General features: G+C 39.0%; 6 protein-coding genes across 9 annotated transcripts in view; 2 read left to right on the top strand and 4 right to left on the bottom strand.

The window, feature by feature from the left end:
- Positions 1-12,750: 12,750 nt before the first annotated feature.
- On the bottom strand, positions 12,751-51,571 carry gmnc (geminin coiled-coil domain containing). Its single transcript, XM_062062128.1, has 7 exons — positions 51,484-51,571; positions 51,264-51,374; positions 29,771-29,808; positions 18,324-18,418; positions 18,169-18,251; positions 15,977-16,093; positions 12,751-13,815 (listed from the first exon to the last, which is right to left on the bottom strand). Exons 4-7 carry the CDS (start codon positions 18,391-18,393, stop codon positions 13,189-13,191), a joined length of 897 nt encoding a protein of 298 aa, XP_061918112.1. The 5' UTR covers positions 18,394-18,418; positions 29,771-29,808; positions 51,264-51,374; positions 51,484-51,571; the 3' UTR covers positions 12,751-13,188.
- Positions 48,598-51,638, top strand: ostn (osteocrin). The gene is made up of 4 exons (XM_062062130.1): positions 48,598-48,670; positions 50,951-51,037; positions 51,275-51,426; positions 51,507-51,638. The coding sequence occupies exons 1-4, from the start codon at positions 48,629-48,631 to the stop codon at positions 51,598-51,600; spliced, it is 375 nt and encodes a 124-aa protein (XP_061918114.1). The 5' UTR covers positions 48,598-48,628; the 3' UTR covers positions 51,601-51,638.
- Positions 51,639-52,964: 1,326 nt separating this feature from the next.
- LOC133658552 (protein IWS1 homolog) lies at positions 52,965-82,205 on the bottom strand. Its single transcript, XM_062060716.1, has 15 exons — positions 81,976-82,205; positions 77,784-77,866; positions 69,313-71,341; positions 69,027-69,086; positions 68,749-68,956; positions 64,853-64,910; positions 64,653-64,768; positions 64,425-64,575; positions 64,264-64,346; positions 64,049-64,178; positions 61,483-61,600; positions 61,294-61,405; positions 57,841-57,897; positions 57,612-57,723; positions 52,965-53,546 (listed from the first exon to the last, which is right to left on the bottom strand). The coding sequence occupies exons 1-15, from the start codon at positions 82,016-82,018 to the stop codon at positions 53,418-53,420; spliced, it is 3,489 nt and encodes a 1,162-aa protein (XP_061916700.1). The 5' UTR covers positions 82,019-82,205; the 3' UTR covers positions 52,965-53,417.
- Positions 82,206-82,223: 18 nt separating this feature from the next.
- Positions 82,224-85,944, top strand: wdr74 (WD repeat domain 74). Of its 2 annotated transcripts, none has more exons than XM_062060712.1 (3): positions 82,224-82,357; positions 84,522-85,147; positions 85,224-85,944. In XM_062060712.1, exons 2-3 carry the CDS (start codon positions 84,542-84,544, stop codon positions 85,734-85,736), a joined length of 1,119 nt encoding a protein of 372 aa, XP_061916696.1. In that variant the 5' UTR covers positions 82,224-82,357; positions 84,522-84,541; the 3' UTR covers positions 85,737-85,944. The 2 variants fall into 2 exon arrangements, with proteins under 2 accessions (XP_061916696.1, XP_061916697.1); XM_062060713.1 differs by having other exon boundaries at positions 82,227-82,357; positions 84,525-85,147.
- Positions 85,490-109,127, bottom strand: zgc:162872 (BAR_ACAPs and ArfGap_ACAP domain-containing protein). Of its 2 annotated transcripts, XM_062060711.1 has the most exons (22): positions 108,769-109,127; positions 108,632-108,689; positions 106,515-106,634; positions 106,392-106,445; positions 104,142-104,200; positions 103,715-103,898; positions 103,593-103,637; positions 101,419-101,514; positions 101,238-101,312; positions 101,027-101,130; positions 97,693-97,744; positions 96,732-96,832; positions 96,559-96,670; positions 96,305-96,489; positions 93,884-93,953; positions 93,724-93,818; positions 93,580-93,659; positions 93,354-93,508; positions 93,150-93,259; positions 92,945-93,055; positions 92,780-92,841; positions 85,490-92,714 (listed from the first exon to the last, which is right to left on the bottom strand). In XM_062060711.1, the coding sequence occupies exons 1-22, from the start codon at positions 108,822-108,824 to the stop codon at positions 92,599-92,601; spliced, it is 2,100 nt and encodes a 699-aa protein (XP_061916695.1). In that variant the 5' UTR covers positions 108,825-109,127; the 3' UTR covers positions 85,490-92,598. The 2 variants fall into 2 exon arrangements, with proteins under 2 accessions (XP_061916695.1, XP_061916694.1); XM_062060710.1 differs by having other exon boundaries at positions 96,305-96,670.
- Positions 109,128-109,742: 615 nt separating this feature from the next.
- ilkap (integrin-linked kinase-associated serine/threonine phosphatase) overlaps positions 109,743-116,125 on the bottom strand; it is a 9,597-nt gene continuing 3,214 nt past the window's right edge. Inside the window, exons 3-9 of one of the 2 annotated variants that reach the window (XM_062060715.1) lie at positions 116,045-116,125; positions 115,883-115,976; positions 113,501-113,588; positions 113,294-113,430; positions 113,094-113,213; positions 112,941-113,022; positions 109,743-112,869 (exon numbers count right to left, since the gene is read on the bottom strand). The exon at positions 116,045-116,125 is cut by the window's right edge and continues 26 nt beyond it. In XM_062060715.1, coding sequence (XP_061916699.1) covers positions 112,735-112,869; positions 112,941-113,022; positions 113,094-113,213; positions 113,294-113,430; positions 113,501-113,588; positions 115,883-115,976; positions 116,045-116,125 — 737 coding nt within the window. In that variant the 3' untranslated portion in view covers positions 109,743-112,734. The remainder of the gene's footprint in view (positions 112,870-112,940; positions 113,023-113,093; positions 113,214-113,293; positions 113,431-113,500; positions 113,589-115,882; positions 115,977-116,044) is intronic. The other variant, XM_062060714.1, reaches the window with a different exon arrangement.

Here is a 116,125-nt window from a genome sequence, read left to right as displayed (position 1 = left end):
GCTATTTGATCCTCTCAACTGAAAACGCACTTTGTCGGAATTTCCCCTCGCAGATTAATATAGTATTTGTGATTCTTTCCTCCATTTTAATTCTCTGCTCTATCTTATACGGCTTAGAATTACAAACTCCATTAAATATCACGCAGATCTGTTAGCGTTAGCTTTATGTCCAGCTGTAAGACACAGGAAGTAAACAAACTCAACAGGACAGGGTAAAAGGTTGAATAAGCTCAGCTTCGACCATACTTGCCAACCTTGAGACCTCCAATATCGGGAGGGGGGGGTGCGTGTTTGGGGCGGGGGGCGTGGTTGGGGCGTGCCCAAGGGCGTGGTTAAGAGGAGAGTATATTTACAGCTAGAATTCACCAAATCAAGTATTTCACATATATATATATAATATATATATATATGTATGAAATACTTGACTTTCAGTGAATTCTAGCTATATATATATTTTATTTAATTTTTTTATTTTATTATACATATAAATAAAAGACATACTTGAATTTCAGTGTTCTGCAGGCTATCCGGTAGGTGGCAGTATTGTCCTGTTTCAGAGTGTCACAACATTGCTGTTTACGGCAGACAAACTGCTTTACGGTAGACTAAACGTGACTGCTGTTGTTGTGTGTTGTTACCGCGCTGGGAGGACGTTAATGAAACTGCCTAACAATAAACCCACATAAGAAACCAAGAACTCTCTCTGCTTGTTGTGCACTCTACTCTCTAAAAGCCGTAGATGTTATGACGTCATTGGGCAGGCAAGCTGCTGGGAAAGCGGACGTGTGAACGGCTGTCCCCACTCAGGTCCGCATTGAGCTGGAGGGGGCGTGGCCTCCAGCTCCGGCTGAATACCGGGAGTTTGTCGGGAGAAGGGAGGTTGTCGGGAGAGGCGCTGAATACCGGGATTCTCCCGCTAAAAACGGGAGGGTTGGCAAGTATTGCTTCGACCTACTCCTTTTCAGACAAACAGAACGACCATTCCACTGAATCAGTGTTATTAGCGTCCCCCCAATTACTTTTTTTAAATACATTTCCAAATTTAAAAAAATATTACCTAAGTTGGGGGTCAGCATCCCTCGGCTCTCGAGCCGCATGTGGCTCTTTAGTGCCGCCCTAGTGGCTCCCTGGAGCATTTTTAAAAAAGGATTGAAAATGGAAAAAGATCGGGGGAAATAATTGTTTTGTTTTAGTATGTTTTTTGTTTGAGAACAAACATGACACAAACTTTCCCAATTATTAGAAAGCCCACTGTTTAATATGTTTGTGTGTATGCTTCACCGATGACAGTATTTGGTGAACATTGTTTTGTCCTACTAATTTTGGCGGTTCCTGAACTCACCATAGTGTGGATTGTGACGCAACAGTTTGTTTACAGGTAAAATCTTCCACTCCTTCTTTGTCTCATTTTGTCCACCAAAAGTTTTATGCTGTGTGTGAATGTACAAAGTTGCACTTTGTTGATGTTATTGACTTGTTGGAGTGATCATCAGGCATATTTGGTCAGTGCATGACTGCAAGCTAATCGATGCTAACATGCTATTTAGGCTAGCTGTGTGTACATATTGCATCATTATGCCTCATTTGTAGGTATATTTGAGCTAATTTAATATCCTTTACTTTTATCCTCTTTGTATATAATTTAGTTTTGCATGTCTCATGACACATTATCTGTATGTAATATTGGCTGCATTTCAGATAGTTGTTTGTGTGCCATGTTGTTCCAGACCACAGAAAACATTACCTAGCTTGCCAAAGATTGTAATAAATTCATTAGAAGACGACAGCCTAGCGCTTCCTTTAACTTGGACACACACATCTATACTTTTGGCCATTAAAAGCCAGTCATTTCCAGGAGTTATCTCAACTTCTGAGTAGCCTCTGATTTACTAATGGTTTATAATGTTGTAAAAATGTGTAGAATAAATATTAAATTTAAACATTTCTGTCACTGAAGATTTGCGTCAGCCTGCGACCTAAAGTAATTTTGATAGTAGGCTAATATAGCTAATATAGACACTTACGTCATGTGTTACCTTCATTATAAGACTTATATACAGCTTTTAATTTTTTGTGTCTCCAGACAGATTAGTTTTTTGTATTTTTGGTCCAATATGGCTCTTTCAACGTTTTGGGTTGCCGACCCCTGACCTAAGTGATGAATGAAATGTAAAATATCAATTAACTATTTTCAACACTGGAAAACAACCATGTGTTGCCTATTCCTGCTTCCTAAAATGAGACTTTACTATGAAATATAATGAACTAAATCATTCAGAATTAATTTTTTTTGTTTACATATTGGTGTTACTCCTCATGCCATGTATACTTAACCTTTATTTTCCTTAAAAAATATTAATTTAAGTCACTTTAATCATGTATCTGGGTTTTCACCTTAACGTTACCCCTCTGAAAAATGTTGATATTGGAAAATGAGTCCACTCATTTATTTTTCTGTATCCATAATATACTATGACTTGGAGAAGGAGCTGGGGGGTTAAAATAAATTTTTAAAATGTTTTTAAATATATGTATATATATATATATATATATATATATATATATATATATATATATATATATATATATATATATATATATATATATATATATATATATATATATATATAATTATTTTTTTAAATATATATATATACATATATATACACATTATATATATACTGTATATATACACATACATATACATACATATATATATACATATATACACATATATATATACATATATACACACATATACCGTACATACATATATACATACATACATATACACATATACATACATACATATACATATATATACACATATACATACATATATATATATATATATATACATATATATACACATATATACACATATACATACATATATATATATACACATATACATACATATATATATATACATATACATACACATTAACATACATATATATATATATACATATACATACACATATACATACATATATATATACATATATATACACATATACATACATACATATATATATACTTTATATAATTATTATTTTTTTAATATATATATATATATATATATGTATATATACACATTATATATATACTGTATATTAACACATACATATACATATATATATATACATATATATATACACATATACATACATACGTATACATATGTACACATATACATACATATATATACACATATACATACATACATACATACATATACATACATACATATACATATATATACACATATACATACATATATATATATATGTATGTATATGTGTATATATAATATATATACATATATACACATATACATACATATATCATATATATATATATATATATATATACATACATATATATATAATATATATATATACATACATGTATATATATATACATTTATTTATTTATTTGGTTAAATCACTGGAATGTGCTCAGTGTCAACATACTATTGGCATAAATGCTAACTGGCTATATTTCCTTTTTTTGCTTATTTTAAGTTAAAACTCACTCCTGAATTTTTTTTTACACTGATTTTTTATATACAGAATTTTTTTTTCACTGATTTTTTTAAGCACTGAATTTTTTTACATTGATTTTTTTATACACTGAATTTTTTTACACTATATATATACTGAATTTTTATACACTGAATTTTTTACACTGATTTTTTATACACTGAATTTTTTTACACTGATTTTTTTACACTATTTTTATACACTGAATTTTTTTACACTGTATTTTTATACACTTAATTTTTTTCCACTGTATTTTTATACACTGAATTTTTTTTACACTGATTTTTTTATACACTGAATTTTTTTTACACTGCATTTTTATACACTGTATTTCTATACACTGACATTTTTTTTTTACACTGAATTTTTTTACATTTACACTGAATTTTTTTACACTGATTTTTTATACACTGAATTTTTTTTATACTATTTTTATACACTAAATTAAATGTCGATTTATGAAAGTAAGGCCTACATTTTCTAATTGGCTAAATGGGTTACAATTATCAATCAAATCCTGGAGAATGATTAAGAGTACAAAAGCCCTTAAATTGATATCCTTGTTAAAAACATTTAAAGCAGGCCTGGGCAATTATTTTGACTCGGGGGCCACATTTAGAGAAAAAAATGTGTCTGGGGGCCCGGTATATCTATTTTTAGGAACACTAATACAAAACCTCACAATAATGTTTGATTGAATGCTAAAAACGTTATGACAGACGGCCTTAAAAAACATAATGGAATTTTACATTTTTCTATGAAGGATAAAACATTGAATATTGACAAAATATGAATGTCACATCCCCTTTCGATCGACATTTTACAATCTCAAGTGAAACGCAACAAAAATGCAACAAACAGTGAAATATGAACGCGAAGGGTACAAAATAAACCCACCTACAATCTGATACATCTGATATTTGCTGAATTTCCCCCAGGGATCAATAAATTGCTTTCTATTCTCTATATATTAGTGATGGGTCCGGCAACACCGATGCATCGGCGCATGCGTCGAGCTCATAGAGCAAAACCCTGTGTCGGTGCGCGTACCGCTTTAAGAAAGTCACGTGACCGATCATGAGCTGTTTCGGTCACGTGACCGATACGCGAACTGTGTCGCACTGACGCCTCCTCTGTGCCCTGTGAGCGGGTCTTTTCTACAGCCGGAGAAATAATAACTAAGAAGAGAAATAGTCTATAATTTAATACGTTGGAAAAACAGTTTTTTTTAAATAAAGATGTGTAAAAAAAAATAATTTTTAATTCCCAGTCGACAAGCATTCTCATTCACAACACATTCTCTTAGATTTCCATGTTATGATACATGTTCACATTATTTATTGACTGTATCTAAAAAAGATAAAAATATATATTTTTATTTAAATGAAGATATGAAATAATCCTAAATGAAATACAATGACTTGGTTTATATTATTGTATATACTAGGTCATAAAATCAGTGTCAGTTGAGTCGGTCCATAGGTTGCCTGTAGGGATTTTTAATGTCCAGCAGATGTCAGTATTTAGTGACACAGTATCAATACAGTTTTGCAATGTGTCGAAATGCTTCATGACGCCTCATCAACCCATCACTACTATATATCACTAAGCTTTAGAACTTTGTTGTGAAAATCTCCTTCCGCGTCTGTGGAAACGCTTCCCGCCCACACTGCTTGGTGCCTCGTCTGAGCTGCTGTGACGTAGATTACCATACTAACTAATTAGATGACCATAGTAACTAATTAGATTACCATAGTAACTGGTATTTCATCCATAAACGCAGATTCCAACCATTGAAATACTTCGTATAGTTGAAGACTTCCGGTCATTAGAAAACATCACTACATTTCCATCTTAAAGATCTAAAAAAAATGATTTGGGAATGTCCGGCGGGCCAGATTGAAAAGCTCAACGGGCCACATGTGGCCCCGGGCCTTAATTTGCCCAGGTCTGATTTAAAGTGATATAGGTAGCCCTTTTTTTCATTTTTTTTTTCATGTTTTTTAGTAATATTACTATATCTGTATTTGCTTTAGTTTTCTTTACTTGATGTTGAAAGTGCCTTGACTTTTGTGTGAACTATAAATGTATGTTTGTTGTTCAATATAAAAAATAAAAAAAAATTTAATTATAAAAGTTTCGACTTCAGTTCACTTAAAGTGGAGAAAATTATTGTAAATGTTGTGTTTACAATTATTAACATTGTATCAAACAAAACATTGTATATGATATTCCTCTGCCATGTGACTAGCATATGTGCTAGCAAGCTAGCTTAGCTGAGATATTTCCTCTCAGTTGTTGAATATTCACTTCTAGTACAACATCGCCAACATGGCTAAGTCATAATTACTACTATCTGGCGACATGACTCATTAAACATGTTTATTTATTACTACTCACGTCAGCCATGATGTGTTAGCCGGCTGATGGCTTCTGGCAGACAGCGGGTTGCCATCATGTGGGCGGGGCTGAGCGATGATTGGGGGGTTCATGTGCGGATCATGTGACCTGCCTCCACTTGACTGACAGCTGATGACCCCGCCCACTTGTCCTCCGACATGTTGCAAAGTTTGACACATTTCAACATAGACATCTTATAAGGGTGCGCCGCATCGAGCGCTACTGCGTACTGGCGCTGACGAGACGCGGGGCCGCCATCTTGGAGTGGTGATCCGCTCCACTCAGTGCAATTCATTTGGCAGGAGCAATGAACTGTCAGCGCATTTAATTAATTTTACCTCACTGAATACCACTGATTTTCACGCGCTTTTTGTCATACGTGTAGCTATGATAAAGGGCACATGTTTGATTATTCATAGTTTGTTTAACAGTAATAGAATATTCTTATATGCTATAAGTGACCAGACGTCCGAGATCAAAACTGGGAATATAATCCCAGAGAAGGGGAAAAAACGGTCAGCAATTTTTAAATTGAATAAACAATATGATTAGGTTATATATACATGCGTATATCTTACATAAACAATGTATGAATACATTAGATTAGGGATGTCCGACAATGGCTTTTTTGCCGATATCCGATATCTGATATTCCGATATTGTTCAACTCTTAATTACCGATACTGATATCAACCGATACCGATATATACAGTCGTGGAATTAACACATTATTATGCCTAATTTGGACAACCAGGTATGGTGAAGATAAGGTCCTTTTTTTAAAAAAAAATAAGATAAATAAATTAAAACATTTTCTTGAATACAAAAGAAAGTAAAACAATATAAAAACAGTTACATAGAAACTAGTAATTAATGAAAATGAGTAAAATAACTGTTAAAGGTTAGTACTATTAGTGGACCAGCAGCACGCACAATCATGTGTGCTTACGGACTGTATCCCTTGCAGACTGTATTGATATATATTGATATATAATGTAGGAACCAGAATATTAATAACAGAAAGAAACAACCCTTTTGTGTGAATGAGTGTAAATGGGGGAGGGAGGTTTTTTGGGTTGGTGTACTAATTGTAAGTGTATCTTGTGTTTTTTATGTTGATTTAATTAAAAAATTAAAAAATGTAAAAAAATAAACCGATATCGATAATAAAAAAAACAGTACCGATAATTTTCGATATTACTATTTAAAGCATTTATCGGCCGATAATATCGGCAGGCCTATATTATCGGACATCTCTACATTATCGGACTGTATCTCTGTTGCTGCAGCATCACAGAGTTTATTTTGTCTTGACACTTTGTATTGATATTTTCTATTACATTCTTCCCTTAAATGATCATGTTTACAGTGATTGTTTTATATGTATTTTTGATGTATGTCGCTTTGGATGAAAGCGTCTGCCAAATACTTCAACATAAACATATATAAACACCTGAAAGTCTTTATATCAGCTAAAACCACCAATTTTTTCACTGGATTCAGAATAAAACCAAATTCTGTCTTACCCATGTTAGTATTTGAATATTGTTACTTGAAGACTTATTCCTGGTTACAATTATACTGTTAAGAAAGTATTGTCTTATACTTTGCCTAAAATGAGAATGCATCGGCTGGTGAATTTTGTTTTAGGCGGGGCTGAAAGTTTGTAAACCAAACCCCTTTAGAAGATTTCTTTGTGATTTTCACATACAAATGAAGCATTCTGGTGCATTCTGACAAAATAATGAAGACAAAATAGAACATTTCATAGGTTTGCAGAGAACTATATACAATATATACACTGCAAAAACTGAAATCTAAGTAAGATTAAATATCTCAAATAAGGGTGATATTTGCTTATTTTCTGTCTCATAAGATAATTCTTCTCACTAAGCAGATTTTATGTTAGAGTGTTTGACTTGTTTTAAGGGTTCTGGTCCTAAATGATCTCAGTAAGATATTACAGCTTGTTGCTGAGATTTTTTGACCTATATTGAGTAAAACATGCTTGAAATTAGAATATCAAGTGTTGCAAAGCTGTGTCATCAACACTCACAAGTATAAAACTACTTTTTTAAAGTAATAATTTCTTACTTCAAGCATGAAAAAAAAAATCATGATGCCGAGCGCATATCATTATGTCAAGATAATGGCACTAGCATTTACCTAATTTAAGAATATTTTTTAACATATTGTGCAAAAAGGTCTTTTTTTTCTACCAAGAAAAGTGCAGTTGTTATTAGTGAGAATATACTTATTTTAAGGTATTTTTGGGTTCATTGAGGTTAGCTAATTTTACTTGTTTTGGAAAGTCTTGACAAGCCGAATTTTCTTGTTCTATTGGCAGATAATTTTGCTTAGTTCAGATAAAATACCCCTCATTTTTGTTTTGTTTTTTCTTCTTTTAGAACACTGACTTTTTGCAGTGTATACACTACAAAAACTGAAATCTAAGTAAGATGAAATATCTCAAATAAGGGTGATATTTGCTTATTTTCTGTCTGATAAGATAATTCTTTTCACTAAGCAGATTTTATGTTAGAGTGTTTTACTTGTTTTAAGGATTTTGGTCCTAAATGATCTCAGTAAGATATTACAGCTTGTTGCTGAGATTTGATGACCTATATTGAATAAAACATGCTTGAAACTAGAATATCAACTGTTGCAAAGCTGTGTCATCAACACTCACAAGTATAAAACTGCTTTTTTAAAGTAATCATTTCTTATTTCAAGCATGAAAAAAAAATCATGACTTTGACACAATTGTGTCTCATAATTAAAACAGATGACAGCCAAATGGAATGCTGTTTTATTTTCAATGAAACAATAGAAAATACGTACTCATATAGTAGTACACTTCTTATTAGTGAGAATATACTTATTTTAAGGTATTTCTGGGTTCATTGAGGTAAGCTAATTTGACTTGTTTTGGAAAGTCTTGACAAGCCAAATTTTCTTGTTCTATTGGCAGATAATTTTGCTTGGTTCAAATAAAATACCCCTAATTTTTGTAATTTTTTTCCGTGTTTTTGAACACTGACTTTTTGCAGTGTATATATTGTATATATATATATATATATTGAATATATACTTCTCAACTCTGTGGTAATATTCTTCTCACAAAATACAACCAATAGTACGTTAATGTTAAATCTTACTTGTGAAAAGTAATCCTCCGATTCCTATTTTCAACAGTCCGCTCATTTGAGCAGGAAAACGCTGAACACCAGCTTTGTTTTCTACCTGTCAACTGTCAGTTTAGGCTGCTCATCACCACTTCAAGATGGCGGCCGAATTTCTCGCGTCACAGCAGCCAATGCTGCGTCTACTTATAAGATGTCTATGCATTTCAAGTTCAAATGTTGTCGTTTCCTACAGGAAGTCCAGGAAGGTCACTTCCTGTCCCCTGGCGCTGTTTTGTAATGTTTCTGTACTTGTTTTGATTATTATTATTATTTTTTGGTTTTTTGTAAATGTTGCATATTATAAATAAAGGTTTATTAAATAAAGATTTAAAAAATAGTTAAAATAAATAAATAAAAGTTTACTTCCTGTTTTCAGCGTTTGAGAGATAGGTGGTCAGAAAAGCCACGTGTGAGGTGATGTCAGAGGGTCCACTCCAGAACCAGAACCAAGGTCACAGGGTGAGGAAGAATCAGCTGTGAGAAGTGTGGACTCATTAGAGGCCCACGTCTTTGAGGGAGGGGGGCAAGCTGTCAGGATCCGCGAGAACAGGCCGCCTAGACCGTTCCCCGGATCAGCTGAGGAGGATTGAGTTTCAGCAGTCCGGCCTCCTTAATGACCCCTTTAGGTGGCCGGCAGAGACCCAGCACCAACCAGAGAGTCTGTGATCCTCAGCGGCGCCGCCTTCACATTCTGACTCGCACCCGGGACTCTCAATCTGGACGACATCTGCGTCGTGTCATTAGGAACAGACCGCTCGGACACCGCGCACCAGAAACTTCCCTCGGCCTCCGAACGCATCTCTGGGGACCGGGGTCCTGTACTTGGGGACCCCCAGGGAGATGAAAGCCCACCATTGTTACATGTCAGGGGAGGACCTGAGGGGCCTCCAGGGAGTCATGGACCACCTTTTGTTTCCATAACACCCGCAGCAGATCTGACTGGTTTAGCTTGGAATGGTGCTAACATGCTAACGTAATCATTAGTAAAACAGGCGGACATGAATATTAGTAAAACATTATAACATAATCATTCATAAAAATGCTAACATGAATATTAGAATAGAATAAAATAGAATAGAAAGTACTTTATTGATCCCTGGGGGAAATTCAGCACCACAGTTTGCTCACAATAGACAGTAATAATAATAAATAATATAATATATATAATATATAAATAATATAAATATATTCTACATATACTCTACATTTAAGTGCAGTCAAGGAACATATGCATTAGACATTATACATATTAGTATAACATGCTAACATTATCATTAATAAAAATACTAACATGACTATTAGTATAACCTAGGCTGATTATATTGTGAAATCCCAAAAAGAGGACACATACACTACCGTTCAAAAGTTTGGGGCCACCCAAACAATTTTGTGGAATAGCCTTCATTTCTAAGAAGAAGAATAGACTGTCGAGTTTCAGATGTAAGTTCTCTTTTTCTGGCCATTTTGAGCGTTTAATTGACCCCACAAATGTGATGCTCCAGAAACTCAATCTGCTCAAAGGAAGGTCAGTTTTGTAGCTTCTGTAACGAGCTAAACTGTTTTCAGATGTGTGAACATGATTGCACAAGGGTTTTCTAATCATCAATTAGCCTTCTGAGCCAATGAGCAGACACATTGTACCATTAGAACACTGGAGTGATAGTTGCTGGAAATGGGCCTCTATACACCTATGTAGATATTGCACCAAAAACCAGACATTTGCAGCTAGAATAGTCATTTACCACATTAGCAATGTATAGAGTGTATTTCTTTAAAGTTAAGACTAGTTTAAAGTTATCTTCATTGAAAAGTACAGTGCTTTTCCTTCAAGAATAAGGACATTTCAATGTGACCCCAAACTTTTGAACGGTAGTGTATATGCGTGCCAAGGCGGGCAGCACGCCAAGGCCGGGACTAGGTGAACATTTGCCAATGATACTCCAACTTGCTTTATGAATAATATATTTATTTAAATAAAGCATTTTTTCTCCTCTGTTGACAGCAGTGTTGGCGCTAGGAACTTTCTAAATGGGGTCCCAGGGACCCCATCAAGTCATAAAAATGGGGTCCCACTTTTTTGTAAGCGTTTTGAAAACAAATGATAAATGTATGCATTATCCTGTTATATCTCACATTTATATTGTGTTTTGGAAAAAGGTTGTCATAAACGTTACTTAATTCATTTAAAAAAATAATAAAAAAAGAAAACAAATGTGTATACATATGTAAATGTATTCAGTTATAAACATTCATTCACTTTCTTCTTTCCTTCATGGATCTAAACTTTACCGCAGCTTGTAGTTTTGTCTTTGTTTTTATTTAATAAGTTGTAGGTGTATTTATTTCAGTATAAAAGTGTAAAAAGTGTTTTGCTTGGGTCATGAAATGATGATAATGGTGTGCCAGGGCATACATACATTTTATATTTAACGCTTAAATCTCTGGAGTCTACATCAACTTCAGATCTATCCCTCATTTCAAAATGGTTTAGTATTTTTATGTTGTTTTTTTGTTTATTTTTTCCCGCCCTTTTTTGTCAAACAAAACTATGTTTTTTATGACAAACACACAAAATATGCAACATCTTCCAGCAAAAATATTTTTCTTAGTGGAATATTTGATGTGAAGTAATGGGAACCTTGGATAGGTCAATAATTCATAACAACATTGATTTTGATTCAATATTATGTTTTGAGCAATGACAGTTTGAAAGAAGAAAAAAAACAGCTTAGTTTTATTAGTCAACATTGCAACTTTTTCTAAATTACATTTCACTTTTAAGCTTTTTTATTTCACTTTTGTTATGTTTTTTTTATTTATTTTAATAGTATTTTTAGAATGTGCCGTGGGCCTTCAAAACATTAGCTGTGGGCCGCAAATGGCCTCCGGGGCACACTTTTGACACCCCTGCTATAGATAATAAAAAATTTAATGTGATAAATCTATGGATAAAAAGCAGAGCCTGGCGACGCATGCGCATTTATCATAACTCTCTCTCTCTCTCTGTCTCTGCCCCTCCCTCACCAATGCTGCTGCGCGCACAATTTGTTTTGTTTTTAACCCCTTCTTAACCCTGAACGTACATTGAAAATACACGCAACCCTAACTCAAAATGCCGGACATTTGAGGCATTTAAGAAACTCCGCCCTGACAGCTCCGCAAAAGAGGACATGTCCGGTGGAGAGAGGACGTATGTTCAGTCTAAATCAATCAATCAAAGCTAGCATGCTAACATGTAGCCACTTCCTTAGGAACACCACAAAGATATGTCAACAAGGTCTTCCTTTAACAATGTTTATTGTTGTTTTTGTAGTCTTTGGTGGCACCAACAATCTTCTTAAACATTTTTTTTTAATGATTAAAGTTTGCTGCTCCTTGTTAGCGTCTTGGCTGGTTAGAGTGTTAGCCACACATCACAGCTAGCATGCTAACATAATAATAATAATAATAATAATAATAATAATAATAATAATAGATTTTATTTGTAAAAAGCACTTTACATTGAGTAAACAATCTCAAAGTGCTACAGTGTATTAAAAAAATAAAATAAAATCAAAAATAAAAAGATAATGAAAAAGAAATAAAAATAAAAACTAGAACAGCCAAATAGCTAAAACTAGTATGCATATATAAAAAAAAAAGGCTTTTTTTTTTTTTAAAGAAGGGTTTTTAAGCCTTTTTTAAAAGCATCCACAGTCTGTGGTGCCCTCAGGTGGTCAGGGAGAGCGTTCCACAGACATGTAGCCACTTCCTTAGGAACACCACAAAGATAATAATGTCAACAAGGTCTTCCTTTAACAATGTTTATTGTTGTTTTTGTAGTCTTTGGTGGCACCAACAATCTTCTTTAAAAAATGTTTTAATGATTAAAGTGTGCTGCTCCTTGTTAGCATCTTAGCTAGTTAGCCACACATCACAGCAGCTTTAAACTGCCTTTTTCTACACTACAAAACTAATAAGAAGTTAATGACAAGTCTAAGTTAGCAGCACATTATTTCATTCCTTCTATTTGATCTAAAAATCGGCAGTTGTGTTTGTTAGCTAGTTTGTCGTTCAAGTCACCCAAGTGCATTGTGGGACGCCAGCGCGGGCACCCAGGTGAAGTTCCAGCGTCCCACGGGGTCTTTCCTGACGAAGGCTTGTCCCTGAGGGAAGCTGTGGGTCTTGACGCTGCTGGAGGGACTGAGGGCCATACTGAAGGCCAAGTCCGATGGACGTGAGGGACCACCTCCCGACTGGCTGTGGACTGGACTTGGGAGGGCGGACACGTGAGGCGGACTGACCGGGGTGTCTCTGGGGGTCAAAGGGGACCAGGGGGTGGAGCAGAAGGGTGGTGGCTGGCTGAACTGTGGGGACATGTGGACCGGGGTTCCGGGGTCCTGTGGAGTCCAGTCGGCACAACTTAGCGGAACTTCCGGGCCACTCCCGGCGGGACGAGAAGATGGCGGCGGTGTGACTTCTAAAACCTGCTGGCAGGCGTCGATGGTGTCTCTGTCCTTCAGGCCCAGCGTCCTCAGAACCCACAGGTCCAAAGCCGGCTCCGACGAGGCCGGCGACTCTGAGCAGAACTCGGCGGTGAGGTTCCTGCAGACACGTTTGCTGACCTGAGGGGACGCCGGAAGAGCGACGTTCTGCAAGGAGGCGCGCTGGTCGGACGCCAGGTTCCTCTTCAGCTTCCTGCTCAACTTGTGGACGACAACATGGACTCATCGTCATGTCTTTTCTCCTCATGACTTTCTTCACACTTCTGATTGGCTACTAGCTCATTTCATAGTGAAGTGAAGTGATTTATATTTATATAGCGCTTTTCTCTAGTGACTCAAAGCGCTTTTACATAGTGAAACCCAATATCTAAGTTACATTTAAAGCAGTGTGGGTGGCACTGGGAGCAGGTGGGTAAAGTGTCTTGCCCAAGGACATAACGGCAGTGACTAGGTTGGCGGAAGCGGGGATCGAACCTGGAACCCTCAAGTTGCTGGCACGGCCGCTCTACCAACCGAGCTATACCGCCCCAATATATTATATTATTCTACCTATTATATTATTATACTTTTTTTTTAACTAAATTTCGCAGCCGTACACCTAACTTGGAACAATACACATGCAAATTTTTAGCATGTGGTAGCATGCTAACTTTTTAAGCTAATTTGAGTAAAATTAGCTTAAAAAGTGGAAAATAATTTTACACTTTTTTTAAACCAAATTTTGCAGCCGTAAACCTAACTTGGAACAATACACATGCTAATTGTTAGCATGTGGTAGCATGCTAACTTTTAAAGCTAATTTTAGTAAAATTTTAGTAAAATTTTAGTAAAATTTTAGTAACATTTTAATAACATTTTAGTAAAATTAGCTTAAAAAGTTAGCATGCTACTAGGGATGTCCGATAATGGCTTTTTGCCGATATCCGATATGCCGATATTGTCCAACTCTTTAATTATCGATACCGATATCAACCGATACCGATATCAACCGATATATACAGTCGTGGAATTAACACATTATTATGCCTAATTTGGACAACCAGGTATGGTGAAGATAAGGTACTTTTTAAAAAAATGAATCAAATAAAATAAGATAAATAAATTAAAAACATTGTCTTGAATAAAAAAGAAAGTAAAACAATATAAAAACAGTTAGATAGAAACTCGTAATTAATGAAAATTTGTCAAATTAACTGTTAAAGGTTAGTACTATTAGTGGACCAGCAGCACGCACAATCATGTGTGCTTACGGACTGTATCCCTTGCAGACTGTATTGATATATATTGATATATAATGTAGGAACCAGAATATTAATAACAGAAAGAAACAACCCTTTTGTGTGAATGAGTGTGAATGAGTGTAAATGGGGGAGGGAGGTTTTTTGGGTTGGTGCACTAATTGTAAGTATATCTTGTGTTTTTTATGTGGATTTAATAAAATAAAAAAAATTAAAACAATACTGATAATAAAAAAAACGATACCGATAATTTCCGATATTACATTTTAACGATAATGGTAAAATCGGCACACCGATATTATCGGACATCTCTACATGTCTTTTTAAGCTAATTTTAATAAAATTTTAGTAAAATTTTAGTAAAATTTTAGTAAAATTTAAGTAAAATTTTAGTAAAATTTTAGTAAAATTTTTGTCAATTTTTTATATTTTTTGTAAAATCTTACTAAAAATTTTGGAACATTTTAGGAACATTTTTGTACAATTTTTGTAAAAAAATTTAAAAAAATTTGTAAAATTTTTGTAAAATTTTTGTAAAATTTTTGTAACAATTTTGTAAAATGTTTGTAAAAAAATTTGTAAAATGTTTGTAAAATGTTTATAAAATGTTTGTAAAAATTTTGTAACATTTTTATGATGTTGCGCTAAGTAATACTTAAGGCATGGAAACAACATGGAGGGCAAAGCTAATTTTAGTAACATTTTAGTAACATTTTACTAAAATTGTAATAACATTTTAGTAAAATTAGCTTAAAAAGTTAGCATGCTACCACATGCTAATTGTTAGTTTTTTAAGCTAATTTTAATAACATTTTAGTAAAATTTTAGTCCATTTTTTATATTTTTTTTGTAAAATCTTACTAAAAATTTTGGAAAATTTTAGGAAAATTTTTGTACATTTTTTGTAATTTTTTGGTAAAATTTTTGTAAAAATGTTGTACAATTTTTGTAAATTTTTGTAAAATTGTTGTACTTTTTTTTTTTTTTTACATTTTTGTAAAAAAAAAATTATTATTTTTTAAATTTTTGTAAAATGTTTGTAAAATTGTTATGATGTTGCGCTAAGTAATACTTAAGGCATGGAAAAAACATGGAGGGCAAACTGCACAAAGAGCTGAGCTCACTTTTCTTTTCTCTCGCACGTTCCTGACGAAGGATGAGTTGAGGAATTCTCTGAGTTTGTTGTTCTCCTCCTGGAGGCGACTCAGCTGCTCTTCGCGCTGCAGCAGCGTGTCCTGCAGCTGCGAGACACACACACACACACACACACACACACACACACACACACACACACACACACACACACACACACACACACACACACACACACGCACACACATACAGGTTATCATTTGGAATGGGGACCAAGTTTTTGATCATGACTTGTAGGGACCACCCTTTCTACAGGTTGTGGAGGCATAACAAAAATGGCCACTGCCCAGTTAGCTCATACACGTCTTTAAATCTCTGGATTGATGAAGTAATGTGCTGATCATTCTTACTGGGGAAAAAGAGTTAATATGGTTCATGGGGACCAAATTTCAATAATTTTGCATAATTCACACAAATATGTACGTAACTACTGAGGGCCATTTAAAAAAAAGAAGAAGTTGAAAGTAAATATGACATGATGGTCAGAATACAGCACTACAGCTGTCCTCTTATAGGAAGTTTCACCACTTAAATGTTCAAGCAAATCCTGCATCTTCTGTGACATTACTGAAAACTGCTATTTAGCAGTAATGAAGTTGTCTGCTACTCCAACTAGCATATATAGAAGGATGGAAAGTTCTGAATGTGAATCATACTTTAAGGTAATAATGTTTTATAATCATGCTGTATGAAAATGTCATCATTAGGCAGTGTTTTTCAACCTTTTTTGAGCCAAGGCACATTTTTTGCGTTGAAAAGATGCGGAGGCACACCACCAGCAGAAATCATTAAAAAAACGAAACTCAGTTGACAGTAAAAAGTCCTTGTCGCAATTGTTGGATATGACTTTAAACCATAACCAAGCATGCATCAATATAGCTCTTGTCTCAAAGTAGGTGTACTATGTAGTGTTTTAGTTATTGTCTTGCGCTCCTATTTTGGTGGCTTTTTCTCTTTGTTTGGTATTTTCCTGTAGCAGTTTCATGTCTTCCTTTGAGCGATATTTCCCGCATCTACTTTGTTTTAGCAATCAAGAATATTTTAGTTGTTTTTATCCTGAGGACATTGTTGATTGTCATGTCATATTCGGATGTACTTTGTGGACGCCGTCTTTGCTCAACAGTAAGTCTTTGCTGTCGTCCAGCATTTTCTTTTTGTTTACTTTGTAGCCAGTTCAGTTTTAATTTCGTTCTGCATAGCCTTCCCTAAGCTTCAATGCCTTTTCTTAGGTGCACTCATCTGTTGTTTATTTTTGGTTCAAGCATTATACACCTTTTTACCTGCACTCTGCCTCCCGCTGTTTCCCACATCTACAACGCAATTAGCTACTGGCTGCCACCAACTGATATGGAATTGATTGATTGATTGAAACTTTTATTAGTAGATCGCACAGTACAGTACATATTCCGTACAATTGACCACTAAATAGTAACACCCGGATAAGGTTTTCAACTTGTTTAAGTCAGAGTCCACGTTAATCAATTCATGGTAAAGTAAGAAAGGAAAGGAAGAGTATTACATGGTTACTCTGCTGAGCTCTAGACAGCACCGACACTCAACAACAACACATCATTTGCAGACTATAATTACTGGTTTGCAAAACATATTTTAAACCCAATTAGGTGAAATTAGATAATCTCCCACGGCACACGAGACTGTATCTCACGGCACACTAGTGTGCTGCGGCACAGTGGTTGAAAAACAGTCCCAAAGAACACTAAACCAGATTTTGTTTTGTTCCAGCAGGTGTTCCCAGGGAATGTGAGGCATTTCGGGGCCCTATTTTCAGACAGTTTGGCATATTTAGGTGAGGCAGCGAGTGCAGTACCAGCTACAGCCCGATGAGGGGGCTGCTGTGCAAATGTCTCAAACTCAAACTAACCAGTAAACATGTTTTATGGGCCAAAGCTTAAAAATCACTTAGGCATCTTCAGAATGTATATTATTATTATTTAAAAAGGTTTCCCTTTAGGGGACCTGTTTTTTTGTCCCCATACCGTCAGAGGTCCCCTAAAGGTGACTGTGTAAACAGAGCGACGTCCCATTAAGTAAGCATTGCCAGAAAACACACACACACACACACACACACACGCTAGCGACATTAGCATGAGCGCCCCTATTCAGTGCACGTTGATTAGCATGGTTAGCATGGTTAGCGTGTCACCTGTTTGTTCGTCTGCAGGTGATGAGAGAGCTGCTCTGACCAAATGACGCCAGCAGGGGGAGCCCTGTTGAACACACACGCCTCTGACACACAATTATTAATAAACTAACCAAAGTAGTGGCGAGAAAAAGGAGTGGATGTGCACGCCTACTCACCCCACTTGCACGGCGCCTCGACGAGGTCACAGGGGTCGCCGGGGGCCCAAACGGAGGTCAGGGTTTCCATGGAGACGTCTCCAAGTTTATATTTTCTGTGACGATGAAGAGGGAAGACCGTTCGTTTGTGTCGCTATTACCAAAGCTTTTTTTGGACACTGAATTTATGTAACTTAATTTTTTGTGTTTCAATTCTGTTTTTTTTAATACAAATCATGCTGACAATTTCATTGAATAAAAATGGTAATTAATTAAGTATTAGGTTTGTTAAATTGCAGTGTTTTAAAATGCAGTGTGTAAAAGTTTTGTATAAAAACATTTTATGTAAAAAAAGTTCTGTGTGCAGAAATATTTATTGCTTCAAAACTCAAGACTCACTTCTGGTTTCCCCGTGTCATGTGACTGAAAACTGGACAATGTAAGCAAATTTTGGTTTAAAACAGTTTTAAAATTCAGTGTAAAAAAATTCCCTGCTTTAAGACTCAATACTCACTTCCTGTAAATTAAGACTGAATCAATGCAGAAGCAGCCAATGAGGAGTCAAGTTTGTCGTACTTCTTGAGTTTTCATTATTTGGAAACTATTCTTTCTGAACTGAATTTTTTCATATTGAATTTTAAAACACTGAATCTTTAAACATACTAATTTCTCTCTCTCTCTCTCTCTCTCTCTCTCTCTCTCTCTCTCTCTCTCTCTCTCTCTCTCTCTCTCTCTCTCTCTCTCTCTCTCTCTCTCTCTCTCTCTCTCTCTCTAAATAATAAAACATATTTTATAGTAATAAAAATATATATTAAATTTTACTTTAGATGATATCTACTTTAGATTTTAGTATATATTATTCATTATATATATATATATATATATATATATATATATATATATATATATATATATATATATATATATATATATATATATATATATGTGTGCATATATATATATATATATATATATACAAATATATATAAAATAAATCATCTAAAATAAAATCTAAAGTAAATATCATCTAAAGTAAAAATGTCATCTATATTTTTTAATTACTATAAAAAAGTTTTATATACAGTATATACATATGCATATATATATATATATGTATATATATAATTATACATATATATATATATACATATATATAAAATAATTAATCTAAAATAAAATCTAAAGTAAATATAATCTAAAGTAAAAATGTAATCTATATTTTTTGATTACTATAAAAAAGTGTTATATATATATACATATGCATATATATAAGTATATATATATATATATATATATATATATATATATATTTTTATATATATATAAAATAAATCATCTAAAATAAAATCTAAAGTAGAAATGTAATATATATATTTTTAATTAATATAATTTTTTTAAAATTATTTAACATGTTGCAACAAAATGGCTGACATGATTAGATAAATGGTAAATGGGTTACACTATTACCACATTCACCCACACATTCACACACTGATGGAAGCTGCCATGCAAGGCCCTAATCACGACAGAGGTCAAAGGAAGGGTGAAGCGTCTTGCTCAAGGACACAACGGAACGTGACGAGGTTGGTAGAAGGTGGGGATCGAACCAGGAACTCTCAGGTTGCTGGCACGGCCACTCTCCCAACCAGCGCCATGCCGTCCCCAAATTTATAATTATGAATGATCTCTCTCTTGTTAAATAATAAAACGTTTTTTATAGTAATTAGAAAATATATATTACATTTTTACGTTAGATGATATTTACTTTAGATTTTATTTTAGATTATTATATATATATATATATATATATACATATATATATATATATATATATATATATATATATATATATATATATATATATATATATATATATATATATATATATATATATATATATATATATATATATATATACACATTGGAATTTTTTTTTTTAATTACTATGCAGCTGAGATAGCCTCCAGCACCCCCACCCCCCCGCAACCCCAAAAGGGACAAGCGGTAGAAAATGGATGGATGTCGCAACAAAATGGCTGACATGATTATGAGTTATGAGTTTTCAAGTGGACCAAAGCAGTCCACAATAATGACATTTTAGTTATTTCTTGTATTAATACTAGCTGTTCCACCCGGTGATGTTTAAAGATGTCAAAATACACACAGAAAATATTCTGAGATGCGTAGAGAAGTATTGTAATATTTACGCGCTAAAACACTTTAAACATCAAAGATGCCGCACGCCTTTTCCCGCCACTGGCAAGTCAGCTCACCCGCACGAGACGTGCACGCGCAGCACGCAGACCTCCAACGTCGCCGCGAAAAGAGGAAATAAAGTCCGAAGGGCGGAGAAAAGAGGTGGAAAGTGTCGTCGATGCGGAGTAAAAGTGAAAAATAACACCTAAAGAACAAAAAAGTAACACGCACACACACGCGACAGCTATTAACTCCTCGACCAATCACATTGCTGGGTACCAGTGACGTCACGCAGTGGTCTCCATGTATTTGCATGTAAATGACTTTAAATAAACAATCATGCATCATTCATGCTAATCCATGTTATTATGCTGACTTTATTGCCATGGTTACATGCAGGGACAATGAAAAAGAGCATGTTTATGATGTATTTACAGTATTTAAAAAATAAATAATTCAAAATGACAGTTTAAAAAAAAGGTGAAAAACAAGATAACGTCAGTGGCACGCATACAGTAAAGTGCGTTCAAGTGCAGCAGAAATAATCTGGCATTTATTTGACATGGTGATTTGTGACCTGTGTGAAGTTGTCCCCCCTTATCGTTGCAAATATTAAAATAACACACAGGCCATTCCTTTGTGCTGTAAAACATTTCATTTGTACCAATAAGGTTTTGAAGTTATTCTAAAATACATTTTCTGACTCGTGACGTCTTCAAGCGCCAAAATCTCCCATTCTTTTGTGCTGCAAAAAAATATGTACTATAGTTTTTAAATTTTGGGGCTGGTCATGAATAATAACGCTTTAATAAAATAAAAACTTTAAAATGTTAATAACATAAAATACATTAGACAAAAAAAATTCTGTAGCACAAACAAATGGGACACGTTTGTGGAGATTTTCCCGAGGTGAAATAATTACATTATCAACATTATTATCATTATTACATTATTAACATTATTATAATTATTACATTATTAACGATATTAACATTATTTAATTATTACATTATTAACGATATTAACATAATTTAATTAACATTATTAACATTATTTAATTATTAACATTATTGCATTCTTAAAATTATTACATTATTAACATTATTTAATTGTTAACATTATTACATTATTACAATTATTACATTATTTAATTATTAAGATTATTACATTATTAAATTTATGACATTAACTTCCATCCATCCATCTTCTTCCGCTTATCCGAGGTCGGGTCGCGGGGGCAGCAGCCTAAGCAGGGAAACCCAGACTTCCCTCACCCCAGCCACTTCGTCCAGCTCTTCCCGGGGGATCCCTAGGCGTTCCCAGGCCAGCCGGGAGACATAGTCTTCCCAACGTGTCCTGGGTCTTCCCCGTGGCCTCCTACCGGTCGGACGGGCCCTAAACACCTCCCTAGGGAGGCGTTTGGGTGGCATCCTGACCAGATGCCCGAACCACCTCAACTGGCTCCTCTCGACATTAACTTTATTACATTATTAACATTATTACATAATTAACGATATTAACATTATTAAATTATTAACATTATTACATTATTAAAATTATTACATTATTAACATTAATACATTATTAACGATATTAACATTATTTAAATCAATAACATTATTACATTATTGACAATATTAACATTATTACATTAATAAATGTATAAACATTACTACATTATTAACATTATTACAGTAGTAGCATTATTAACATTATTATCATTATTACATTAATAAATGTATTAATATTACTACATTATTAACATTATTACATTATTAACATTATTACATTAATACATTTATTAACATTACTATATTAACATTATTTTGTTATTAACATTATTACATTAAAAAATGTATTAACATTACTACATTATTAACATTATTACAGTATTAGCATTATTACATTAATACATTTATTAACATTACTATATTATTAACATTATTATGTTATTAACATTATTACATAATTAACATTATTATAATTTTTACATTATTACATTATTAACGTTATTACATCATTAACGTTATTACATTAATAAATGTATTAACATTACTAAATTATTAACATTATTACATTAATACATTTATTAACATTACTATATTATTAACATTATTATGTTATTAACATTATTACATTATTAACATTATTAACATAAAACGTTATAGAACGTATAAAACGTTAAAGGCCTACTGAAATGATTTTTATTTATTTAAACGGGGATAGCAGATCCATTCTATGTGTCATACTTGATCATTTTGCGATATTGCCATATTTTTGCTGAAAGGATTTAGTAGAGAACATCGACGATAAAGTTCGTAACTTTTGGTCGCTGATCAAAAAAGCCTTGCCTGTACCGGAAGTAGCGTGACGTCGCAGGTTGAAAGGCTCCTCACATTTCCCCTATTGTTTTCAATGATGGCCGCCAGCAGCGAGAGCGATTCGGACCGAGAAAGCGACAATTACCCCATTAATTTGAGCCAGGATGAAAGATTCGTGGATGAGGAACGTGAGAGTGAAGGATTAGAGTGCAGTGCAGGGTGGATCTTTTTTCGCTCTGACCTTAACTTAGGTAAAAGGGCTCATTGGATTCCACACTCTCTCCTTTTTCTATTGTGGATCACGGATTTGTATTTTAAACCACCTCGGATACTATATCCTCTTGAAAATGAGAGTCGAAAACGCGAAATGGACATTCACAGTGACTTTTATCTCCACGACAATACATCGGCGAAGCACTTTAGCTATGGAGCTAACGTGATAGCATCGTGTTTAAATGCAGATAGAAACAAAATAAATAAGCCCCTGGCTGGAAGGATAGACAGAAGATCAACAATACTACCAAACCCTGGACCTCTAACTACACGGTTAATGCTGTACCGCCTGGCGAAGCCTAGCAATGCTGTTGCTAACGACGCCATTGAAGCTAACTTAGCTACGGGACCTCGACAGAGCTATGCTAAAAACATTAGCTCTCCACCTACGCCAGCTCTCATCTGCTCATCAACACCCGTGCTCACCTGCGTTCCAGCGATCGACGGCGCGACGTAGGACTTCACCCGATCATCGATGCGGTCGGCGGCCCGGAGACGGAGGAAGTGAAGGTGAGGACAGCGGCGCAGCGGCGGGCGTTGTAGCTTTCGACGACACCCCGGCCGCCATCAGAGTCGGCAAGAAACATATATTTCCCCAAAGTTACGTACGTGACATGCACATAACGACACACAAGCGATCAAATGTTTGGAAGCCAAAGCTGTACTCATGGTAGCGCGTCTGCTATTCAACTCAAAGTCCTCCTGGTTGTGTTGCTGCAGCCAGCCGCTAATACACCGATCCCACCTACAGCTTTCTTCTTTGCAGTCTCCATTGTTCATTAAACAAATTGCAAAAGATTCACCAACACAGATGTCCAGAATACTGTGGAATTATGAGATGAAAACAGAGCTGTTGTATTGGATACAATGTGTCAGAATACTTCCGGTTCAACGATTGACGTCACGCGCATACGTCATCATATATAGACGTTTTCAGCCGGAAGTTTCCCGGGAAATTTAAAATTGCACTTTATAAGTTAACCCGGCCGTATTGGCATGTGTTGCAATGTTAAGATTTCATCATTGATATATAAACTATCAGACTGCGTGGTCGGTAGTAGTGGCTTTCAGTAGGCCTTTAATAACATCAAAACTTTAATAGACACACAAAAAAAAGGTTTTGCAGTTTGGGGAGACTTTGACGGGGCGGGGGGGGTGTTTATGAATAATAACACGTTAATAACATCCATCCATTTTCTATCGCTTGTCCCTTTTGGGGTCGCGGGGGGTGCTGGAGCCATAACATACAAATGATAATAATTGGACATCAAATGTGCAGTACAGGTTTGGGGCGACGTCACACAGGTGTGACACAGCAGCCAGGCCACTGATTGATTGACAGGAGGGGACAAAGGAGAGGAGACATCTCATCATGCACTGTGATTAATCACACAACGTCATGCTGGGGCACCTTATTATGGGATGGCACCATCAACAATTAAAACCAAGTCCTTGTTGTCGGTGCGTTTGGCAGCCAGGGGAGGGGGGGGGGCGTGTCCCAGCCCAGCAGGGGTCCGGCTTTGATGTCTGACTTGTTGCCGGGCAACATGCTGGGCTGTCCACTCCCAATTAGACGCAGCCTCCGGGTCACCGTAGTCGGACAAACGCCGGCGTCCGGCAGCGGGGCAGAAGGATTACGCAGCGTCTGTGCACGCGCCCCGGTCCGGAACAAGCTGCTGGCCTTGACCTTTGACCCCACTGCAGAGGTGCTATTTGCAACAATTTGACCACCAGGGGGCTACTGATGCTAGCGGTTAGCGTCTGGACGCATACGGTCATGTGACTCCCATGGACAGACAGCTGGAACTGGATTGGGTCCGACGATGAAGTGCTCGCGGACTTTGTGGACTACAGGTGGTCTTACCTGGTGGTCCAAGTCAGGTCGGGAGGACAGATGCCAAATCCCGCCCGGCCCGCCTCTTGCTCCGCCTCCCCGCTGGGATCCTAATGACAGGGGGACGGACGGCGGGATTTGTCGGACAACAGCGGCGGCTGCGTGGCTGCTGGCGAGGAGCTCGCCGACGGACGCCTTTGAGGCGCCGGCGGCCGCTCGTGCCCTCGCCACACGCCTCCTCCTAACTCCTGCGTTTGCTCGTCCAACGTGGACGGGACAAAATGGACGCCGCCCATCAGGTGAGCACACGCACACACACACACACACACACACACACACACACACACACACACACACACACACACACACACACACACACACACACGAGTCGCAAGCGTCAAAAGAAGTGAAAGATGCAATCATGACAGATGTCTGTCAGGAATAATGCAGAGAGTGAACTGTTTTACTTCCTGTTCTATGGTTATCATCACACTTGAGCAAAAAAGCCAGTAAAAAAAAACTTTTGTGGCGCCAGTAGATACTCACTGGAATATTTATGTATTCTTGTGTGTGTGTGTGTGTGTGTGTGTATTTATGTATTCTTGTGTGTGTGTGTGTGTGTGTGTGTGTGTGTGTTAAGCTGCCTGGTTAATGTTGAGTGTGTGTCGTTCCCTGTGGTGACAAACTAAAGACAGCAATTTGGAACATCTGACTCCTGCACAGGAGGTCTTTCGCTCTCACACACACACACACACACACACACACACACACACACACACACACACACACACACACACGCACACACACACACACGCGCACGCATTAAGGGGTAAAGCTAAGCTAAACTGAGTTAAGTTAAGCCTCTTCTCACAAGCACAATGGCGACACGCTGACAGCTCGGGGCCAATTAGAGAAAGGACTACACGAGTACACAAGTACACACCTCTAGCTGCGCTCCGAGCAGCTGCTTTTAACTCGTATACATCAAGATGACCATATAATATTGCTATATCACCGATATATTATATTTGTATCACGTCAGTCGCAAACATTTACTTTGACGACGGAGGAGAGGAAAAACCACCTCTACGAAACAAAGTCAGACATGTATAAGTATTTATGACTACTACTGTACATGTCATGATTGTCTATAAATACTGCATATGTGGTAGTAGTTATGATTGTCTACAACAGGGGTGTCCAAACTTCTTGACTTGGGGGCCACATTAGGCTAAATAAATTGGGCCGGGGGGCCAAAAGCAGACTTAACTAACAAAGTAAGTATACATACAGTCGTGGTCAAAAGTTTACATACACTTGTAAAGAACATAATGTCACAATACCCAGCAATATGTCAGGAGGAGAACAGGTGAGGCCTTTAATCCCAGGGACACCATCCCTACCGTCAAGCATGGTGGTGGTAGTATTATGCTCTGGGCCTGTTTTGCTGCCAATGGAACTGGTGCTGTACAGAGAGTAAATGGGACAATGAAAAAGGAGGATTACCTCCAAATTCTTCAGGACAACCTAAAATCATCAGCCCGGAGGTTGGGTGTTCCAACAGGACAATGACCCCAAACACACGTCAAAAGTGGTAAAGGAATGGCTAAATCAGGCCAGAATTAATGTTTTAGAATAGCCTTCCCAAAGTCCTGACTTAAACGTGTGGACAATGCTGAAGAAACAAGTCCATGTCAGAAAACCAACACATTTAGCTGAACTGCACCAATTTTGTCAAGAGGAGTGGTCAAAAATTCAACCAGAAGCTTGTGGATGGCTACCAAAAGCGCCTTATTGCACTGAAACTTGCGAAGGGACATGTAACCAAATATTAACATTGCTGTATGTATACTTTTGACCCAGCAGATTTGGTCACATTTTCAGTAGACCCATAATAAATTCATAAAAGAACCAAACTTCATGAATGTTTTTTGTGACCAACAAGTATGTGCTCCAATCACTCAATCACAAAAAAACAAGAGTTGTAGAAATGATTGGAAACTCAATATAACTCATATATATATATATATATATATATATATATATATATATATATATATATATATATATATATATATATATATATATATATATATATATATATATATATATATATGTATATATTGTAAGTGTATATATGCTGTATGTATATATTATATATTTATAATATTAGATATATCTATAATAATATGTGTATATGTATATATTATTATTATTATTATTATTATAGAGGTTTATTTGAAATAGGGACAGATACAAAAACATAGACATCTGAGACAGTTATCCAATGTATGCAACATAGTGTTTGTAGCCAAAGCTAATTTACAACAACAACAACAACAACAACAACACAGATCCAACATCATTAAAATAGGAAAATAAAAAATAGAATAAGGCAAAGATGAGTCGATAATAATGATAATAGAACAAATACAGACAAAGTGCAAACTAGATAAAAGCCAATAATAATAATAATACAGACAAAGTGCAGACTAGATAAAAACCAATTAGTAAAAATGAGTAAAAACTAAACATGGGAACACGATTGTTGCTCAACTAGCCATAATTTTGTTTGTTTTTTGAAAGTGACAAGTGCAGGTATACTTTTTAAAGTGTCAGGTAGAGAGTTACATAGTTGTGGTCCTTTTATTGAAAAGGCAGTCCGGGCAAAAGATGTTTTACGGAATGGAACACAACAGTTGCCTTTTGTATATATATGTGGGTAGCACAGTTGCCAATCAAACTGCTTTACTGTAAGGTCGGCGTGGCCTCTTTCCTGAAGCTTCTTTTTGGAAGTACTTCAAGTTGAAAAATGTTCCCAAGAAGAATGTTGTCGATTTATATATATACATATATATATACAAACCCCGTTTCCATATGAGTTGGGAAATTGTGTTAGATGTAAATATAAACGAATACAATGATTTGCAAATCCTTTTCAACCCATATTCAGTTGAATATGCTACAAAGACAACATATTTGATGTTCAAACTGATAAAAAATGTTTTCTTTGCAAATAATCATTAACTTTAGAATTTGATGCCAGCAACACGTGACAAAGAAGTTGGGAAAGGTGGCAATAAATACTGATAAAGTTGAGGAATGCTCATCAAACACTTATTTGGAACATCCCACAGGTGAACAGGTAAATTGGGAACAGGTGGGTGCCATGATTGGGAATAAAAGTAGATTCCATGAAATGCTCAGTCATTCACAAACAAGGATGGGGCGAGGGTCACCACTTTGTCAACAAATGCGTGAGCAAATTGTTGAACAGTTTAAGAAAAACCTTTCTCAACCAGCTATTGCAAGGAATTTAGGGATTTCACCATCTACGCTCCGTAATATCATCAAAGGGTTCAGAGAATCTGGAGAAATCACTGCACATAAGCAGCTAAGCCCGTGACCTTCCATCCCTCAGGCTGTACTGCATCAACAAGCGACATCAGTGTGTAAAGGATATCACCACATGGGCTCAGGAACACTTCAGAAACCCACTGTCAGTAACTACAGTTGGTCGCTACATCTGTAAGTGCAAGTTAAAACTCTACTATGCAAGGCGAAAACCGTTTATCAACAAAACCCAGAAACGCCGTCGGCTTCGCTGGGCATAGCTCATCTAAGATGGACTGATACAAAGTGGAAAAGTGTTCTGTGGTCTGACGAGTCCACATTATAAATTGTTTTTGGAAACTGTGGACGTCGTGAGGAAGAGGAAAAGAACCATCCGGATTGTTATAGGCGCAAAGTTGAAAAGCCAGCATCTGTGATGGTATGGGGGTGTATTAGTGCCCAAGACATGGGTAACTTACACATGTGTGAAGGCACCATTAATGCTGAAAGGTACATACAGGTTTTGGAGCAACATATGTTGCCATCCAAGCAACGTTACCATGGACGCCCCTGCTTATTTCAGCAAGACAATGTTACAAGGAAAGGCCATGTAACACAGTGGTAAAAAAGCCCGTGACAACTTTTTTGCAATGTGTTGCTGCCATTAAATTCTAAGTTAATGATTATTTGCAAAAAAAAATTAAGCTTCTCAGTTTGAACATGAAATATCTTGTCTTTGCTGTCTATTCAATTGAATATAAGTTGAAAAGGATTGTTTTTATTTACAATTTACACAACGTGCCAACTTCACTGATTTTGGGTTTTGTATGATTCATGATAAGTACTGCATGTTTATAGTCCTATGATGGTTTATAAGTACTGCATGTAAGTAGTTCCATGATTGACTGGTATGTAGTACTACTGTAGTGCTTTCTGGTGTCCAGTGTGGCTCCGCCTTCATTTCTGTGTACAAGTTGCGTAACATTTCATCGTCAACAACGTGATGTGTCAGCATTATTCAATTTTAATGACACCTTCACTAAACAGCAACAGGTGTCAGGTGTCGGTCGGCGGGGTGCCTTCCTGCCGGGCTCCTGATTGGCTGCCTGCCCGCCTCAAGTGCTCAGGAGAGGGCGTGGCCAGCGCCTTGGGCGTGGCCAGCGCCTCGAGCGTGTGCCGCCGCTTGTGCATTGTTAACATCTTTTTGTTGTTATTGTGTGGAACACAACGTTCCAGTGATCGGATACTTCCTGTGTGTGTGTGCGTGTGTGTATTGTGTTACACTAGTGTGAAGGAATGTAGTGTGTTGTATTTCTACGATATCATTTTAAACCACCAAAGTCTTTTCAAAAAATAAAGCGCTTAATACCTTAATGACACACTTATTACTTTCACTAATGACGTGTGTGTGTGTGTGTGTGTGTGTGTGTGTGTGTGTGTGTGTGTGTGTGTGTGTGTGTGTGTGTGTGTGTGTGTGTGTGTGTGTGTGTGTGTGTGTGTGTGCATCTCACCGTTGCTTCCCGCCAGTTGAGCGTCGCTATATTCCATCCTACAATAAGAAAAGTAGATTTTAGTAGAGTGCATACTGTAATTATGTGCAGTTCTGTTGTAGAGTACTAATTTAAGGCGGCCGTCTGTTGCACCAACCACTTTGGGCAGAGATACAGAAAGACCACTTAGGTCTACTTGGTCCTCCAAACCAGTCAACCAAGTTTACCACCAACCAAAATAGTCATAAAAAAATATTATAATAACAATATACATATTAGCAGTCATGTCTATAAAAGAAGACTTAGGTCATTTTTGTATCTCCACTGAGAGTGAGCGCCCCCTACAGGCTGTGAAGGATACAAATAAACACACATGCTCATGTTCGCTTAGTTTTTATACACAAAAGTCAATTTCTTAAAGTGAAACCATTTCAAAGTATTAGTAAAATCTTGGAAAATGGTTAAAATGATAAAAACTCCTCAAATTATTGTCGACATTGGAAAAAAAAAAAAGTTTTACAAACCCCGTTTCCATATGAGTTAGGAAATTGTGTTAGATGTAAATATAAACGGAATACAATGATTTGCAAATCATTTTCAACCCATATTCAGTTGAATATGCAACAAAGACAACATATTTGATGTTCAGACTGACAAACTTTTTTTTTTTTTGCAAATAATCATTAACTTCAGAATTTGATGCCAGCAACACGTGACAAAGAAGTTGGGAAAGGTGGCAATAAATACTGATAAAGTTGAGGAATGCTCATCAAACACTTATTTGGAACATCCCACAGGTGAACAGGCAAATTGGGAACAGGTGGGTGCCATGAAATGCTCAGTCATTCACAAACAAGGATGGGGCGAGGGTCACCACTTTGTCAACAAATGCTTCAGCAAAATGTTGAACAGTTTAAGAAAAACCTTTATCAACCAGCTATTGCAAGGAATTTAGGGATTTCACCATCTACGCTCCGTAATATCATCAAAGGGCTCAGAGAATCTGGAGAAATCACTGCACGTAAGCAGCTAAGCCTGTGACCTTCGATCCCTCAGGCTGTACTGCACCAACAAGCGACATCAGTGTGTAAAGGATATCACCACATGGGCTCAGGAACACTTCAGAAACCCACTGTCAGTAACTACAGATGGTCGCTACATCTGTAAGTGCAAGTTAAAACTCTCCTATGCAAGGCGAAAACCATTTATCAACAACACCCAGAAACGCCGTCGGCTTCGCTGGGCCTGAGCTCATCTAAGATGGACTGATACAAAGTGGAAAAGTGTTCTGTGGTCTGACGAGTCCACATTTCAAATTGTTTTTGGAAACTGTGGACGTCGTGTCTTCCGGACCAAAGAGGAAAAGAACCATCCGGATTGTTATAGGCGCAAAGTGTAAAAGCCAGCATCTGTGATGGTATGGCGGTGTATTAGTGCCCAAGACATGGGTAACTTACACATCTGTGAAGGCGCCATTAATGCTGAAAGGTACATACAGGTTTTGGAGCAACATATGTTGCCATCCAAGCAACGTTACCATGGACGCCCCTGCTTATTTCAGCAAGACAATGCCAAGCCACGTGTTACATCAACGTGGCTTCATAGTAAAAGAGTGCGGGTACTAGACTGGCCTGCCTGTAGTCCAGACCTGTCTCCCATTGAAAATGTGTGGCGCATTATGAAGCCTAAAATAGCACAACGGAGACCCCCGGACTGTTGAACAACTTAAGCTGTACATCAAGCAAGAATGGGAAATAATTCCACCTGAGAAGCTTCAAAAATGTGTCTCCTCAGTTCCCAAACGTTTACTGAGTGTTGTTAAAAGGAAAGGCCATGTAACACAGTGGTGAACATGCCCTTTCCCAACTACTTTGGCACGTGTTGCAGCCATGAAATTCTAAGTTAATTATTATTTGCAAAAAAAAAAAAAAGTTTATGAGTTTGAACATCAAATATGTTGTCTTTGTAGTGCATTCAATTGAATATGGGTTGAAAAGGATTTGCAAATCATTGTATTCCGTTTATATTTACATCTAACACAATTTCCCAACTCATATGGAAACGGGGTTTGTAGATTAGCCCATTTTTTGGTGTTTTTATTAATCTATTTATTAACATTATATTGTTGCTTTATTTTATTTAGTCTCATTTATTTGTATTGTCTCTTACCTTACTTTTTTGTTTATATATAAAACTGGATTGCTTAACCTTGTGAATGTTTGGAATAACTTAAAGACTTAGATGTGCCTTTATTTGTACATCCTTACATATTCTGTCTGTGTGTTCAATTGTTCAATTAAAACATTATGAATAAATAAGTAAAAATGTTAGCTTGACCTGACTGGTTTATCATGTGTGCAGACTCTTTGTCTTTTTTTATATATTTTTTTATAGCAAGTCCCACAAAATAACACATAAAAACACACCAATAACACATAATAATACAATTCCAAACCAATCCCGCCCCAGCAACCTTCCGAATAGCAATCAACAGAGCAATTGAAAAGACACAAACATGACACAAAAACCTAAAGGAGTCAAACAAAAATGAATGATATAAACAACAGTGTCAGTATTAATAAGAATTACAACATAAGAGTGAATAAACACATAAAAAAAACATTGTTATGATCACTCATTTACATTGCCATCACAGCCATTTATAGAAAAATAAAATGAACAATAGTGTCACAGACTCCTGGTCTGACTACTGCCCCCTGCTGGCTTGGAGGCCTGTTGATACTATAAAACGGGGGTGTCCAAACTTTTTTCCAGCAAGGGCCACGTAAAGAAATATATTTCATAAATCTTGTACATTGAAAATGATTCAATACATTGCAGATCAAAATACGATCAGCTATTTGAACCAAACCTCTACATCTTTGCGTTCGTAAGTCTAAATTGGAGCCTTATGCCCCTTTTAATTATTGTGAAACTTTTTTTTATACTTTTTTAATCAAACTGGAATTTAATTTGATGCATTTTTCTGTACTAAAACGTGTTCAATAATTGTTCTAGTGCAAAATCCCACATTTAGCACAAACAAAACATCTTGCTGACACATAATGGGCCACGTCACCATTAGATGCCAGTACGACAAGCCCACTGTGGACAGGTGCAACATTGAGGGAAATTTGCCATTTTTTTCCTATCGGTGATGGAGCAGGAAGGGTCTAGGGCGGGGGTCAGCAACCCGTGGCTCTAGAGTCGCATGCGGCTCCCTGGACCTCTTTCAGAGATGTGTGAAAATGGAAAAAGATGGAGAAAAAAAACAAATGTTTGTTTTAATATGGTTTCTGTAGGAGAACACACATGACACAAACCTTCCTAATTGATAGAAATCCCACTGTTTATATTCAACACGCTTCACTGATAAGAGTATTTGGCGAGCACCGTTTTGTCCTACTAATTTCAGCGATCCTTGAACTCATCGTAGTTTGTTTACATGTACAACTTTCTCTGATGCTGCCACAGAAAGACATGTTTTATACCACTCTTTCTTTGTCTCATTTTGTCCACCAAACGTCTTATGCTGTGCGTGAATGCACAAAGGTGAGCTTTGTTGATGTTATGGATTTGCTGGAGTGCTTATCAGGCATATTTTGGTCATATGCTCTAAACCGTAATGTGTTTATTTTGTTTTAAGAATGATGGCCAATTAAGAAATTAGTTGCAGGGCGCAAATGGCCCACGGGCTGCACTTTGGACACCCCTGCTATAAAAATAGTGCTTATAGTTTAAATCAGCGCATTCTAGCCAGACACACAATATTTTTCACCCTCTGTACGATCAACAATCCCAAATGTAGGATAAACAATACATTCTGGACTGCACTTGATGTTGTGTGTTGTCTGACCAGCCTTTTTTACAACCAGATGGGGTCACTGTTCTGCCAATGGAATATTTTTTTCAACTGTGCTTTTTATTTAAATACTTTATTTAAAGGTAAAACTACATTTTACATTATTATTATTATTATATACTTATATACTTATACTATATTTACTGTGGCAGATGGTCCTGAGCAACATTAATCGGATATGTATGATATTTCTTCACAAAATACAATAATATTAGGGCTGGTTCAGATTAGAGCAGAGGTGTCAAAGTGGTTTTCACTGAGGGCCACATTGCAGTTATGTTTGGCCCCAGAGGGCTGCTTTTAACATTGAATACTATTATCACACAATTTTTTCATGCATTTTATTAGTTGTTTTTTTTAAACTAAAATGTAAAAAAAAAATATGGTAAATTGCAATAATTTCACCTCAAAAGTTTGTGTATATTACTGTAAATGGAAAAACAGTACTGCTGTTATGTTAAAAAAAAAAAAATTAAAAAAAAAAGCAGCTCATTTGCCAGGATTTTCCTGTAAAATGTTCATTTGTTTTTTTTTACTGTAAATAAACAAAACTGCAATTTTACAGTAACATTTTGGCACATGAGCGGCCAGTTTTTTTTCCGCAAATCAACAACTGGAGATTTTCCGGTGTATTACTGTAAATGCACAAACGGCACCACAGTTTATTACAGCAAAAAAAGTACTGTTTTTTTCATTTAGAGAAAAATGCTGTAAAAACCACTGTAAATTTCACAATTTTACCATGAAATCTATTGCTATTTTTACATTGCACAATTTCATGGATAACTTGCTTTGAAATCATTATTATTAGTATGTATTCCTATTTTAAAAAATGGTTGGAATGTTTGATAATATATTTTTGCATAATTAGACAATATTTAAGTTAACATAATTTGCGATTACATGGAGTATGTATATTTTTTTCCCCCCAAAAAATAGAAAGAAAGATAACATTTAATAAAAAAAGTTACAGTACTTTGTTGATACACATTATTTCCAGGCTTGCCAGGGCCAAATAAACTGAAGTGGTGGGCCACATCTGGCCCACGGGCCTTGAGTTTGACACCTGTGGATTAGAGGGTGCGTTCAAGTGCAACTTTAGAGCTCAGACGGCACACGGCGCTCTCGTTTGTTGGTTACGACCTCAAGAAAACATCTTGTTGTACCAACATGAAGAACGCAACGGTTCAAAAGGAGGCAAGAAGAAGGCCAAGTCGGAGAAAACCTTAAAGCTGAGCAGAAACTCTGAACAGCAGCCAAGTGGCAGCTCAAGCACTCCACTGCCTCTCTGTGGCCGAAGAAGGAACAGCAGAGGCCCAAAGCTGAACGTTGACCTGATGGGAATTTCCAACTCTTTTAGGGGGATGCGGTTGTTTTGGCTCAGATCCGTAAAAAAAAAAACACTTTTTCGACTGCTACGTTTTTCTTCGTTTTTTTAAATTAACTATTTGTCAATATACTTGAATTTATAAAACAACAATATAATTATATCAAAAGTAGGGCTGTCAAATTGAACTGAAGTGAGTAATCACAATAATTGTTTGCATTAATCATGTATACACTGAGATTAATCATGCAATTTATTTTGACCGTACAAGCTCTTTAACCTGAACTATACGGTCAGCAATCAGATAAATACATACGTCAATAAAAAAGTGATTGCGGAGACTCTGACTGGTGTGCTCGCTGCTAAATTTTACTCCAAAATACATCCTGAAAGAACTTTCGATAAAACTGTCACCAGGTGTAGTGCAAATAAATACCATGCATTCAAGTAAAACATTTAAAAAATGTTCCAAATTGCCTTTGTGTAAAAATATTAGGGTCTTTTCTTACAAACCCCGTTTCCATATGAGTTGGGAAATTGTGTTAGATGTAAATATAAACGTAATACAATGATTTGCAAATCATTTTCAACCCTTATTCAGTTGAATATGCTACAAAGACAACATATTTTAAGTTCAAACTGATAAACTTTTTTTTTTTTGCAAATAATCATTAACTTTAGAATTTGATGCCAGCAACACGTGACAAAGAAGTTGGGAAAGGTGGCAATAAATACTGATAAAGTTGAGGAATGCTCATCAAACACTTATTTGGAACATCCCACAGGTGAACAGGCAAATTGGGAACAGGTGGGTGCCATGATTGGGTATAAAAGTAGATTCCATGAAACAAGGATGGGGCGAGGGTCACCACTTTGTCAACAAATGCGTCAGCAAATTGTTGAACAGTTGAAGAAAACTATAATTTACGGGGGATATTGATTTTTGAAATAGGTAAAGTAAGAACGAATATAAAATACAAATGTATTTCAGTTTTAGGAGTTAAATGGTGGAACAAGATCAGTGATGAGTTGAAGACATGTAGTTCTTTGTTAAGGTTTAAGAAAACCTTGAAAGGTGAAATAATTGAAAATTATAAAATATAGTAACAATTACTTTCATCCCATTGATTTTTTTTTTTTTAACGTTGATGTTCCAGGCTATCTTATTTTCAGTGTAGGTATAGGATAGGCCAGGGCCGGCCCGTGGCATAGGCCGTATAGGCAAATGCTAAGGGTGTCAGTGTCTAAGTGCCACAAATGTTGGAGAAAAAAAAAAAAAGTTGGTACTATTATTTCTAAATACAAAAAAATAATCCCACGTCAATTAAAATGCAAAGTAAAGCCTATTTAATAGAAATATTATTTGTTACAACATTACGCCCCCCCCCCCCCCCATCCCCCTGCACGGTGCGCCCCCTCCCTTCCCGTATCATGACTCTTACCACATCAAAAAATCAACACAAGATGTCAAAACGGCCAAAACTGTCAGGTGCCCAGGGAAGAAAAAAGAGAAAAGAAGAGGAGGAGAAACGAGAAAAAGACAGAGGTAGCAGGTAGGTAACGTTAGCCTACATGAAATTATTTGTCTGTTACAGAATGTGATAGTAACCTGGCTTTTTAGCATTAAGCTAATGTCACATGATTCGGCAATTGCTAATCAATAAATAGCTAGTTCTGTTTTAACGTCGGGTTAATATTGTGGAGGGGGCTAAATTGTTATGGATAATAATAATGTAACGTTAGGTAATTACAGTACTCCCACCTTACATTCCTCAGGGACATTTGTATTAGATCTTTTAAGCAGGTGTTTTTTGTTTACATTGTTATTGCCTTCTGGTTAGCTAATGTTTGCCCTGCAGGTAATAGTCACTTTTCCACCCCTTTATATATTAGGTATAGTTGTAAGCCTAGTTGTTAAAGTGCACATCATTAATGTTAATTAAGCAATATCACATGAGAGGGAATGCTGTTTTTTAATTTGAGCACTGCTGTGATTCGGTTAAAGATAATCATAACATAACATTCTCATATAATATGTTAATTTGCTTTCTTTAAGTAAAAAAAAAAGGTCTAAGACAAAGCTATTCGGTTTCTTGTGAGTATATACACTTCACTGCTGATGTGTGTGTGTGTGTGTGGGGGGGGGGGGGGGCACCTAAAATCTTGCCTAGGGCGCCAGATTGGTTAGGGCCAGGCCTGGGATAGGCAAATATAAGCTTTGGCTTCAGCCTATTCCTTTTTCGGTCATTCTTTTTAATTTATTTCATTTTATTTTTATGTGTAAATGTGTATGATTGTTAAATATGTATAATCTGTACTGTTAAACTGGTCACACAAAATGGTTAATGTTTGATGGTTCATTATGACCGAAATAAACTTATTTAATTCATATGTGGGTCATTGTGCTCTTAACTGTACATAAATGTCGCCGTGTGTAACAACGGCAGGGTTGGGTACAAACAGGGTTGGGATGGCAACAGGGAGGAAAGCCAAGGCGGGACAGGCGAGACAGGCGGACGCAGCGGAATGACGTCAGGGTGACCCGAGAAGGCCGTCACTAATTAACAGCAGAGTTATTCCCGTCATTACACTATTAATAGTCCAGGTGTTTTCTCAATGAGACCATCCTCTGTCCCGAGCGGGGGAGGAACATGGTCCTCGAGGGAACGTTTGACATTGAGGGGAGGACCGTGTATCCCGTAGCAACAGCAATACAGAGAACTAAAACCAAGTACACTGAACTTGTTGGTCGCCAAGCAACAAAACATCAGAATCATTTTCATTTCCTTGTACTTGTTAAAGTGACACGTTTGGTCTTGTTATTTAATATATCAATGTTGAAGACACCAGCAACATTGATATATTAAATTATGATGTATTAAGCATGTGTTTTTTTTCAGGGCTGATACCAATTATTAGTAAGTAGTCAAGGAGGCCGATAACCGATATTTGGAGCCGATATTTAAACATGACTAGTATACGTCAGTAAACAGTTGGACAAGGCTTTAAAGGCCTACTGAAATGAATTTTTTTTATTTAAACGGGGATAGCAGATCTATTCTATGTGTCATACTTGATCATTTCGCGATATTGCCATATTTTTGCTGAAAGGATTTAGTATAGAACAATGACGATAAAGATTGCAACTTTTGGTATCTGATAAAAAAAAGGCTTGCCCCTACCGGAAGTAGCGTGACGTAGTCAGTTGAACATATACCCAAAGTTCCCTATTGTTTACAATGATGGCCGCATGAAGTGAGAGAGATTCGGACCGAGAAAGCGACAATTTCCCCATTAATTTGAGCGAGGATGAAAGATTTGTGGATGAGTAAAGTGCAAGTGAAGGACTAGTGGGGAGTGAAAACGATTCAGATAGGGAAGATGCTGTGAGAGTCGGGGGTGACCTGATATTCAGCTGCGAAGGACTACAACAGTAAATAAACACAAGACATATATATACTCTATTAGCCACAACACAACCAGGCTTATATTTAATATGCCACAAATTAATCCTGCATGAAAACACCTCAGTGTTTGTTATGCTAGCTCCTAGCTCCTCTGCTAGCTCCTAGCTCCATATAAGCCGCCAATCCAATTCAAACACCTGCACAACACACACAATCACTCAGCCCAAAAGACCGTTCACCTAACCCAAGGTTCATAAAGCTTATTTATTTAAACAAAGTAACGTACGTGACGCGCACGTACTGGCAAGCGATCAAATGTTTGGAAGCGCAGCTGCTACTCACGGTACCTGATATTCAGCTGGGAATGACTAAAACAGTAAATAAACACAAGACATATATATACTCTATTAGCCACAACACAACCAGGCTTATATTTAATATGCCACAAATTAATCCTGCATAAAAACACCTACGTGTTTGTTATGCTAGCTCCTAGCTCCTCTACTAGCTCCATAGAACACGCCAATACAATTCAAACACCTGATCAACACACACAATCACTCAGCCCAAAAGACCATTCACCTAACCCAAGGTTCATAAAGCTTATATATTTAAACAAAGTTACGTACGTGACGCGCACGTACGGTCAAGCGATCAAATGTTTGGAAGCCAAAGCTGCATACTCACGGTAGCACGTCTGCGTCTTTGTCATCCAAATCAAAGTAATCCTGGTAAGAGTCTGTGTTGTCCCAGTTCTCTACAGGCGTCTGTGTATCGAAGTCAAAAGTCCTCCTGGTTAGAGTCTCTGTTATCCGAGTTCTTCGATCTTGACTGCATCTTTCGGGAATGTAAACAATGAAACACCGGCTGTGTTGTGTTGCTGCTGACTTCCTTCGCAAAATACGTCCGCTTTGCACCGAGAACTTTCTTCATTGCTTGCTCAGCTTCTTTCTCCATAATGCAATGAACATAATTGCAACAGATTCACCAACACAGATGTCCAGAATACATCCAGAATGAGATGAAAACAGCTATTTCGTATTGGCTTCAATGTGGAAGCCATACCCGTGTTCTACTGGCTACGTCACACGCATACGTCATCCTCAGAGGCGTTTCGAACCGGAAGTTTAGCGGCAAATTTAAAATGTCACTTTATAAGTTAACCCGGCCGTATTGGCATGTGTTGCAATGTTAAGATTTCATCATTGATATATAAACTATCAGACTGCGTGGTCGGTAGTAGTGGCTTTCAGTAGGCCTTTAAGTTGTTTATTTAACAATATTTTTTTAGGAAACCTGGGACCAGTTGCAACATATTGTTTTATGCGGCGCTAATGTTGCGTTTAGTTGAGCAGCTAACAACGTCGGGTGATTTCACAAACACCTTTATCTTTATCTTTTATTCCATGGCTTTTAACACTGAGTGATATCCATCCTGCAATGGCGCCCCATAATACACCTGCTGTGAACCTGTTTTTATGTTTTATTTATTTATTTTTTATCATGTTCTGTTTGTGTTGTGTTGTGTTTGCTCGGTTCTCTTATTATCTTTTAACCTGCCCATTGTACAGCACTTTGGCTACCCCTGTGGTAAATTTTAATTGTGCTTTATAAATAAAGTTGATTTGATTTGATTTGATTTATCTGCTGTATTATTGCACATGGTAATTGGGATTTGTTATATGTTATACAATAATATAATATAATATAATATAATATAATATAATAATATAAAATATCAGTATATAGTAAGGGTGTAACGGTAGGTGTATTTGTATTGAACCGTTTCGGTACGGGGGTTCGGTTCGGAACGGAGGTGCACCGAACGAGTTTCCACACGAACATATTAAGTAGCGCACCGCACGTTGGGCTACTACAAAATGCAAAAAGCCAGAGCTGGAAGATCCTCCTGCCTCGTAAAGATCTCCCGTTTGGGAACATTTCGGCTTCGAGGTGCGATACAACAATGGATAACATCGCTTCAACGAAGAGAAAGACGAGCGTGGTGCAAACACCGCATTCAAGCAGCCTCTCCTCGGCGAGTCAGGCAGGGCTAAAGCAATAACAAATGTTTTTATAGCAGCAGATTTAAGACCATATTGCATTAAAAACTAGATTTTGACCCACTTCTATGGTGGAAGAACAATGAGCCCATATATCCTCTTACTGCCAAGTTAGCCAGGCACTACCTCGCCATACCTGCTACCTCCGTGCCCAGTGAAAGGGTATTTTCCACAGCTGGAGACATTTTGACTGTAAGCAGGTCTGCTCTTTCTGCAGACAATGTGGTTAGACTGATTTTTCTGGCAAAAAACGTGAAAATTGAGTGAAAGTCACCAGGGTTAAAGGCTGGGGGGGCGGAAGAAAAGTTAATCTGAGGCTGAGTTGACTTGAAACTGTTTAAAGGCCTACTGAAACCCACTACTACCGACCACGCAGTCTGATAGTTTATATATCAATGATGAAATCTTAACATTATAACACATGCCAATACGGCCGGGTTAACTTATAAAGTGACATTTTAAATTTGCCGCTAAACTTCCGGTTCGAAACGCCTCTGAGGATGACGTATGCGTGTGACGTAGCCCGGCGAACACGGGTATGCCTTCCACATTGAAGCCGATACGAAAAAGCTCTGTTTTCATTTCATAATTCCACAGTATTCTGGACATCTGTGTTCGTGAATCTGTTTCAATCATGTTCATTGCATTATGGAGAAGGAAGCCGAGCAAGCAAAGAAGAAAGTTGTCGGTGCGAAATGGACGTATTTTTCGAAAGTAGTCAGCCACAACAGTACACAGCCGGCGCTTCTTTGTTTACATTCCCGAAAGATGCAGTCAAGATGGAAGAACTCGGATAACAGAGACTCTAACCAGGAGGACTTTTGATTTGGATACACAGACGCCTGTAGAGAACTGGGACAACACAGACTCTTACCAGGATTACTTTGATTTGGATGACAAAGACGCAGACGTGCTACTGTGAGTATGCAGCTTTGGCTTTTTTTTCCGTATGTACGTAACTTTTTAAAAATATATAAGCTTTATGAACCTTGGGTTAGGTGAACGGTCTTTTGGGCTGAGTGATTGTGTGTGTTGATCATGTGTTTGAATTGTATTGGCGTGTTCTATGGAGCTAGGAGCTAGCAGAGGAGCTAGGAGCTAGCATAACACGTACCGTACCGTACGTGCGCGTCACGTACGTAACTTTTTAAAAATATATAAGCTTTATGAACCTTGGGTTAGGTGAACGGTCTTTTGGGCTGAGTGATTGTGTGTGTTGATCATGTGTTTGAATTGTATTGGCGTGTTCTATGGAGCTAGGAGCTAGCAGAGGAGCTAGGAGCTAGCATAACACGTACCGTACCGTACGTGCGCGTCACGTACGTAACTTTTTAAAAATATATAAGCTTTATGAACCTTGGGTTAGGTGAACGGTCTTTTGGGCTGAGTGATTGTGTGTGTTGATCAGGTGTTTGAATTGTATTGGCGTGTTCTATGGAGCTAGGAGCTAGCAGAGGAGCTAGGAGCTAGCATAACAAACACGCAGGTGTTATTATGCAGGATTAATTTGTGGCATATTAAATATAAGCCTGGTTGTGTTGTGGCTAATAGAGTATATATATGTCTTGTGTTTATTTACTGTTGTAGTCATTCCCAGCTGAATATCAGGTACCGTGAGTATGCAGCCTTGGCTGCTAAACATTCGATAACTTGACCGTATGTGCGCGTCACGTACGTAACTTTTTAAAAATATATAAGCTTTATGAACCTTGGGTTAGGTAAACGGTCTTTTGGGCTGAGTGATTGTGTGTGTTGATCAGGTGTTTGAATTGTATTGGCGTGTTCTATGGAGCTAGGAGCTAGCAGAGGAGCTAGGAGCTAGCATAACAAACACGCAGGTGTTTTTATGCAGGATTAATTTGTGGCATATTAAATATAAGCCTGGTTGTGTTGTGGCTAATAGAGTATATATATGTCTTGTGTTTATTTACTGTTGTAGTCATTCCCAGCTGAATATCAGGTCACCCCCGGCTCTCACAGCATCTTCCCTATCTGAATAGCTTCAACTCCCCACTAGTCCTTCACTTGCACTTTACTCATCCACAAATCTTTCATCCTCGCTCAAATTAATGGGGAAATTGTCGCTTTCTCGGTCCGAATCTCTCTCACTTCATGCGGCCATCATTGTAAACAATAGGGAACTTTGCGTGTATGTTCAACTGACTACGTCACGCTACTTCCGGTAGGGGCAAGCCTTTTTTTTATCAGATACCCAAAGTTGCAATCTTTATCGTCGTTGTTCTATACTAAATCCTTTCAGCAAAAATATGGCAATATCGCGAAATGATCAAGTATGACACATAGAATAGATCTGCTATCCCCGTTTAAATAAAAAAAATTCATTTCAGTAGGCCTTTAATGTTGCACTTTTTGTATGTAGAAGAAAAGTTGTGTCATTTTATTTAATCTGAGCAACAACTTGAGGCAGTTTAATGTTGCACTTTATATGTAGAAAGGTTTTGTTAACAAACCAATTCTGAGCCTTATCTTATTTAGTTTTTATTTTATATATGTTGACTGCATTAACCTTGGCAATGGACCCTTATCATTCATGACTGCCTGCTGTTGCACTGATCAGCCGAGTGGTGGCTCACATCCATCACACACACAGCTATTTTAAAGCAATGTTAAAAGGATAAAGCCATTGTTTACAAATTTTGGTAAATAAATAACCAGAAAAATTATATTTTGTTGTTTTCTTACTGTACCGAAAATGAACCGAACCATGACCTCTAAACCATGGTACGTACCGAACCGAAATTTTTGTGTACTGTTACACCCTTAGTATATATAATACAGTATATATATAATATGTAAATATTACATATACACTACCGTTCAAAAGTTTGGGGTCACCCAAACAATTTTGTGGAATAGCCTTCATTTCTAAGAACAAGAATAGACTGTCGAGTTTCAGATGAAAGTTCTATTTTTCTGGCCATTTTGAGCGTTTAATTGACCCCACAAATGTGATGCTCCAGAAACTCAATCCGCTCATAAGAAGGTCAGTTTTGTAGCTTCTGTAACGAGCTAAACTGTTTTCAGATGTGTGAACATGATTGCACAAGGGTTTTCCAATCATCAATTAGCCTTCTGAGCCAATGAGCAAACACATTGTACCATTAGAACACTGGAGTGATAGTTGCTGGAAATGGGCCTCTATACACCTATGTAGATATTGCACCAAAAACCAGACATTTGCAGCTAGAATAGTCATTTACCACATTAGCAATGTATAGAGCATATTTCTTTAAAGTTAAGACTAGTTTAAAGTTATCTTCATTGAAAAGTACAGTGCTTTTCCTTCAAAAATAAGGACATTTCAATGTGACCCCAAACTTTTGAACGGTAGTGTGTGTTATATTGCTACTATGGTACATTTTTTGTCTACTTTACACCTTTTGTTTTCGCCCTCTTTTGGTGCCCTCGTGTGCATTATCCTTTCCATCCTTTGTAACTGAGCTACTGTGTGGAACAATTTCCCATGTGGATCATTAAAGTTTGTCTAAGTGTAAGTCTTATTGCGTGTGTCTAACAGGAGCATCAACATTTGCCTTTCAAAATAGGAGAAATCTCCTGGGAAAATTGTTTAAAATTTTTTTTTAAATCAATATAACCTGTACAATTTATGGATTTGATACCCTGAAATATTGCTAACATTTGAACAAAAAAAAAAAAACCTTGGTAGATTATAGTTGAGACATTTTTCAAGCTGGCTGGCTGTCATTTCTTCCTGGATGTTACACAAAGTATGATAATGTGTGAGCTGCTGCCTGCTACTCTTCACTCATATAATAAGTCTCCTATTTGTCAAGATATTCACACCAAGTTTGGATTTTGGGCAGCCTGACACCTTCTATGTTAGCTACTTCTCTTTGTTTTTAATGTCTATTTTCTGCTGGATTTACTCTCTATTTTTTGCTGCAGCTGTCACATATACTGTAATATTGTACATGGTAATTGTTATATATTGTATATATGATATAGACATAATATAATATATCAGTATATATAATATACTATACATATATTATGTAAATATTACGTATATGTTATTTTTATATTTCTATATTTAGTCTATTTATACCTGCATTGTCCTTTCCATCCTTACACTTTCCATCATTGTAACTGAGCTACTGTGTGGAACAATTTCCCTTGTGGATCATTAGTTTGTCTAAGTGTAAGTCTAAGCAATATCGTTTCTGTCGTTTTCATGTCCATCTATCCCTGTCGCGTTATTGGATTGAATCGCGGAGCATGAAACTCGCCCCGGGCTGTGTTGCGGACGGAGGCTTGTCAAGACACTCCATTGCCGCGGTAGCGCAAACAAAGAAAACCACCTGGGAAAGCAGGACAAAAATTTGATTTCCTGGCAAAGAGCGGAGACGTAGTGTAGACCAGTGATTCTCAAACTGGTACACAAAAGAATCCCTTACTGTATGTTCAAACGCAGTGTTATTGTTCAAACTCGGTGTGATATTACTATATTAGATGTACTTTTTTGTAATGAATACTCAGGTCTGCTAAGCTACTGTATTTTAACGTTGGTCATTAAAGTTAAAGTTAAAGGCCTACTGAAATGAATTTTTTTTATTTAAACGGGGATAGCAGATCCTTTTTTTTATTTAAACGGGGATAGCAGATCCATTCTATGTGTCATACTTGATCATTTTGTGATATTGCCATATTTTTGCTGAAAGGATTTAGTAGAGAACATCGACGATAAAGTTCGCAACTTTTGGTCACTGATAAAAAAAGCCTTGCCTGTACAAGAAGTAGCGTGACGTCACAGGTTGAAGGGCTCCTCACATTTCCCCATTGTTTACACCAGCAGCGAGAGCGATTCGGACCGAGAAAGCGACGATTACCCCATTAATTTGAGCGAGGATGAAAGATTCGTGGATGAGGAACGTCAGAGTGAAGGACTAGTGGGGAGTGGAAGCGATTCAGATAGGGAAGATGCTGTGAGAGACGGGTGGGACCTGATAGAGTGTAGTGCAGGACGTATCTTTTTTCGCTCTGACCGTAACTTAGGTACAAGGGTTCATTGGATTCCACACTTTCTCCTTTTTCTATTGTGGATCACGGATTTGTATTTTAAACCACCTTGGATACTATATCCTCTTGAAAATGAGAGTCGAGAATGCGAAATGGACATTCACAGTGACTTTTATCTCCACAACAATACATCGGCGAAGCTCTTTAGCTACGGAGCTAACGTGATAGCACATCGGGCTTAAACGCAGATAGAAACAAAATAAATAAACCCCTGACTGGAAGGATAGACAGAAAATCAACAATACTATTAAACCATGGACATGTAAACACACGGTTAATGCTTTCCAGCCTGGCGAAACTTAACAATGCTGTTGCTAACGATGCCATTGAAGCTAACTTAGCAACGGGACCTCACAGAGCTATGCTAAAAAAATTAGTTATCCACCTACGCCAGCCCTCATCTGGTCATCAACACCCGTGCTCACCTGCGTTCCAGCGATCGACGGAGCGACGATCATAGATGCGGTCGGCGGCCCGGAGACGGAGGAAGTCAAGGTGAGGTCGGCGGCTAGCGCGTCTGTTATCCATCTCAAAGTCCTCCTGGTTGTGTTGCTGTAGTCCGCCGCTATTACACCGATCCCACCTACAACTTTCTTCTTTGCAGTCTTCATTGTTCATTAAACAAATTGCAAAAGATTCACCAACACAGATGTCCAGAATACTGTGGAATTTTGAGATGAAAACAGAGCTTTTTGTATTGGATTCAATGGTGTACCAATACTTCCGGTTCAACGATTGACGTCACGCGCATACGTCATCATATATAGACGTTTTCAACCGGAAGTTTAGCGGGAAATTTAAAATTGCACTTTATAAGTTAACCTGGCCGTATTGGCATGTGTTGCAATGTTAAGATTTCATCATTGATATATAAACTATCAGACTGCGTGGTCGGTAGTAGTGGCTTTCAGTAGGCCTTTTAAAGTACCAATGATTGTCACACACACACGAGGTGTGGCGAAATTATTCCCTGCATTTGACCCATCACCCTTGATCACCCCCTGGGAGGTGAGGGGAGCAGTGAGCAGCAGCGGTGGCCGCGCTCGGGTATCATTTTTGGTGATTTAACCCCCAATTCCAACCCTTGATGCTGAGTGCCAAGCAGGGAGGTAATGGGTCCCATTTTTCTAGTCTTTCGTATGACTCGGCCGGGGTTTGAACTCACGACCTACCAATCTCAGGGCGGACACTCTAACCCAGGGGTCACCAACGCGGTGCCCGTGGGCACCAGGTAGCCCGTAAAGACCAGATGAGTAGCCCGCTGGCCTGTTCTAAAAATAGCTCAAATAGCAGCACTTACCAGTGAGCTGCCTCTGTTTTTAAAAATGTTTTTATTTACTAGCAAGCTGGTCTCGCTTTGCCCGACATTTTTAATTCTAAGAGAAACAAAACTCAAATTGAATTTGAAAATCCAAGAAAATATTTTAAAGACTTGGTCTTCACTTGTTTGAATAAATTCATTAATTTTTTTACTTTGCTTCTTATAACTTTCAGAAAGACAATTTTAGAGAAAAAATACAACCTTAAAAATTATTTTAGGATTTTTAAACATATATACCTTGTTACCTTTTAAATTCCTTCCTCTTCTTTCCTGACAATTTAAATCAATGTTGAAGTAATTTTTTTTTTTTTTTGTAAAGAATAATAAATACATTTTAATTTAATTCATCATTTTAGCTTCTGTTTTTTCGACGAAGAATATTTGTGAAATATTATGATTAAAATTCAAAAAAATTATTCTGGCAAATCTAGAAAATCTGTAGAATCAAATTTAAATCTTATTTCAAAGTCTTTTGAATTTCTTTTAAAATTTTTGTTCCGGAAAATCTAGAAGAAATAATGATTTGTCTTTGTTAGAAATATAGCTTGGTCCAATTTGTTATATATTCTAACAAAGTGTAGATTGGATTTCAACCTATTTAAAACATGTCATCAAAATTCTAAAATTAATCTTAATCAGGAAAAATTACTAATGATGTTCCATAAATTATTTTTTTTATTTTTTTCAAAAAGATTCGAATTAGCCAGTTTTTCTCTTCTTTTTTTCGGTTGAATTTTGAATTTTAAAGAGTCGAAATTGAAGATAAACTATGTTTCAAAATTTAACTGTCATTTTTTTTGTGTTTTCTCCTCCGTTCAATTAAGTGTAAATATCATTAATTATTAATAATAACATAAAGTTAAAGGTAAATTGAGCAAATTGGCTATTTCTGGCAATTTATTTAAGTGTGTATCAAACTGGTAGCCCTTCGCATTAATCAGTACCCAAGAAGTAGCTCTTGGTTTCAAAAAGGTTGGTGACCCCTGCTCTAACCACTAGGCCACTGAGTAGGTTTATGTTGGTACTTAGAGAGCAGAGTGTTTTTTATGAGGTGAAAAAGTTTGAGAACATCCCATTGGTGTCGGCGATCGGCACTGCAAGGAGAGAAAGGAAGGGGCGTGGCCCTGTGAGCGCCGCGGTGGAAGCAGCTGAGCAGAACTCTCACAAGAACTCAAATGAATGCTTTGTCAGATAGCAAAACATATTTGGGGGGAATTATTGACAATGACGGTCATTTTTATTCTTAAATTAATTTTAAAAAATTACTTTTCTCATGCAGGGCAACTCTTTACTTATGTCTATTTTAAAATACTCTTATTTGTATATATTGTATATGCTGATGTAGTGATGTTGTCGTTGTTTAAAATAAATAACAAGCCGATATCGATAAAAAATTATCGACTATGGACGCCAATAAATAATCTCCATTTGTGTTTGTGGACTGTAGCATACTAGCAAGTGTTTGTAATAATTGACCCTCTCACACGGCTGAATAAATCAGCGACATATTGGAAACAGTATGACGCAGTACAAGCACAATTGATGACGTTATTTTAAACAACAGGGGATCAAGGAAAGATACTGGTGGGACGCCTCAAGACTAGGACTTCCTGTTGCGGTCTTTTTGGGTTTATACAACAAAATATGGTGGGGGTTATTTCTGATTGTTATTAAGTTGTGAGGAGACAAGGGGATAAGGAAAGGTTCTAAGAGGAGCTAATTGACATGATGATGCAATCGCACACATGACACAGAGTGGAAAAAGGGGGACCAGGAAGTGATGTCACAGAATTGCAGGCTGCTCATTGGACACGAGACGGACAGCTGCAATAAAACCTGACATGAAGCCTGCACACGGCGACAGACCAACGGATACGTTGAAGGTAAGATGCGTGTGTGTGTGTGTGTGTGTGTGTGTGTGTGTGTGTGTGTGTGTGTGTGTGTGTGTGTGTTTGTGTGTGTGTGTGTGTGTGTGCGCGTGGGTGTTCATGTGTGCGTGTGTGTGTTGTGAGTCATGCTGTTTCCACTGCACATTGATGTTTTTACATCTTCAGATTTTTTCTTGCTCTTTTTCAGACTAAAAGCATTTTTATGAGTATAATATGAAAATATAGTGAAAACAGTAATGTAGTACCACTAGTGTATTACAGTAAAAATACAAACGTTGAACAGAGGAAAAAGAGCAGGAAAGATGATTCATTAAGTGTATGAATCAGTGCCGTAAGTTATTTTAACATGTACATGGAAGCAGCTTGAAATAATTGCTATTTATTTCAATAAATAAACAAAAATAATTGCAACTTTTGCATGATTATGTATTTCCTGGTTATTTCAGTAATACAAGCAATAATAATATTCACATATTTGCTACTTTTGCTCTTAATATTTGGACACACTTTTTGTGAATAAATAGAAAAACAATTACAAAAATATTAGTGAGTTTTTATTACCAAAATGTATATGGCAACACAAACAAGCTGCCTGGAATAATTACATTTCTTTAAGCAATTCAACAAAAATAATTGCAACTTTTGCATGATTTTATGTTTGCAGGTTGTTTAAGTAATAATAGCAGTAATGATATTCAAATATTTACAACTTCTGCTCTTAATCTATGCACACAATTTTTGTGAATAAATACAAAAACAATCAAAAAATATTATTGAGTTTTTATTGTATATGGCAACACAAACAAGCTGCCTGGAATAATTACATTTCTTTAAGTAATTAAACAAAAATAATTGCCAATTTTGCATAATTTTATGTTTTCAGGTTATTTCAGTAATACATAATAGTAGTAATAAAAATCTAATATTTACAACTTCTGCTCTTAATCTATGCACATTTTTTTTGTGAATATATAGAAAAACAATTTTTTAAAAAAATTAAGTGAGTTTATATTACCAAAATTCATATGGAAACAAACAACCTGCCTGAAATAATTACATTTCTTTAAGTAATTAAACAAAAATAATAGCAACTTATGCACGATTTTATGCTTGCAGGTTGTTTAGGTAATAATAGCAGTGATAATATTCAAATATTTGCAACTTCTGCTCTTAATCTATGCACACACTTTTTGTGAATAAATAGAAAAACCATTTAAAAAACATGAGTTAGTTTTTGTAACCACATTAAACAAAAATATCTGCAACTTTTGCATGATTTTATGTTTGCAGGTTATTTAAGTAATAATAGCTGTAATAATATTCAAATATTTGAAACTTCTGCTCTTAATCTATGCACACGCTTTTTGTGAATATATAGAAAAACAATAAAAAAAAAAAAATTAAGTGAGTTTATATTACCAACATTCATATGGAAACACATCAACCTGCCTGAAATAATTACATTTCTTTAAGTAATTAAACAAAAATAATAGCAACTTTTGCACAATTTTATGCTTGCAGGTTGTTTAAGTAATAATAGCAGTGATAATATTCAAATATTTGCAACTTCTGCTCTTAATCTATGCACACACTTTTTGTGAAAAAATAGAAAAACCATTTAAAAAATATGAGTTAGTTTTTGTAACCACATTAAACAAAAATATCTGCAACTTTTGCATGATTTTATGTTTGCAGGTTATTTAAGTAATAATAGCTGTAATAATATTCAAATATTTGCAACTTCTGCTCTCAATTTATGCACACACTTTTTGTGAAAAAATAGAAAAAACACTTAAAAAATATTGGTAAGTTTTTGTAACCAAAATGTATATGGCAACACAAAAGTTGAGCATGATGTTGAAGATGAAAGAAGACCAGGATATTCTAGTGAATGGATTAATTTACTTTGTGTGTGTGTGTGCACATGAACCTGCACTGTGCGTCATCAAGAATGTGTTTGACGTTGGCGGCGTGTGTGTGTTTATGTGTTTCTTTACGTGGGGTTGCCAGTGTGCATGTCTCGCGAGGGCAAAGCAGGAGTTCGTTTTTGGACGCTCAAAAGGCGTTTATTTGCAGGGATGGAAAATACTAAAATTAGCCTGATGTTGCTGGACAATACACATCAGCACAGCTAAATCGGGTCTGCTGTGTGTGTTTGTGTCTGTGTGTGTGTTCCTATGGAGGTCTTAGTATGCCGCTAAAATGTGTAGTAGTAAGTAGTAACTAACCATGGGTCAAGGGGTGTGTGATGCATTCAGGTGCTGTTTGTTACAGATGTACCTGTGTGGCTGTCTGCTCTTTATCTGTCTGCTGGTCATCACTGTCAACCAACACTACGCAGAGGAGAACACACACCAGCAGGTCAACACACACACACACACAAGTATTGGGACAAAAGTGTTCATAAGCGACCAGACTAGAATCATACTGAGCAAAAGCAAGGACCATAAAGGCGTGCTTGGAGGAGTTTGGTGTAGAAGAACTGGATCAGTGACCTCACAACCAGGCTACTGTTCCCCAAAAAGCAGTTCGAGATGCCACATTTTCCTCACGTTCCCCTTCCCTGTAAACCCTTTTGTTCTCCCACCTGCGTTCCAGCATGCAGACGGGTCCAGGGCAGGCGGGTCAAAGCTGGGCGTGAAGCTGGAGAACGAAGCCATGAAGCCAAAGTGGAGGAGTTTTCCTGTCAGTGTCTCTCCTTTGGAGCGTCGGTCCGTCGGCGTTGCAGCCAGCAAACAAGCATCGAGCAGGTAAGATGTGTTACAATGACAACGAAGAGTCCACTGTGACATCACCGTCGGTCTCACCTGCGACCTGCTTTTCTTCCAAGCACTAGACAAGTCATTGAGTTGCCACGGCGACGGCTGCGTCTCCCTCCCATGGACAGGATCGGAATGCGACACCTGCCAAACAGGAGAGGATAGGCTACATATATAACATAATGTAATGTAATAATATATATATATATATATATATATATGTATATATATATATATATATATATATATATATATATATATATGTATATATATATATATATATATATATATATATATATATATATATATATATATATATATATATATATATATATATATATATATGTGTACATATTATACATAAATATATATCATTATAATATATTAATATGATGGATACATATTTAATAATGGATGTATAATTCATATAATTGGATATTAAGAGTGTGTGAAAGTTTGACTCCTACCTTGTTTACTTCCGTGACGACCTTCTTAAAGTTTTGTAATCAATCAGAAACATCAAGCAGCTAAAATGCATCGAACATGGATGAGTGTGGAGAGAGTGTTTTGCATTTTTCCCCATCATTACTCTAATGGATGATCGGTGTAATTTAAAAATGTTTTTTATGGTTTTTGGATGTTTTTCATAATACCTACAATATTCAGAGGGCAGGTTGTGTTATGTGTGACCATGTGTGTTGACATTTATGTTAAAGTTTTGGACCATGACTAGGGAAGGTTGTTTGGATTGTGTCATATAAGTAAATGAGAGTTATTTCCTCAAAGTACTTTCAAGGGTCATTGGTAAGATTTAATCACATTGTCCACAAGATAGCAGCAAACATGTAACCTGATGCTTTGTTGAACACATAATGTCTCGCCATAATTAGGACACTACTGCTCCAACCTCAGGGTACGCCCCCATTAGGACAGGTGAGGTAGTGTAGCAAGCCTTCACTTCATATGACCATTAATAATCACTGGTGATTGTCTTCTGTTTATCAGACCCCCCCTGAGCCACACCCACCACCTGCCAATCAACCATCCCACTCTTCTATACTTTCAATCTCAAAATGTGCCTTTATGAAACACATAAATATTGAATAAACAGACTTTTAATCCCCCCTTGTCATTAACGATAGATATTTGTGGTGGCGGGAGGGCAAGATGTCACTGTTTAATTTGCATAATTGGCTGAGACGTATTTTACAAATTGCTAAAAAAAGACAAGTATTATGTTGAGTGTTTCATATTTTACTTCTTCCATTTCTGCTGTTTTTGAAATTGTATTTCATTTCTAGTGTGCCTATAAAAACAGGCTTCCTGTAAAGCCAATTTTTTAAAATAAAATGTTTATTTGTGGCAGTCCAAATGTATTCATGGCAGGCCGCCACAAAAATAAAAAAATATAAGGGGAAAATGTTCAATAAAACATCCAACATCTTTATAATTAATCAATATATTTAAGTTACCTCCTTTTCTTGACTAGAACATATTTCATAAATATTATTGTGTGTAAATATTAAAAGTTGCGGAGTCAAGTTGGCTTTGAGTTTTTATTAAGAAAAGTGTCATCGACTGTATGCTAAGGCTCGACAAACTGACCCAGAAGCAGTTGTGACATCATCACCATTTGTTGAGACCTGATAGAGCAGACCACAGACCTGAGCAGCAACAAAAAGGTTGAACAAATATAATAACAGAAAAGATTTGAGCCCGAAGGGTTCCGAACAGGTCTGAGCTCTGCGAGCGTCCATTAGAGCTGTCAATGTGGCTCGTGGACGCTAAAATGTCACGTGACCAAGCAATTTTCACTGACACCATGTCAGCATCATGATGACCGTTTGTGAGGGGAGACGCTCCACACGGCATGAGAAACAAGAGATTTAAAAAGTGCAAAAGAGTGGGCCAAGCTCAACCTAACGTTTAAAAAAGAAAACAAAAAACAAAAGGAAATAGAATAAATCCTAAGGGGCTGAAAATCAGAGTGGCATCTTGTTGCCCTCCACGCTGATTTTGACGGCGTGACCTATCTTGGTGAGGCGGCGGATGTCGGCGAATCGTCGCATCTGTTTGTCCACGCGGTTCATCCCTCCTCTCTTCATGGGACCCTGAGGGACGCACAGAAAGCATGCAAGTTTTAGTCAAAGCAACACATTGCTGTTGTCACGGCGACAGGAAGCAGCGTCATGTCATCCCAAGTCGGACGGACAAGGCACACGCACGCACACGCACACCGATCAGGTTAGAGCGGGTGGGATTGTGAGTGTCTATCACTGCAGCATCATGCAGGAAGCACTTACTGCCCCCCTCAGATGAAGAGCAGGTACTACAGGGGCATTCTGTTGCCCTCCACGCTGATCTTGACGGCGCCCTGAGGACGTTGCCGCTTCCGCTGCTCGGCAAAGCGCCGCTTGTGCTTCTCCAGGAGACTGAGGCCTTTTTTATAGGCGTTCTGCAGAGGACCAATCACAAATCACCAATGCTCCACTCTTCTTAGGGGCCGCTGTCCTTCCTTGGTTTGTGCTGCTTACAAGTGCTTGAAGGGCTGTGAATCTTTGGTCGTCCCACGATTCGATTCAATATCGATTCAAAAGGATTCTCTATTCATTCAATACATAGGATCTACCCCAGTCTGCTGACATGCAAGCAGAGTAGTAGATTTTTGTATTGTAAAGGACAATGTTTTATCAACTGATTGCAATAATGTACATTTGTTTTAACTATTAAATGAACCAAAAATATGACTTATTTTATCTTTGTGAAAATATTGGACACAGTGTGTTGTCAAGCTTATGAGATGCGATGCAAGTGTAAGCCACTGTGACACTATTGTTCATTTGTATTTTTATTTTATTAATGTCTAATGATAATGTCAATGAGGGATTTTTAATCACTGCTATGTTGAATTTGTAACTAATATTGATACTGTTGTTGATAATATTCATTTTTGTTTCACTACTTTTGGCTATGAAAGTAGCTTACCACCACCACCAGGTGTGAATGAATGATGGGTTCTCACTCCTCTGTAAAGCTCTTTGAGTGTCTAGAAAAGCGTTATATAAATCTACTCAATTATTATTATTATTATTACTTTTGGTTTGTTCTGTGTCGTGTTTGTGTCTCCTCTCAATTGCTCTGTTTATTGCAGTTCTGAGTGTTGCTGGGTCGGGTTTGGTTTTGGAATTGGATTGCATTGTTATGGTATTGCTGTGTATTGTTTTGTTGGATTGATTAATAAAAAAAAAAATAAAAAAATAAAAAAAATCTATTTTTTAAAAATGAGAAAAAATCGATTCGAATGGCAATTCTCACGTTGTGCGATTCAGAATCGATTTTTTCCCACACCCCTAATATATATATATATACTTTGTAAAATGAGTTATTTACACAGAAATATTTTGTAAATGTTTATTTTACAAAGTATACCTTAACTGTTTTCAAACAATCCCTGTAACACGGCAGTAAAACGGCTGATCAAACAAACCAGAGGTCATCGTCATGGACCCACTAGATGCGGAAGCGAGCTCTCCAATCAGTTAAACAGACTGAATAACTCCACGGTGACGTTTTGGTGGATTTGTGAAACAAACAATACAAAAAGAATGCCATTGTAAGTTAAAAATACTAACACAGACACTTGTAAACATGTTAGCATATTAGCTAATGCTAAATACAAATGTACAAATATGCATGAAAACACTCCTACCGACATCACACATGGGACGGTTTAGTAAGTAAGAATTGTTTTAGTTAAATTGTGAAACTTGAAGTGGTGAATAAAGAATCCTTTCGAGCAGAAACACTACGGACGGTTATACTTCTGGTTCAAGGCATTAAAACAAAAAGTACATTTCCAACCCGCAACACCTGCAGTGAGCGAACTTGTCCAAAAGATGGCGCCATAGCACAAACAATAACACCCCATTTCAGTGTCTCCGCGTGGGTTTAATGAAAACTATTAAACACAAAACATTATGGCCATTCGCAAAGAAAAACCCAATAAAATTAGTCGCACCATTTTATAATTTGCATGGTTCAAAGCGTGTGAATAAAGTAGCGACTCATAGTCCGTAATTTACGGTAGAAAGTATGAAGTTCTGTAAATAATCTTGTTGACTGACACCCGGATTCCACTGGAAGCGTAATTGCTATTCAACGGCACCGCCACAAAAAGTCTCCGCCCTCTGCCGTCCACCAATCCTCACTGCCGTTCTGATGCGCATTGTTGGGGCCCCGCCATGCAGTTAAGTGGTGCAGACTTTTCCGAGATCTCACAAATTCGCGCATGCTCAAGTGATAAGTGGAGTTGTAGTAATTAAAACAAAAACAGCTTATTCTGTCCTTCCAGAGGAGAAGAAAGGAAGTCACAACCTTCGTTCAACGAATGTTCTGCAATTTGTCGTCCCCAAAGTAAGAACTGAACTGAGCAAGAAAGCATTTAGGTTTTCAGCAGCGAAGGCTTGGAATAACCTACAATCGAATATTAAACTTCAAACCCTTGTTACGTTGAATGAGTTTAAAGCTTCTGTGAAAGGATTGCAGTCTACCTTGTCTGTATGCACATGTGTTATGTGAGCAAGTTTTAATGTCGTAAATGTGATGTTTTATGTATTTGTTTACTGTTTTTAATGTAACCTTGCTGCTGCCCTCTTGGCCAGGTCTCCCTTGGAAAAGAGATCTTTGATCTCAATGGGATTTTACCTGGTTAAATAAAGGCTAATAAATAAATAAATAGAAACAAATACACTCTGTCCTGCAATCGAAAATACATAACAGGTGATGAACGGCAACACCGCATAACGTCTCAAGCTTTTCCGTCCATCATTACCCGTTGGCGGTCATCTGTGACGGCACCGACTTGACTTGTGGAAAAGACGACAGTTTTGCCTTGCCGAACGAGTACTTTATTTTTGTATTCGTAGCAAATACCACAACAGTAACATCATCCCTGGCGAGCACTGTGCATGCACGGCTCCAAAATAGCTGTCCAGGATATGACTGTAATATGATTATTTGATGTTGGAACTCCAGAATCAGCATGTCCTCATCCAATTATGTCAACGAGGTGAAATTACCTAGGAAAACCTTTGACAAATAGGACGTTTCAAAGTGTAAAATATGATTCGCCTTGCGCACGGACTATTTCATTTTGAAAGTAAAAAAATATTTTGTGTTTGTGCATGACTTCCTGTCCAACACAAGCAGATTTTAGCCGAAAGTAATCTGCCATGTTGTGACTACCGTCAAAAATACAAACTCTTTGTATATTTAGCGCAGAGATGAGAGATCGACCCATATGGTCTTTTTAGGGCCGATACCAATTATTAGTAGTCAAGGAGGCCGATAACCGAAATTTGCAGGAAAACTTAGCTAAACATGAATAGTATACGTCAGTTACAGCTGCATAAGGCTTTACGTTGTTTTTTAACATTATTTTTGAGGAAACGTCGGACATGACATTTTATGCGGAGCTAATGTTGTGGTTAATTTAGCGCCAAAAACTTTAGGAGTTATCACAAACACCTTTATCACGTGTCCAAGAGGAGCATCAACATTTGCATTTCAAAATATGGCAGATATCCAGAAAATTGGTAAACATATGAGATTTTACTACATCACAATAACTTGCAAACTAATCCATTTAATAGCGGTTTATGGATTTAAAACATTGTAAGGTTTTCCTCGTGAGGAACCCTGTGCAGCCAGCTTAGCAGAAAGGAGCACTGGTTGATACTACTAACTTACTCTCTACTTATCACAATTTTTAATACTAAATACTGGTATCATACGTGTGTTGTATTGTATCTGCTAAAGTCGTTCTGTTGTAATTGTATGTAAAAAAAAACAAAAAACGGCCAATATCAATAAAAAAAAGGCTAATATCGATATAAGTCAAAATGCCAAAAATCGTCCCGGCCGACATTCAGTCCATCGCTTGCAGGGACGTGGTACCGCACAGGCATTGGATTGCCGTGCCATAAGCAAGGGGTCCACCGTTGGTGGAAACTGACACATTGATTCGAATGGAAACGGAAAGAGTCTGCCGCCCCTCCGCAGCCATTGCACATCCAGCGGAAATCCGGGGTAGACAACCACAGTAGTGTGTTGTGTTTCATTACTTTGTTTCTTTTCACACCTTGATCGACGAGGAGACGTTCAGATTGACCACTTACCCTGCTGGATTCCATCTCCATGTTCCATTTGGGTCGCACGACGTAGTCTTTGTTGGAGGGCATCGGCACGCGAGCCCTGGCACAGAAGCCTGGGTCTCCGGGTCGCAGCGCTCTGTGGACCGCACACAAAGTTAAACAATATTCATGTCAATTTGAACTGCGTTTTTTTCGACCTCTCATTGAATTACACGCGAGTCAGCAGTTACCATGGCAACACTATCCAACTTACTTCTCCTCTCCCGTCAGCTGCTTCTCCAGGTCTCGACGTGGCGTCTGACCTCCAGAACTGAGGAGACAAAGAGGAGGAGGTCAGCGTCATGATAGGGACTTGACCAGTCCACTGAACCAGGACCTGCTCCTCAGGTCCAACCTCTCATGCGGTTATTGTTACTGGTCACCGCAGAGCAGCCAACATGACATCACACACCTTCCAGAACATTCCGGAACCAACAATGAATGTCTCTGAAGGTTCTGATTATTTTCTCTTTAACCCTAAGCTACCCCCGTGTCCCTTTTATCCTGACACGTTGGACAGGTGAGCATGCGTGTTGGTTAACATGCAACACCTGCTATTCATCTCAGCCTAAAAGGGGCGGGGGGCTTTAAACTACCACGCAAAGGCTGCAGAAGCTTGCATTGTCTCTGCTAAACTTTGTACTGATGATTTGACCACGCCCACTCTGAACGACTAAAACAGGAGAAGGAAGAAGAACAACCAGACCGGTCACAGGTTGCAAGCATGCGTTTGATGAGAGAACCTGCTTGGTGGAGAGAAGACGTCTGGTTCCTGCGCCCTCTCCGCCTGCTGAGGCTGACTGGGAGGACGAGGAGGAGGAGGAGGGGAAATGAAAGAAAAAGAGGAAAGGAGACACTGAAGACTAGAACATGTGTGCTAAGGACAGAATGAAGTAGGGCTGGACGATTATGGCAAAAATCACAATTAATAACACGATTAATCATTAATTTGAAAACATAAGTATTTATTGTACCGCTAAAACTCAAGTTTGAATATAAACAACCGGATAGAAATTGGTAACGAATAAACAAGTAAAAAGTTATAATGGTTATAATAATAGTAACACAAAATACACATAAAGTTTGATAAAATGTTTGTTAGTTTAATGCAAAAATCCTAACATTTATTGGTACAATACATCTTTGGACAATTTTGACCAATATTTTAGGTCAAAGCATACCGTATTTTTCGGACTATAAGTCACAGTTTTTTTCATAGTTTGGCCGGGGGTGCGACTTATACTAAGGAGCGACTTATGTGTGAAATTATTAACACATTACCGTAAAATATCAAATAATATTATTTAGCTCATTCACGTAAGAGACTAGACGTATAAGATTTCATGGGATTTAGCGATTAGGAGTGACAGATTGTTTGGTAAACGTATAGCATGTTCTATATGTTATAGTTATTTGAATGACTCTTACCATAATATGTTACGTTAACATACCAGGCACGTTCTCAGTTGGTTATTTATGCCTCATATAACGTACACTTATTCAGCCTGTTGTTCACTATTCTTTATTTATTTTTAAATTGCCTTTCAAATGTCTATTCTTGATGTTGGGTTTTATCAAATAAACTTTCTCCAAAAATGCGACTTATACTCCAGTGCGACTTATATATGTTTTTTTCCTTCTTTATTATGCATTTTCGGCCGGTGCGACTTATACTCCGGAGCGACTTATACTCCGAAAAATATGGTAATTGTGTAAATGTATCAATAAGTACATTATGCTTGTGTAAAGTATGTTTAGAAACCTTTATTTTGTTGCCGCAGTCAGAGCGGATGTTGTGCACGGCGCTGTTATTGTGAAGGAGTAGGAAAGTGTGCTGCTGTTCTTAGCTTGACAGTGTGGAGACGACTTTAGGCTACGTTCACAACAACATAAGCAGGCGAGATGTGTTGTGGGTAGAGATGTCCGATAACATCGGCCTGCCGATATTATCGGCCGATAAATGCTTTAAAATGTAATATCGGAAATTATCGGTATCGTTTTTTTTATTATCGGTATGTTTTTTTGTTTTTTTTTTAATTAAATCAACATAAAAAACACAAGATACACTTACAATTAGTGCACCAACCCAAAAAACCTCCCTCCCCCATTTACACTCATTCACACAAAAGGGTTGTTTCTTTCTGTTATTAATATTCTGGTTCCTACATTATATATCTATATATATCAATACAGTCTGCAAGGGATACAGTCCGTAAGCACACATGATTGTGCATGCTGCCTGTCCACTAATAGTACTAACCTTTAACAGTTAATTTTACTCATTTTCATTAATTACTAGTTTCTATGTAACTGTTTTTATATTGTTTTACTTTCTTTTTTATTCAACAAAATGTTTTTAATTTATTTATCTTATTTTATTAATATTTAAAAAAAGGACCATATCTTCACCATACCTGGTTGTCCAAATTAGGCATAATAATGTGTTATTCCACAACTGTACATATCAGTATCGGTTGATATCGGTATCGGTTGATATCGGTATCGGTAATTAAAGAGTTGGACAATATCGGAATATCGGATATCGATAAAAAGCCATTATCGGACATCCCTAGTTGTGGGTGTATGGATTGTTCTTGCTAGCTCTAGCTTTGTAGTTTAGTCTGTGTTTCTAGTGGCCGTCTCCCCATTGTTTAGTTCAGAACGGGGCTGTTGAGTGTTTAGGGGAAGAATGAGCACTATCGGACACATTATTTTCCCATACAAACGTTCCTTCTCCTCACAATGACGGCATTTCACTCACATTTATGTCAATTTCCCTGATATTCTGCGTTTAACAGCAGATTACGATTTATTGACCAATTCTGTGATTCCGTTTGTGGTTACAGGAATGCTACAATCATGCGCCAAACTTTTTTGATGAGTTCAGTGATTATTGATAAGGCATACTCACACTGGGTCAAATAAAAAGGAGCAACCATGATGAGATCCCAAACTTCTAGTAGACGTGCTCTTTTTTTAACTCGTTCGCTCCTCATCAGTTTCGCCCATTATAAAATAGACTGAGGGACAGTTTTTAAAGCCGGGCCATGGTCCTCTTAAATACACACATGTGACTGTGTCATTTCAGGCACAAGTGCAATACTTTTGTGTGTGTAAAATACCTGGTGTGATAATCTGCTGTTAATATAACTAATATAAATTAGATTCCAGTTTATTTGTATATATTTCTTCTACATTTTTTTTCTTTTTTTTTCCCTTTTCCATATATATTCTTATATTTATTTCAAAATTGTCTTATCATTTACCTGTTCTGCAATGAGGAGAGAATCCATGCCCAAAATTTCGTTGAACTGGTGTACTGTGCATGCTTGTGCAAGGACAATAAATATTCTTATCTTATCGATCATTAATCGTTTTTTTCGATTATAATACTTTTATGATCGTGGGAAGCCAAAATCGAAATTGTGATTTAATTTCCATTAAATGTTCAGCCCTAGCATGAAACAAAGATGATGATGGAGGTGACCAATGAGATGCCAGGAGCACGAAGCTAGCTGGTTAGCGTGATGAAGAAGACAATGTTATTGTGCGGTGCTGGCAGACATGTGACGCCAGATTGTCCAATCAAAGTTCAAAGACGTCAGCTCTTGTGGTGGAGGATATAAGAGAGGTCAAGGTGAAGATATGGAATAGGCCAGTAGGCTACCTTAGTCGTCTGCGCTGCGGCATCTGCTGGTCGAGGTCCCGCTGCTGTCGCTCCTCTCTGGTCATTCCCTTGTAATTGGACGTCAGGCCAAAGATGGGCCGGGACCACTCGTCTGGACGCAACACAACGTATATTTGGTACTTCTCCTTTTCTCTAGGAACATTCCTTTAGAGTATGAAGGCCGCTTACTGATGAGCTTGAGAGCAAGGTCTTTGTTGGATCGGGATTCTTTGGGGTGTTTGTACAGGAACATGACGGCACGACCAATCCCGCTGTGCTTTAGAGTCTCCTGGCTCACGCTGGGCAGCTGGGAGTTCGAACACGACGACAAAACAACCGTTTGTGTCAGTGGGCATGGCTAGGGTATCAGTGACATAATGATTGACACGGGTGCTTAATCTGTACTTTTGAAAGAGACAAATATATAAATATAATTATAAATACAGATGTCCGATCGTGGGATGGGATCTAAGCCCATCTCAGCCCAACCCATCTTTACTACAGCTGTGTCCCAGCCCTCACAGGCTAAAGATTGTGCTCGCATGAAAGATTTCATGTGAGCTCAGGGAGACCAAGTTACTTGTTACACACTGGGAATGTAACGATACGAACATTTCATATCACGTTATTGTGACCAAAATGATCAATGTATTGTTTAATGTGCTCAAGAACTACTTATAAACACACTGAAACATTTTGACGACATTATTAATTAAAAAAACAAAACTTCTTATGCTTTACTGAGTGTTTTTCCCCCCATAGTCCCACACTGCGCCCCCTACAGGAGCATAGTTTAAAAGTGGCTTCTATTGTTTTTCTTTTTCCCTCCCACTTTCAATAAGACCAAAACAACCTGTCAATCGCTATCTTTGGGGCCCGGTTGATCACGAAAATATTAGAAAAAAATCAGTGAAACCCCCACCCGGAGAATGACCAACAGACCCGCAAACATGCACTTATTTTAACTCCTAAACACGCCCACACACCTCTCTTTTAGCTTCTCATACAGCCGATCTTGACATTACCCGGTCTGCTTACTTTCATCTACGAAACATTAATCGACTTCGCCCATCCCTTACCCCACATACTGCTGCCATGCTAGTCCGTAGCCTTGTCACCTCTCGCCTGGATTACTGCAACTCTCTCCTGTTCGGTCTCCCTCACAAACTTCAGCTTCTCCAGAACTCTGCTGCCCGGATAATCACCAGAACCCCTTCAATCCAGCACATCACCCCTGTTCTGCAGCAATTCCACTGGCTACCCATCAAACACCGTATACACTTTAAAAAAAATTCTCCTCACTTTCTATGCTATCCATAACCTCTCTCCGACCTGCTCCATGTCGCCACGCCCTCACGTTCCCTAAGATCCTCTTCATCCATCTCACTGTCCCCTTATTTAAACTGTCCACCGTGGGTGCCCGAGCTTCCAGCCGCTCTGCCCCTCATCTTTGGAACTCATTACCACCAGACCTTCGTAACTTACACTCAATATCCCTCTTCAAATCAAGACTCAAAACACACCTATTCCTGACTGCTTATTCATTGTAAATCTTATCGATCTTTGTTGTTGTTTTTATCCAATTGATTTTATTGTTTTGATTTTGTACGGTGTCCTTGAGTGCCCAGAAAGGCGCCTTATAAGTAAAATGTATTATTATCATTTAAAAAAACAACAGCACTATAAAAAAAAAAAATTAGTTTCTTCCATTTTAACTGTTTTTATTTCAGGTTTTTTTAATCTTTTACACTTATTTTTTACCACCATAGAGTATGTACTTTTTGTGTAAAATAAAATGTTTGTTAATTAAATGCAAAAATCTTCACATTTATTGGTGCAATACATTTTTGGTTAGATTTGACCAGTATTTTAAGTCAAAACATAATTGTCTAAATGTATCAATAAGTGCTTTAAGTACATTATGCTTGTGTATGGTACTTTTTTGTAACCTCTATTTTGTTAGCGCAGTCAGACCGGACTGCGCTATTATTGTGAAGGGGTGGAAGTGTGCTTTGCTGCTGTTCTCAGTTTGACGGGTAAAGAGGCGATTTGAGGCTGTTAAAACAAAGAAAGCGCCTCTCAAGTTGCGACCACTGTTTGTACATTGATGTTACATCCATGATGTTGTTCACAACACAAGCAGATGGGATGTGTTGTGGGAGTATGGATTGTTCTTGTTAGCTTTAGCTCCGTAGTTTAGTCGCTGTTTCAAGTGACCATTTTGAAATGGATTGTTTAGTTCAGAACCAAGCGGTGGAGTGTGTCGGGATTTTCCCAAACAAATGTGTCTTCAAAATGACAACATTTCACTCAGTTTCCCAGATATTATTTTGCATGTGACTCCGATCGTATGGCTTACTTTTTTGTTGAGTTTAGTGATATTGATTAGGCATACTAGCGTTGTGTCAAATAAAAAATAGCAACCATGGTGACATCCCAAGCATCTCGTATTCATGCTCTTTTTTCACTCATTCGCTCCTCATTTGTTTCACCGTCACAAGCTCTGGAATTTGCGCGGCTCATTAATTGTTTTTTCCCCGATTATTATATTTTCATTATGGTGAGAAGCCACAATCGAAATTAAAATTTGGTGAATTGTTCAGCCCTAGTGTGAGGCACGCCATTTTTCCACGCTCAGTTCACTCTTGATACATCCCAACTTTGCCGTGAAAAAGTGTGTGTGCCAGGGTTTTGTCCGCTCCCCTGGTCACTCACACACCAGACTGTTTTCAGTACACGCCGTTGTTGCACTCACCTCCTGCAGGATCTTGAGCAGCTCTTCCCGGATTCGTAGTGCAGGCAGCGACTTGTCAGGAAGTGGGCCGATCCACTCTTTGATGGCCGACATGACGCCACTGTCGATGAACGTGTCCTTCAGGTCCTGCCTGGGGGACAACACATCCAAAGAGGAGTTAAGGTTTGGACCCGGTCTCTTGTGACCTCGCCCACTCGGTGAAAGGAAGATCGTACTTTTTCAGGTGCATGACCACTTGAGGCAGCAGTGTCAGCTTTTTCAGCGCCGGTTTCTTCTGACTGTTGAGCGTTCTGTCCTCCTGCAAGGAGGAGGAGAGAGTCGGTTGGTAACAGGAAGTGCCACGTTGTCGCTCGTGCTTTTATTTTGACAGGCAGACCTCGGCGGCCTCGGTCATCTTCACGATCATGGCGCTGACTACGTCATCGGCGTCGCTGATAAATGTCCCGCCGTCACGATGACGCCTCTTCTTGCCGCTCATAGCCTTCTTGCGAGCGAGCATGATGTCAAAGTCGGACATGAAGCTGGTGCTGCACGCGCACACACAAAGAGTTAAATCAGCACACAGCGCCTTTTCATACATAGACGTGTTCGGAGTGAGTTATACTCGTGGCCGCTGCCGCCGCGCTCGACGCCCTCGTCAGAATCAGAATCCTCTTGCATCTGCTGCTTCTTCTGTGTGGCCTCCTCCTTGTCTCCTTCCAGGTCCTCCTGGTTGAATCCCTGCACACACAAAGCCATCACTTCCCTTGTTAACATCCGCACGCGCTCCGCGTCATGAATGAGTCACGGGGAAAAAGTACTCGCCGTGAACTCCTCCTCCTCCTCGTCTCCAGACTCTCCAAAGATGTCGGCAATCATTTTCCTGGGAGACACGCAGAGGTCCAAGTTGAGAGATGCTAAGACGATGCTAACAATGCTAATTTAACATATCGACATCAAGGTTTTAATTAGTGCGATTGCGTTTTTTCTCCGCCGTCATCAGTGACAGACATTTTCTTCCTCGCTTCAAACAGGGAGAAAGAGGTCTCACTCTGCATCGCTCTCAGCTCCTGAGCGCGTTCGTTTCACAGTAGAAATTAACTGAACGCAGTGAGCCCTCTTTGTCTCTGTGGGCGGAGAGCGACACGGCGAGACAGCTCACATTAGAAGCCCAGACAGAGAGCCTTGCGACTCCCCAAATTTGGAGGGAAAAAAATACAAAGCCAAATGTCCCGTTGTGGGAATATTTCTGTTTCAAATTGGATGGCAATTAGGGATGTCCGATAATGGCTTTTTGCCGATATCCGATATTCCGATATTGTCCAACTCTTTAATTACCGATACCGATATCAACCGATACCGATATCAACTGATATATGCAGTCGTGGAATTAACACATTATTATGCCTATTTTGGACATGTATGGTGAAGATAAGGTAGTTTTTAAAAATAATAATAAAATAAGATAACTAAATTAAAAACATTTTCTTGAATAAAAAAGAAAGTAAAACAATATAAAAACAGTTACATAGAAACTAGTAATTAATGAAAATTAGTAAAATTAACTGTTAAAGGTTAGTACTATTAGTGGACCAGCAGCACGCACAATCATGTGTGCTTACAGACTGTATTGATATATATTGATATATAATGTAGGAACCAGAATATTGATAACAGAAAGAAATGGGGGGAGGGAGTTTTTTTGGGTTGGTGCACTAATTGTAAGTGTATCTTGTGTTTTTTATGTTGATTTAATAAAAAAATTTAAAAAATAAAACCGATACAGATAATAAAAAAAACGATACCGATAATTTCCGATATTACATTTTAACGCATTTATCGGCCGATAATATCGGCAGGCCGATATTATCGGACATCCCTAATGGCAATATGAGTCCATCAACACAAACCAGCGAGAATGCCATGATCCCATGATGGCATTTGGCCACAAACAAAAACACAGCGTCCAACCTAGTTCTTCCTACTAAGAAAAAAAATCACTTTAAGAAGTTTTATATTTTTTTAAGGAACATTTTGCTCATAGAAATTAGTCCAATAAATTGTTTTATTTGTTTATTTATTTAGGATAAAGTTTATTACCTTCCAATTACAGGATAATGGTAAACAATTCTACAGTAGAGACAAATAAGATCATATCTTCTTAGATGGCTACTTACACTAGTATTATATATTATGATTACATTACATTATAAACACTGTATAGTTTGTATCGATTATTTTAAGAGCACGATGTAGGCCAGGGGTGTCAAACTCATTTTAGATCGGGGGCCACGTGGAGAAAAATCTACTCCCAAGTGGGCCAGACTGGTAAAATCCCAGCACGATAACTTCAAAATAAAGACAACTTCAGATTGTTTTCTTTGTTTAAAATCAGAACAAGCACATTCTGAAAGTGTACAAATCATAATGTTGGTTTTTGGTTTTTTTACACTTACATGTTGCGGTTAATAGTATTCCACCTTTATTTGTCGTTATTCACACTTTCTGAATAATTTTTCTGAATAATTTTTTTACACTTACATGTTGCGGTTAATAGTATTCCACCTTTATTTGTCGTTATTCACACTTTCTGAATAAATTATGTAATTATGTGATATGTTTATCAGTCAACTCATTGGTGTTAATTTTCAATCTATTAAGATTAAAAAAAAAAAATCAAAATCAAATTACAGGATGTACTGATGTACTAACGTCATGTGGTTTAATTTTTTACATATATAGCATAATCTACAGAGATACAAAGAATTGCTATTGCGACATCTACTGGACACATTTACAACAGCAGTTTCTATCATTCAAAAATTTTGGCTCTTTTTTTTTACCTAGCAATTTCATCCCACGGGCTGGTTAAACTCTGTTCTCGGGCCTTACGTTTGACACCCTTGATGTAGACAAAAGCTCCAAGTCTGTCTGCATGAAGCCAAATTTTTTTTAAAGTTAATGATTGCATAGTTTTAATGTGTGGTACCTTGAGACAAGAATATGTTCATTGACAGTTTAACAACGTTTAAATGCATACATTTTTTTTTATTGCAAATAGAGTCGCAATTTTGCAGAGTAAAATCCCAATTAGGTTTTTTCCACAAAATTGTGCAGCCCTACACTGGAAAAAGTCACAATCTCACCAGGTTTATATTTCTAATTTCTATTCAAATTATCTAGCTATCAGACTGTATAATGCATATGTTCTTTTTTGACTGTACTTGAATGTATAATAGACTGTATTTATTAGGGGTGTAACGGTACACAAAAATTTCGGTTCGGTGCGTACCTCGGTTTAGAGGTCACAGTTTGGTTCATTTTCGGTACAGTAAGAAAACAACAAAATATAAATTTTTGGGTTATTTATTTACCAAATTTGCAACATCTTCCAACAAAAATATTTTTCTTGGAGGAATATTTGATGTGAAGTAATCAGAACCTTGGATAGGTCAATAATTCATAATAACATTGATTTTGATTCAATATTATGTTTTGAGCAATGACAGTTTGAAAGAAAAAAAAAACAGCTTTGTTTTATTAGTCAACATTGCAACTTTTTCTAAATTACATTGAACCCTTAAGCTTTTTTATTTCACTTTTGTTATGTTTTTGTTTATTTTAATAGTATTTTTAGAATGTGCCGTGGGCCTTTAAAACATTAGCTGTGGGCCGCAAATGGCCTCCGGGGCACACTTTTGACACCCCTGCTATAGATAATAAAAAATTAAATCTGATAAATCTATGGATAAAAAGCAGAGCCTGGCGACGCATGCGCGTTTATCATAACTCTCTCGCTCTCTCTGTCTCTGCCCCTCCCTCACCAATGCTGCTGCGCGCACAATTTGTTTTGTTTTTACCCCTTCTTAACCCTGAACGTACATTGAAAACACACGCAACCCTAACTCAAAATGCCGGACATTTGAGGCATTTAAGAAACTCCGCCCTGACAGCTCCGCCAAAGAGGACATGTCCGGTGAAAAGAGGACGTATGGTCAGTCTATCGTAGCCCGTTAGCTGTTAGCATGCCGTTTGTTGTGCCTCGGTGTGCATTGTTTACACAACGTGCGTTACGCTACTTAATATGTCCGTGTGGAAACTCGTTCTGTACACCTCCGAACCGAATCGGAACCCCCGAACCGGAACTCCCGTACCGAAACAGTTCGATACAAATACACGTACCGTTGCACCCTTAGTATTTATATTATTCACATGTGAATAATGCTGTATAATAGACTGTATTTATATTATTCACATGTGAATAATGCTGTATAATAGACTGTATTTATATTATTCACATGTAAAAAATACCTAAGTGTTTATTGTAAGCGAACTGTGGTGCTGAATTTCCCCCAGGGATCAATAAAGTACTTTCTATTCTATTCTAAATTATCTAAACAAACTTAATACAAGTCACAATCCCCTGAATAGTATTTAGGCGACAGATCTGAGGAAAAAAATACTACTTTTGAGCATCACAACTTTGTTAAAAGGCACAAAACTTCACAGTCTTAGTAAATATATGTTTTACTTGCTAATTTCAAGATCACTTTAGAATTGTTAAAGCTTAAAAATAATGTCTTATTTTAAGAAATCTTACCAAGACAATTTTGGCTCGTTCCATTGGCAGATTTTTTTGTCATTACAAGCAAAAATAACTTGTATTAATTTTTTTTACCCTTTACAAGAGGGACATTTTTTCCAGTACAACATGTACTCACTCCTCCTCGTTGTCTTCAGAGTCGCTGTCGCTACCAAACAACGCCTTCTCGTCCTTCTTCTCGCCGGTGGCCTTTGACCTGTCGTCCTCATCGCTGCCGCTGTCAGAGCCCAACTCTCTCAGTTTGGCCGCCATACTTTTATCGGGTCCCCCCGAGTCGGCGTCGCTGTCGGAGTTGTCGTCGTCCGACACGGCCCGACTCCTCTTGGCTAAGGAGCAGACGTCACAATGTGTGTTTCAGTCTGTGTGTGCGCACTCAATTCTTCACTCTGGTCTCACCTGGTTTGTTTGTCTGCTCCTCATCCTCACTGTCTGATAGGATGGCCTTCTTCCTCTTCACTGCAAATACAATCACTCAAGAAGTTATTGATTGGGTATTGCCAATCAGTAACTTATATATATATATATATATATATATATATATATATATATATATATATATATATATATATATATATATATATATATATATATATTTCTTACAGACATATATATGACATAGCAACCTGTAATTGGAAGAGACTTGTTATTGTTATGCAGAATGAAACTGTTCTGAGGTCTGTACCTGGCTGCTCGTCATCGTCACTGTTGTCTGAGGTTCTGTGCGCCGCCTGCATTTCGACATCACTTCCTGTGGTGGCCTTCCTCTGCTCGCCCCCGTCCCCCTCGTCCTCGCTGTCTGACTTCATCACAGCCTTCCACTTGCCCCGTCTTTCCCCCTCAGCGTTCCCTTGCCGCCTCTCGGCCTCGTCATCAGAGTCAACGCGCGCCGCCTTGCGTCGAGTCGGCATCTCAGCGTCCGAGTCACTATCAGGTTTGGAGGGGCGGTTCGGGGACTTTGCTTTAGCGCCCTCGTCGCCAGAATCGCTGTTCGCTTTGGAGTGGCGGCTAAGAGACTTTGCTTTAGCGCCCTCGTCGCCAGAATCGCTGTTCGCTTTGGAGTGGCGGCTAAGAGACTTTGCTTTAGCGCCCTCGTCGCCAGAATCGCTGTTCGCTTTGGAGTGGCGGCTAAGAGACTTTGCTTTAGTGCCCTCGTCCCCAGAATCGCTGTCAGCGTTGAAAGGGCGGCGAGGAGACTTTTTTTTAGCGCCCTCGTCGCCAGAATCGCTGTCCGCTTTGGAGTGGCGGCTAAGAGACTTTGCTTTAGCGCCCTCGTCGCCAGAATCGCTGTCCGCTTTGGAGTGGCGGCTAAGAGACTTTGCTTTAGCGCCCTCGCCCCCAAAATCGCTGTCCGCTTTGGAGTGGCGGCTAAGAGACTTTGCTTTAGCGCTCTCGCCCCCAAAATCGCTGTCAGCGTTGAAAGGGCGGCGAGGAGACTTTTCTTTAGCGCCCTCGTCGCCAGAATCGCTGTCCGCTTTGGAGTGACGGCTAAGAGACTTTGCTTTAGCTTTCTTGCCTCCAGAATCGCTGTCAGCATTGAAAGAGCGGCGAGGAGACTTTTCTTTAGCGTCCTCGTCGCCAGAATCGCTGTCCGCTTTGGAGTGGCGGCTAAGAGACTTTGCTTTAGCGTTCTTGCCTCCAGAATCGCTGTCAGCATTGAAAGAGCGGCGAGGAGACTTTTCTTTAGCGTCCTCGTCGCCAGAATCGCTGTCCGCTTTGGAGTGGCGGCCAGGAGACTTTGCTTTAGCGTTCTTGCCTCCAGAATCGCTGTCAGCATTGAAAGAGCGGCGAGGAGACTTTTCTTTAGCGTCCTCGTCACCAGAGTCGCTGTCAGCATTGGAGTGGCGGCCAGGAGACTTTGTTTTGGCACCCTCATCGCCAGAATCGCTCTTAACATTGAAAGGGCGGCTGGGAGACTTTGTTTTGGCGTCCTCGTCGCCAGAATCACTGTCAGCATTGAAAGGGCGACGAGGAGACTTTGTTTTGGCGTCCTCATCGCCAGAATCGCTGTCAGCGTTGAAGGGGCTGCTGGGAGACTTTGGTTTGGCGTCCTCGTCGCCGGAATCGCTCTCAGCGTTGTAAGGGCGGCTGGGAGACTTTGCTCTGAAGTCCTCGTCGCCAGAATCGCTCTCAGCGTTGTAAGGGCGGCTGGGAGACTTTGCTCTGAAGTCCTCGTCGCCGGAATCGCTCTCAGCGTTGTAAGGGCGGCTGGGAGACTTTGCTCTGAAGTCCTCGTCTCCGGAATCGCTCTCAGCGTTGTAAGGGCGGCTGGGAGACTTTGCTCTGAAGTCCTCGTCGCCAGAATCGCTGTCAGCGTTGAAGGAGCGACTAGGAGACTTTGCTCTGATGTCCTCGTCACCGGAATCGCTGTCTGCGGCCGCTTTGGTGGCATCTCCCACTACCTCCATGTCCGAGCTGCTTCCCCTGCGCCTGACAGGGGACGGCGCCCCCCCATACTCGTTGTCCGAGGCGGCGTGTTTGACCGGCGATGATTCCTCGTTGTCTGATATGCTCATCCGGCGTTTGCCCACAGAGTCATCGTCGCTGTCGGCAGGCCTCGCCGCCTCTGCTTCAGAGTCGCTGCCTTCATTGCCATGGCGACCGATAGCTTCCGCCTCGGAGTCGCTGTCAACAGCCGGCCGGGCATCGTTCTCCGAGCCGCTGTCATCCCGGCGCTTTTTGTAGGACGCGTCCTCGTCATTGCTGCCCTCGTCCTGTTGACATAACCATTTGGTCATGTGACATTAACATCATGTACATTTTACAATTACACCACTTGTTTAAAAGTAGGTACGGCAGTCCGGTTGGCGACAAGATGGAGTAGTCGCACTTTTTTCACGCTCCCGCAAATTTCACTCCTACCATTCTGTATAGCTCAACTGAATGCAGTAACTGCTACTAACGTTTTAATAGTACTAATACCTTTTCGCGCTAAATGAGAAAATGTCTAACAGAGCCAAAAAGGAGGAGCAAAGGAAGGAGGATCTGGCGGCAAGTACCATCATGGCTACGCTAACTACAATGCTAGCGGACCACAAGACTTCTCTCTCGTCGGAGTTTAACTCCGCCTTTTCCAAACTCAACAACACGCTGGACTGTATTCAGACCACACTTCTGGAAAACCAGAAGCGTCTCTCCTCACTAGAACTGTTTGCCGACACAACCAGCCAGGATATGCTGGCTATGAACACCAAGCTAACATTCGTAACCGAGGAGAACGCGAGGCTAAAAGCTAAGCTAATAGACTTGGAGAGCAGAAGTCGTCGGAACAACATAAGAATTGTCGGCGTACCCGAAAACATCAAAGGTCCAAACCCAACAACGTTCTTCTCTCAACTGCTGGTCGAAGTCTTGGGTGAACACACGCTGTCGTCGACCCCGGAGCTGGACCGTGCCCACCGCTCGCTAACAGCAAAGCCAGGCCCCGGTGAGAGACCGCGTGCTATCGTGATATGCTTCCACCGATTCCAGACGAGGGAGCTGGTGGTGCGGGAAGCTCGGAAACGCAGGGGCAAACTAAAGTACAAGGACTCACCGATACACATCTTTGAAGACTACTGCCCTGAAATACTGGAACAGCGGGCCGTGTACCGGGACGTCATGAGGGATCTCTACAATCTGGGCCTCAAACCAGCACTCCACTATCCGGCCAAGCTAATGGTTTCAACCGAAGGTGGAAAGAGACGACGACTCGCATCTCTCAAAGACGCCCAAGATTTCGTCAAATCCCACAATCAACGCAGCCAAGAACATTCAAAAGAGTAATCTCAGTTGGTATGACTTTATTGAAACTTTGTTTGATACGATGTGACTATCCCACAGTGCATGGCAGGACGGCGCTAGCTTGGCTAACTGCAGCCATGTCTGGAGCCTACACTGCCGGCACCAACCTTAACAATCATTGCCTGCTTTATCACGGTTAACCATCCTAACATATCGCCAACTCCAGGCCTGACCGTGAATATTACATCTGGGTGGTCACTCATTGGATCCACTTTCATTCACTCTTTGTTTAACCTTTCAGCTAATATATTATACTGACATTCTAGAGCTAACCTGGTTAATATACATTTATCAGCATTGTTTAAACAACCCGCAATATTGGTAATTATGTTTTATTTCGCTACATCGACACGCAAATTATTTGGTCTCCCCTTTACATTTATTTAACATGTTCTAATAGATATATATTTCTACACTGTGGTTAACTTTTTCTGTTGGTATTTGACCTAACCGCTGACCTACTTATCTCTTGGTTGGTTACTGTTATTCCTTACCCACACACCCATGATGGTATGCACGTTCATGCATGGGTGTGTGTGTATGTATGTATACATATGTATATAGGTGTGTGTATATATGTATATGTACATGGCACCACTTGTACTTTAGGTTGCTATAGGTTTTTTGAGTTGTTTACACTTTTATAAGTTTTTTCTCGCTTTCTGAAGTTATCTTAGTACTGGGTACTATGTTTCTTGAGGAAATATATTGCAGTTTTGATGCACTTTAAAATGTTCTGACTCAGTTGGAGCCAATCTATTGGTCTCGGGAGGTGGAAAAAACCGGAAGCCGATATGGATACGTCCACGCAGGCGCGAGGACAGCGCACTGCTGTGAAAAGGACACTTAAGGTTCAGTTTCGACAATGGGGTTCTCAGGTCCTGGGACAATGGCCCTGTAGGTGGTTCCCAGGTTTAACCCACCTGGCATTGTTGTATGTTGTTGTGTCTGCGAGTATGTGTGTGAGTCTGTTGTGTTTTCTATATGTATGTGTTTTTATGGGTTTGTTTATCTCCTCATTCCTTCCTCTCACGCTTCTGTTTCATCCCCCCCTCTTACCAGTACTCTCTGCAGTTTCCAGTTATCATGCATCAGCCCCCCTCCTGACCCGCGTGTATACATCAGCCCGTTCTGCTCTCCTAGTTGGACATGGTGAGGTATGACAAGCGCCAGTAATACACTTAGATTTGTTTCATGGAATGTGAGGGGAGTGGGGAGCGCCACTAAAATAGGGAGGGTCTTGACCCATTTGCAAAACCTCAAAGGAGATATATTTTTCATTCAGGAGACCCACCTTCGCAACAGAGAGATTTCACGACTTAAAAGAGGCTGGATCAGCCATATTTTCCATTCAAAATTCAACGAAAGGGCCAGGGGCACAGCTATCCTTATTCGTAAAAATATTTCGTTCGAACTCAATCAAATTGTAGCAGACCCGGCTGGTCGTTATATTATTGTGTCCGGAAAGCTGCAAGGCACCCCAGTCATACTCGCTAGCGTTTATGGACCCAACTGGGATGACAGTTCTTATGTGACTAAACTGTTTACATCATTTCCGAACATTGGAAACCATTTTATCATTATGGGCGGGGACTTTAACCTGGTACAGGATCCTGTACTGGATCGATCATCTAACAAACTGGCTCCCTTATCTAATTCAGCTAAAACACTTGATACTTTCGCTAAACAGTTAGGTCTTACAGACCCATGGAGACATGCCTCCCCTACAATTAAACAATTTTCCTATTTCTCCCATGTACATCACACTTACACTCGGATAGACTTCTTTCTTCTCGACAATAGACTACTTTCCAAAACCAAAACATGTAATTACCATAGTATTGTAATCTCGGATCATGCCCCCACCTCAGTAGACATCAATATGGACACTCAACCTAGACCCCTTAAACAATGGCGATTCAACTCAGCCTTATTAGCAGAAGACCGCTATAAGAATTTCCTACAAGATCAAATTAAGTGTTTTTTCGAACTGAACGACTCGCCAGAAATCAGAAGAGGTATACTGTGGGAGGCATCTAAAGCCTATATTAGAGGTCAACTTATATCTTTTGTTTCAAACCTAAATAAGACAGAGACCATTCAAATCACTGAGCTGCTCCGCAAGATTAAGGATCTTGACGATAAGTACGCTTCAAACCCAGACCCGACACTATATAAAGAACGCCTTCGCCTACAAACTGACTTTGACCTTATGTCTGTCAATAGAGCGAAATTACAACTGCTCAAATCCAGACAACGATTTTTTGAATCTGGGGAAAAAGCTGGCAGGCTCTTAGCCCACCGGGTCAGGGAGGAAGCATCTTCGAGACTAATCACGTCTATTCGCTCTAACACAGGAGAACTACATACTGATCCAGCTAAGATTAATGAAACATTTGCTGCATTTTATACAACATTATATACCTCAGACTGCCCCCCTTCCTCAGATGAACTGTTTAGCGATACAACATTCCCCCAGATAGAATGTGGGGCTGCGAGGGGCCTGGGCCAGCCCATTAGTGTCATTGAGATTACGGAAGCCATCAAATCATTACAGAGCAATAAATCACCCGGCCCGGATGGCTTTAGTGCAGAATATTACAAAACTTTCTCCAGTGTTCTTGCTCCGGCTCTAAGAGACATGTATAATGAAGCTTTTCTGCAGCATCGCCTCCCAGAAACCTTATCGAGGGCCACCATTTCTCTCATCCTAAAAAAAGAAAAAGACCCCCTGCTTTGCAGCAGCTATAGACCAATTTCGCTCTTAAATGTAGATCTAAAAATTCTATCCAAGGTTCTCGCTCTCCGGCTCCAAAGGGTGATGCCTTCTATCATCTCGTTGGATCAAACAGGTTTTATGCTAGGCCGGCAATCCTCACACAACACTCGGCGCCTCCTAAACATTATCCATTCTCCAAACCCCTCGACCCCGGAGGTGGTAGTATCCCTCGATGCGGAGAAAGCCTTTGACAGGGTTGAATGGGAGTATCTATTTGAAGCGATGGGTCGGTTTGGTTTTAATGAGGATTTCATTCTCTGGGTTAAACTTTTGTACTCGTCCCCGGTAGCTTCGGTACGTACAAATAATACACTATCCGCCCCAATTTTTCTTAAAAGAGGCACTAGACAAGGTTGCCCGTTGTCTCCATTACTGTTTGCTATTGCGATAGAACCCCTTGCTCTTTGGCTGCGCGCGGAGGCAGGCTTTAAAGGTATCACCCGGTCGGACACGCTACACAAAGTCTCGCTTTATGCGGATGACCTGCTCTTGTACATCTCGGACCCTGCTAGCTCGCTCCCGGTAATATTTGACATTCTGGAGCGGTTTGGCACACACTCGGGCTACAAACTTAACTACCAAAAAAGTGAGCTGTTTCCGATTAATTCCTTAGCTAAACAGTTACCACGATCTTTAGCAGCATTCAAATGGGCACATGACGGGATTCATTACTTGGGAATCCTTATTACTCCGGCTATGTCTGATATGCTCCGGGCAAATTTTTTACCTCTAATTGAAAAGATGGAGAAGAACTTTGCCCGCTGGTCTGTTTTACCACTTTCTCTCGCCGGCCGGATCAATCTGATCAAGATGATCACTCTGCCTAAATTCCTCTACCTTTTTCAACATATCCCCATATTTATTACTAAATCATTTTTCGATAAATTAGACAAATCAATATCCAAATTTTTATGGGGGGCCGGATCGGCCCGAATCCGCAAGTCGGTCCTACAATCCCACAAATCTGAGGGAGGGCTTGCACTCCCCAATTTTAGACAATACTATTGGGCGGCTAACGTACAGAAACTCCTATACTGGATGGATGGAGGCTCTCAGACCCTCCCGGCCTGGGTATCCCTCGAAACGGCGATCCCACACTCCTCATTGCACTCTTGCTTATGCTCATCACTCCCTTTCCCATTTAAAATTGAAGGCGCAAACACCATTGTATCGACTCCATTAAAATATGGAACCAGCTACGTAAACACTTGGGGTTTCAGGGCCCATCTATATTGACCCCGCTACTTAAAAACCAATTATTTAAACCTTCCCGTACTGACCCCGCATTCATGACTTGGCACGATCATGGCATCACCACTGTGAAAGACCTCTATGCAGACGGAGTGTTCTCATCCTTCACTGAACTCTCTTCCAAATACGATTTGCCGAACTCCCACCTTTTTCGTTTTTTTCAGGCGAGGGACTTCGTAAAGAAACAGTTCCCACACTTTCCGAATCGTCCTCCGGAAACTCTTATAGATACATTGTTATCGTTGAGCCCTAATCATAAAAAATGTATCTCTGTGTTATATACCTCTTTAAGTTCAGTTGCTCCAAACTCTCTATCAGTGATAAGAGCCTCGTGGGAGAGCGATCTTAATACCAACATATCCGACCAACACTGGGACTCTGCCCTGAAACTGGTTCACTCCTCCTCAATATGTGCCCGCCATAATCTCATCCAATGCAAAGTAATCCATAAAATTCATTACACTAACTCCAAACTATCCAAAATCTACCCCACTGTTAGCAATACCTGCAATAGATGCAAACAATCTCCGGCCGACCATGTCCATATGTTCTGGTCCTGCTCTAAATTATGTTCCTTTTGGGAGGATATTTTTGACACGATCGGGAAAGCATACGGTCAAAACTTTCCCCCCAACCCATTATCAGACATTTTTGGCGTATGCCCCGATAACATGTGCCCGGTATCATTAAAACGCGCTGTTGCTTTTACGACCTTGCTGGCCAGGCGATTGATTTTGTTTAATTGGAAGCTGGCTCGTCCCCCATCACACGGCCGATGGATTAGAGAGGTTCTCTACAATCTAAAACTAGAAAAACTTAGGTTTTCGCTAAAAGGCTCGGCTCAAGCGTTTGAAAGCTCATGGAGTCCTTTCTTGCTGTTTGTCAACTCTCTTGATTTATCCCCAGACGCAGATGAGGAATAATCTCCCTTTTTATTTATTATTATTATTTTAATTTAATTGTATTTTATTTTATTTTTATTTTATTTCCTCCCTTTCTCTCCTTTCAGCCTGTTTGTCTGTCTCTGGCCTCGTATGTGTGTGTGTATGTGAGGATGTCTGTCTTTGTCGTCTTACTTGTTATATGATTGTGCCATATGTCCCTTGTTGGTGTGACCTGAGTGGGGTGGGAGGGTGGGTGGGGATTTGGGTTTTAAGGGAAAGGGTGTGAAGAATTTTCTGACTTTAAAATTGTACTGTTTCGACTTGCACTTTTTTCTGTATTTGAAAATGCCAATAAAAAAAAGTTGGATTAAAAGTAGGTACGGCACATCTCCTAAGTCAAAACTGCTATTAAAAGAAAACGTTCATGAAATCATCCAGGAATGCATCAATAACCCTGACCTCAGACTGATGTCTGTTGCTGCTCACGTCCTCACTGTCCGATGCTGGATGTTCATCCAGAACTGGAGTGCCGCCTCCATCATCTGTGGATGAAAACTCTTTTTATTAACTTCTCACTTTTTCAGCTTCTCATATTACTGAATAATTACCACATGGCAAATCAACTGTTAGAGAGTGGAAATCTCACTCGGTCCAATACCCCACCAGTGTTTTTCAACCACTGTGTACCTCAACCACTGTGTATCTCACGGCACAGTGCCGTGAGACAGTCTGGTGTGTTGTGGGAGATTATCTAATTTCACCTATTCAGTGTGTGAATGTGTGTGTGTGAATGGGTGAATGTGGAAATAGTGTCAAAGCGCTTTGAGTTCCTTAAAAAAAAAAAGGTAGAAAAGCGCTATACAAGTACAACCCATTTACCATTTACCATTTGGGTTAAAAATATTTTTTGCAAACCAGTAATTATAGTCTGTAAATTATGTGCTGTTGTTTAGTGTCTGTGCTGTCTAGAGCTCAGCAGAGTAACCGTGTAATACTCTTCCATATCAGTAGGTGGCGGCCGGTAGCTACCGTATTTTTCGGATTATAAATCGCAGTTTTTTTTCATAGTTTGGCCGGGGGTGCGACATATACGCCGGAGCGACTTATGTGTGAAATTATCAACACACTACCGTAAAATATAAAATAATATTATTTATCTCATTAGCGTAAGAGACGAAGCAAATGTCAGCAATCGTCACTCACACGTCAACCAATACGAATTTGGCGGGGGAGGGTCATGGCAGAAGTGCATTGTGGGTCATGGGATGCTAACTGCTATATGCTATATGCTACTGCCGTAGCTATAAAAATGGATCACATCAACATTGGCGGTAACTTATAAAAACTGAGAAGGGCTGAACTAAAATGGCACCGAAAAGGAAATCATATACTGCAGATTACAAGCTGGACGTAGTGAAATAGGCAACAGAGAACGGCAATCGAGCAGCAGAAAGAAAGGACATACCTGAGACGACTCCGGGGTGGAAGATTTCATGGGATTTAGCGATCGGGAGTGACAGATTGTTTGGTAAACGTATAGCATGTTCTATATGTTATAGTTATTTGAATGACTCTTGCCATTATGTGTTGCGTTAACATACCAGGCACGTTCTCAGTTGGTTATTTATGCCTCATATAATGTACACTTATTCAGCCTGTTGTTCACTATTCTTTATTTATTTTAAATTGCCTTTCAAATGTATATTCTTGGTGTTAGATTTTATCAAATAAATTTCCCCCAAAAATGTGACTTATACTCCAGTGCGACGTATATATGTTTTTTTCCTTCTTTATTGTGCATTTTCGGCCGGTGCAACGTATATTACGGAGCGACTTATAGTCCGAAAAATACGGTAATTGCTTTGTAGATGTCGGGACAGCGGGAGGCAGTGTGCAGGTAAAAAGGTGTCTAATGCTTAAACCAAAAATAAACACAAGGTGAGTGCCCCTAAGAAAAGGCATTGAAGCTATGCAGAACAAAACTAAAACTGAACTGGCTACAAAGTAAACAAAAACAGAATGCTGGATGACAGCAAAGACTTACTGTGGCGCAAAGACGGCGTCCACAAAGTACATCCGTACATGACATGACAATCAACAATGTCCCCACAAAGAAGGATAAAAACAACTGAAATATTCTTGCTTGCTAAAACAAAGCAGATGCGGGAAATATCGCTCAAAGGAAGACATGAAACTGCTACAGGAAAATACAAACAAAGAGAAAAAGACATTAAAGCAAGACAAGAACTAAAACACTACAAACAGGAAAACAGCAAAAAACTCTAAATAAGTCACGGCGTGATGTGACAGGCCGTGACAGTACACCTACTTTGAGACAAGAGCTATATTGATGCATGGTTGGTTATGGTTTAAAGGCCTACTGAAACAGATAGATAGAGTACACCTACTTTGAGACAAGAGCTATATTGATGCATGGTTGGTTATGGTTTAAAGGCCTACTGAAACAGATAGATAGATAGATAGATAGATAGATAGATAGATAGATAGATAGATAGATAGATAGATAGATAGATAGATAGATAGATAGATAGATAGATAGATAGATAGATAGATAGATAGATAGATAGATAGATAGATAGATAGAGATAGAGATAGAGATAGATAGATAGATAGATAGATAGATAGATAGATAGATAGATAGATAGATAGATAGTACTTTATTGATTCCTTCAGGAGAGTTCCCTCAGGAAAATTAAAATTCCAGCAGCAGTGTACAGAATTGAGATCGAATTTAAAAAAGTAAATAAAAGTAAATAACCCACTACTACCGACCACGAAGTCTGATAGTTTATATATCAATGATGAAATCTTAACATTGCAACACATGCCAATACGGCCGGGTTAGATCAGTAAAGTGCAATTTTAAATTTTGCGCGGAATATCCTGCTGAAAACGTCTCGGTATGATGACGCCTGCGCGTGACGTCACGGATTGTAGAGGACATTTTGGGACAGCATTGTGGCCAGCTATTAGGTCGTCTGTTTTCATCGCAAAATTCCACAGTATTCTGGACATCTGTGTTGGTGAATCTTTTGCAATTTGTTCAATGAACAATGGAGACAGCAAAAAAGAAAGCTGTAGGTGGGAAGCGGTGTACTGGCGGCCGGCTGCAGCAACACAAACATGTAGCCGGCGTTTCATTGTTTACATTCCCGAAAGATGACAGTCAAGCTTTACCATTGGCCTGTGGAGAACTGGGACAACAGAGACTCTTACCAGGAGGACTTTGAGTTGTATACGCAGACGCGGTACCGTGAGTATGCAACCAGAATGTTGCCATAAGCATTTAGTTTAATTTGTATTTGTAACGCAGTACGCAGCTGCGGCTTCCAAACATCTGATCGCTTGCCCGTACGTGCGTGCCGCTATGTGCATGTCACGTACATAACTTTGGGGACTTTGGGGAAATATATGTGCTGTATGAACCTTGCGGAGGTGAACGGTACTTTGGGCTGTGGGATTGAGTATCTTGTGCGGGTGTTTGATTTGTATTGACGGGTTATATGGACGGGAGGGGGGAGGTGTTTGTTATGCGGGATTAATTTGTGGCATATTAAATATAAGCCTGGTTGTGTTGTGGCTAATAGAGTATATATATATGTCTTGTGTTTATTTACTGTTTTAGTCATTCCCAGCTGAATATCAGGTCCCACCCGTCTCTCACAGCATCTTCCCTATCTGAATCGCTTCCACTGCCCTCTAGTCCTTCACTCTCACTTTCCTCATCCACAAATCTTTCATCCTCGCTCAAATTAATGGGGAAATCGTCGCTTTCTTGGTCCGAATTGCTCTCGCTGCTGGTGGCCATGATTGTAAACAATGTGCAGATGTGAGGAGCTCCACAACCTGTGACGTCACGCGCATATCGTCTGCTACTTCCGGTACAGGCAAGGCTTTTTTTTATCAGCGACCAAAAGTTGCAAACTTTATCGTCGATGTTCTCTGCTAAATCCTTTCAGCAAAAATATGGCAACATCGCGAAATGATCAAGTATGACACATAGGATTGACCTGCTATCCCCGTTTAAATAAGAAAATTGCATTTCAGTAGGCCTTTAGCTCAAGAAGAAATGTAGATTTAAATTCATATCCAACAATTGCGACAACTGTTAACAGAGTTTCGTTTTTTTAATGATTTCTGGTGGTGGTGTGCCTCCGGATTTTTTCAACGCAAAAAATGTGTCTTGGCTCAAAAAAGGTTGAAAAACACTGCCCTATAGTCACAATGTGTTATCAGTTGTTAACATTGTAGCAGTGTTTTAGTTACAATGTGTTAACAGTTTTTAACATTGTAGCAGTGTTTTAGTTACAATGTGTTATCAGTTGTTAACATTGTAGCAGTGTTTTAGTTACAATGTGTTATCAGTTGTTAACATTGTAGCAGTGTTTTAGTTACAATGTGTTATCAGTTGTTAACATTGTAGCAGTGTTTTAGTTGCCTAACTAAACGGGTGTTTAAAAACTTCAAACTACTTAGTCACTCTTTTGCTGTAACGATCACTTTTAGAACTTTTAGAGGCGGTTAAGAAGTCACATTTAAGCACATAATCAAAGTAATTTGATTGTTATTATAAATGTTATTTTTTAGCCAAACAGGTTAGCTTGTCCTGTGGGAAACAAGAAGTGTTTACCGGAGTGGCTCTCAGACATGAAGTCGTCCTCTTCTCCGTCCATTCCCCAGACGAAGACCGATCTTGAATAGAATTCAAACACGAGGACGACTCTCTGTTATCCACACTTTGTTTGAAAATGATTGAATGAATCATAAAGAAATGTAGGAAGCTTGAAACAGCTAGCTATTGCAGAAGGACGATCCAAAATGGCGCGGCCGGGTCCTATACGCATGCCCATTGCGCAGTACTCCTCGGCGCCTGGTAGTGACGAAGTAAGAAAGGGCGGGGGTGGTATAGTTACGACATTGGTGACGTTGAATAACGTCACTGACGCGCGACCCAGCGACCGGGAGAAGACACGTGTTTGGATTCCACAAGAAGCACAATCATCTTGACGCCGGTACGGATACAGCTAGTCCATTTTTTCCGTTATTACAGTGTGAGCAATGTTTATAAGCTAATACGCATTGTGTGAAAACACCTTTAAAGTCGGTGCACTTTGTCAACAAACCACATTTGGCACCGTTAAACCTAGTCCACTTTTTCATTATTGCCGCGGTGTTAGTGTTGTTAAAAGCTAGTGAACTTTATGAATAATGCCGTTAAAATGACTGCACTTTGTCAACAATCCACAGTTGGTACTATTTCAAGTAGGGATGTCCGATAATGGCTTTTTGCCGATATTATCCAACTCTTTAGTTACCGATATCAACCGATACCGATATATACAATCGTGTATTATCCATCCATCCATCCATTTTCTACCGCTTATTCCCTTCGGGGTCGCGGGGGGCGCTGGAGCCTATCTCAGCTACAATCGGGCGGAAGGCGGGGTACACCCTGGACAAGTCGCCACCTCATCGCAGGGCCAACACAGATAGACAGACAACATTCACACACTAGGGCCAATTTAGTGTTGTCAATCAACCTATCCCCAGGTGCATGTCTTTGGAGGTGGGAGGAAGCCGGAGTACCCGGAGGGAACCCACGCAGATAAGGTCCTTTTTTTTTCAATTAATAAAATAAGATAAATAAATTAAAATCATTTTCTTGAATAAAAAAGAAAGTAAAACAATATAAAAACAGTTCCATAGAAACTAGTAATTAATGAAAATGAGTAAAATTAACTGTTAAAGGTTAGTACTATTAGTGGACCAGCAGCACGCACAATCATGTGTGCTTACGGACTGTATCCCTTGCAGACTGTATTGATATATAATGTAGGAACCAGAATATTAATAACAGAACACTTTTAAATAATAAATGATAAATGGGTTATACTTGTATAGCGCTTTTCTACCTTCAAGGTACTCAAAGCGCTTTGACAGTATTTCCACATTCACACACTGATGGCGGGAGCTGCCATGCAAGGCGCTAACCAGCACCCATCAGGAGCAAGGGTGAAGTGTCTTGCCCAAGGACACAACGGACGTGACTAGGATGGTAGAAGGTGGGGATTGAACCCCAGTAACCAGCAACCTTCCGATTGCTGGCACGGCCACTCTACCAACTTCGCCATTCCGTCCCCTTTTCCACTTTGTATCAGTCTATCTTAGATGAGCTCAGGCCCAGCGAAGCTGACTGCGTTTCTGGGTGTTGTTGATAAACGGTTTTCGCCTTGTGTAGGAGAGTTTTAACTTGCACTTACAGATGTAGCGACCAACTGTAGTTACTGACAGTGGGTTTCTGAAGTGTTCCTGAGCCCATGTGGTGATATCCTTTACACACTGATGTCGCTTGTTGATGCAGTACAGCCAGAGGGATCGAAGGTCACGTGCTTAGCTGCTTACGTGCAGTGATTTCTCCAGATTCTCTGAACCCTTTGATGATATTACGGAGCATAGATGGTGAAATCCCTAAATTCCTTGCAATAGCTGGTTGAGAAAGGTTTTTCTTAAACTGTTCAACAATTTGACAAAGTGGTGACCCCCGCCCCATCTTTGTTTGTGAATAACTGAGCATTTCATGGAATCTACTTTTATACCCAATCATGGCACCCACCTGTTCCCAATTTGCCTGTTCACCTGTGGGATGTTCCAAATAAGTGTTTGATGAGCATTCCTCAACTTTATCAGTATTTATTGCCACCTTTCCCAACTTCTTTGTCACGTGTTGCTGGCATCAAATTCTAAAGTTAATGATTTGAAAAAAAAAAAAAGTTTATTAACTTGAACATCAAATATGTTGTCTTTGTAGCATATTCAACTGAATATGGGTTGAAAATGATTTTCAAATTGTTGTATTCCGTTTATATTTAAATCTAACACAATTTCCCAACTCATACGGAAACGGGGTTTGTATGTTGTATAATGAGTCCGTAGAGTATATAATAAAGTTATAATTTAGTCAACATTTATGTTGTAAGAGGTTGCAATTTGTAGACGGTCCCTGCTCCAGCGACAAATCCTCTCTTGGCAACTTGTAGCTCTTTGTCTACATTCCAGTGGTTCAAAAGATGCAAAAGAAGTTTTGATGTTCAGTTATTGATGCAATAACTTCGAATGTGCCAATCTCTTTCTTACTTTACCGGACTCTGTTAAAGCGAGTCCACTGTGTCATTACAGCAGTTAAGGCTCCCGCTGACATGGGTGACATCAGCCGGCCGTGCACCGTGTGGCTCGGCTCGGAGACGGGCATCCTGAAGGGGGTCAGCGTGTCTCAGAAGAAAGCCTTCAACTTCTCCAACAGCACCTTGAGCCGCGAGCAGGAGGTGCGCGCCCTGTGCTGGGCCGACCCCACGGAGACCGAAGTCCTGGTGGCCTCTGTGGACGGCGCCGTAAAGACCTTCAGTGTGGAGAAGGGTGTCTTCACCGACGCTCGCCGCTGCGGGGACCCCGGCGAGGGCAGCTTTGTCGGGCTGGCCGTGCTTAACGACACCTCGCTGGCAACGTGCACGGACAGTGGCGCGCTGCGAGTGTGGAAGGAGGAGAGCGGCAAGCCTGCCTTGAGCCTCAGCGTGGGTACCGACGTGTGCCGCATGAGGCAGAACCCGAGCCACCGGCACAAGGTGGCCACTGGCGGAAAGAACACTTGTCTGAAAATCTGGGACCTGGAGACGCCCGACAAGCCGGTGTTCACCGCCAAGAACCTGCGGGACGACTGGTTGGCCCTACAGCAGCCGCACTGGGTCAAGGACATTGCCTTTATCCCCGGGTCCGATAAGGTGGTCACTTGCACGGGCTACCATCAGGTCAGCACTGTAAAAAGACTGCTCAGTCACTTTTCATTGATAAATAATATTGATCAATGGTGTTTTGTCCCTTCAGGTCCACGTGTACGACCCCTCCTCACCTCAGCGTCGCCCTGTCATGGAAGCCAAGTTCGGGGAGTACCCGCTGACCGTGCTGTCTCTTCCGGCCGCCGGGGGCTCGGTGGTGGTGGGCAACACTCACGGTCAGATCGCCGTGCTGGACCTGAGGAAAGGTTTGGTCCGGGGCTGCCTAAAAGGTCTGGCGGGTGGCGTGCGCGGCCTGCAGTGCCACGCCTCTCAGCCCTTGGTGGCGTCCTGCGGCCTGGACCGCTTCCTGCGCATCCACAGCCTGGAGGACCGCAAGGTGCAACACAAGGTCTACCTCAAGTCACGCCTCAACTGCCTCCTCCTCGCCAGCCGCCCCCTGGAGGACGCCGTGGACGACGCCTCCCAGGAAGTAAAGGAGGAGGAGGAGGAAGATGAGGTGTGGGCCGCCATGGAGCAGGTGGAGGAGAAACCAAAGAGGAAGACGTCAGAGGAGGGAGAGCGGCAGCCAGAGGAGAGTATAAAGAAGAGGAAGAAGAACTGAGAGGCGTTTGGGGGGTGTTCACAGTGTGGGACTTTGCAGCGCCAAGCTCATCGGACTGAAACACGCCAAAGAAACTCGACTTTTGTAGAAGTGCCTTTAACACAAAAGTAATGCATCAACTATTCAGGCTGTCGTTAAAGGTTAAGAAAATAATGTAAAGATTTCTCAATTGGTTTTTAAATAAAATGTTATAAGTGCGCATAGTAAACACGGCTTATGACTTTCTGTTGCTAGGCAAAAAAAATAACAAGACTTTGTGTTTGAAATGTTTAATACATGTTAGCATCACACACTGTAACAGCCAAGGGTGAATAAAATATATCATTCAAAACAATTCATAAGAGACATTAAAACTACATAAAATGTTTTTTTTAGCAGCCTCCAACTTCATAAATATTCAGTCTGAGCAGCAGTGTGAGCTTCATTTGAAATAGCTAATCTTCACAAAAGGCCACTGGTTGATGGAAACATCACAAGCACTGAGGTGACACCCACCAGTTAAAAAAGTTCCCTTTCTTGGTCGAGTAAACGAGAAACGTTAGCTGCACGTTAACTTAGCGCCAAGGCGAAACATCTTTTTATAAACATGAATATTCCTAGTTTTTAAAAAATGTTTTAATCAATTACTGACACTGGTCCCAGACAAGCTTTCAGCTCACCGAGTGTAACGTCGAGGTGCATGCTGGGTAATGACCAGTGTTGGGACTAACACGTTACAAAGTACCGCTACTTTCGGCGGTAAATAGTAATCTAACGCATTATTTTTTTTATATTCAGTAACTCAGTTACCGTTACTGCGTTATTTCACGGTTTTTTTTATGTAGTATCGGCTAGAAACCGAGAAGATCTGAGTGTGTTTTATTGCAGCGCTGCGGAAGAGGCGACAAGAAAGAGGCGCGCCGCGGGCTGTCTGTGTGTATGTGTGTGTGTGTGTGGGAGGGGGGGTGTCTGTGTTTACTAACAAAACATGGCGAAGCCCGAAACCAAGTTTCTTAACATGGAGATATTCTCAATACTTTTCTTTTGTCGACCACAAAGAAAATAACATTTTAGTTGAATGTAAGCTGTGTCTTGGATCAAAGATCCTATCTACTGCCCAAAACAGCAATTCAAATCTGCTGAAACAGCTACAAAAGCAACATGCTTTGACGAAGCTGGTAAAGAGAGACACTTCACCTGCTAAGCAACAGCGGCTGGATTTTAACGAGGCACTGAAGGTACACACTCTGTCAATTCTCTTATATACTGTTGCTCTTTCATTCTACACTTCTAGAGTGTTTGATTATCACATCACTCTAAATGTATAGACTATAAAGTTCACAAAAGAGGGATGCTAGTGGGCCAGGCCAATCTTTCCTTATCTCTAAACTAAAACTGGGGAAATGTGTAGAGTGTTCTGGGCTTCAGACATGATTTTATTTCAGAATTTCTTGAGATAAAAAAACGCCTGGTTAGGCTTTGTGTATGTAGTGTGTGCCTTCCTTGCTTTACAGCTATGTTGTTATTAGGCTGTTTGTTACTTATGTATGTTATGTTGCAGCTATTTAAAATAGTTTTGTCAATTTGTTCTGGCTGAAACAAATCGGCCCTTTGAAACATATCTTTGTCTTTGTGTGTTGTATGTAGACCACAGTGCTTAGCAGAGTTCAGTGATGCAAATGCATGTCAAGTTGATCAACACATTGTATTATTCTCCACTGCAATAACAGTACTGAAATGAAGGCTAAAAGGGCATTAATGGGGCCTTAAAAAAAAATTAAAAATTAAAAAATATATATAAGTAACTAAATAGTTACTTTTCACAGTAATGCATTACTTTTTGGTGTAAGTAACTGAGTTACTTTTGAAATAAAGTAACTAGTAACTGTAACTAGTTACTGTTTTTCAGTAACTAACCCAACACTGGTAATGACACAGCTTATATAAGGGGGTGTCCAAAGCCCACAGCTCTTTTTCTTATTGCCTCGGCACAAAGTGAAAATTAAATTGAGATATTAGGTCTGGACACCCTTGTTGTACAAATCATCTCCTCGCAGTTCTTGGACTGCCTGCCTCGTTAGCATTAGCGACAAGTGCTAACACGCTGAGGTTTCACTATTTCTGACTTTAGTGTGTTGTTAGCATGCAAACAAGTTAGTGGACAGGAATGTGATCATAAGTCATTCCAGTCTTGACCTGATGATGGCGCCACAGGAAAACCGTAGAGGGGACCCATGATGAATGTCGTCTTTTCTGATTTATAAATGTTGGATAATCGGGTTTAACAGTGCCAAATCATAAGGTTCACGCATTTTGGCGTGAGCTTGCACGCCACTTTGAAGGCCTCTGTTGGCGAGGTCTTTGCAGTCTGGGTACGTTGTGACATCATAGCGAGGTGGACGTACTTATTTGAACATTAAGTTAAACTCTCAGCCTGAGGGGGAGTAGCTTAGATAGATAGATGGATAGTACTTTATTGCTTCCTTCAGGAGAGTTCCCTCAGGAAAATTAAACAATTCTCACCCCCTCTGCTTCAGGCTGTGACAAAAACACACAAATAAGAAATGACAAAGCAGGGTTTTTTCATCCATCCATCCATTTTCTACCGCTTGTCCCTTTTGGTGTCGCGGGGGGTGCTGGAGCCTACCCGAAGGGAACCCACGCAGTCAGTGTTTTCCTATTGTTGCTCGCGCCCAGATGGCCGCCAAATAAATAGCAGTTTCTCAACTGTGAGCCGTATGGGTTGTAATACACTTTTCCACCACATGTGGCAGTAAGGACAATCTCAAACAAACTGGAGTCTGGAGCGAAAGTCATAGAGAATTTTCTTAAGCGCAAAAATCATGACTAAAGTGGTGAAGCTGTATTTTCATTTGCGCTTAAATTTCATTCTTATTTATTAATAATTTTGTTATAATTAATTTATATTAGCATTACATAGGTAACATTTACTTTTCTTATCCTTTGCAGTATATTTGATTAGTATTCATTTTTGTAACCAGCCTTAGCTAACCCTAGATAATAATCTTTGTGTTTAACACATGCTTTAAATCATTTGACAAGGTTTTAAACTGTAAGTGTGTTAGATATAATTGTCGAATACGAATAAAATCAAGAGTAAGATGACTAATTCAGTGTTAATATTTGAGTGGGCCCCGGACTCTTCTGTAGTGGAAACGTTGGTCAAATATTACTTTCATCTAATCGTGGCATGTGCATAATAATGCTGCTGAAGCAGATGTTTTTATGCACTATGGCTTGATCGGCAAATGTGTGTGTGTGTACTTATTGTTGTGACCGGGTGAATCTATATAATGTTCATGAAATTTAATTCCGACCATGTCTGGGGAACAAAAATAGCGGTGAAGACTTCAAGATATATATTTATACTACGGCTGTAACTAACGATTATTTTGATAGTCGATTAGTCAACGACTATCTTAACGATTAGTCGACTAATCGGATAGTAAAGCGTACACATTTAATGGCTCTAATTTTTCCATTGGACTTTTAAATGCAGCTTAAGTTAATTTAGGCATGTGCTTACTAACAACAACGATGACTAATTAATTCATAAATATTTATTTATACTGTAACTGTGCTGCCTATTCAGCTGTTAAAAAATTTAAATGTTGTCCATTTAAAAGAAAGGAAAGGCAAAGTGTCATTGTATATAGCAGGCGTTCTTAACCTTTTTGACCTCGGGACCCAACTTTTCCAATACAGAGGAGCCCGGGGACCACTCCAATATTAACACTGAATTAGTAATCTTACTCTTGATTTTGATCCTATTCAATAATTATATGTCATCTATTTACTGTTTACTACCTTGTCAAATGATATAAAAGCATGTGTTCATCACAAATATTATTAATTGAACAAATAAAACCTTAGGCTTAGGTCAGCCTGATTTGAAAAATAAATACTAACCAAATATACATTTACATACAATATGTTTTGCTAAAATCAATAAACTAAATTAATGATACATATGTTTCTTAACTAAACTGTCAATAAAATTAAAGCGCAAATTAAAATACAGCTTCACAAATTTAGTCATAATTTTTGCGCTTAAGAAATTTCCCTGACATTAGCGCCAGACTTCTTGTTTGTTTTATATTGTCATTACTGCCATAAGTGGTAAAAAAGTGTAATACAACTAGGGATGGACAGATTCACCGATACACACCGGTGGTTCGAATCAAACACTTGCGATGCGACTGCACCGATAAATTCCATCATGGATCGGTAAACGACAGGGCAAGTTTGTGATGCATCGGCTCTTGCCTCTCTGTATCAGTTAAATGAATGCGTTCGATCGATATTAATATGTTCTAAATGTTCCTGCTCAGCCCAGTGTCACTTGTCGTAGAAACTCGTTGTTTATTTTTCACGTAAGATCCACGGAGGTCTGCGGTGAGATCTGACTGGCAGCCCTGACTCTGTCCTATTTCCGGGGCGGGCACATAAGGAAACTCACTTCCGGGAAGGAGCAGCACAGAACAGTGCACGCGACATGGATGACAGTGATGAGATAGTCGATGCTCCCAAACACTCGCATAAATCGAACGTATGGAAATACTTAGTGTTTTATACGAAAGAATGCCGTGCTGCTATCAAATCGTGAGTAGCACGACAAACCTGGCTACACACATGAAGAGACGTAGAGTATTGTTGTTTGCAGAAACTTTCTGCCAATAGTATTTTATATTTCTATTTTTATCAGAAACTTGTTTTTTGTTATTTATTTCTCATACAAACAAATTACAGTTATTTACACTCAGTACTTGGTCAACTAACAAATTTATGTTAATACCAGTATAATAGACACTATTTTTCTTTGCATAACAGTCATGATTGTTTGCACTGAGCATGCAAATTGCTCATACTGGAGTGGAGAGTGCCCTCTACAATTGTAAAGTTATGTTTTGTCAAAACAAAATGGGTTAACATAATAAGCAGAGAGGAGTGCTTAATAATAACATTTAATTTAATTTTCAAATAGTGAATTGTCATTTTTAAATAGGCTCATTGGTTTACTCCACACAAAAAAAGCAATGTGAAATGCAACCTTCAAGTTCAAACAGAGAGTAAGGCAGAGTTAAGCTGCTGAGGCAAGAGACTGGATGTAGACTTAAACATTTCTGAATCGAATGGTACTGCATAATAAAACAACTAATCGAACTGAACCCCTTTGTAAGGTCTATGTTGTATCATTATTAAATCATTTTGAATCGCCTCGTATCAAGAATAGGAGTGAATCGCATTGCATTGTATCGGCAAGAGGCTTCATTGTATCGTTACTGTATCGTATCGGTGATCATGTATCGAGATGCATATCGAATCGGCTTCTGGGGTGAAGAAGTCCATCCCTAATTACAACTGAGTGTCGCGGCGGCCTATACGAAAAACAGATGTTACATTCTAGGGGGCGCTCGCGTCCCAACACAACCTATGGTTAAGAAACACTGGTATATAGTATATGCCATTAACGTGCCGAGGAAAATATCTTTGCAAAGAAAGACGCTCCCGTTACTTCAGTGTTATGGTGAGTTGATTTTTCATGCACATTTTTTTTGCTGTTTTTATCTGCCACACGTGGAAAGCCGGTCCGTGAAAATAATGCATACATGAAACTAGGGGTGTAACGGTACGTGTATTTGTATTGAACCGTTTCCGTACGGGGGTTCCGGTTCGGTTCGGAGGTGTACCGAACGGGTTTCCACACGGACATATTAAGTAGCGTGACGCACGTTGTGTAAACAATGCACACCGAGGCACAACACACGGCATGCTAGCAGCTAACGGGCTACGATAGACTGACCATACGTCCTCTTTTCACCGGACATGTCCTCTTTTGCGGAGCTGTCAGGGCGGAGTTTCTTAAATGCCTCAAATGTCCGGCATTTTGAGTTAGGGTTGTGTGTATTTTCAATGTATGTTCAGGGTTAAGAAGGGGTTGAAAACTAAACAAATTGTGCGTGCAGCAGCATTGGTGAGGGAGGGGCAGAGACAGAGAGAGCGAGAGAGTTATGATAAACGCGCATGCGTCGCCAGGCTCTGCTTTTTATCCATAGATTTATCAGATTTAATGTTTTATTATCTATAACAGGGGTGTCAAAAGTGTGCCCCGGAGGCCATTTGCGGCCCACAGCTAATGTTTTAAAGGCCCACGGCACATTCTAAAAAATACTATTAAAATAAACAAAAACATAACAAAAGTGAAATAAAAAAGCTTAAAGGTTAAATGTAATTTAGAAAAAGTTGCAATGTTGACTAATAAAACAAAGCTGTTTTTTTTCTTTCAAACTGTCATTGCTCAAAACATAATATTCAATCAAAATCAATGTTATTATGAATTATTGACCTATCCAAGGTTCCCATTACTTCACATCAAATATTCCACTAAGAAAAATATTTTTGGTGGAAGATTTTGCAAATTTGGTAAATAAATAACCCAAAAATTAATATTTTGTTGTTTTCTTACTGTACCGAAAATGAACCGAACCGTGACCTCTAAACCGAGGTACGTACCGAACCAAAATTTTTGTGTACCGTTACACCCCTACATGAAACCGGTCCCTGGTGGAAAATAGGTTGGGGATCACTGTTCTAGACGGACTCAAAAAACAGCTTGTAAAAGTGACGGCGCAAAATTTACACCAAAGCATATCCAATACGTATTTTCTAGACCGCAAGGAAGTGTTTTAAAATAAAAATCATGATAGGTCCCCTTTAGATTCTAAAGCAGCACAGTTAGCATTGTTTCCAGTGACTACATATGATGCGTGCATATTCTATTTAAGACATACTGTATGTTCTACGCTTCAGTCGTGTTAAGACTCGGTGAAAAGTGGTACCGACCAGCTAGTGAGGAATCCAATCACGGAATGTGGTCGTCTCCGCCGCGGCTAAACCTGCGTCTGGCCAGTTTCTCAGGATCATGTGACGCCATGTCGCTGAAGTCTCTGAAAATGTCCCGAAAGGTCTGGTCGTCTCCTGGTGGACGGCAAGCGGAAGTGACGCTCGGACATGCGAGGAAAAATAAATCAATGGTTACCGACCTGCTGCTCCAAACACTCCTTCGGAATCTCTCATCTCCTCGTTCATCCTTGCCATGCGCAGCCTGAGGAAGAAAACACAAATTTGATAGGTAAAAATCAGTTCTTGTACCTTCACATACAAGACAAAAGGTAACAAAAATCATGTTTGTGTTCATTGACTCTTACAACGTGACGATGTCTGCGTGTGCCGTTTCCACGGCGATGGCCAGCGGGTCCTGTCCGCGCTCGTCCACAGCGTACTGATTGGCCCCTCTCTTCAACAGGAGACACACCTGCCTGCAGCAGCCAATAGGAACGTCGCCTTCAGCTCAAACCTGTGTGTGTGTGTGTGTGTGTGTGTGTGTGTGTGTGTGTGTGCATGTGTAACTACCCCGTGTGTCCGGCGGTGGCAGCGGCGTGCAGTGCGCCACGTCCTCTCAGGTCTCTGTGGTTGATGTTGGCTCCGTTCTGCAGCAGAAACTCACAGGCCAGCAGCGACCCCTGCAGGCAGCACAGAGGACCGTGAGTCTGCCGCCACCTGCTGGTTGTTCTTATGTTCTTCTGCCCGTTTCGTAAGGATGACGACCAATTATACCCCGACGGCCGCTCCTGTCAGGGCCGCGCGTCCCTCCTCCTCAGCGACGCACCTGTTGACCTCTGCCCCCTGTGCCAGAGCCGTTGCCATGACGACCAGGTCTCCAGCCACGGCGGCCCGATAAAGACGCAGCCCGGCCTCGTCCATGTCCCGCTCTGCAACACAGAAGATTATCAGGGCGCCATGTTGGCGTCAGAGGGCGTTTGTGGCGTTCTGTTGAACTCACGTGTGCGCTCTGGGCCGCTCTCTCGCCGCACAAACGTCTTTTCCACGTACTTGTCTCGAATCCACGCCTCTTTCTCAGCGCTAATAAACATGATCAGCCATTGACTTTATATGAATGCACTTTCTGTTATTTGCGTGTTTTTACCGAGGGCTGTCCTTGGTGGGCTTTACTCTTCCTCCCTCTGAGCACCGCGCCTCATAGATCTCGTTGACCACGTCGTTTCCGAGAATACACAGCAGCTACGAACACGAAACACAGCTTTTATTTTGCTATTTCCTGTCAGCCGGCAAATAATTACTTTTACCTTCAATTGCTCCGCCTCCCACGAGTCCAGCGTGAGCGAGCGCACCTTGGACAGATGGACGCCCAGGCTCCTGCACACGCCGTGACATCACTCATCATGTGTCCACTGTAGCACATATATATATATATATATATATATATATATATATATATATATATATATATATATATATATATATATATATATATATATATATATATATATATATATATATATATATATATATATATATATATATACTCATATAGTATATATTTTTATACGTATAATATATATACAGTACAGGTCAAAAGTTTGGACACACCTTCTCATTTCAATGCGTTTTCTTTATTTTCATGACTATTGTAGATTGTCACTGAACGCATCAAAACTATGACACTTGTGAAGTAAAAAACATTTCAGGTGACTACCTTTTGAAGCTCATCGAGACAATGCCAAGAGTGTGCAAAGCAGTAATCAGAGCAACGGGTGGCTATTTTGAAGAAACTCGAATATAAAACATGTTTTCAGTCACTTTTTTTTAAAGTACATAATTCCACATGGGTTCATTCATAGTTTTGATGCCTTCAGTGACAATCTACAATGTAAATAGTCATGAACATAAAGAAAACGCATTGAATGAGAGGGTGTGTCCAAACTTTTGTCCTGTACTGTATATTACATATATAATATAATATATATATATATATATATATATATATATATATATATATATATATATATATATATAGAGAGAGAGAGCAATAATGTGCATGTGTATATACATACACAGTATATACTGTATATATAAACATACATACAGTATATAATGTATGTATATATACACATACATATATATATTGCATGTATATATTTTTTTTATTTTTTAAATATATACTGTATAATATATATTATGTAGCAATAATGTGTATGAATGTATATATAGTTTATATATTTTATGCACATTATATTATATATACACACACATATATATATACTATATATACACATATATAATATATATTATATAGCAATGATGTGTACGTGTATATACACTACCGTTCAAAAGTTTGGGGTCATACAAACAATTTTGTGGAATAGCCTTCATTTCTAAGAACAATAATAGACTGTCGAGTTTCAGATGAAAGTTCTCTTTTTCTGGCCATTTTGAGCGTTTAATTGACCCCACAAATGTGATGCTCCAGAAACTCAATCTGCTCAAAGGAAGGTCAGTTTTGTAGCTTCTGTAACGAGCTAAACTGTTTTCAGATGTGTGAACATGATTGCACAAGGGTTTTCTAATCATCAATTAGCCTTCTGAACCAATGAGCAAACACATTGTACCATTAGAACACTGGAGTGATAGTTGCTGGAAATGGGCCTCTATACACCTATGTAGATATTGCACCAAAAACCAGACATTTGCAGCTAGAATAGTCATTTACCACATTAGCAATGTATAAAGTGTATTTCTTTAAAGTTAAGACAAGTTTAAAGTTATCTTCATTGAAAAGTACAGTGCTTTTCCTTCAAAAATAAGGACATTTCAATGTGACCCCAAACTTTTGAACGGTAGTGTATATACTATATACACACACACATATATACTATATATACACATATATAATATATAGCAATGATGTGTATGTGTATATATACATACAGTATACAGTATATATACTTTATGTACAGCATATAAATATACACACAATATATATATATATAAACACATATATACACTATATATATATATATATATGTATATATATATATACATATATATATATATATATAAACAATATATACATACATATACACACACACACACACACACGTATATACTATATATATGTATATTTACACACACACGCATTATATACTGTATATACACTGCAAATGTGTTTACATGTGTGTAACCGTGTTAATGTGTATTAAGTATGATATGTGTAGCATCTATTCAATGCGTATAATGATTTTGTGTGTGTACATGTACGTGTAGTACTGTATGTGTGTTTAGAAATGTGTGTAGAAATGTGAATGTTTGTGTGCTTGTATATGTGGAACGAGTATTATATGTGCTATGTGTGTAAGTGTACAGTGTGTATTTGTGTGTAAGTGTAGAACGTGTGTATATATGTATAAAATGTAGTCTGTGTTGATGATATAAGTCTATATAGTTTATACGTACGTGTGTGTTTGTATATGTGAATGTGTCGTATGTGTGTAGTACGTGGAGAGTGTGTGTATATTAAGTAAGTGCATGTGTGGACTGGGTCGTCTACAGGTATTTGTGTACATGTAAACGTAAAGTGTGTGTGTGTGTGTCTGTCTATATGGGCATGTGGAATGTGCTTTTTCTGTAGTAAGTGTAGTGTGTATACAATGTGTGTTAATGCAGCATGTGTGTGTGTGGAATGTGTACTAAATGTATAATGTGTGTACCGGTGGATCCCGGAGCACTCGATGCACATGGTCACGCCCAAGTTGACCGACGCCCACCGTGGTTCCTGCTGGCCGCAGTCACAGCACCGATGGTTCCCGGGGCCCTGCAAGGCCACAACCAGCGCCGGCGTTCTCTGATTGGCCGATGAGTTGTCGCCTTCACGTGGAAGGAGGGGCTCCTTAGACTGGAGGACACAGGACTTCAATGACGCCGCGTCGCCGACAAAGATGTCAATTATTGGTAAATGGCGTGCCTGAGTGGGTTGGGCGTCGCCTCGCTCTCGATACGCCATGTCGATGCTGCCCTGCAAGGCGGACACCCATGCCAACTTGACGTGCTCCGAGTCGGCCTGCAGAAGGCAACACCTGACGTGCACGCGCGTTCAGAACGAGCTCTTGCTAGGCATCATATTTGTGTGCGCGTTACCTCTGCACTGAGAGCAGCTCGAAGCAGAAGCGGCGCTCCAAGTGGTCCAAAGACTTGACGGCACAGAGTCTCAGGTCCTCGAACAGGACCACGGACGCCTCCTGCAGGAGGAAGTCATGGCTTCATCGTCATGCTGTGGTCAGTGCACGTGTGACAACATCTAAACAGAGAGACGCGCTCCAAACTTGGCAACTCTTCTTCTATTTTGGGATGGCTCGAAGTAGCAGCCCAACCCTTGAATCACAGCTCTGAGCAATATACACAAAACATTAGTACATAATACTCGCTACAACACCCAAATAGAGTAGTAGCTCAACCTATGAGCTTTATTGGCTCTGGGAGGAGCTCCTGACTTAAAGCGCTTTCATTTCAAATCAACGAATGCCAATTCAATTTAATCACTTCTCGGTCCCCCAAAACAGCACAATTTTACTATGTAACATGCTTTTTAAAAAGAAAAACTAACTTTTTGATAAGAAATATTGTATAAAAAATAGAATAGAATTTACGGTCGTTTCAAGAAGTAATAATAATGTACAGAATTTACCCTGGTATCTCCTTATAGTTGATTTCCATCAAACACTCCATTAGCAGCTTCTCCATATTTTCATGGGTAAACACCCCCCGTTTAGATGTTATCACACTCACTTTCTTCCTTACCATGAATAGAAAAACAAAGTTTATGTCGATCTCTGGCTTTAAGCTAATGCTAGCGAGTAAGACCGGATGTTATGGTCGGATTTTGCGGGGTACACTTTGAAGTTTGCCACGCCAACTAACTAAGAATTTTGCTTGTAACTTTAAGCACAACAGTTAGCCGAAAGAAAGCTCTTATCTCAAGACACTTTAAAGTTGGGGCACTCTTACTGTAAATTGAGGTACTATTGTGTAATCGCTCCTACAATAAACCTCACATTTTATTTATGATCAGTTTGTGGCACAAACAGTCCAACAATCTCACCTTGTGGGACTTCCTGTAAAGAAGTTGGTTGTCTCTGATGAAGAACCAGCATCTGTAGATTACATCATCACAATAAGACACGTAAAGAATGATAAACAATATTATTTTACAGTAGGCATACAAAAATACATTAGATCACAACTTCACCTGTGTGAAGTTGGCCTCTCGTATCATTGCACAAAAATAACACTGCCATTCGTTTGTGCTGAAAACTTTTTAGTCTACAATAGTTTTAAATGTTATTGACATTTTATCATTCATTACCAGCACCAGCATCTTGTCAAAATCTCCCCAAACTTGTCCCAAACGTTTGTGCTGCAATTTTATGTTGTCTATTATAGTTTTTAAGTTATTAACTATTACATTTGTTATGTTATTAACTATTATAGAGTTGATGTTATTAACTATTATAGTTTTATGTTATTAACTATTATAGATTGTATGTTAACTAGTATAGTTTTTGTGTTATTAACTATTATATAATTTATGTTATTAACTATTATAGTTTTTATATTATTAGCTATTATAAGTTTTATGTTATTAGCTATTGTAGTTTTTATATTATTGATTGATTGATTGATATATTTTTATTTCAAATATGCATAAAAACAAGAGCATATTTATAGTTTTTATGTTCTTAACTATTGTATTTTTTATGTTATTATTAACTATTCTATTTTTTATGTTATTGGGACGGCGTGGCGAAGTTGGTAGAGTGGCCCTGCCAGCAATCGGAGTGTTGCTGGTTACTGGGGTTCAATCCCCACCTTCTACCATCCTAGTCACGTTCGTTGTGTCCTTGGGCAAGACACTTCACCCTTGCTCCTGATGGGTGCTGGTTAGCGCCTTGCATGGCAGCTCCCGCCATCAGTGTGTGAATGTGTGTGTGAATGGGTGAATGTGGAAATACTGTCAAAGCGCTTTGAGTATCTTGAAGGTAGAAAAGCGCTATACAAGTATAACCCATTTATCATTTATTATTAACTATTAGTTTTTATTTTATTAACTATTAGTTTTTATTTTATTAACTATTAGTTTTTAAGTTATTAACTATTATATTTTTGTTATTAACTATTAAAGATTGTATGTTATTTTTAACTTAGTTTTTATGTTTACTATTATAGCTTTTGTTATTAACTATTATAGATGTTATGTTATAAATAACTATTATAGCTTTTATGTGAACTATTATAGATTTTATGTGAACTATTGTAGATTTTGTTATATTAACTATTATAGTTTTTATCGTAATAACTCTTATAGTTTTCATTTTATTAACTTATAGTTTTCATGTTAACTATTATAGCTTTTATGTTAACTATTTTAGTTTTTATGTTATTACCTATTATAGTTTTATGTTAACTATTACAGTATTATATTATTAACTATTATAGTTTTTGTGAACTATTATACTTTGTTATTAACTATTATAGTTTTTGTTACTAACTATTATAGTTTTTATGTTATTTTTAACTGTTATAGTGTTTATGTTATTAACTATTGTCGTTTTTATGTTATTACTATTATAGTTTTTATGTTATTAACTATTATATTTTTTATGTTAACATGTTTTTCATAGGGCAGCACGGTGGAACAGGGGTTGCTGCATGTGCCTCACAATACGAAGGTCCTGAGTAGTCCTGAGTTCAATCCCGGGCTCTGGATTTTCTGTGTGGAGTTTGCATGTTCTCCCCGTGACTGCGTGGGTTCCCTCCGGGTACTCCGGCTTCCTCCAAAAAACATGCACCTGGGGATAGGTTGATTGGCAACACTAAATTGGCTCTAGTGTGTGAATGTGAGTGTGAATGTTGTCTGTCTATCTGTGTTGGCCCTGTGATGAGGTGGCGACTTGTCCAGGGTGTACCCCGCCTTCCGCCCGAATGCAGCTGAGATAGGCTCCAGCACCCCCCGTTGCCCCAAAAGGGACAAGCGGTAGAAAATGGATGGGATGGATGGATGTTTTTCATAACCAGCCTGCACCCTACATTGTTAAAATGTCCCCAAAATTCTCATATTCGTTTGTGCTGCAGAAATATTTTGTCAATTATAGTTATGTTAATTATCAACTATTATAGTCTTTAGGTTATTATTAACAATTATTGTTCTTTTGTTAATAACTATTATAATATTTATGTTAATAACATGTTATTATTCATAACCAGCCCCAAATATATCTCCCCGAACTTGTCGCATAGATTTGTGCTGCAACCTTTCTTCTATTATAGTTTTGATGTTAACGTTTTATAGTTTTGATGTTAATGCAGTGTTTCCCACATACTCATTTATTTGTGGCGGCCCGCCACGAAAGAATTAAGGCCGCCACAAATAGATTTTTTTTTTGATTTTTTTTTTTTTTCCATATTTTTTATTTATTTTTAATTATTATTATTTTTTTGTCCTTTCCAGCTTCTCAGGCAAATCATATAGTTGATGTAGATGCCCATATCGGCTGTTCAGATTTACTTTACAAAAGAGAAATGTAGGATCAAGATTTTTGGAGCTCTTTGTTCAGTGGATCAGATGTTTGATGAAGCTTTGTGTCTATCTACCACCACTACTGTTTTCTGTTTATTTGTTACTGACTGTGGCAGGACACCTCTGCCTCTGTTTCACTTTATGTTGCTGGTAAATAATATGGTTGTAGTAGTAGGCTAAAGTTAAATTATTTAGTATGCACTTATTAAAGGGGCAGAACTTTAAGAGACATTTTAGCTTTTATATTTTTATAAGATATATTTTTTGTGAGAACCACAATGAATAAATATAATTCAGTGAATAACTTATTGTTCAAATCTGTATATAAATATGTACATAAAGTGTTGTAATTATATTGTAAAATGGATGGATGGATGGACGTTTAAAACAAAACTGTTATTATTAATTAGTAAGTATACATTTTTTTAGCCTTTTTAGAGAAAATCATATCATTGTACTAAATTATGCAAATTACTTGATGATGTCATGGTGATCACGCCCATAGCCACGCCCCGTCGCCACAGGTATCTTGGCAGTTTATGGGAAACACTGTAATGTGTTGTTATTCATAACCAACCTCCCTCTCCCACCACGTCAAAATCTCCCCAAACTTGTCCCAATCATTTGTGCTGGTTTGTACTGCAAAACATGTTTTGTCTAACTATTATAGTTTTTATGTTATGGTACTGGTTATCAATGATAAAACGTTAATAACATAAAAACTATAATAGTTAACATAAAAACTATAATATTTTGATTAAAAAAATTGCAGCAAAACTGAACGGCAGTGTTATTTTACTATTTGCAATGATAAGAGGGGACAACTTCACACAGGTCATAATTTCTTAACATTTTTAACCTCTTCCAGGTTTTGGCCTTCCGTCGAGAGCGCTTGAAAAGGTAACCTTGGATGATGTCATCGCTGCCAGGACACGGGCTGACCAGCGTCTCTCCTGAAGCATCCTACAGTACAGTTTTACCCTATTCTTACTAGTTTGTTGATTTGAATGAAGACAATGACTCCTGTCACCATTCATGAATGAAGCCATAAAGCCATGCAGCTGACTTACTCTCTGCTGGACCAGCAGGTGACAGTTCTCCAGATCTTTTCTTCCGCTCGCACAGTCTGCCGAGCACTGAGACAGCTGAGGAGCACAAACAAGACAAAGACACGTGGATGGACGTCCAAATACTCAAACGTGACAAAGTATGGAGACAAGCGCTTGAGGCAAAGGGCCAGGAGGTCCGCACCTGCGCCGCCATGACCCTCATAGTGGGCTCCAGGTCTCTGAGAAGGTCGAAGCCTTGATGGAAGAACGTGAACTGAGCGTTGACGAAGGAGAATACCTGACAAACACATCACACTGGTAAAGTACTCTTAATAATCCACAAAGTAACCAAATAAATAATGCTTTAGCAGCAGCAACATTAATGCAGCCACAACTACAACTCTTGCTGGCCTACTGCCCTCCGTAATGGGACCACTCCCAATTTATGTGGGCTCCATCTGTAACCTCTCTAACAACTTTAAATGATGGATTTTTTTAAATCAAATTTTTGATTTTATTTGGACAACCTAACGTGTGTGTATATGTATATATATATACTGTATATATATATTAGGGGTGTAACGGTACGTGTATTTGTATTGAACCGTTTCGGTACGGGGGTTCCGGTTCGGTTTGGAGGTGTACCGAACGAGTTTCCACACGATAATATGAAGTAGAGTCTTAACAAGCCGCTCTGCTTTCTGCCTCCTACAGAGCACCCAGCATTGTCCCACCCACACAACCATCTGATTGGTTATAACTATAGCGGTAACAGCCAATCAGCAGTGCGTATTCAGAGCGGTAACAGCCAATCAGCAGTGCGTATTCAGAGCGCATGTAGTCAGTGCTTCTGCAGTGGGGTTAGCAGATAGGTGTTACTAGTAACATCAATATGAGCCCGTTGACCTTCTAGAAACAAACTGCAGCTCAGCTCGCTCCCAGTCCTGGCTTGAGGTGAAGGCTAATTAGCTTTTAGCGTAACGTTAGCTCATTTTGCGGTGTGTGTTTGTGTGTGATAAAAGTCAAATACAGGCTTCCCAAATGCTGTAATAAATTAAGCATGATGAGTTGACTTGAAACTGTTTAATGTTGCACTTTTTATATGTAGAAGAAAAGTTTTGTCATTTTATTTAATCTGAGCAACAACTTGAGGCAGTTTAATGTTGATTAACGTGGGCAGAACTATTATAGTGTTCCCAATGTTAAAAGGATAAAGCCATTGTTTACAAATTTGGTAAATAAATAACCGAAAAATGCATATTTTGTTGTTTTCTTACTGTACCGAAAATGTTTTTATTGATTATTATTATTACCTCTGGAATGTACTTATGCTGTCTTTAATTGAAGTGGAGTGGTAATTGGAACAATTTCCCTTTTTGGAACAATTTCCCTTGTGGATCATTAAAGTTTGTCTAAGTCTAATTGTTATTAGCTCATGATGAAGTAAGTTGAATGATGCTGACATGTTTGTTAATGGATACTTTCTAACACACTTCTACCTTGGAGACCTTGTACGTGTAAGTTATATGTAACTATAAATATTTACTACTTGTTTGTATTGACAAATGTCATGTTTTATACTGCAATATCTTTCAATGAAGGACACTCATTACGCATGTCTAGCTTGTGTGCTATTGTGTGCTTAGCTGTTGTGTAGCTGCTCGCTCCTAGTGGCTTACCATGTTTACCTATTGTAAACAACTTGACTAAAATTGTGCGCTCATTGGGGGACATTTAGATGTTGACTTGGCTTAACACAAGTAAACACGCTGCAGGACTGTGTGCATCACACATTTTACATGCAAGCCAATATAATCCGATTTTTTGCTGATATCAGCCCGATATCCAATAATATCGGATTAGGACACCCCTAATTAAAGCATTTTTTATTAATGCGATCAAAGTAATGGGCTTAACCCCCAAACATTTACAGTACAGGCCAAAAGTTTGGACAAACCTTCTCATTCAATGTGTTTTCTATATTTTCATGACTATTTACATTGTCACTGAAGGCATCAAAACTATGAATGAACACGTGGAGTTATGTACTTAACAAAAAATGGTGAAATAACTGAAAACATATTTTATATTCTGGTTCTTCAAAATAGCCACCCTTTGCTCTGATTACTTTTTTGCACACTCTTGGCATTCTCTCAATCAGCTTCAAGAGGTAGTCACCTGAAATGGTTTTCACTTCACAGGTGTCATAGTTTTGATGCCTTCAGTGACAACCTACAATGTAAATAGTCATGAAAATAAAAAAAAATGCATTGAAATGAGAAGGTGTGTCCAAACGTTTGGCCTGTACTGTAGGTCAAATAAGAGAAAAACAGGTTTCAAGGGGAGGTTTATGCTAATGTTTGCGTCTTGACTCACCGAGTTCAGGACTTCAATCCTCTGCTGAGTTTTGAAGGTGTTGAGCTGCAGAAGAACGATTACAACAATCTCGTCAACGTGGGACGGTCACGTTGACCCGACACAAGACGGCGTCCTTGTACCTGTAGACAGTAGTCCAGGGCAAAATGCTGGTAGCATTTGCGGGTGGCGAGCAGCAGGTGGCTTGCCCGCTCTGCGTCGGCGGCCTTGTGTCGAGACACCTGAGCGTTCTTCAGCGCCGCCGTCTCCAGGTCCTCGCCGATGCGCACAAACTCTCTCTTCGTGTCCGCCAGCTGCGGCAGGAACCTCGAAAACCCCCGGGAACATTTTTAGTGAACAAAAAAATAGTGCATGTCAGATTGTACTCTATTGTGGTTGTTGTGTCACATGAGGGGGTGGAGTCTCAGCTGGTTTAACAATGCAACTGGAAAGAGGAGTGTGTGTGTGTGTGTGTGTGTGTGTGTGTGTGTGTGTGTGTGTGTGTGTGTGTGTGTGTGTGTGTGTGTGTGTGTGTGTGTGTGTGTGTGTGTGTGTGCATTATAGACATACTGCTTGCACAGGTTGGTGAGCTGCTGGGTGATGGCTCTCTGGGTCTGGTCCAACAACATCTGGCAACAAATACAGATAGCACTCTTTTAAGCGTGACTGAGAGAGAGTGTGTGTGTGTGTGTGTGTGTGTGTGTGTGTGTGTGTGTGTGTGTGTGTGTGTGTGTGTGTGTGTGTGTGTGTGTTCTTGTATTTTTACTCTTCTTGAGACATCATTATGGAAAAGTACCTTCCATATGAGGACCGGTGAACAAGTTAGGACATAAATCATGGTACTAATATGCAAAACCATTGCATCTAATAGAGAATGTCTCATTTGCACCCCTGGTGGTGAAATCTATCAAAATGAGGGTGGTCCCAAAAAGGAGGGATTTTTCAAATTGACTGTGTTTCGGTTTTAAAAGTGCTCCCCCTCTGGTCAACATATGAAATAAAAAGCGTGCGTAAAAATGTGAAGTGCTCCCCCTCTTGCCAACATATGTAATAAGTGTGTGTAAGAAATTGAAATGCGCCCCCTTTAGCCAAAATGTATTTAAAAAAATAAAAAAATATGTATATAGAGACATACCGTAAGAACTTGAAGTAAATAATGAAGATTAAAAAACAATTACAAACAAAAAATTTAATTTAAAAAAATTAACTAAAAGCAGTCTCATTCTCACAATGTGTTGCCTTTTTTCTTATAAAATTGGAAACAATTTCTCGTTTCAAAAGGCCACGGCCCCTTGATACCCCTTCTCAACTGTCTATGCGATGTCAAGGCTTGGTTAGCACAGAATTTTTTAATAATGAATGAGGGAAAAACGGAAATTTTAGTTTTTGGTCCGGCCCTTACTGACTTGGGACCATTGCAAAATGATGTGCATCCCAAAGTCACCAGCCTTGGCGTCACTATAGACAGCGATTTTAATCTTGACAAACAAGTCAATGGCGTTTTAAAATTGAGTTTTTATCATCTTCGTCTTTTAGCAAAGGTAAAACCATTTTTATCTTTTAACCTTTTTGAACAAGTCATGCAAGCTTTTATTTCAAGTCGCCTGGACTACTGCAATGCACTTTATGCTGGCATTAGCCAAAAAGCTCTCTCCCGGTTGCAGTTAGTCCAGAACGCGGCAGCACGACTTTTAACAGGGGCCAGGAGACGCCAGCATATAACCCCAATTCTTGACAGTTTGCACTGGCTCTGTGTTCATCTTAAAATCGATTTTAAAACCATGCTGTTTGTTTTTAAAGCTTTACATGGACTGGCATCTCAGTATATCTCAGACCTCATCCAAATTTACAATCCTGCGCGCGCTCTGAGGTCCAAGAGCCAGCTCCAGCTCGTAGTGCCCAAGACCAGACTTAAAACCAGGGGAGACAGGGCCTTCTCTGTGGTCGGCCCTAAGCTATGGAACACTCTGCCCCTCCATGTTCAAACTGCTCCCACAGTGGAGTGTTTTAAGTCTCGTCTTAAGACCCACTTTTATTCTTTGGCTTTTAACACTACGTGAGTTGTGTGGTCCTCTGTTGTCCTCTGTGTTTTAAATACATTTTTATTTCTATTTACTGTTTTAATTGGTTTTACCCTTTAAAATCATTTTTAATCATATTTATTTTATATAGTTTTTTTATATTGGTGTTATCTGTATTTATTTTTTGTTTTTATTCAGTCATTGGTGGAGCTAAGGATAATTGAATATTGTTTTTAATATTGTTGTGCAGCACTTTGGAAACATTTTGTTGTTTAAATGTGCTATATAAATAAAGTATATTGGATTGGATTGGATATACTTTCTGTTTCTGTAATATTGAAATATTTTCTCGTAAAATGATTACTTTATGTAAAATTATTATTTTTAATGCAAAACGGTGACATTTGTCATATAAAATTCTGACTTTCATCACAATACTGCCAATTTTTTTGTTGTTCTTGTAAAATAGTCACATTTTTGGAGTAAAATTATGACTTTTGTCATAACTTGGCCGAGTAAAATTCAGATTATAATTATAATTTTTAAGTTTTCTTATAAAATTGTGACTTTTGTCGAGTAAAATTCTGACTTTTTAAGCTTATTCTGTAAATTTGCGACTGTTATTGAGTAAAATTCCAAATTGTATCATAATATTGCACAAACTTTCAGTTTAATTAAAATTTGGAGTTGCATTGAGTAAAATTACAACTTTTATTATAATACTAGAGGTAGGCATTTTTCAGAGGTCTGAAGAAGGTAACAAATACAAGAGTGTGTGTGCGTGCATGTATGTACTGACCGTGTGGAAGGCGAGCACCTCCTGCAGACCTTGCTTGAACTGGCTAAGACAGTTCTGTGGGGGGTAACCGGGACATGAAATGACGCCTCTGCAAGGCTGCGGAGCTAACAAACGTGTTCTCACCGTGACGACGCCGTCATCCTTGTGGTGCACAAAGAGCTCGGCCAGGCTGCCCAGGAAAAGCTGATTGGCGGCGCCGTACGCTTGTCCCGACTCCACCATCTTGCCGCACAGCCTCATCACCTGATTGGTCAGATCACATGACACACACAGCAGTTACATCAAACCTCCTGAAGCCAACACGTTACATAGTGGTGCAAGAGGGAATAAACATTTCATAATTGCTTATTCTAATGCTAATGTAGCAATAATAATATTACCTTAGAGTCATATAACTTTATATATATATATATTTTTATGTGGGGCGGTATAGCTCGGTTGGTAGAGCGGCCGTGCCAGCAACTTGAGGGTTGCAGGTTCGATCCCCGCTTCCGCCATCCTAGTCCCTGCCGTTGTGTCCTTGGGCAAGACACTTTACCCACCTGCTCCCAGTGCCACCCACACTGGTTTAAATGTAACTTAGATATTGGGTTTCACTATGTAAAGCGCTTTGAGTCACTAGAGAAAAGCGCTATAAAAATATAATTCACTTCACTTCACTTGTTAACCGCTAGCATGCTAGCATACTAATATGAACATGCTACCATTTGAGCTAATTGTAGGTTTTTTTCTCTAATTAGACCGCCATACACCTTACAGTCATATAACTTGTTATGTGACACATGCTAACTGATAGCATTCTAACGTTAGCTTGCCAGCATGCTAAAATTAGCATGTTAACTTTTTGCGCTATTTTTGCAACCGTTTACCCCAGAGTCACGTAACTTGGTACGTGACACCTGTAAACTGTTAGCATGCAAACGTAAGCATGCTAACATTAAAGTGCTAACTTTCTTTGCTAAATTTACTTACTTTTCTCTAATTCCCCAGCCATACATCTTAGAGTCATATAACTTGGTATGTGACACAAGCTAACTATTATCATGCTCACGTTAGCTTGCTAACATGCTAACATTAGCATGCTAACTTTTTTTTAGCTAGTTTTGCAACCGTTTCACCCAGAATCATTAAACTTGGTATGTGACACTCGTTACCTGTTAGCATGCAAACGATAACATGCTAGCAAGTTAACTTAAGCATGCTAACATTTTCTTCTAATTATATAAATTGTACTTCTAAGAGTAGTTTTAATGCAACATACTTTTACTTGAGTATATTTATAGAGAAGAAACGCTACTTTTACTCCGCTCCATTTATCTACATTCAGCTCGCTACTCGCTACTGATTTTTATCGATCTGTTAACGTACGCTTTGTTTGTTTTGGTTTGTCAGACAGACCTTCAAAGTAGGATGTATCGCATGCCTGCGTTTCATCAATCAAATACAGTCACTGGTGACGTTTGACTCAGTTTCACCAATCAAATGCAGTCACTGGTGACGTTTGACTCCGTTTCACCAATCAAACAGAGCCTGGCGGTCACAAGCTTAAGCTTACATGAACTCAACATCAAATTTGAGGAAGCACATTGCGCGAGGTAAGTAACGTTAGTAGATATTTTGGCTGTCACCGTAGGCTGATGTTAGCTTCCCTGCTATGAATCACTGTCAAATGTACATCGTGTGGGGACATTTATTAACGCACTGCAGCCTCATAGACACACACGCAGTCGCACACACACACACGCATGTATAGAAACACCAATCAGTGTGTTCCCAGATGCAGCCCACACCTATCAGTTTATGGTTTGCGTAAAGACTAACTTGTTATTTTCCTTTGTAATCTCTGCCTACTGAGCCTATGGTGCTGTTAAGTTATTGTGGCTCAATTTGCCTTACATTTTTTTATGTTCATGTATTATTATTTAATATATATTATTGTTTTAGTTTCTTAAGAGATATTCCTGGCTCTGAATTTGCTCATTGTTATTTTTATGTTTTTGTGCATTATTTGTTGCCGTCATCATTAAACAAACAGGTTACTCATCAGTTACTCAGTACTTCAGTAGTTTTTTCACAACATACTTTTTACTTTTACTCAAGTAAATATTTGGGTGACTACTCCTTACTTTTACTTGAGTAATACATCTCTAAAGTAACAGTACCCTTACTTGAGTACAATTTCTGGCTACTCTACCCACTTCTGTATAACAGTGATAGTAATGAACGACATCGATTCAGACCTTTTCCAGCTGTGTCTCCAGGAGAGCAACATCTGCCTCAAACCGTTCCAGGTTCAGTCTGAACAGAAAGTAAACACAGTCAGACGTCAGCGCATGCGCACTTAGGAGGGTAGCGTCGCGTGTCGAACGCGCCTCACCTGAACTCAGGTGCGTCGTTGACGCACTTCTCAAAGTCGAGCAGCGACTCCATCATGCTGCGGGGCGCTCGTTCAAGACGTTAACCGAGTGACGTGGCTCGTAAACAAACCGGATAGCGGCGTCGTGCTAGCCTGCTAGCAAAGGCGCATCATTCAAAAAGTGTGACCCACGCTAACCTAACGACGGACAAGAATCGTAACGCCGAAAGGATGGCTTCGTGCTCGGGCTACGTGTCAGGTGGCGTACACGCAGGTCGCCTGTATGGCATGTTAACGTGAATGCTAAACTTGCACAACAGCTGTCCGCATCTTCGAGGATGTTTAGAACCCCGCCTCCTGCCTACATCCGGCTTGCTCTTCCGCCTGCAGAGTCACCCGGCGACCCGGAGTGGTACTGCGCCTGATGGACCTGACGCTCGGAAGGTTTTCATCATTGTCAAAACAAACCTGTGTCACATTCATGGCAAATTTGTGCTTTGATTTAAATATGTGATATTTGGTTGTGCACTTGGAGCGCCAACTGTAAAATCTACATCAAGCTGAATGGAGGTCCAGAAGCAAGAGTAATTGTTGTCCATGACATCAAGGACCTGGACAATTTTTAAAGTTTACACAGCTATACCACAACAACGATGATAATGGACTCTGACAGAAAACAAGCACCTAAATTCAGCATCGACACTACTATGTTCCAAGGGACGACTAAACAAGAGGACCTACATTCAGGATTGCATATAGAGATTATTGAAACAACATCAAAGATTGTTGAACAAGAAAATATGGAACTAAAAAAATTTCTGCAACAAAGATCACAAAAACCAGGATTTGGAAAATGATATAGATCCAGATACAACATTTTTCTCCCACATCAGTAATAATTGTTTTTATTATACAGATGATCAATATAATAGCAACATTAAATGTGATAACAAATTGTCAATTATTCATTTTAATAGCAGAAGCTTGTATGCAAACTACAACAACATTAAGAACTTTTTGGAACACATCAACGAACCCTTCAAGGTGATTGCTGTCACAGAAACATGGATGATAAAAAAAGGAATAGATTTTGATCTGGAAGGATGACTAAATTACATCAACAGAACCAACAAAAATGGAGGAGGAGTAGCTGTGTACATGATGAAGAACCTGAACTACAAAGTGAACAGGAAGTGAACAAAAAGTTTTAGCAACTGCTATGTATAGAAAAGGGGTAGGATTAAATAAGCTCTGCTTCTTCCTACTCCTTTTCCAACATGTTGAAAAGAGATACTGGAAATTGTGATGTATCATGTTGTATGCTTGCATGTTCGAAATAAACTCAAACTCAAACTATATGAACAAAAATTTGAAAAGGAATTTTACCTTTGCAACCATTATACTATTGGCTATGTTTTATATTCTTAATACCCGACCTGTCTTTTGTGCCTTTAAAAAATATTTAGAACTCTACATTAAAACACTCTCTACCTCTAACAACCAAAAAGCTGTGAAAACGATGATGCTGTGTTCCAAATTTATGTTATTTGCTGAAATTGAGTGAGCCTATGGCTTTGTACTAATTGTTTATTATATATATCTTTTTTTGTATTCTATTTTAGTTACTTTGAATTGACAACCCCCTGGCGCTGTTTTATACTGTTTTTGTATTTATTTTGACTCTTGTTTCTCGTCTGTTTGTAGTTGTTGAAATTTATAAATAAAGGTTTTAAAAAAATAAATAAATAAAACTTTTTAAAAATCTGCTAAACAAAAAACAAAAAAATCTGTGTCAGACTCCTTTTTAGTGGTAGGCCATTAGGTGAACAAGGAAAAAGTGGCTAGAAAGGGATTTTCGTTCTGTCTGGGCACTACTCCTTTTTTTTTTGCATTTTTGCATATAGACAATGTCATTGTGGACATTAGGTTAAAAGTTCTCCGCAAAATATCCTGCTGTTTTTTTAGAGCCATAAATGTATAAAAATAGGAATTTCAAAAAAAAGAAAATCTTATGCCGCTGTTTTTTCTTTTAAATGTATTTACATTAATTCTGGAAACAGAATCTCTCTCACAAATTGACATTAATACATATACCTAACATTTGAGACAAATATTTTAGCATTGGTATACTTTAATTTGAATTTAAACCAGTTGAAAAGGATTTGCAAATCATTGTATTCCGTTTTTATTTACCATTCACACCACGTGCCAACTTCACTGGTTTTGGGTTTTGTATATAAATATTTTTTTAAAGAATCCATTTTTGGATAAAAAACAAGCTATTATGGATATTGTTAATGTATCATTTGTATACCAAACTTGTTGAATCAAGAATCAATTCTGAATGGAATCATTATTCCGCAAATCTAAATCAAATCGTGAGGTGACAATAGATTCCCACTTCTAACATACTGTATTTTTGTCTGTCACAAAAAGAACAAATACATTCAGGCATGAAGTATTTATAATAATAATAATACCTGGGATTTATATAGCGCTTTTCTAAGTACCTAAAGTCGCTTTACATGTTAAAAACCCATCATTCATTCACACCTGGTGGTGGTAAGCTACTTTCGTAGCCACAGCTGCCCTGGGGTAGACTGACGGAAGCGTGGCTGCCAATTTGCGCCTACGGCCCCTCCGACCACCACCTATCATTCATTCAACATTCATTCACCGTGTGAGCGGCACCGGGGGCAAGGGTGAAGTGTCCTGCCCAAGGACACAACGGCATGGTAAGAGGCGGGGAGCGAACCTGCAACCCTCAGGTTTCTGACACGGGCGCTCTACCCACTACGCCATGCTGCCCCTTAATCGAGGTACATTATTTACAGCCTTTGGCGGGTCACATCTGGCCCCCCGGGCTTTGAGTTTGACACTTTCGCTGTATATGATATACCGTATTTTTCGGACTATAAGTCACAGTTTTTTTTCACAGTTTGGCCGGGGGTGCGACTTATACTCAGGAGCGACTTATGTGTGAAATTATTAACACATTACCGTAAAATATCAAATAATATTATTTAGCTCATTCACGTAAGAGACTAGACGTATAAGATTTCATGGGATTTAGCGATTAGGAGTGACAGATTGTTTGGTAAACGTATAGCATGTTCTATATGTTATAGTTATTTGAATGACTCTTACCATAATATGTTACGTTAACATACCAGGCACCTACCTTCTCAGTTGGTTATTTATGCCTCATATAACGTACACTTATTCAGCCTGTTGTTCACCATTCTTTATTTATTTTAAATTGCCTTTCAAATGTCTATTCTTGGTGTTCAATCAATCAATTCCTTTATTGTCATTGTCATAATAACACTTAAGCCATACATGTCAACAAGATTTTGTTTGAGCTTTGTCTAGCGGCATAGAAACTGCATTGAAGTGCAAGTTGACCATAGTTTACAGTTTAGCATTGTCAAGAAGATTGCGAATAGAGGGGCGTGGGGGTGGGAACAGTCAGATGTCTGATGGGTGTTACGTTGATGTTGCAGCAATGCAATGTCCAGAGCACAATTATTGAGGTGGTGAAGAGTGAGGTAAAAAGATGGCCCGGGGCAGGCTGTTCATTTAGCAGTCTCACAGCCTGGGGATACAGACTGTGAGACATTCTGGTGGTCCTGGCGCGAATGTTGGGTTTTATCAAATACATTTCCCCAAAAAATGCGACTTATACTCCAGTGCGACTTATATATGTTTTTTTCCTTCTTTGTTATGCATTTTCGGCTGGTGCGACTTATACTCCGGAGCGACTTATACTCTGAAAAATACGGTACAAGTTTATTTTCAAAATATTCTACAAAGATATATATCATAAGGAATGTAGGGTAAAATATTATTAGTTCATAACCCTTGTTACTCTTGTATTTATTCATTTTAAATGTTGTGATTGCAGTGATATACATCTATCAGAGGAAGTAAAGGAAAGTATTTTATTGGAAAACAAAGTGGATGCATACAGTGTGAGTGTGTGTGTGTTCAGAAGTCAATTGAAACCAGGATCACAGTGACGTTATCAGCGCAGCCTCGTCGGACCGCCTCAGTGGCCAACTGTTGGCAAGCAGCCTCAAACTGCTCTTCCTGGTCCGTCAACCTCTGGTCAGCACTACCCTCCTGCATGAAGAGTATGTTCACATTTCTCATGCCCTTTTCATGTAATCCAGAAGAACAAGCAATATTAGTACCTGAAGGATGTCGAGCACAAATTTGACGGCATCATCCGCAGAAAAGACTTTGAACAAGCCGTCACAGGCCAATATGATGAACCTAAGAGGTGACAGGAAACAGTTTTTAGGGATCCTTCTCCTTGTGCCGGCATGTGTGTGTCTTGTTCTTGCCTGTCATTGCACGTGAGCTGACACCTCCTCAGGTCGGGCGTGGATATGACGCCGCAGCGTTTGTACTGGCCGTCTCCGATGGAGCGAGACACCTCCAGGACGCCCAGCACCCTGCCGTCTCTGCGGCGAGACAGGAGGTATATCTTATACCTTGACTGGTGCGAATAGGAGAGAGTCCTAAATGCGGGGTGTTGCCGGACCTGACGGTGCCTCCCGCTCTCTGGATCCTCATCCTCTCCTCGTAGATAGTCGGGTTGTGTTCATTACTGAGTGCCAGCGTCGTCGGCCGCCGCTCACTTGTGGCTCCTCCCTCCGCCTCCATCCGACACAACACCGCCTGCACACAGACGCCCACATCAGGACTACTGAAGAACGCGCAGGGCTGGGAAATGGCCGCTGCGCTGTACCCGGCTGTCTCCCAGGTTGGCCACGTAGACCACGTCATCCAGCACCAGCATGCATGTCACCGTGGAGCCGTCTTTCCACGCTGGCTTCCTGAGGAACACACAAACAAACAACAATGGTGGGCAACTTTGTCTTCTTCCAATTTGGAAAGGGACCATTGTCTGTCCACCAATCCACACACATAATATGCTGCCCCCTGGTGGTTTGAAATGTGGAATATGACATCCTAATATGGTACGTCAACTTAAGAGTTTTTTGAGATAAGAGCTGCCTCCGGGATAATTGTTATGTTTACATTTGCAAGCAATTCGAGCGGAACACAGCCAGTCAGCACCATACGGAAACAGAATGAGCCAATAACGCCAGCCAACAATGTTAAAATATTATCAAAAAGCTGCTGATGGTGTGTTTGCCAGAGAAGCAGCTAAAAAGACATACCGTAGAAAACCATTTTCCAAGGTAAATGCTGTACATTGTTACTTCATAAAACTACTGTAGTTGTTAGTACTACATTCTATTGTATTGTTTTTATACAATATTTCCTATCTAAATTATTTTAAAAGTTACATGTTAAGAAATGTGATGTTTTGGGGGGAACAAGCACCATTCAAATTTAATTCAATTCATATCAGTAGGACGCGTTGATTTGAGATACATGTGTTTTAAGCTACATGTGTTTTAAGCTCCTAAAGTGAGAGTCTACTGCAGAGGTCTTCAAACTGTTTGACCGGGGGGCCTGATTGGGTGAAAATATCTGTTTGTATAAATATATATATACAAATAAATATATGTATATATATATTAGCACACAAAGAACAACATTGTCATGTACACAATAGAACAGTACGGTGAATGATGATGACAATGTCAAATAACAGGTGTGGTGAATTATGTCCTTAAAGGCCTACTGAAATGAATTTTTTTTATTTAAACGGGAATAGCAGATCCATTCTATGTCATACTTGATCATTTCGCGATATTGCCATATTTTTGCTGAAAGGATTTAGTAGAGAAAATCGACGATAAAGTTTGCAACTTTTGCTCGCTGATAAAAAAGCCTTGCCTGTACCGGAAGTAGCGTGACGTCACAGGAGCTAGTATTCCTCACAATTCCCCGTTGTTTACAATGGAGCGAGAGATTCGGAGCGACAAAGCGACGATTACCCCATTAATTTGAGCGAGGATGAAAGATTCGTAGATGAGGAACGTTACAGTGAAGGATTAGAGAGGCAGTGATGGACGTATCTTTTTTCGCTCTGACCGTAACTTAGGTACAAGCTGGCTCATTGGATTCCACACTCTCTCCTTTTTCTATTGTGGATCACGGATTTGTATTTTAAACCACCTCGGATACTATATCCTCTTGAAAATGAGAGTCGAGCACGCGAAATGGACATTTAAAGTGACTTTTATCTCCACGACAATACATCGGTGACACACTTAGCTACTGAGCTAACGTGATAGCATCGTTCTCAAATGAAGATAGAAACAAAAGAAATAAACCCCTGACTGGAAGGATAGACAGAAGATCAACAATACTATTTAACCATGTACATGTAACTACACGGTTAAAAATTCTCAGCCTGGTAAGGCTTAACAATGCTGTTGCTAACGACGCTAAGGCTAATTTAGCAACTTAGCAACCGTACCTCACAGAACTATGATAAAAACATTAGCGCTCCACCTACGCCAGCCAGCCCTCATCTTCCCATCAACAGCCGTGCTCCCCTGCGTTCCAGCGATCGACGGCGCGACGAAGGACTTCATCCGTGGGTTTGGCGGCAAGCATCGGCTAGGCGTAGTAAGTAGTCCTTGTTGTGTTGCTGTAAATATTGTACTTAGCTGCTAATACACCGATCGATCCCACCTACAACGTTCTTCTTTGCAGCCTCCATTGTTCATTAAACAAATTGCAAAAGATTCACCAACGCAGATGTCCAGAATACTGTGTAATTTTGTCGAAGAAAACAAGAGGTTTTTGTATCGGGTCGATGGGGTCCAACCACTTCCGTGGATTTTGTGACGTCACGCGCATAAATCATATCCAAAGGAGTTTTTCAACCGGAAGTGTGGCGGGAATTTTAAAATTGCACTTTATAAGTTAACCCGGCCGTATTGGCATGTGTTTCAATGTTAAGATTTCATCATTGATATATAAACTATCAGACTGCGTGGTCGGTAGTAGTGGGTTTCAGTAGGCCTTTAAATCAACCGCTACAATATATATATTTTTGTTGATATTGTCCCCATTCTATCCGGCTGCGCAAAACACTAAATATATCCAAAGAGCTAATAAAGTCAAACACAAATAAGGTGACAAGAGAAGTATTTCACACTTCTCTTATCTAAAGTAGATCTGTACAGCAGATATAAATCAGTCTTACTGGCTGGACGCTTTCTTCAGAAAGTCCTCGTCCGTTTGGCGGAAAGTGTCCACCAGACACTTCTTCACCAGCTTGTCCAGGTTGTCAGTTTCACCTGCAAGACACACAATGGGCCATGTAGGGGACAATGTTGATTGATGCAGAATATCCCCTTTTACTGACCTCGGGGAAACTTCTTGGCCAGAGTGTGGTGAAGATGCTCCGCTGCAAACCGGGACGCCCGAGAGCCTCCGTGGCCGTCAA

Source organism: Entelurus aequoreus, linkage group LG10 (genome assembly GCF_033978785.1).
Source record: "Entelurus aequoreus isolate RoL-2023_Sb linkage group LG10, RoL_Eaeq_v1.1, whole genome shotgun sequence".
Taxonomy (NCBI): Eukaryota; Metazoa; Chordata; class Actinopteri; order Syngnathiformes; family Syngnathidae; genus Entelurus; species Entelurus aequoreus.
This window is presented reverse-complemented; position numbering and strand designations above follow the sequence as displayed.

What these genes read in the sequence shown, in the direction of transcription:
- ostn (XM_062062130.1), top strand. Translation starts at nt 48,629, where the DNA reads ATGAAGCCTGCACACGGCGACAGACCAACGGATACGTTGAAG. An exon ending in GACCAACGGATACGTTGAAG is followed by an intron (nt 48,671 to 50,950) that starts GTAAGATGCGTG and finishes TGTTTGTTACAG; the next exon opens with ATGTACCTGTGTGGCTGTCT. An exon ending in AGGAGAACACACACCAGCAG is followed by an intron (nt 51,038 to 51,274) that starts GTCAACACACAC and finishes CCTGCGTTCCAG; the next exon opens with CATGCAGACGGGTCCAGGGC.
- gmnc (XM_062062128.1), bottom strand. Translation starts at nt 18,393, where the DNA reads ATGGAAACCCTGACCTCCGTTTGGGCCCCCGGCGACCCCTGTGACCTC. An exon ending in CGAGGCGCCGTGCAAGTGGG is followed by an intron (nt 18,252 to 18,323) that starts GTGAGTAGGCGT and finishes ATTGTGTGTCAG; the next exon opens with AGGCGTGTGTGTTCAACAGG. An exon ending in ACCTGCAGACGAACAAACAG is followed by an intron (nt 16,094 to 18,168) that starts GTGACACGCTAA and finishes TGTGTCTCGCAG; the next exon opens with CTGCAGGACACGCTGCTGCA.
- LOC133658552 (XM_062060716.1), bottom strand. Translation starts at nt 82,018, where the DNA reads ATGGACGGAGAAGAGGACGACTTCATGTCTGAGAGCCACTCCG. An exon ending in GCAACAGACATCAGTCTGAG is followed by an intron (nt 71,342 to 77,783) that starts GTCAGGGTTATT and finishes TTATGTCAACAG; the next exon opens with GACGAGGGCAGCAATGACGA. An exon ending in AGGAGGAGGAGGAGTTCACG is followed by an intron (nt 64,769 to 64,852) that starts GCGAGTACTTTT and finishes TTGTGTGTGCAG; the next exon opens with GGATTCAACCAGGAGGACCT.
- zgc:162872 (XM_062060710.1), bottom strand. Translation starts at nt 108,824, where the DNA reads ATGATGGAGTCGCTGCTCGACTTTGAGAAGTGCGTCAACGACGCACCT. An exon ending in AGGTGCTCGCCTTCCACACG is followed by an intron (nt 104,201 to 106,391) that starts GTCAGTACATAC and finishes ATTTGTTGCCAG; the next exon opens with ATGTTGTTGGACCAGACCCA. An exon ending in CCCACCAAGGACAGCCCTCG is followed by an intron (nt 93,660 to 93,723) that starts GTAAAAACACGC and finishes CATGTTTATTAG; the next exon opens with CGCTGAGAAAGAGGCGTGGA.
- wdr74 (XM_062060712.1), top strand. Translation starts at nt 84,542, where the DNA reads ATGGGTGACATCAGCCGGCCGTGCACCGTGTGGCTCGGCTCGGAGACG. An exon ending in CTTGCACGGGCTACCATCAG is followed by an intron (nt 85,148 to 85,223) that starts GTCAGCACTGTA and finishes TTGTCCCTTCAG; the next exon opens with GTCCACGTGTACGACCCCTC.